This window comes from Alligator mississippiensis, chromosome 6 (genome assembly GCF_030867095.1).
Source record: "Alligator mississippiensis isolate rAllMis1 chromosome 6, rAllMis1, whole genome shotgun sequence".
In the NCBI taxonomy this organism is placed as follows: Eukaryota; Metazoa; Chordata; order Crocodylia; family Alligatoridae; genus Alligator; species Alligator mississippiensis.
The window spans coordinates 3,233,504-3,358,735 of NC_081829.1; the positions used below are offsets into that span (position 1 = coordinate 3,233,504).

The 125,232-nt window shown below is 58.8% G+C and overlaps 8 protein-coding genes across 13 annotated transcripts; 4 read left to right on the forward strand and 4 right to left on the reverse strand.

Moving 5' to 3' along the window:
- Window positions 1-7,371: 7,371 nt before the first annotated feature.
- Window positions 7,372-9,103, reverse strand: ZNF593 (zinc finger protein 593). Its single transcript, XM_006276784.4, has 3 exons — window positions 8,863-9,103; window positions 8,534-8,596; window positions 7,372-7,920 (listed from the first exon to the last, which is right to left on the reverse strand). The coding sequence occupies exons 1-3, from the start codon at window positions 9,057-9,059 to the stop codon at window positions 7,791-7,793; spliced, it is 390 nt and encodes a 129-aa protein (XP_006276846.1). The 5' UTR covers window positions 9,060-9,103; the 3' UTR covers window positions 7,372-7,790.
- A 128-nt stretch (window positions 9,104-9,231) lies between these two features.
- C6H1orf232 (chromosome 6 C1orf232 homolog) lies at window positions 9,232-16,737 on the forward strand. The gene is made up of 5 exons (XM_019498922.2): window positions 9,232-9,635; window positions 10,445-12,582; window positions 13,166-13,252; window positions 14,052-14,149; window positions 14,455-16,737. The coding sequence occupies exons 2-5, from the start codon at window positions 12,496-12,498 to the stop codon at window positions 14,756-14,758; spliced, it is 576 nt and encodes a 191-aa protein (XP_019354467.1). The 5' UTR covers window positions 9,232-9,635; window positions 10,445-12,495; the 3' UTR covers window positions 14,759-16,737.
- An 876-nt stretch (window positions 16,738-17,613) lies between these two features.
- FAM110D (family with sequence similarity 110 member D) lies at window positions 17,614-29,924 on the reverse strand. Of its 4 annotated transcripts, none has more exons than XM_019498807.2 (2): window positions 29,316-29,924; window positions 17,614-19,437 (listed from the first exon to the last, which is right to left on the reverse strand). In XM_019498807.2, the coding sequence occupies exon 2, from the start codon at window positions 19,122-19,124 to the stop codon at window positions 18,060-18,062; it is 1,065 nt and encodes a 354-aa protein (XP_019354352.2). In that variant the 5' UTR covers window positions 19,125-19,437; window positions 29,316-29,924; the 3' UTR covers window positions 17,614-18,059. The 4 variants fall into 4 exon arrangements, with proteins under 4 accessions (XP_019354352.2, XP_014456289.2, XP_019354354.2 ...); XM_014600803.3 differs by lacking the exon at window positions 29,316-29,924 and adding an exon at window positions 22,743-22,831; XM_019498809.2 differs by lacking the exon at window positions 29,316-29,924 and adding an exon at window positions 22,105-22,590.
- A 3,793-nt stretch (window positions 29,925-33,717) lies between these two features.
- Window positions 33,718-42,680, reverse strand: PDIK1L (PDLIM1 interacting kinase 1 like). The gene is made up of 3 exons (XM_006276783.4): window positions 42,606-42,680; window positions 40,242-40,543; window positions 33,718-37,744 (listed from the first exon to the last, which is right to left on the reverse strand). Exons 2-3 carry the CDS (start codon window positions 40,524-40,526, stop codon window positions 37,004-37,006), a joined length of 1,026 nt encoding a protein of 341 aa, XP_006276845.1. The 5' UTR covers window positions 40,527-40,543; window positions 42,606-42,680; the 3' UTR covers window positions 33,718-37,003.
- A 5,361-nt stretch (window positions 42,681-48,041) lies between these two features.
- TRIM63 (tripartite motif containing 63) lies at window positions 48,042-66,141 on the forward strand. Its single transcript, XM_006276782.4, has 9 exons — window positions 48,042-57,142; window positions 58,191-58,357; window positions 61,266-61,434; window positions 61,962-62,057; window positions 62,541-62,774; window positions 63,174-63,196; window positions 63,646-63,770; window positions 64,375-64,449; window positions 65,554-66,141. Exons 1-9 carry the CDS (start codon window positions 56,984-56,986, stop codon window positions 65,562-65,564), a joined length of 1,059 nt encoding a protein of 352 aa, XP_006276844.1. The 5' UTR covers window positions 48,042-56,983; the 3' UTR covers window positions 65,565-66,141.
- A 219-nt stretch (window positions 66,142-66,360) lies between these two features.
- On the forward strand, window positions 66,361-71,993 carry SLC30A2 (solute carrier family 30 member 2). The gene is made up of 8 exons (XM_006276781.4): window positions 66,361-66,550; window positions 67,029-67,243; window positions 67,801-67,947; window positions 69,549-69,702; window positions 70,251-70,428; window positions 71,084-71,189; window positions 71,299-71,433; window positions 71,766-71,993. Exons 1-8 carry the CDS (start codon window positions 66,501-66,503, stop codon window positions 71,909-71,911), a joined length of 1,131 nt encoding a protein of 376 aa, XP_006276843.3. The 5' UTR covers window positions 66,361-66,500; the 3' UTR covers window positions 71,912-71,993.
- Window positions 71,994-75,849: 3,856 nt separating this feature from the next.
- EXTL1 (exostosin like glycosyltransferase 1) lies at window positions 75,850-101,330 on the reverse strand. Its single transcript, XM_019498915.2, has 11 exons — window positions 98,883-101,330; window positions 81,797-81,890; window positions 81,511-81,618; window positions 81,221-81,340; window positions 79,882-80,014; window positions 79,685-79,803; window positions 78,791-78,886; window positions 78,554-78,640; window positions 77,739-77,899; window positions 77,228-77,399; window positions 75,850-76,362 (listed from the first exon to the last, which is right to left on the reverse strand). Exons 1-11 carry the CDS (start codon window positions 99,815-99,817, stop codon window positions 76,174-76,176), a joined length of 2,214 nt encoding a protein of 737 aa, XP_019354460.1. The 5' UTR covers window positions 99,818-101,330; the 3' UTR covers window positions 75,850-76,173.
- An 11,817-nt stretch (window positions 101,331-113,147) lies between these two features.
- Window positions 113,148-123,520, forward strand: PAFAH2 (platelet activating factor acetylhydrolase 2). Of its 3 annotated transcripts, XM_019498919.2 has the most exons (11): window positions 113,148-113,211; window positions 113,775-113,947; window positions 115,827-115,977; window positions 116,431-116,530; window positions 117,423-117,491; window positions 117,582-117,723; window positions 120,142-120,255; window positions 121,257-121,348; window positions 121,464-121,634; window positions 122,293-122,441; window positions 122,865-123,520. In XM_019498919.2, exons 2-11 carry the CDS (start codon window positions 113,858-113,860, stop codon window positions 122,957-122,959), a joined length of 1,173 nt encoding a protein of 390 aa, XP_019354464.1. In that variant the 5' UTR covers window positions 113,148-113,211; window positions 113,775-113,857; the 3' UTR covers window positions 122,960-123,520. The 3 variants fall into 3 exon arrangements, with proteins under 3 accessions (XP_019354464.1, XP_019354465.1, XP_006276841.1); XM_006276779.4 differs by lacking the exon at window positions 113,148-113,211 and having other exon boundaries at window positions 113,261-113,947; XM_019498920.2 differs by lacking the exons at window positions 113,148-113,211; window positions 122,293-122,441 and having other exon boundaries at window positions 113,255-113,947.
- The last annotated feature ends 1,712 nt before the right edge of the window (window positions 123,521-125,232 follow it).

A 125,232-nucleotide genomic window follows, 5' to 3' on the forward strand; every position in this document is an offset into this window, starting at 1 on the left:
CGCGGCAGCCCACGTCCTGCGTCTGCCAACGCTGCCAGTGCACCCCCGCGACATCCTGGGGACAGGCCGTGCCCCCCAGGTACGGGGGCAACCGCCCCAGTCCGTACCCGTCCGACCACGGGGGGACTTTCCTTCTGGACCCCCGGTATAGAGAGCGGCCTGCCCCCGAGCGGACAGGCAAGAGCCCCCAGCCAGGCCCCTGGCACGGCCCGGTGCCCAGAGCAGGTCTGGGTAGACTACCCTGGGCATCGGGGAGATGACGACAAGCCACAAAACCAAACGACTGCCTCCGCGTGGCCTGGCTAGACGCGCCACGGCCTCCCAGGCGCCTGCTTGTAACCTTTGGGCGGAGCAGGAATCAAGGGGGGTGGGGGGTGCAAGTGCACCCCTGGGTCCGCCCGGCACTGGCAGGGAAGGTGGGGGCTGTGAATGCTCAGCGATCCAGAGGCCAGAAGCAAGGGGGTCGGGGGACACCTCCCCCAGGACCAGTGGCACGGCAGGGCTGGGGTGCCACCTCTGCACGGCGCGGCGGGTCGGCAGGAAGGTGTGGTAGAAGCACACGGCGCTATTAATAAGCGCTGCTATGACAGCAGCCAAACACGGTGGCCTGACTCACCCCGTGGCAGCAAACAGGTCTGGGCTGACTTCACGCTGGGAACGGTTTGCCCCGACGTGAAAAGCGGGGCCTGGCATTCGGGAACGCCTCGTTCCTGCAGCCCACGCGCACCTCCCGTCTCATCGGCGCGCAGCCCCAGCCCCGTTGCATCACAGCAGGCCGGGATGTTGTTGTCATCCTCCAGGATTTCCTGGGCATTAGTCAGTGTTTTGGGTGCTGCACATTGCCAGGGTGTCAGCCTCTTGCCTGCCGCCGTGTGAGTCAAGTACCTCCTATGTAAGAGCAGTGATAGGCCACCCAGCTCTTCCACAGCCCTCTGCACTGGTGAAAAGCTGCCTGAAGGCGGACAGGATCCTTATCCCCATTTTAGAGCTGGGAAAACTGAGGCAAGTGAGGGTACTGGAGGGAGCGGTGGTTGGCTTGTGGGCAGGAAGGCTTGCTCAAAGAGTTTCCTGCGGAGGGTCTGCTCTAGCTCTGGAAGACGGGTCCACAGCCGATGCCCGGGGCTGTGAATGCTTTGTGCCCCTCTCTGACCGACACCCCCGGCCCGGCCGGTCACTGCTTCTTGCACCGTCACAAGACCCGGCTGCAAACGCTTTTGATTTCTCCTGGAGAATGGCCTGTGGCTGCTCTCAGGCTCTGAAGCGTGATGGAGCCCCACCAATGTGGTCTGCACCAGAGTACACACACGTGTGCATGCACGCACACAACCAAAACACAGTCACAAACTTTCTCTCCCACTCACACACTCAGAGCATCAAAATACAGTCTCAGTCTCTCACTATCACACACAGAGCACCAAAACACAACCAGAGTCTCCCTCACTATTACACACACACACTACCAAAACACAGCCAAGCTCTCTCCACACACATATGCACACACTTGCGTGCCGTGGTTCCCAGCCAGCCTCTCCCCAGCCTGGCAAGTCTGCCTTCAGGGCCCGGGCTGAGATAAAAGCCCCTGTGGAGGCTGCGCTGCACCCAGAGGATTCGTTTCTGTGCCAGACGCTGGACATGCTCCTGGCTCCAGCCCTTTGCTTCCCTGGGAGCAGGGGCGCCCAGTCCACGGTGCCCCCATTGCATCCCAGGGGAAGCTGCCTTGCAGCACGTGGCTGCCAGCCTTCCCAAGGGGCTGTGACTCGGAGCCGGAGAAGCTGACCCAAAAATTGCTCAGACTCACATGGTCCCTCGGCTCCCCTGGCTGCAGGGTTGGGCTGGACCCGGGGCTCCAGCATGCACTCTGACGCCCGGAGCGGGTCCCTGCCACTGGAAAGGAGTGGTCTCCCCTCGTGCGGGGTCCCTGGGGGCTGCCAGCTCGGGCAAGCGAATGCGGCAGGGAGAACGGGAGACCCGCGGTACCAGCTCGTGTTGACGCCGAGCGGAGCCAGCACTGAGCTCACGCAGCTAAACCGGGTTAAGGCCCGAGCAGCCTGTGACTTTAACCCAGGATAAGCGCGCTCACAGCCCAGGGTAAGCACACCTACCCTCTGCACCAGGACACGCGCTCAACCCCTCCTCTGCCTGGGTGCTGCTGCAATGGGAGTTAGCGAAAGCTGGGAGGGGGCAGGGGGTGCATATTGTCTAGGGCCTGGGTGGCACATCAGGGGCGCAGCTGGACCTGGGCCTGCCCTGGTGATGTGAATTTGGCTGGAGCATCACTGTGTGCCTCAGTTTCCCCTTCTCTGCTTCACCTCCCAGGCAGGCTGGGGATGCAAATCTGCCCACCTGCCAAGTGCTTGGCAGGCCCTGGAAGATGGCTCCGGTCCCTGACAGCAAGGTGCGTGGACGCGGCACTCCCTGGGGGCCAGCACCAGCTGTGACAGGCTCCAGCTGCTGGACTGGCCCCCCCGCCATGGGGCTGAAGGCTGTGCCGCACCTGCCTCTTGTACCATCCCTGCCTGCCTCATGCTCTAGCCATTGTCCCCCAGGAAGACAACAAGGGCCATTGTTCCCATTTTGCAGATGAGGAAGTGGAGGCTCAAGGCAGCCACGTCATTTGCTCCACATCCCACGACAGACCCAGCCTCCTGGAGGCTCAGCCCAGTGCTTGAGCCACAGCATCCTCCCAGGAGGGCATCTTTCCCACAATGCAGCAGGGGAGGCCTTCCCCTGTTGGTACAGTCGTCCTGGTTTCTCCGGATCCCCATCCTTTAACCCAGCGACTCTCAGGCAGGGCAGGCTGCAGCACCCTGGGGTGCCTTGAGACCCTTTCAAGCGGGGCTGACATCAGCACGGTTGGGCGTGCATACATGATTCGTGCAATATACGTAGAGATTTCACATGGGAACCTGTAGCGTTTAAAACGTCCTTCCCTGCCACGGGCTTGCCGAGTTCTTTGCAATGGAAGAATCGCGGCTAATTTGTCTGCAGTCAACAAATGAGCAAGAGCCAAGAGTTGGCATTTTCTGGGGGGAACCCGGAGTCAGCAGAACCCCTGCTTTAACCCAACCACTCGCTCATGCCCGGTGCCCTGCCCTGAGGCCCGGGCCTTCTGCAGAAGAGACTGGAAGTGACCCCAGACCAACATACCCAGAGCCCCACCCGTTACAACGCCCCTTGCCCTGCAGATGCACCCCTCCCGCGTCTCCCATGCGCTTGATGGAGCAGCGAGCGCTGATCTCCTGTGACAGCTGCTCCCGGGGCTGGCCGCAGTCGGGATCGGCATGGGGGTGGCGCATGTGCATGCGTGCAGAGGGAAGGCGGATATTTAACAGCTCCCAGCACAGCTGCCTGGGCGCCCTGGCACTCCTGCCGCCTGGCACGCAGGGAGCAGGGTCCAGTATTACAGGTGAGCGATATATCCGTTCCGGCCTGTTTCCCTGAGGGGGAGGAATTGCAGCCCCCTGGCCACAAGCAGCAGGGAATGGAGATGGGGCGGGGGATTGGGCTCCCCACACGCCCAGCTTAAAAACAGCCGTTAGCCATGGCCTGCGGTGGAAGGGACGGTGTCGGGGCTGGCGGGGGCACCCAAGCACGCAGGGCTGGGTCCCACAAGCACCCGTAGAGCTGATGTTTGAGCCAGGGACAGGGGGAAGTAGCTGCTGCCGGCCGACATCTGGGTGCTGTCAGCGGGCCCAGACCGTGCTCTGCCCCTGCGGCACCAGCCCAGCCCACCTGGTCTTTCAGTGCTGGCCGTCTCCCTATCGCTGCCAGGAAGCCAGTGGGAGCAGAGGCCCAGCCTGCGTATGCCGAGCTGTGATCATGCGGCTCCGACTCTTAACCCCAGCGTACTTCCGCCTGCTCCAGGTAATACTTGTGTCTCCCCTCACCCCATGATCTCAACCCCAGGGCTACCAGCCCCGCTGCTAGGGCATCCCTCACCCCAGCTCACCCTGAGGTCTCACGGCTCCAGGGAGGCCTCTTTGCTCACGGTCCCCTGGCCCCACTGCAGCCAGAACTGGAACCATTCCTTCATCGCATGGATCAAGGGGACTTGGGCTTGGTCACGTCCACCGCCAGAGGGTGGATGGGGCACAGGTTCCAGCTGGTTTCCACCGCCTGTTGGACGGGTCTGAGCAGGCAATGCGTTCTCCCGTCGCAGCTGCAGCTGTCTGGGGTGCTGGAGTGTGAGCCCAAGGACCGCCTGGTGAACCACACGGCCCTGCTCCTGGCCATCATGGGGCTAAGCCTGTCCTACTACAGCGTCCGGCAGCTGGCCAAACCAGTCAAGCCCCCGCCAGCACAGTGATGCAGGGAAGGAGCTCCAGGGAAGGAGCTCCCCAGAGCAAGGAAGGTTGCAACAGGGCTGAGGGGGGGAGCTGGGACTTGGACTCCCTCAGCAGGACAGTATCATGCTCCACTCCTGGTGCCTCATGGCTGGGAAGTGCAGGGGCAGGCTGGCCACAGCGCTGCCTCCTGGACCCTGCAGAGGCATTCCCTGGCCTGAAAGGTGCTGCTAGGCAGAGGCCCCACCATCCTGGCCCCTTCCCCCGGTGCTGGCTGGTGTTTCTCCTCTGCCTCCTCGCTGGCCCGTGAGCAGGGTGCAACACACTGGCTTTACCTCTTTCCCTGGACAACTGGATTTGAATCCTAACAGCCTCCCTGCTGTCCTGAGCACCCAGCACCAGTCTCCCACCCCATCATGGACAAAGAATCTGCTTTACAAGTGTGCCCATGAGCAGAGGGCGGAGAGTCTGGTTCCCCACAGCAGCACCATGCCAGCCCCATGGGGCCCCTGCTCCTGGGTCACACCCAGGCAAGACATGCCCCCAGGCAGGACAGGATCAGATGCAGTGGGATCAGCAGAGACAAGGAGGAAGGGAGAAGCCACTTCCTGCCCTAAGCCAGATGTTAAGCACCTCCTGGCTCCCCACGTAGCCACCAAACAGCGCTTTCCACCTCGCTGGACAGTCGCATGCTTGCGTCCTTCCCCACACCAGCGAGATGGGGTGTGACGGGTGGAATGAGCCCCCTTGACAGGCAGACGAGGTTACGCACAGTCGGCCGAGCACATTCACCAGCCCGCCCTGCCCTTGTGCGGCTCGGCCAGCAGCAGTGCATGGTGGGATAGCACAGCCAGTTGAAACGAGGTCACAGCTGCTTGCTGTTATATAATGGGGTGCACGGGCAGGATAGCTGGGACCCACATTACAGCACAGATTAGAACAGGGGATTTGAAAGGCAGGGTGGGCCTACGATAGCCAACGCGAGGCAGTAACGGGACCAGGATGCATTCAGGGTGGGAGCAGTATGTATCCCTACTGCAGCTGTGGTCTGCTGCAGGCTGCCGTCGTCAGCAGCAGGCTCCTCTTCACAGCCCGTGCCTCTCCAGAAATCAGAAACACAGCCAAGCGCCACCAGTATGGGAATGAACTGCTAACAGATGTTAATGAGCCACGGTTAGATTGCGATCCTTCATGGAAAGAGGGGAGGGGGGTGTGGGTTAACCCAAGTAAAATAAACCCCATGCTTTTAAGTGACTCACTTGTCTTCTTATCCTTTTGCCGTCCCAGCTTCATCCAGCCAGCAGGTCTCACGATCTCTGCTGTGTGTTAAGGTGGCTCAGGAAGGGAAATAAGAGCCTTTTAACAGACACTGAGCTCAGGCCTCTAGACCTGCTGCAATGGCTGCGCTGTAACTGGCTCTGCAGGAGTCTGCAGGGCAGACAGGGGCAGCCTAGTTTTCCCCTCTTCCACCATGCAGCACAAGCATCTGCCCTAACAGGGCTGGGGGCTTCCTCGGAAGCATCCAGCTGCTGTAAACGTATCAGATAAAAGTAAAAACAGCTGCACCAAAGGCTCCCGGGAGCAAGACGGGCAGCGTTTCCACTGTATGACCCCAGAGGGCAGCACCAAGCCACATTGCAGCGCTCAGGATCTCAGAGACGCACTCCCTTCTTCCTCTCTGGTGGAAGACATGGCTGGTCAGCACCTTTCAGACCTGCAACTGCCTCATCTATGCAAGAACGAGCAAGATCCCTGGTCACCCTTCTCTGAAGCAATGGATCTCCCTGGAAGAGTCTCCAAGGCCAGAAGGGGCTGGCTCCCTCCCTACCATGCCAGTGTCAGTCTCGCAGGCAATTTGTATGGCATCTAACATGGCTGAAGCATGGAGGCTGCTACCAGCAGGGATGGGGACTGGGCTCTCAGCTGACTCCTTCACAACAGCTGCCACGCTGGAGCAGGCCAAAGGCCAGTCTCCCGTCTCTGACTGTGGCAAAGAGCACCTGCTTGAGGTGGCACGAGTTGCAGGGGCAGCTTGTGTGCACAGCACACAGCAGACTGAGCAAGGGACAAGCGGTGTAGTGGCAGGTAGGGCAGGGAGCAGAAAACTAAGCAGCAGATCAGGCATGGGAAGGGGATCAGAGTGGCACTTGGTGAGGGCGTGAGGCTTAATGTGCGACATGCCTGCCAAGAAGGTCGGCCCCAACTCTTTTAGAGGAAAGGGACACATTCCCTCCATGTTCCCAGCAGCCATGGGTTTAGGCATGTCCTAAATCTGAGGTTACATCCCTGACTGTTGCATTTAACAGCTCCCATGACCCAGCCACCAGAAATGCATCTAAACCCCTCTGGAACCCAGTTATACTACAGACCTCCATAACACTCTGAAACAGTAAATATAAAAACACCCAAATAAAACCAAACGCCACTTCATGCTTGTTTTAAATCTGCAGCCAACAAAGAGCTGAGACCCAGTGACTGAAAGTTTCCCTAGTCCCTTTTCCCCACACCATTTGACTGATTTCTGTCATAGCCCCTCAGCTGTCTCTTTTCCAAGCTGAAGAGTCCTGGTCTTTTCATGTTCTCATATGGAAGCTGCTCCACAGCCCCGATCACTTTCAATGCCCTTCTCTGCAACTTTTCTAGCCCTGCTGCGTCTGTTTGCATGCAACGGATGTGCCGTGGATTTATAGAGTGCCACAGATGGAAGAAGCCCGATATGGCACATTTCCAGGACAGGAAAGAACAAGATAGGAGTATGACAAGGACACAAGGAAGTGGCTCAGGGTGTCAAATGCAACAGATCTGACCAAGAACAGACCTTGGGGGAATTTAAAGTGACCAAGCCCAAAGCTACTCTCATTCCTTTCTTTGCTTCAAGGGCCCTGCAACTTCTTAAAGTTGCTTGCTGACAATTCAGAACCAGCATCTTCAGAGTAAGAGCTTGAGACAGAGAGAGGCGGCCTCATCTGGAGAAGCAGCTGACAGGGGAAAAGCTGCTTCTTCTAGCAATGGGGTTGGTCTCCTTCCCTAAACCGAGCCCCGATGTACAAGCCAGGACGAAGCCAACAAAGAACATTCTGCTGCTCAGTTAGCGGTCGCCAAACAGTTTATTTGAATAATTGGATGGGCAATTACAGAGCTCAAACTGAGACAAGAGCCATTCTGCCCCCACTGCTTTAAAAACACCCGATACATAACAATCAAGTCGATATCACAGCAAGAAGCAACTGCCCCTTTTCCCAGACCTCAGGCTGCCCTCTACGTGCAGCTCTGCCAAGAGGAACACAATGCCCAAGTGCCTGGTCAAAGCACTCCCGCAGCCAGCTCTCCCCTCATTCATTTCCTAGGGGGAACACAGAAGCCGATTGCTATGGGAGTCGGGGTAAGGCTTGGTTTTTAGAAGCACTTGCCTAAGTCAGGACAAAGCCCCATTTTGTGGCAGCGTCTCATCAAGGGCGCTGTCCAACACATCAGAGAGCAGCCTCCGTGCCGTCACGTCCACTGAACTCAGCTGGATTCTTCCATCTCAAGTGGCTGAGTCTGTACTTCGATCTTCTCCGGAGGGATGTAGGAACCCATCCCAGCCGCCCTCTCTGCTTCCTCCTGGGTATACGGCTCCTCACGTAGCTCCTTCAGCCTAGAAAGGAAAAGAAAACCAAGAGAAACTCTTGAAATCCAGCGGCAAGGTCCGGATGAAGAACCTGCTGCGGAAACCAAGCACCCAGGCAAGTTAGCAAGCAACGAGTCCTTGCTGCCAGCTGCATCTGGACAAAGTCTGAGGGCTGGCACAGAGCTGCAAAGGTACCCAGGACGGCCTAAGGGAGGAGTAATAAAACTCCCTATAAAAGATATACAAGTACTATATTAAAACACACACAAGGGTCACAACAGACAGATCCCAGAGCTGGTAGAAAGTCACGACACCGAAACCTCCTCCGCTGGAGGGGCGAGCGAGAGGGAAACGGCCCCTGCGGCCTCTCAAGAGGCACCTCGGCCACCCGCGAGCGGGCGCACCGGCACCGCGCCTCATTAAAGCTTAAAAGGCCGAAGCGGGCGTGAAACCAGGGTTTAGCACCGAGAGCTGATCCAGGCACCGAGTTAGCTCCGCTACCTGCGTTACCCAGGGCGGGAGGACGAGCCCCCACGACAGAGAATCCCGGGCGAGATGGATCTACCCGGCGGACATTTACACACCTGCGCCCACACCCCCGTTAGCAACGACTGGCGAGGACCAGCGCCCCCCCCATCACCTTCTCTTGTGAACTTTGGACCGGAAATGCTGCGTCATGCTGCTCAGGTCCACGAAGTAGCGCCTGCGGGAGAGAAGGCGGCGGCTCAGGCAGGAGCCGATTCTGGGGCGGAAAAGAGCGGAATCGGCTCGGGGCGAAGGGCGGGGGTCGGGCCGCGGGACCCCGAGGGCCGGGCCGGGCCGGGGCGACACCAAGGGCACGACCCAGGGGGTGGGGGAGGGGCTGGGCTCCCCACGACCACGGTGACGTCACGCGCGGAGCGGGTCTCGCGGAGGACAGCGCCACGCGTGGGCTCGGGAGGGGGGGTTACGTCACGCGCGGGGACGCACGCGCAGTGCAGGCAGTAGAACCGGGCGCTGCCGGGCAGGTCCGGGTCGGGCTCCTGGTGCAGCAGCCGCGCCGCCTGCTCGGGCCGCAGGTCCGCGTGGATCTGGTCCAGGTCCTTGCGCCGCCGCTTGGTTTTCCACTGCCGCGCCAGGGAGTGCGCGCGGTGCGAGCCCGTCCGCCGCGAGCTGCCCGGGGCCATGGCAGCGCGGCCCGACACACGGGGAGAGGAGGCCGCTTCCGGCCGCTGGCTCTGACCTCATCATAAAGCGACCACTTCCGGCATGGCGGAGTAGGCTCAGTGCGCATGCGGGGGAGGACCCCGGGTGGGAGGGGGAGTGAGCAGCGCTCAGTGCGCATGCGGGGGAGGACCCCGGGTGGGAGGGGGAGTGAGCGCTGTGGCCCCGCCCCCTGCCCGCTGACTCCCGGCCCTGCTGCAGCTGCAGCTGCGTCTGGGGTGGAGCGCGGCCCGGGCAGCGAGGCCCTGTGGGCAATGGGAGCACACGAGAGCGGGATCAGGGCCCGGGGGACCCCCTGGTCAGGCCCAGGCGTTGTCCTGCAGCCTCTGCTCCCTGGGACAGGCCTTGTCTGTGCCCCCTGCATCTGGGCTGCTGCCCAGCGAAGAGCCAGGAGCCTCCCTCCCTTTGGAGGAGGGGGCAGTGGGCACCGCCCAGGGGTCCAGAGCCCCCGCCAGCCTCCTTCCTGGTCCTGTAGCAGACGGCCAGCTTGGCCAGGGCCCAGGGGTCGTCCGGGGGCCCTGTCATATCATCCGACCCAGGTGCTGTGTTCCTGTGAGGGTGCAGGGAGCTTCCTCGCCCGTTCCCAAGCTGCCCCGGCTGCAGCCCCTGCCTCGGGCACGGCCGCAGGGAAGGGGGAGTTGGGTTCGCACCCCCCTCTCCTTCCTCGAGTGCCGGCACAACCGCCTGCGCCGGGCTGGGCCCATGGAAACGAAGCGGCGGGGTGTAATTCCATCGGGGGGATCACGTTGCAGCTCAACACTGATTACCGGCCAGTCGCTGCAGAGCGTGACCCCGAGCACTGGGTTTTGGTGGCAGCCGATCCTTGCGGATGGGTGGGAGCCCAGGGCCCCTCTGCCCGCAGCCAGGAGCAGCCCGGTGGGACTTTTGGCAAGAGAAAAGCATGAGCCCCCGTCTCTTGGCTGAGGTCCCACGCATGGCTTGGCCTGCATTTTCGCTGCAGTGGAGTTGGATGAGCGTGAACCCTACTCCCCCTTCCCTGCAGCTGTGCCCGAGGCAGGGGCTGCAACCAGGGCAGCCTGGGAAGCTCCCTGCACCCGCATAACAACACAGGAGCTGGGTCGGATACGATGGGCCCCGACATGGCCCGTGACCACCCGGACAACCCGCCCGGCCCTGGCCAGGCTGGCTGTCTGCTACAGGACCAGGAAGGAGGCTGTGGGGGGGCCCTGGACCCCTGGGCAGTGCCCACTGCCCTACCATCCTATCTAGGGGGGTCAGTGCAGAGGGGAAACAGAGACTCGTGGCCTGCAACAAGGGCTGGGTCACGAAGGGCCCGGGGATGTGGTATCCTGCACTGAGGCATCTGGGGCTATTCCTGTGTCCACAGCTTCTGACCCCAGAGTGGCCTGGTGTGAAGGACGGGTCAACTCCATGCATAAGACTGCTGAGAGAGACGCGCAGATAACGATCGTTCGCCCCCACGCTGAAGACACGATAGCCCTAGAAGGAGCCGCGCGCCGCCTGTGTCCGCAGCGCTCTCAGCGGTGCCGGCCTCAAGCCCACCCGGCCACGCGCCGCTCCTGCACGGGCATCGAGCTCAGAGGCAAGGTGGCGAAGGCAACCTGGGGCTCTCAGAGTCTCGCTCTCTAGGGCATCGAGCAGGTGGCTGGGGGCACCCTCTGGAGAGGAAGGCTCCCTGGGGACCTACAGAGCAGTACAGACACCTCGGTGGGGAGCAAAGCACTCGGGGAGCAGGACTGACTCCACTGCACATAGCCAGAACCAGGTTTTCATGCCGAGGTCGGATGCACCCGAGTGCTAAGGAGGACGCCCGGCCCCATACGGTACACACAGGAAGAGTTTGATGGGAGCTGCTGTTCCTCCACCCGCCGTCCTGGGCGGGGAACATCCTTGGCGATAGCATTTGCTCGGGGGGAGCAGATTCTCCTGCAGCGTCCATGGGCCAACTGTTGCTCGTGCCCAAAGTTTGCTTTATATATTTTGGGAGGTAGAAGCCGCATGCCATCAGAAACATGCCCCCCTCCACCACGCTGGGGTCAGTGGGGCACGGGGAAGTCTCCCCACTCCCCGCCCAGCACACCATGGGGCAGGAGGTCGATGGTGTGACCAGGGGAGGGGGTTGAATCTCTTGAAGAAGCATGGTCACATGGCGGGGGTTTTCTTACGGGTACTGCTGTGCTGAGCCGCGAGTTCTCAGCAGGACCGAGCTGCAGCAGGGCTGATGTGGGCACAACGACTAATAACGTGGATTTATACACTGAAGATACACTTGTCAATCCACCACAAAAGAGCCGCCGGCCCTGCGCCCGCGATCACGTTACCCCGCTGGGCTGGGAATCAATAATACATACAGCCCCGGAGCGCGGCGGATGGGGCTGTGGTGCTAACGCCGCGGGCAGGCATGGCTTGAGTGGGTACGAAGGATGAAGACCCCTTTGCACACCAGCTTGAAGGAGCCTGCCACACCACAGCGCTGGGACCCTACCCCACATCCCTCTCCTGCCCATCTAGCCCCTCACCAGCCCCTTGCACCCATCTGCCCAGTGGCGCGTGCACGGAGAAGCTGGCAGGCGGTAACCGAATCCGCAGCCGAGCAGAGCTGGCTTTGGGCTCCTAAGGAATAATTTAGCTGCCAGAGGCTATTTCCAGCCAGTTGCCCAGATACCGTGTTCCAGGCGCACGGTCTCCGCCGGCATCGGTTACCAACTGCAAATAATGAAGCATCGCCCGAGTGCCAAGCTGAGCGGGGAGGGGGGGGGTCTATGCAGGACCCTTCATGGGGAGAGCCTGGGCAGGACTCCCGCGGGCCTGGCAGGTCCCCATGGGAGCGCCCGCAGAAGCAGAGGGACAGGTAACAGGCCAGAGACGCACCTTAGTTGCCGAGGGACATGGGTGGGTACTGAATGGCCCTGTGGGAGTGGGAGGAAGCAGGGGGTTGGGGCCCTGGACAAAGCCCTTTTGGGACCAAGGCCGAGGGGTTGGGTTAGGGGCACAAGGCAGCCTGCCCTGGGAGCCCTGGGGGCAAGCAAAGGGCAGGAGACACCCCCGGGGTGAAGGCCAGCAGCCCCCCCCAGCCTGGCCCTGGTTCGAGGAGCCCCTTGGCAACGTGAATCCACCTGGGATCGGGTTCCTCTTTGTGCCCCGAGCTGCACATTGAAGGAGGCATCTGCAATTTTAATGAAGACATCGGATCCCGGCGGGCGGCAGCGGGGACGGGACAAGCACGCAGCACTCAAGACCTCGCAGACCGCTCGGCTTGCCCAGCGTGGAAGTGCGATGGGCACCCAGCGCTGCCCCCAGCGTGCCGGGCACAGGGGCTGAGCGCGGCCCCGCACGGACCCACCTGCCAGCCGGTGCCCAGAGCCTCGTGCCTAACGCCCACAGCCGCGCCGGAGGGCCAGTGCGCCCGGAGCCACCATGACTCAGGGCTTCTGGAGACTCTACAAGTCCAAGGTGCTGCAGACGCTGGGCAGCGAGGAGCCGGAGGACGAGTTCAAGGAGGAGGTAGAGGCTTCCTGGGTCCCGTGCAGTGGCCCACCGCCCCCGTCAGCAGCTCTGCTTGGATTTCCCCCAGTCCAGGCTGGGCTCTGCCTTGGCACTAACAAGCCCCAAAGCAGGTGGCTTGAAGCATCTGGCATAGGGGTGGGAGGCGAGGGGGGTGGATCGGCTCACCTCGATGGGCACAGGCCCTATGAGGCATCTCCTGGACATAAAGGATGTGTGCCCGGGGCCTGGGGGAGGACCGCAGGCGGACCCCTGCCTGGTGCCCTCCTACAAGTCCGGGTCCTGGGTCGTGCGATGGGGAGAGACCCAGCTCCCGTGCCCAACTAGCAAGCTCAGGGTCAAAGAGCAGTGAAGACTCGGGGCATGAAGATGCCCGGGGGCCGGCTGGGGCAGTTGGCCTGCCCTGTCGACGTGTCCCAGCTGGCTTCATCCAAAGGAAGAGCGGGAACCGGGTGAGGCACGGGGCAGCCGGTGGGTGGCAATGAGGAGATGCTTGCAGGGGCGATGAGACTCTGCCCCTGAAGCCCCGGTGCTCCCACCCCGTCCCCGCGGCCCCGCAGCTGACGGTGCCTTTCTGTTCCAGAGCGACAACCCCGAGCTGGTGGAAACGGCCGAGGCCCCGGTTTTGACGGAGGCTGGAGCAAACCCCGTGGCCCAGCTGGCACGGAGGGTAAGGGCTCCCATCCCATGCACCCCCCAGCCCAAGAGCTCCCCAACCCGGCGCCAGTTACCTCCAGTCTGGGCGAAGCTTTGCAGACATCTCTATTGAGATGGATCCGCCCGGGAAGCTCCCTGCCACGGTGCAACGGGCAGAGGAGGCCAGATGCAGACCGGGGCACAGACAGCATCAGCCTTACCCGGCACCACGGCGGCTTGGGCTCTGTCCCCACTAGGGATGGGATGCGCCATGCAAGACCCTGTCTTCCAACTGTAGAGCGGCAGGCAGGGCTCAGGGCAGTGCCAGGAGACGAAGGCACCTACCCGGGGGCATTAACAGAGCAGTCAGTGGGGGTACAGCAATGGCAGCGCGTCCTGCCCAAACCCAGGCTCTTCCACTCCCCTGCATTAGCGCCGGCAGGTGTGGTCCCTTCTTCGGGCACCTGGCGGAAGAAGGGATCTCAAAGGAACCAGCTCCCTCCCGCAGGAGAGGGCCGAGGCCCTGCGGCCAGGGCAGAGCCCCACGGGGCAGGGAGGTGGTGGCTGGGGGGAGAAGGCGAATGCAGGTGACAAGACTCTCTTTCCCCCCAGCTCCCGGGGCCCTGCCGCTGGGGTGGGCGCACCAGTGAATATAGAAGTGCCGTGTAGCCCTGAAGAGCCAGGGTGCAAGGCGCTGTATGAACCCAGGGGCTTGCTGAAGGCTCCTGCCAGCTGCCCCAGGGGTGCTCGGTGCCAGCTCCACGCACAGGGAGCCGAGTTGCGGGTGGGAGCTTTGCTGATGGCAGCTTCCCACCCCGCTGTCCTGCCCGCAGGTCCAGGGAGCCGGCGCCAAGAGCTGGAGGACCTTCTCGTCGCTCTTCAACAGGGAGGATGAGCACCAGCTGCTGACGCCCGAGCCCTGCGCTGACCAGTAAGCTGAGCCCTGCCGCGCTGGGGGGGCGTCTCTGGAGGCAGAGGGGTGGTGGGGTATCGGGGTGAGGGCTCATTGGAAACCCAAGCCTGCAACAGCCCTGGATGCTGGGAAGGTGCCTTTCCCAGGCAGCCTGGGCTCCCCCAGGCTTGCTGCGGTCCTGTCCTCCAGGCCACGCTCCCCTCGCCCTGCTCAGAGCCAGCGCCCTGCCATATGCGCTGTCTGGGATCTTCCTCCCCTGTGTGTGCGGAGAGGCTGCCCTGCCCTGCCCCGACCCGACCCTAAACCCCGTCCCTCGCTTCCAGCCCCCTGGCAGCCAAGCCGGCAGAGCTGCCACCGTCCGAGAGGAAGGCCTCCGGCTTCTGGGACATCTTCGCCACCAAATGGCAGCAGACCACCGTGCCGGACAAGAAGGGCGCGCAGCCCGAGTACAGCAAGCCCGCGGGTGAGGATGCCACTGGGGCGGCCGGAGAAGCCCTGAGCGACGAGGCCGCCTACCCCAGCAATGGCAGTGACCTCCGGGATGCGGAGGAGGGGCCGTTCCGCTGGGGCCTTCTGGCCAGCAAGCTGGCCGAGATCCGGAATAAAACCCCCTCCAAGAGCAACTAGGGGAGAAGGCCCAGCCGACGGACAGCCCCTGCAAAGACTCCCATGGCACGGCCAGGGGCAGGTCTCCCCTTCCCCCCCTCCCAGACTGCCCCCGGGAGCTGCGGGGCTGGGACAGGACCATCCAGCATCAGGTAGCTGCTCCCCCGACCCTGGAAATGAGCGGCATCGTCTCCCAGGCTCGACCACCTTGCCTTCCCCGTCCTCGGCACTGTATTGGCAGCATCACCGTTTGAACAAGGCACTGGGATGCCGGGGTCTCCTCCCCGCTAGGACATGGCAGCCTGCAACCCTCTGCAGGGGCTTTGCAAAGCAGGGAGGATGGGCACAGCCGGCGAGGGCTGCAGTCTGGGCGGGAGAAACCTCTCACGGCTCGACCCTGAATGGGCAGGAGAGACCGAGAGTATCCCCCTGCCAGTGTCCCACGGTGTGGTGCCCAGGTCGTGCCCCTGGGGTGGGAGACGCGGGGCCTGACCCCAGCCAGCTCCTCTCCCTGCTAACGGGGCTCTCGCTCCTGTGGGAATCTCACCCACCGTGAGACGGGGAGAGGGGATCGTTACAGGGACCAGCTTTCCAGAGCCAGCCCCCTTTACCAGCTGTCTCGAGTAGGTCACCCCAGAACTGAGGCCCTGGCCACACTTTAAAGACTCGTGTCACAGGAGCTGGGCTTCGCTCCGGCACCGCACTGGAAGCGAGAGCTCCGGCGGGTGCTGATGGGTGCTGGGACCCTGCCCCCTCCAAAGGGGATGTCTCCAGGGCCACCAGTGCCGGACAGACCCCGGGTGACTCCCTGAGCACGACCCTGTATTTGTGCAGCTCCGAGCTCCCTCCGCGCGCCAACAGGACTTGCCTTGTGCTCTGCCAGGCGGGCAGGGCAGGCCACGTCCCTGCTGCTGTGGTTGTTTAACACTGACACTGTCCTTTTGTGGTGAGTTGCGGTGGCTCCGTGTCCTCTCTAGAAACGCGGACGGTTCCACACTCGGGGCCGGCTCCAAGGGGCCCTTCTTGCACCGTGCGGGCTGGGCGTGACGCCCCACTCTCCCGCGCTGCAGCAAAGGCACCAGCTTGTGCGGGTGGTGCTGCTCGTCTATGGCCTTGCAAACAGGTTGGCAGGGAACTCAAGCCCAGGCAGGCAGAGCCCTGGGCAGGGGCGGTGCAAGGGAAAAGCAAAGGCCCCAGCATCACATTGTGGGTGCCCAGGGGCTGGGACCCCCAGGCCGGGCCCACCAGAGGCATCAGCGGTTTCACGCTGCTAAGAGCTGGTCTCCTTCCCCCTGACCCAAGACGAGCTCGGCGCTCTCAGCTTGGTCCGCAGGGAGGCAGTGGCTGCAGGCACTAGAGCGTCGACAGAAGCTCTGGCACGGGGTCAGTTGGCCCCTGCCCGCCTGGCAGACCAAGGGCAGTGTGTACAACACGCGTCAGACATAGGTGGTCCCTGTGCTGACTGCAGAAGGCCACAGACCCCCAAACTCCCCTCCCCGCGCTCTGCGAAGACGACCTCCAGCACCTCTGCTGCAGCCCCATCTCCCTCCCACCTTGACACGTGCACCAGAGACAGCCACCGGCTGCCAGCACTTCCACGGTGCTGGAGGAAAACCTAGGGTATCACCATCATTACCCCAATGCCCCGAGTTTATGCACAAGCAGTCCTCAGCCTCCTCAGATGCCAGCTGCCCCCTTTGGAAAATGCCAGCTCGTGGCTTCCACTGTTTTTTGGTGGCAGCAGAAAATACAAGAGCGATTCGATTGCAAAGAACTGCGCAAGCCCGGGGCAGGACGGGTCGGACGCCCTGGGTTCCTCCCGGAGCTCTCCGAGCTTGGTGTGCAAATGCTGCGTAGGAGCCTGCACACCTATTAGTGCCAACAGCGTGTGGTTCCCTTTTGAGGGTTTCACGTGCCCTGCTTGGCTGAGGGGGAGAAATGCTCCTGGTCCAGCCACCTCTGGTAACGTTTGCTGGCATTTCCCAGCTCTGAAGGGTTTGGGCTGGATACATGAGGCCCGTCGGGGCTAGCAAAGCTCCAGCTGGTGCTATCATGAATGGGCCCCCGGCGCACCGGGGTCTTGGACCCTCTCCCGGGCTCCCTTCCAGCCACCTCCTCCTCCCTGCAGCAGCTGGGGGGAGATGCAGGACCTGGGCTCCCAGGCTGCTAGCACCTGCCCCCGGCTGGGGCAAGAAGGGGCTTGTTCTAGGGCTTGGTTTCCCCATTGCTTCCCAAAAATCCCTGCCAATGCACCACACCACCTCCCTCTGCTTTGAGTGCTGCTGTGGGAAAGGAGAGCCCCCAGGCCAGGGCTTGGAGGGGCAGAGCTCAGCTCTTCAAGGGAAGCATCCCTGGGGCCTGGCTTCTCCCAGCTGGGGGTCTCCCAAGAGGCATCGGCTTGCCTGAGGCTCTGGGTCTCTGCGGCCCCTCATGGAGGCAGCTGAAGGACACGGAGGGGGTTGGCAAGAGCAGAGCACGCTGATGCCAAAATCAAAGGCAGCCGTTCTACCCAGCGGGGCAGGGTGGGAGCGGGAGCCACCCACACCTGGAGATGGAGGGCACAGGGCAGGGGAGGATGAGTAATTCCCCCCTCCCAGTGCTCTTGGCAGGCTCCCGGCTGCCTGGGACCTGTGCAGGCTGGTAGCAGCGCTCTGCTCCCCAGAGCTCAGCTCCACCTGGCCAGGCCTGGGAGAGGGACTGGGGATGAGAGCCAGGCTCAGGCCTGCCAACCAAGGGGCACCTTCCCCCAGTGCCAGGTCCTCAGAGAGGGAGGCGCTCCCCCCAGCCCGGAGCAGTGCACGCAATGCCCTTGGCCCTCGCCGCCCCCGACCCCTCAGCAGCAGCCCCCCATCAGCCCAGAGCACAGGCAGCAGGACTCCAGGTGCATCTGGTTTTATTCCTGATCCAGAAAACACAGAGAAAAGCCTGGGAGGGAGGTGGCAGCTGACAGAGCCAGCTCTCAAGGGGCAGCATCGTGCCCGCTGAACCCACGGATGAGGCCCCAACTCCTGCCAGCCCCGGGCCCGGGCAGAGCCCAGCTCCAGGGAAGGTCCAAGGGCTGCACCTCAGCCTGCGGCAGCCAGGGGAAACTAGGGGGTTTCGTCTGGGACCAGCCACGGAGACGCCTGGGTCCCATCTCGCCTCTATAACCCAATGTGGGCCAGCGGGTCGCCCCTGCCAGGGACGCTACACCCCACGGTGCCGGGGAGGGCAGCAGGGAGGAACCAGCTCACATCTCCCCTCCCTAAGTCCATCCTGCCACAAGTCCACAGCCCAATGTCCTGGGCACAGACCCAGCCGGGGCCCTGGCCCATCTCCGCGCTCACACGGTGGACTCCCGGCCGGCCGCCCAGGCCCTCTGGCAGCCGTAGAGCCACTTGATCACCCGGGCGTTGCGCTCCACGATGGAGACGGCGGAGCAGAGCCGTGTGCCAGGCTCGTCCCCGCTGCCCTGGGACGGGGCGCCCTGGGACCCCGAGCCGGCTGAGCCCCGGCTGCCCGGGTGCAGGGAGGAGGCCATGTCCCAGCCCGCCGGCCCGAAGCGCTCTGCCCCCAGGCCCTCCACCAGGTCCCGGTCCAAGCCGCAGTAGTTGAAGAACCGCTCCTTTTCCGAGAGTGGGAGGGAGCAGCGCAGGGCCAGCGCTGGCTTGGCCCCCGGCAGGGGCTGTCCCAGGCCAGGGCTGGGCAGGGGTCTCTGGGCACGGGCTGAAGCTGGCTCCATGGGGCTGGAGCTGCACGGGTGTCTCTGGGCGCTGGGTGATGCCTGCTCCATGGGGCTGGTGCCAGGAGCAAAGAGGCTGCCTCCTGGGCTCTGCCCTGCAGCCACCTCCTTCTCCAGGGGCACCCAGGCCATGGCTATCTCTTCTCTCTCCGGGGTCAGAGGCTCCTCTTTCAGGCCTCCAGAGGAGGGGGACGTGGGGGACTTGTCCCTCAGGGGCCCCTGGAGCAGCCACCGCACCAGGCCATAGCCCTTGGCGTTCTCCTTGTTCCCCGCCGTGCAGTCTCGCTTCTGCCGGTAGATGACGAGCGAGTCGGGCCTCAGCCCACGCTTGCTGCCGCCACGCCGTGCCACGGGGGACTGCGGGGGTGCTGGGCGGTGGGGGCTGTCCCAGCTCAGCTCCACGCTCAGCTCGTTGCACTGGTGCGAGATGAGGAGGCGCCGGGGGCGAGGGGATGGCCAGGGGGTACTGCTGCACAGCACGGGCTCCTGCCGGCTCTCGATGACCTGCTGGGTTTTGACGTACTTGGCTTTGTCGGCCTCCAGCCTCTCCACAGCGCTGGGAGAGCGGGCGCCCCGGTCCCCTTCCACCTGCCGGCGAAGGTACTCCGGCCCCCGCGTCAGCAGCCCCAGCGGGGAGAACCCGCTGGCTGGCGATACCGGCCTCATGGCACCGGCCCCCTTGGCTCTTGGGGACACGTGCCCTGACAAGGGGCAGCTGGCAGCAGGGCAGGCTCAGGGCACCATGGCAGGAGCCCAGAGCCCACCGTAAGTCCCACTGCCTTCCTCACAAGGTGCCGGCACGGCTAGTTGTCCACCAGCTGGATCCAAGCAGTCTTCGAGTCCAGCCAGGGCAGGGAAGCACGCTGGCACCCGTGTCCACGGGCTGGCAGAGCCCCTTAACCAGATCTCCACCCCTGCCTGCAGGTGGCAAGGTCCTCTCGGGGCATGGAGCCTGAGTCCCGACAGCTCAGCTCCTCACCTGGAAGAAGAGAAGAGGGATGGGGGTTAGTGATGGGCGAGTGCCCTTCCCAGGCAAGGGGCAATGGCTGTTGGGCTCCTGGCTAGAAAAGTACCAAATTCTTTCACTCACGACACAAACCCCAGCTGCCGGACACTGGGGTGCATGTTATAAGTGAGGAAATACAGTAACCTCTGTTTTTGCCGGGGAGCTGTGGCTCCCTAGCTCCACTGTCTCTCCCCACGGGCACGCTGCTGAAGCTGCCGCTCAGTCCCTTCCTGCTGCTGGCCAGTATTTCCAAGGCAAGATCTGCTTTTCTTCATTCTGCCTTTCAAAAGCAAGGTGCGTGCCTTCTGCGGGGGCACATCATACGCAAGGAAAGAGGGTAACTGCCTCCCAGGAGAGCCAGGAGGTTTCCGGCTTGCAGGGGAGATGCTCGTGCCCCTTGCCAGTACTCCCGGGGTTGTCTGCACCCACGGGCCCCCGCCTGCCCTGCCACGGCTCCACGCGACGGCCCGAGCTGGGCGCCCACACGCAGACCCTGCCTGTTCTGAATTAAGAGCGGGGTCACGGCTCACAGCTGCCCCCACTTCCCCGTCCCGCCAAGCCTGGCTCTTCTGAAGCACGTCCCAGTCGCCACTTGCTAGAAAAGCACGGATTTTGCCAGCCAGCTTCCAGGGAAGTCCTCGTGCCTGGGCTACCAGGGGCACTGAAGAAAGACCCCGTTGCTACAGCTCCTTCTCCACCCCGTGAAGCTCTGGCACGAAACCACAGCTGAGGAGGGCCAGGCGCGGCCTCAGGAAGAGCAGGCGCCTGGGAGGGGGCTTGGGGCAGCGGGGAGGTGAGGAAGGAGCCACTTTCTAGACAGGCCTGAGGTGCAACCCGCCGGGGCAGGAAGAGGGAAGCGCGGTGCATCCTGCAGCCCGCCTGGGCTGCAGCCGACAGCCCCGGAGCAGCCGTGACAGGAAAAAATAGCAGGGTTGCCGCCTTATCTTTAGGAGCCCAGCGGCTGCCAAACAAAGCCCAACAGGGCCACGGAGGGAGGTGGCTGCCCACGGGCTGAAGGACCCTCACGGCTTCCCCTTTCCAGGCCTTGCGGAGGGAGGCGGCATAGGGGTTTAGACTTCTTGGGGCCCGTCCGTGCCAGATCCCCCTAAAAAGGCAGCCTGGGTGCGGCATGGGATGGAGGGGCCGGAGGGTCAGCTCCTGTGTCCATCCCTGCCCCTTTGCTTCTGTGGGGGCAGGATGGTCTGTGCATGGCTCGTGGAGGCCTCCACGTGCTACGTCCATGTGAATCAGCCCCCTCCGGCCATCTAGGATCTAGCAGGACTGGAGAGCTGTGCTCTGGCTCTTCCTGGAAAGCCCCAAACCGGGGTAGGGTGTCCCATCCAAACCAGGCCTCGTCTGACCAGCAACAAACTGGCTTGGGGAGGGCAAGGGGGAGCTTACGGTAGGTACAAGTCGAGGTCACCGCTGGCATCGTGACCCCATGGGGCTTAAGAGACCCCTGGGCAGAACGAGCCTCATCACGCTCTAATTGATCACCCAGCGAGGGCGGCTGAGAACAAAGGAGGGGCCGACCCCGGGGCCGGGGCACCGCGGGGCCGGGGCAGTAAATCAGGTGCGGAAGCTGACAGGGCTGAACAGATGGTTTCCTTGAACACAAATGGCTCGGAAGAGCCCCCCCAGTGCATCGGGAGCTAATGGTTAACCAGCTTTCCTGTCCTGGGCACGTCTCCCCCCAGCTCTGCGGGATATCAGCAGCCCAGCCCAGCCCTCCCAGCCCCAAAGCCGAGCAATGCCCGGGAGCAGAAAGCACAGGGCAGCTGGCGGCGCCTGGGATCAGATCACCCACCCGGCTCCGAGTCCGGCACCAACCCCTCCGCTTCCTCCAGCCTCCCCCCACCCTGCACCCATGCACATCAGAGCCAGCTTCCCTGTCACAAGAAAGCCCCCACGTACCTGAGATTAGCAGCTCTCCCCCCCCCAGAAGGGAAGCATGGCCAGGCATGGAAATACCCAGCTCAGGTGGGCACAGAGGCAAAGATCCCCGACCACCTCCCCTAAACTACCGGCTCTCCCAGGCACAAAGGGCATTCCCAGGTAGGGACTTGCCAGCCCTGAGATGTCCTGAGTGCAAAGAAAGAGCAAGAATTAAACTCCAGCCCGGGGGGGGGGCCGGGAGCGAGTCTGCAGGGAGAGACCCAGCCCAGCTCTGGCCGCTATGGGACCTGCTGGGAAAACAGGCCTTTCCAGTCCCGCGTCTAGGTCTGGGTTTGTCCCAGCGCTGGTCGGAGCCGCAAACCAGCAAAGTCCCATGAAACCCAAGTTCTTCCAGCCGCCAGTTCAGAAAAACCAGAGGGGAAAAACTCAAAGGGCAGCTCCAGCCCTCAGGCCCAAGGGGCTTGTGACCTGTGCAAAAGGACATCTGGAAATCGTATCCAGAGCAGCACCGATTTCCTCCCGCGCCCCCGTCCGCCTGCCTGCCTCGGCCGCTCACGCTTGGTCCGAGCGCTGAGGGCAGAAGCGGTCCTTGCTCTGCACGTACAGCCCCTAGCACAAAGTCCCCCATGTCCCACTACAGCAAGGAAGAAAAGCATCCCATGAAAATTCAAGTGCAACGTCCCATGCAACTCCGTCCAGCTAAGTCCGGGCAGAAAGCCTGGTGTAAGGTGAGATAGCAGCTACCTGCGCAACGCTGCTACCGCAACCCGAGGCCTCTCCACGCATCACTCAAGCCACACGCGGCTCCTGTGAGCCCAGGCCGGACTGGGACGGTGTCACCCGCTCCTGGTGGGGAGCCCACTGCACGCCCAGTCGCCGAGAGAGCAAGGCTGGTTCCCAGAGCCTGGATCTGGCCAGCACGGCAGCGAAACTTCAGACGAGCTCAGCAACCCCCAGAAAACCAGCAGCCCCGGGGGGCAGCACCCGTCTCCGCCCCTGCACGGGCGTGCTGGCCGCCAGACCTCTGTGGCATTTCCCACGGCCGCCCAGGAGGTCTGACCCCATCGCCGTGCTCCCACGGGGCCTCCCCGCCACCAGGCCAGCTATAAAAAGCGCGGCGCTGAACTCCAGGCCTGGCACTATAAATAAGCAGGTTGCGGGCAGACGGGCGCCCGCCCTGCAGAGACGGCTCCTAACCACAGGGCAGCTCCCACCCGGGCTGGAGCCGGGCCAGCCTCCAGCCAGAGCCCCAGCACCAGGGGGGGTGGGGGGCAGCAAACAGGGGCACCCCAGCAGTCCCGCCCAGCACCCCGGCACGGATCCCAGCCTGGAGTACCTGCCCCCGAGACCCGCAGCTGGAGCTGGGCAGAGGATGCACTCACCTGGGCCCAGCCAGGGGCAGGGGCAGGGGCTCCCCGCCTAGCTCCAGCGTTGCTGCCCAGCCAGGAGCTCAGGCAAACCCAGCCGGCTGGGGCAGCAGCCTGATATAAGCTGCCAGGACTCTCCACCCCCAGCCACCCCTCCCTGCCACGGCAGCCCGCGTTAACCCCTGCCCTTCCCCACTGCAGCTGGCCTGAACCCCACACGCCCCGCAGCAGCTGGATTAACCCCTGCTGCGCCCCACTGCTCCTTCCCCTCCTTTATGCCCAGCCCTCCTGACGTCTCTCCTGCCCTCTGCCACTGCGGGAAGCGCCTGGCTGCACCCGCTGCTGCCCTGGGCTTGGGGCCTGGGAGCTGCCAGCTGTGGTGTGGGCAGACCCCATCTCTCCCCACCCCTAGGAACAAGCCTTGCTTTGCCCGTCAAACCTGGAAACCCTTTGAGTGGGGACCTCTTTGCACGTACAGCGCCAGGCACGCTGCAGCTGGGTCTCTACTGGGGTTTCTACCTGCTGCTGTCAGGTGGCGGTCACACACACACGTGGGGTCCCATCCTGCACCAGCTGAAGGGCGCTGGCTTCTGGTTTCCCCCCTCTGATTCCCACCTGGGCTCGGTGTGGATGCTCCTGCCTACCCCTTGCTGTGCTCTGGGGCAGGGGGGTGGTTCCCGGTCCCTGCTGCTGGGTGCTGCCCAGGTCAGAGTTGGCGCCAGATCGGACCTCAGGAACGGGGCCTGGCTGCTGCTTCTGGGGTCTGGCCGGCCGGCAGTCTACGCCGCAGGCACCCCATGGAGGAGACAAAGGGGATGCCACAGGGCTGGTATCAGAGAAAGAGCCACGGCAGGGGCTGGTTGGGGGCCAACAACAGCTTCCCGGCTCCTTGCCCCCTGTATGGACACCCAGGCCAGACCCCACCTCCCCTCGCGCCTCCAGGAGCAAGCCAGACCCCCAGACACTCCAGCCCCGAGTGCCCGTCCTGCCCCCAACCCCTGCACGAGCTTCCAGTCGTGGCTAAGGATCACTGCCCGGAGCTTGTGCCAGCACTGCCCAGGCTGGGGCGGTGCAGGGATGTCGGGACACCCCCGTCTAGACACAGGCCCCAGTGCCTTTGGCCCCCGGCAGCAGAAGGGTCGCTGGCAGGCGGCTCTGCGCCGGCCGCAGGAAGGTTTGGGCCTGGCTGCTTCCTGGGGAGGATTATAAATGGCAGGAAGCGGCAGGAGACTGTGGAGCCAGCGCCAGGGCTATATTTACCTCTGCCCTTTCCCCTGCCTGCAGGGAGGGTGATCCCGGGGGAAATGCCCCCAAGCACCGGGCACAGCACCCGGGACGGGGTCGGGGAGCCCAGGGGCTCTGCTCCCAGCCCTTCGGCAACTCCAGGCTTCGCCCCCCGCTTACAGAGACGCCACGGAGCCCCCAGGGCAGGACCCGCGTCGAACTGTCCACCCACGCCATAACACATGGACACACACTCACCCCAGACATACACTCACTGTAACACACCCCACCACTCGCCATAACACACACACATCCCTACATGCCATAACATACATGCACACACATTCATCATAACATACGCCGCCACTCACCATAACACACACATCCCTACATGCCTTAACACACAGGCACACACTCTGCACATGCTGTAACAGCCCTTCCACTTGCCATAACACACACGCACGCACACACCCCTACATGCCATAACACACATGCACACACTCACCATAACACCCCCCATTCACCATAACACACACACATCCCTACGCGCTATAACACACATGCACTCACCCCACATGCACACATCCCGTAACTGCCCTCCGACTCTCCATAACACACATGCACACACGCATCCCTGCTTGCCATAACACACGCACAAACACCATAGCACACCCCTCCACTCACCATAACACACATGCACGCATGTCATCCCTACTCACCATTATACACACATACACATCCCTACTCACCAACACACGTGTGTAATCCCCACTCACTGCAACACACACCACACATGCAGATGTTCCTATTCTCCAATAGGCTCAGCCACCCCACCCCTACTCACTGCAAGGTGTACACACCCACACCACTACACCTTGACACGTACAACCCCCAGGGCTGTGTTGGGCTCGGTGGTGGGGGTGTCAGTAAATCCACCCCCCACCCACACAGGCTGTTTCCATAGAGCTCCTGGGTCCGCAGGGTGACCCACGGGACCCCCCCAGTGGTGTGGGGTGAGCACCACTGCCGGAAGCAGTCCCGCCAGCCCGCGAGCTGGAAGGAAAGCGCAATGGAAAGCCCAGCTTGGCTCTGGTCCTGAGCGCTGTTTGTTCCATCCAGCGTGTGGAGCCCAGACTCGGCCGCTGCCTTTTCCCAGCAGCGTCGGTTCCTTCCGGCCGAGTCACGGCGCCCCAGAGGGACCCGGTACCTGGAACTGGCCATGGGCATGTCCCTGCAGCCTGGCAGAGAAGGGATTCCAGGAATCAGGCGGCCCCGACCTGGCAGCGGGGAGAGGAGGCCTGGGCCCCCCGCCCTGGGCTCCCTAGCTGTGCCCGCTGCCCGAAAGGGAAGTGCCTCTGGGGCAGGCCCCGTCTCAGCTCTGTTTGTACAGCGCATGGCACGGCAGCCCCTGGGAAACTGTTTCATCCCCTCCCTTCCTGCTCACTTCCCCTTGGCCCCTGGAGCCCAGCTGCAGCATCTCATGCCTCCTGGCACCCGGGCAGCCAGACTGTCTGTGCCTCCTGGCAGTCTGCATCTCGTGCCTGGTGGCCTGTGGAAAGCAGGGGGACCACGACAGCCAGTGCCCTGCTTCTATAACAGGTTGTTAACATACACTCAAGGGATCCCAAGCAGAGGCCGTGCCCCTGTTACAGAGGAAGGCAACCTCCCCCCACCAGTCTGTACCAATATGATCATGAGGCAGAATTCCTTCCAGACCCCAAATCTGGTGTTGGTCTGACCCTGAGCAGAGGGACAAGACCCTGTAGCCAGAACCCTCCAGTTTTGATCCCAGTTGGAGCATTGCTGCAGTCCAGATGGGATTAGATTGACTAGCAGACATGACCGTGGGTAACTTACCCTGAGATAAAGGTACTCCTGATTTTCTTGGCCTGGCTGGCCCTGTCCCAGCAAAAGGTTAGGTGCCGCATGCCCGCTTGGGCTGGGTGCTGCATGCCCAACTCAACTTCCACAATGGAGGGAAGCGAGTCTGTACTGCAGCAAAGGTGTGGCATGGTCACATCCCGCAGGAGCCCCTTTTGCACCAGAACAGGTGTGCGCTAAGGGGCTGCAGTAGCTGCAGCATGCCAAGAACTGGGGGACACACAGAGAGGTGGGGAAGGGCAAAGCACGTGGGTCACAGTGGCCAGGGTGGATCCCAGCTTGCAGAAGAAACCCCAGGGAGCTATTACAACCCTGAGTGTGAGGTCTGCAAGCCAGGTGCCTTCTCCCCTGCCACCCACAGCCCCATACAGCTCCCTTCTGCCCCCGTAGAGTGAGCAAGGGATGCGGGGCCACGGAGCGGGGAACTGACTCCATAGCAGTCACCGTGACCTCAGCAACGTTGGGGAAGTCACACGGGGGAGAAGAACAAAACAGCTTTGAAAATAAACATCCTTATATTTAGCCCCGCGGGCCCCTGGGCAGCGTGAGTCACCACGTACTACGGTAAGCTCATTTGCAGCCGTGGAAGCAAACCAGTTCTTCTGGGAAGAGCAGAGGTGAGTAAGGGCAGCACTGGCTCAGCCCCCATTGATCAGCTGGGGGTTGTTCCTGCTAATGCCAGGTGCTATCCTCCACCAGACAGAATCGAAGGAGGAGAAAGTAGAAGGATTGTGGGTTAGGTTACATGGGGGGCAAGGAGAAAGGGATTTGGTGGTAGGGGTCTGCTACAGACCCCCACACCAAGGGGAAGAACTAGATTCGGGGCTCCTGAGGCAGCTCTCGAAGATCATAAAAGCTAAGGAGGCAGTAGTCATGGGGGACCTAAACTACCCAGACATCTTTAAGTCGGCAGGCCTGGATGAGCTCCATCCATCCGAGGGTGCTGAAGGCACTGGCCGATGTCATTGCACAGCCACTGGCGGGAATATTTGAACACTCGTGGCGCACGGGCCAAGTCCTGGAGCACTGGAAAAGGGCCAATGTGGTCCCCATTTTCAAGAAGGGGAGGAAGGAGGACCCGGGCAACTATAGGCCAGTCAGTCGCACCTCCATCCTTGGCAAAGTTTTTGAAAAAATTATCAAGGCTCACATTTGTGAGAGCCCGGCAGGACAAATGATGCTGAGGGGAAACCAGCACGGGTTCGTGGCAGGTAGATCATGCCTGACTAATCTAGTCTCTTTTTATGACCAGGTTACGAAACGCCTGGACACAGGAGGAGGGGTGGATGTCGTATACTTAGACTTCAGGAAGGCCTTCGATACGGTATCCCACCCCATACTGGTGAACAAGTTAAGAGGCTGTGATGTGGATGACTACACAGTCCAGTGGGTGGCGAATTGGCTGGAGGGTCGCACCCAGAGAGTCGTGGTGGATGGGTCGGTCTCGACCTGGAAGGGTGTGGGCAGTGGGGTCCCGCAGGGTTCGGTCCTTGAACCGATACTCTTCAATGTCTTCATCAGCGACTTGAACGAGGGAGTGAAATGTACTCTGTCCAAGTTTGCGGATGACACAAAACTGTGGGGAGAAGTGGACACGCCGGAGGGCAGGGAACAGCTGCAAGCAGACCTGGACAGGTTGGACAAATGGGCAGAAAACAACAGAATGTAGTTCAACAAGGAGAAATGCAAAGTGCTGCACCTAGGGAGGAGAAATGTCCAGCACACCTACAGCCTAGGGAATGACCTGCTGGGTGGCACGGAGGTGGAAAGGGATCTTGGAGTCCTAGTGGACTCCAAAATTAACATGAGTCGGCAGTGTGACGAAGCCATCAGAAAAGCCAATGGCACTTTATCGTGCATCAGCAGATGCATGACGAATAGATCCAAGGAGGTGATACTTCCCCTCTATCGGGCGCTGGTCAAACCGCAGTTGGAGTACTGCGTGCAATTCTGGGCGCCACACTTCAAGAGGGATGTGGATAACCTGGCCAGAGAAGGGCTACTCGTATGGTCAAGGGCCTGCAGACCAAGCCCTACGAAGAGAGACTGGGGCACCTGGACCTCTTCAGCCTCCGCAAGAGAAGGTTGAGAGGCGACCTTGTGGCTGCCTATAAGTTCATCACGGGGGCACAGAAGGGAATTGGTGAGGTTTTATTCACCAAGGCGCCCCCGGGGGTTACAAGAAATAATGACCACAAGCTAGCAGAGAGCAGATTTAGACTGGACATTAGAAAGAACTTCTTCACAGTTCGAGTGGCCAAGGTGTGGAACGGGCTCCCAAGGGAGGTGGTGCTCTCCCCTACCCTGGGGGTCTTCAAGAGGAGGTTAGATAAGCATCTGGCTGGGGTCATCTAGACCCAGCACTCTTTCCTGCCTATGCAGGGGGTCGGACTCAATGATCTATTGAGGTCCCTTCCGACCCTAACATCTATGAATCTATGAAAACCTGGGAGATGCACACTCACAGACACACAGGACGGCTCCTGTCATTCCCTTTCTGCCAGTCAGCTTACACCAGAAACCAGCCAAAAGCCCAAAAAGATGTAACTGCAGTCTTCAGTACTGCCAGGTCAGCCCAAATCCCTCTGGCTACCCTAACGCACCCTACCCCACAATGGCTGACCTGGGGCTGTTCCTGCTAGCAACAGCCCAGCCAGCTCTGGCTTCCCCAAGCAGGTAGGAAAAGCACCGCCTGAGACAGAGTTCAGCTGTTTCCCCTGCCCTGCTAAATGAACCCCAAAGACTTGCCTCTTTTCAGCAGCGCAGAGCAAGATGCCCAGAAATGCAGTATTTGGGGCTTCCTGCCCTTGTGTAGCAAAGGAAGCGGGGCTGGATGTACCGTCACACGCAGTTCACTTGCTGGGATGTGGCCTGGGCACTGCCTGGGAGGGGTAGGGGGAGATGCTCCAGGAAGATCATCTCCATTTAGACCAGCCTCCTACCCTGGCCGGGCACTTGCGTTCACCCTCCTCCATGCACCCGTCCCATCAGGACTCACTTGAGGGGCTTGGCGAATCACTCCACCAGCTGTCAAGACACCTTATAACCACAGACAAAGAAGATAATGGCCCTCCTGCCAGCAGGCGCAGGGTCTCAGTAGCAGTAAGATGACCCATCTCTTGGGAAAGACCTAGACCAAGGGGATGCCTCAGCTCACCAGAAGGCAGCTGCTTCTCATGGGCAAGGTCATTGCTGGAGGTGGCCTGCAGAGCTTTCGGGTGACGGCAGCACTAGCTTCCATCTCCCTCCCAGCACACAGTCCAAGCTACTCCGATGGCTACACAACCGAGTGTCGCCAGACCCTGCTCTCAGAGCTGGTTTCTCAGACTGGTTGTTTTCCTTTAGTCCCCAGCTCTAGGAGTCCTGAGATCACATGAGAACCTTGTATCTCCTCCCCCTGCCCCCAAGGTAACATTCTCCGGGAGTGCGGGACAACACAGAGTAGAAAGGTTCAAAAACAAATCAGAAGAAGCCAAGACTTACTCTTAAGAGGTGCTGTTTCTGGAGTGGCTGGGAGAGCAGAGACGCGACTTAGTGCTTGGGATTAGTGTCATTGATCTGTATAACCTCTGCCTCACCCCCCACAACCAAAGCATCTTGGAACTGAGAAGGATAAAGGGTGGAAAAGCCACCACCGTACCGTCCCCAGGGGACAGGCCATGCGGTTCTAATCGATCCCGGATGAGCAGGCAGGAAGAGCTTTGAAAGGCAACACTCCACACGCTGGGGAGAGGAACTGAGGACTTCCGTATCCAATCGAGACTGCAGGGAAAGAAGAGATGGCCGGAGAATGGAATTTGGTGCAGACAGCTAGGCTCACGCAAGAAGGGACCATTAATGACTGTAAGGAATGAGGGCAGCAGCCATCCATCTCCATGCCTTCAGTGCTGGAAACCAAGCAGGATGTTAGGACTCCTCTGGACGAAAACCACCCACAGACTTAACTAAGGGGTGCAACCATCTTCTATATGCTACACAATCTTTTCCTGTTGATTTAAAACGTAACAGCTGGAAAGTTTCTTTGCCTGGCCAGCTAGCAGCTATAGCAGAGCACAAGCTAATTGCTGTAAAGGCTTGTGCCTGCAAGAGAGATTTTAATTGACATTTTCAAAGAATCATGGAGACGGGCTGGAAGGGACCCCTGGAAGTCACTGAATCCATCCCCCTGCCTGAGGCAGGATCATCTCTATCCAAACCATCCTGCACAGGTCCATAATGTAATCTCTTTGTAAAACTCTGGTCAGCCCCGACCCAACACAAGGCATCACACCCTGGAAATGCAGCCCTGAGGAATCCAGGCTGAAAGGCATGTAATTCAGGTCAGAGCAATGTGCTGTACCAGCAGCAATGAGTTGCTAGCACAATCCAGGCCTGTAATTAATTCCCCACCTGTGCTGGCTGGGGGATGCTACCATGTAAGCAGATCTTGGGTATTCTTACCCCCCGTGTCTTCGAAGCCTACTTTAAGCAGGGCCAGATGGCAGGTAAGAAAAGCTTCTGAGTGTCCCATATAGCCTCTGCTGGGGAATTCCACATCTGATGGCCCTGGCATAAGCAAGGGCCTGACTGCTGCAGGAAGAAGAGGTACTAGGCCTAGGGGCTAGGAGGAAAGAAGCAACATAACCCACAGCTGCTACAGAGGCCGGGTAGGAATTGCAAGGTACAAGCAATGGGGAGCTCTCCATCACCCTACCTGCTGCAAGAAGGAACAACTCCGAACCATGTGCCAGCTCCTTAGCCAGGGTCTTGCAGGGTTTCCAGAGCACCGGGATGCCCCAGCGATCAGGTATGGAATAGATCCGACTGAAAACAGGACAACCAGCCACACACCCACCTGCTTCTAGGTGAAATGCTTGCTGTTGCTTTCTTTTCTGTCCACTGATCAGGGCCTATGCACATGCTGGGCTCACCAGAAGACAGCTGGTGCATCTGACCTGGCGATTCCTAGGTTTGGAGAGGTCCTGGTGTTACCCAAGGGGTGCTCCAGGTGAAGACCCGAAAGCCTTTGGCACTTTGGGCAGGGGGAGGATGGATCTGCTCCATGAGAGGATCGAGGTGAGAGGTGCTCTGAATCTCAAAGAGGCATGCAATCACACACAGCATCTCACACTGGCAAAGTGCTCCCATCCCCTGTGGGGACAGGGGAAGGGACAGCCTGGCTTTACAAAGCACCTGCAGTAGCAACTAATGATGGGAAGCTCTCATCCAGGGTCGAAAGTGAAACCTGTTGGATGGGTGACAGTGGAGCTCTCTCTGGACAGGGGCCATATTGATAAGCCATCACAGCAGCTGGGAGCAGCCTGCACTGGCAGTGGCAGCAGAGAGCTCATATGGGCTACGCCATTATCCTAAAAGCAGTACTTCCATGTCCAAGGGAATCCAGAGAAAGCATAGTTCAGCTTCCTAAATACACAGACCTCTCGGCAGCCTGTCGCAGTTACAACACGCCATCTCGTGGCCACGCTCCCCGGAACAACCGCAAGCTCTGGATCGCAGCCAGGGGTTAGCTGAGCTGGCACAGCTATGTTATGATTAATATAGTCCTTATACAGTTACCTTCTGTTTGGGTTGGGCAAGCAGCTTAAGAATCAGTCCAGGGCACTGCATGTTAATGGCTGACTAGGATGTGAGACCAGGCTTTGGTTTGCAGAGCTGCTACTGGCCTGCAGGTCAGCTACAAGGTACTTCAACTCTCCAGGCCTCAGTTTCCCCATCTGTAAAAAAAGGGACTTGCAAAACTGCCTCTTATCCAAGACATGCACAAACTGGATGAAGTTTTGTAAGAGCAGGGCATTATGATTCTCTCATTCTTTAACTACTTGCTATAGTATGTCAGGTGCACAGAGACACTTTGCAGCTGACAGAGGTGTAATAAATCCCTCTTCCTTACCTAGAAAGACTCAAGAAGAGCGAGCACTTTGCATAACCGCACGGCTGAAAAGGAAACGAGAAACAGCAGTGGGTGCTCAGTGCCGTCTCCTGCAAGTGGTGGGGCCTTGTTAAGAAAGATTTATGCTTACATGCCAGTAGCTCGCTGACTTTGAGACAGCACCTTTGGACTCTAATAGCAGTTCATTATTATTTTCTTCCTTCTTCTGACTTTGCAGTTCAAGACATTTAAGCCAGTCCCAACTGCGTGAAGAATCACTGCTATCTAGTAGAACAGAAAAACAGTACAAAAGTCACCTATCTACCGCCCTTCTCCAGACTGCACAGGCTCAGCTCGACCTTGCGCTAGCAGCCAATCCCTGTGAAAGAAAAAGGATATATATAAATAAATGTCTTCTTTAAACAGAGGGCACTAGTCCAAGGGGCGGGCGAAGCTGCTGTAGGTTTCCTCAGTGCTATCTTAACCACTAAGCAACATCTGTCATTACGCTGCAATTTCAGCGAGAGCGCTGATTGGCTGGCACGCAGGGGAAGACACTGTTTAAATGAATACAGAGCAAACAAACAAAAACCAAGTCAAGTTCACAGCCCCTGCCCTGAAGAGCAGTGCCACCCAGCCAAGCCCTGCCCAGCAAAGCCATATAAGCGAGACAGAGTCAGATCTTCACATGCTGCAGCAGGCGTCATGTTATTTGATCAAACCCGTGCCCTTCATTAGGCCCAGTTGGTGGGCTGAGATGTTTCATCCTACAGATTATCTGGTTCTAAAACACCAACTCATATTTTTATATTATACACAAATATAGTTGGAAACGTGCAGGTTTATCCCATCATTTACATTTAGCTTAACTCTCCCTTCAGCTTAGTGATATTTCAAAGTTTACTCTTTTTAAATAAAAAAGGGATTTTGATATGGCTTTTCCCTTTAAAAAAAATTCACTTCTCTTTTAAATGAAAAGGTAACACCTTATTCCCCTTTTATAATTACCTTGGCTAATAGATTCAGCAGTGGAGGACTGACACCATCTGTATCACTGTTATTCAGCTAAAATAATTGTGAAGTCATGGATAATACTCCTAGAACTCTGTGCTGGATACAAATGGTATTTCTCTACACGTAGCAGCTGCAGTGTCAGATGCACTTCTTAGTGCTTCCAGCCGCCTCCTGCATGGAGGATAGGGCTACAAGAGGACATTTCTGGGGGAGGTGATGAGTTGCATACACCAAACACACTGACTGGCATCTTCTGGATTAAATCTCACTATCCCAATACACCGCACAAATAACTGTCCCTGTGTGTTCAGCACAAAGCTGTGTGTTGTTCACTTGTCCCAGCGAGATGCAAAATTTGCAAGAGAGTTTTGGCCTGTCTACAGCTAGGAGGAGCTCTTCAAAAGTTTTGGCCTGCTAGGAGCTCTTCAAAAGTAAAAAGCCTAGTAGTGTTGGTAACAAGATACAGAGTCGACCTGAGCTAGGAACAGAGCCCAGGGCAGAAGAGACCGAAAAGCTGTCACCGGCCCACTGTTTCAGTGATGCACACAAAAAACACATTAGCAGTCTCCGTCCAGTTTAGTGACATCAAAACATCAGGATGCCCAAAAGAGCATCACAATTTAGATCCTTGTTAATGGCCTCAGCTGAGGCTGCCTGAACATGGATCACCTCAAGTTGTGAACAAGCAAGTTCTTTATCTTCAAGGCAATTCAGTCCCTGTTCTCTGTCAAGCGTGTAGCAACCTGATGAAGAACTGATAAAAAAATGTGAATGGTTGCCAGTCTCTGACTTCTCTCTGCTGTAGGAGCAATCTAGTATCTACCACAAGCACTGATGTCACTCAAGGAAGATAGACTAAGAAACCTGCATACCATTTGATTGTCATTTTTCAACAAGCAAGTTACCAGAAGGCAAACGCCTCTCTGGAGCACAGGTGATGGCTTATCTACACAGCAAACTGGCACCGACTAGAAAGAAAAATGCCTCTTCAGTCTCCAAAAGTGTCATTGAAATTCAGATTTTATTTCAAAACAGTCATGAACTTAATAAATTACACAATCATTTCCCCTTTTATAAATTCTTCATAAAATATATTTTACAATTTTTAAAAGAAAAAAAAAGTTCTGAAAGTCCGTTTGCTTTCTGAAGTGCTGATGACTATCTTGACCTTTGTGTCATGCTGGTGAATTTTGTAGCTGCTACAAGAGCTTGAGTTAAAGGTTTTACAGAGATCCAAAAAAAACCCCAAAAAACCCTCGAGCAAAAAATCAGAACAAGAAACACAGATCAAGGACTATCATTCAGTGCTAACCAACGAGACACTCAGCTTCACAACATCAAGACTAAGCACCAAGGGAGGGTTTCAGGTAGCCCCCACCCTTTAAAGTGGCAATCAGTGCAAAGAAACACTTTGGGAAATCAACTTCACTGTGCGATTCGTTACCTCCCTCGCTTTCCATTAGTTTCTGCACTGCAGGTAAGCGGCAGGTTTGGTGTTTATCCTTTAAATCTCTTCCGAGTATCAAATTGATTTTCAAAGCGCTTTGAAGGGAAGTGCTAAGTATTATTATTCCAAAACAGACTAATATTTTAGAGTAGGTTAGGGAGAAGACTATCAATTCCTGCTTTTTTTTGGTATCTTTAAAAATCTCTCGGTATTTATTGTTCCATGATTCTTACCTCACCGTCAAAAGCAACTGTTACATGCCGGGATGTTACTAAAACCAGAACGCTGGCACAGACACTCAGGGTTCCTCCTTAAACTAGCACCTTGTCTCCAAAAACAAGCTGGGGCTTCAAGTGGACTAATTCAGGTGGAAAATGTTCAAGTGAATGGGTCACCACTTTTAAAGGTTTTTTAAAATCATGATTGCTACTTGAGCCCATGTTTAACTTCAGTCCTACCTTTTCCTATAAGTTCCATGCAGGGGATAAGTGACATCGATAAGAGTTTGCCCAAGACTACCCTGGGCGATCTCCTCAGTTGGTGCAACTCCACAAAACACCACTTAGGACTAAGTCATTTACACCGTGAAGTTTTAGATGAGCCCTCTCAATAGGACAGAGCATTGTGCCTGAAAAACATTCTCTTGTGCTTTTCTAGCATCATTAGATATCTTGAAACGAGACATTGAAAATATCTTTGGAAAGGAAACCATTTTCCACTTGAAAACCACAGATGCTAGGTCGCTTGACCAAGAGGGGATCAAGTAAGTCAAAAAATAAAATCCAAAGTTCCTAGAGCCCTGCTCTATCCATTAGGGGATATGAGGCCAACATCTGGATTCTTACAAATATCTAGGTATTTAACAAAATGACCCCTTGCTCTGCACCCCCTTTCCCTATTATCCCTGGAGGGGCAAATTGCACTTTTCTTTATCTGTACTAATTGTTTACTTTCTCCCATTTCATTTATCAGGGAAAGTAAACACTGTATAGGGGCAATTTCACTTCCTGGGTTTCATGCCGCAGCACCAGGGCCCCACCTCTGAGTTGCCAACACTGCAAGGGAATGTTTAAAACCAAACAAGAAGTCATTTGCAGTGGAAAACCTTCTCGAATTTGCAAACCTGGTGTTGCACAACCGTGTTTAAAGCCTAAACGTTGGCCCTAGGATCATTAATATCTGGCCCCAAGGTATTCTTCCAGTGCTATTTTGTAAGGTTTTGCCTACTCATTGCAGGACTTTTTTGGATAACAGAATAAAAATTCAGGTCTTATCCATCAATTATCAGCTTAGAGGAAACAAATACGATGATTCACAGGGCTGGTCAGCGTTCATCATACTGCCAAGTAATTCAAGTCTACCCTAAAACATTAGGAAGTCTGGGAAAGTTCTCCATTAACATACGAATTGATCAATTTTTGCAAACATAGGGATAAAAAGGCTTGTACTAGTTCAACGGGTTGTGTCCTACCATCCAGGACAAAGAATAAAACCAAGTCATAAGGAACAAAACACTACCTCTCCTATGCAGCAGAGCAATCCAAAGGTCAGTCAGTTTTCCACACAAAAGATTTGATTGAAGCTGCAACATCTCATTCATACATTAAGTATTGAGATCTCACCCATATTGTAAAATGGAGGTGTTCAACACTGAAGACAATAATCCCTTTATTGTCACAGCACTAACCAGTGAAAAGACATTGCATCAATGCCAAGGATAGGAAAGAGCTAGCGACAAATGGTATCAGCTAGATCAGAGTAACAGGAAAGATTGTGTTTCAGCAGATTATGAAGAACCTTAAAGCGATTTCAGCTGCTGGAGTCTGCTGTTAGGTATCTACATTTTCACAAATCAAGGTCACCCTCCTGTAAGTGCTCTAGGCTGTAGGGATGTATAAATACAAGGGTGCAGTCATGTTAGGGAACTGTAGCTTAACTGATTAATAGAGTGCTCTTACCTAAAAGAAAGCAAAAACTGAATGATTAATGATCTAAGCAACATGCTAGCACATGATTGCATACATTTGTAATTTGACTCCCTCGGCTGCAACCTTACTAGGCCGTGCTAAGCTCAGAGACATCACAGCACCTTTGAATTTGCTGATCCCTTTGAATTGCATTTTTTTTGTTGAAAAAGTCAAGTTTTAGGCCCTTTCTTTTTCCAAATGATAATAGGCTATAAAAATAAAAATGTAAAAATTCATCTGGCAAGTACGTATGGAGGAATGCTTATCATTTACTTCCCTCACTGAGTTTAATCGGCAGATCCCAATCATCCAAACCCACACCAAATAATTTAAACAGAAGTGGCATCTTCTCTGTATGGAATGCAACACGCACACGCTCGGTCACTCACATATACATAAATATATACATAGATTTACTTTACAAAGCCCAAGGATTTGCACTGCCAGCATGCAAACCTCCTCGTTCACGGGAGTTCCTAATACTGCGATACGAAACTGGAATGTCTGAAATATTCCATAACGTATTCCTGGAAAGCAAAAGAAGCGCAACTCTCGGGCCTCTTTGTGGACAGCTTACGTGAATTATTTTGACACCTACGCTTGGGTAGAATATCTTGGGAATATACATATAAGTGTATTTATAATGAGATGGCCAACTCAAGTTTAGTTTAATTCATGGGGAAAAAAGAAGAAAAAAAATCAGTTTGGTTGAAATTAAACCCTGAAGTGCTGAGTTTAGGTTTGTTTCTTTTTCTTATCTTTTTTTTTTCTTTTTTTTTCTTTTTTTTTTTTTTACTGCCACAAGAAGGTTGCACCATTGTTTTAAAAAAAAAAAAAAAGCAGCAGCTGTGTGGAGAGATGAGCGTTCCAGAGGTCACGTGTCCCAACTGCTGTCTTTAAAAGCAATTTTGACTAATCGGAGTTCTAGCTCAAAAGCATCAGGGCGGTCCTGCGGGTTGGCAGCCAGCATTTCCTTAATCAGCTGTTTCATGCGAGCATTCATAGACTTCTTCTTCACAGGGATGAGCAGTTCCATTTTGGGGTTTTCTAGAAGTGCCTCCCCAACCGGCACAATCTCTGTCCCCTGCTTCACGTAGCTCCCCAGGAGTTCTTTCTTCGTCTCCGTGTCGATGAAGGTGATCCTTTCCAACATTGCCCAGATTATAATCCCCAGAGCAAAGATGTCTGCTTTGGCAGTGTAGTGTCCTTCCCAGACTTCTGGTGCCATGTAGAAATCAGTCCCGCATGCGGTTGAAAGAAAACATTTATTTACGTTGACTGGCTCTTCAGGGTTCTGCCCCGAAGCCGAACATACCTTACTTAATCCAAAATCAGCCACTTTGAGAGTGGGTTCCAAATCGCTAGCATCCATCCTGCTCTGTGATATTAGTATATTGTCAGGTTTGAGATCGCGATGGATAATCTGATTTTTGTGCAGGAAAGCCAGAGCGCTGCTCAGCTGAAGCATGAAACTAGTGTTGGTTTTACGACTGGGCTTTCGGGACAGCAAGTACTCATTCATATCCCCTCCGTCACAGAAATCCATGACGAACCAAAGGTAGTAGGCGCTTCTGGGATCAAAGACTATTTCTCCTTTTAGCGAGGTCTCTACAAGCTGCAGAGGAAGAGAGATTTCAAATCTCATCAGCGCATATGCACTAAATTCTCTCTTACTTATTTCACATACATTTAAGCTTAAATTGAAATCCCAATCAGCTGCTCACTCCAATGTTTAAGAGTCCTATTGTTTCTTCGTCTGTGGGGTATATTGAGCTCAAGCCCCAACTAAGAGCCCAGATAACACTATTTTGAAAGATGCATGACTGGCTATGAACATTCCCATCTGTTTCAGCCAGGCTGTGTTCCACCCACTGCTTAACTAGTCCCATCCTTTCCGCTAACAACTTTTGTGAAAACACATATTTCACCAAGCAGCACTGCACTGTGACAGGGATCATCTGTCCTCAACTTATGAAACCTACTGCCCACACCACCTGCAAAAATTAACTATAACATACTATCTCCTAACTCCAAGCACTCATATACATGAGCTAAGCAGCTATATATTAATGGACTCCTACTTCTACTCTTTTCAAGGGATCATTATCAACTTGATGTTTTCCATGACACATGGAACCAATACCTTTGACAATTTCCAGTAATCATGTCAAAGGAAAAACTTACAGCATAAGCCATTAGGTTTTGTTAACCACGGTTACACCTTTGCCTCTTCTGTTTGTATACAAGGTGGCTCTCAGTGCAATCTAGAAACTAAGCATTTCAGGATTTGTGGAAGTCGTGTATGGGTTTACAGTCATGTGAATTTTATTTAGAGGAAGGATACTTTGTTTATTCTTTCAAAGATGAAGGCATGTGCCAACAGCCTCTGAAAACAGCTTTCTGAAACAAAAAGATAAGCTCTCCACCTAAAGATTAAGTTCACAGCAATTTGAGCATGTCACTGCTGGCACAGCTGTGTTCAAGACAGAGCTGCAGGACAATGACTGAGCACAACATCCAAATGTTGTGCAAGTTATATATTGACCCTTTACACACAGATCATAACAGTGAACCAATGCACTCTGGCACTGGCAAGGGATCTCCCTCGAGCCATGCATGGAAACAGGACGCTCATTTTCCTTCCGCACAGCCCTAGCAAATCTTCAGAGGATTTAGCACCTTCGTTTAACTTTCATTCATCCCAGAATCTTGCTGTCCTGTCTGACACCAGCAACACACACACGCACAAAGTTTTAGCTTCACTGACTTTCACTTACACCAGCTGAGGATCTGCCCCCAAAGCATTCCTTTAGAAAGCAACCCCCTTCCTTCCCCTAAATACTGCAGCTGTCCAGTTCTGCAATGGCATAAGATGTTTATTTCCCCCATTTTAGCATGTTAGCATAGTTACCCGAGCCTCTTTAGAAGTCTAGTTACATGATATTTACTTCCATGTTTGTAAGGCCTTTGGAGTAAGGACTATTAGGTGAAGTGTTTGATCAGTCCCTTTTGATCTTGTCCTTTGCAGAATCTAGGACAAAGATGACTGCTATGATGAACTCAAAACAAGAATCATCTCTTTCCTAGGTCTGCAAAGCACCTAGCACAAGGGGGCCTAAATCCCCACAGAGAGCTATTATAAAAGTATTTAGTGAAGAGGCTCCTAATTGCATGCAAAAATGACAGAAAAAGGTTCTTGACTGATGCATTCAACTATGTCGACACAGATTCCAATTGTTAAAAGTCATTACAATGTATTAACATGAAGGCATAGGACGCAAAGTAAATGCTCGGAAAGAAAAACATTCTGCTCCCACTGTGAAGGGTGATGCTTATACACAAATATCAATTGACTCTCTTATCTAATTCCTTACTGTTGTCTTTTATATCCTCAACACATTTCCTTCTTTCCTTATAACACACTTTTAAGGTTCTAAGCATAAAATAAAAAGTGTTGGCTCCTTTGCACTCTAATAGTGGGATTTCTGAGGAACGGTTTCCTAAGCAAAGATGGTTATTCCCCTTGGCAAGGGTGGCTGGAGTTCAGAAACCCAGAGCCGCATCTTAAGTGTTCACAGCAGCTCTAATTGTGAATGGACATATTTTTTTTTTTACCCAAAACATGCAGGAATCAGTATCTGGTTTGTGTTCATTTGGAGCTCATTCCCATAAATCATTAGAAGACTACGCAATTTTGCTGTGTGGGTTCATAAAGTCCGTTGGAACTGCAGGCCTTTAACTCTGAAATCTAGGGGATTTTGTTTAATAAACACAACACAGGCAAATACATAAAGAACCATTGGCATCATTACATTGCCAGTCTCGCTCTCCCAGCTAAGTGCATCTATAAACAATACACACTCATTATAAACTCCCAAAGCACCAAGAGAAAAGTTCATTAGATGAGCGTGTTCTCTTTAATAGGCTAGTCAATTTGCTGCATCATAAGGAAAAAATGGTTTCCGCTATTGGAACGGAAAGCAGCTCACTGCTATGATGTGCGTGTACTGGATACGGCAAGGAAAAGAAAGGGATTGCTACCTTTCCACCTCTTTTCCTCCCAGCTGCATGCACCCACAAATAGCTCCCATTGTCCTTGCAGCTTGACGTACCTGTAAATAAAGGGAGGAACTGGACCCATGGGACATCTTCTGCACCATACCATCTTTCTGCAAGATGCACTCCTCCAGGTGAATGACATTTGGATGCTGACTCTTGATGCTGCTCAGCGCCCAGAACTCACGCAGAGCTAGTTCCACGTTCTCCGGAGCGTGGCACCGAATCTTCTTCACCGCAACCCGTGCAGAGGTCTTCCTGACAACTGCTTCGTACACCACACCATAACTGCCACGACCAACCTCCCGTATTAGGTCGTACTTTGGCTGACTACTCACCATCTTCAATGTCAAGGATTCTGGAGGGGGGAGGGGAAACAAGAACAAGGCAAGATTAAGAAACGTGTGAATAGAGACTGATCGACATTTCCTCTCCGTATCATTTCGTTAAATAGCATTAAGTCAATCCCTGTGCTTAAAAACCATCAGCACTTTTATTCACCACCAACAAGACATTCAGATGTCACCCATAAAGGATCTCAAATCCCGCTTGGTAAAATCATGGCTGCTGCCAAACAGAGCATTTAAAATAATATACACAGAAAGCTTCATAATTTTAGGTTGCCCATTGCAATTTCAAATGAAGTTCACGGTCAGAGACGCAACATTACAAGCCTTGGCTTGTACAGGATCAGAACGTGCTTGTCCATTGCTTCATCTCGGTACCTTTTCTTCCAGCCTTGTGTCGTGTCAGGCCTGCGCTCGGTACACGTACATCACAATACCCCCTAGTTAAGTTTCTAGTTCAAGACCGCGCTTGAGAGAGATCTATTTTACCCCAATCTGCATCAGGGAAGAAACTGGCCCCTCGCCTGACAGCATGGAAAACCCGCTGCTGCAGCAGTTTGCCTATCAAAGGGCTTTCGCATGCAGAGGCAACAGGCACTTTTCTAAGCATTTCAATTCTTTAAAGAAATGAATACAAGCTTACGACCAGGGAGCGTCACCTGCACGAAGACCTTAGTATGAAAAGTGAAAACGGGCGAGATATTGAACGAAGAAATCTTGACACACAGGCTGGAGAAGAAGGGGTGTGCACGCACGCGTGTGTAAACATACCTAAGAGGAACGGATCTAAGCACTTCCTTGCAAGGCGTGAGCTCAAGTCATAACAGCAACCTACTCGCACACTTTAATTACTTTAAGTAGAAATACAATTTCAGGGGCAGACAGACAGCACCACCCGGGCAGGGAGGTTAGCATGAAAACAGGGCAAGATATTTAAAGAAAAAAAAAAACCAACCCTGACACGGCGCCGACGTACAAGCTTGAGGAGCGAGAACGGGAGAAACACGTTTAAAAGGAAGCGATCCAAGCTCTGCCCTGCAAGGTTTGCACGCGAGCCACGGCAGCCGCCTGCTCCGACGTTTTAACTCTTTTAACGAGTAACACAGCGTCGCGAACAGAGACGTGGCGTCACCCGAGCAAACCGCTTAGTACGAAGAATTAAAACGGGGCGAGATATTTGACGATTTTTATTTGGACTATGCCCAAGTCTGAAAAGGAAAAGGGTGTGTGCGTGTGCACGCACACACGTTTAAAGGGAAGAGACCCAAGCATCACAACAGCAATTTGCTCAAATGTTTTCCTTGAACACGTCACACGGGTGTTGTGAACAGACCGTGTCGCCTGCGTGTGTAAATACGTGCACGTTTACAGGGGCCTGATCCAAGCGCTCGCTCCCCTGCAACGCGACAGCTTAAAACGGGGATATTTAAACAAAAAAAGAGAAAAAACTTGACGTGGCGTCGACGTGCAAGTCTGCGTGTGCGCATGTGAAGCTGACATGCAAGCGTGTGACGCAGGGGTGTGCGTGCGTGTGCAACTGATGTACACATGCACGTGGGGTGTGTAGCCAACAAGCAAGCGAGAGCATGCACGCGTGAAGCCGACACACAAGTGCGTGAAGGGCGCACGTGCGTGTGCAACCGACGTGTGCGCGCACACACGCAACTGACACACGAGCGAGGAGGAGGCGAAGCGTGTGCAGGTGTGCGCGTGCATGTCAGCCGTGCACACACACACACGCACGCACAGTCTGCGGAGGGGGGTGCACACGCGTGCGGGGGCAGCGCACACACGAAGCCTGAGGAGGGTGCGTGTGCACAGGTGACGTGTAAGTGTGTGTGTGTGGGGGGGGTGCGCGTGTGTGTGCGCGCACAGCTGACGTGTAAGGACGCGGGGCCGCGAGTGCGTGCAATGACACGCCGGGAGGGGTGCGTGTGTCAGGCAGCCCACAGCCTCGCCTCACCCCGCCCCGCAGGAAGCCGCCGGCAGCCGAGGCGACCCCCCCCCGCCCCCGGGCCAGGGCCAGGGCCAGGCCAGGCCCAGCCGCCGCCGCCGCCGCCGCCGCCCGGTTACCTCAGCGCCGCGCGCGGCCGCCATGATCGGCGCCTGCCCTTCCCCGCGCGACACACCCCCCCACGCCGCGCGCATGCGCGCCCTGAACCCCGCTGCTGATTGGCTGGAGCGGCGCGCGCCTCCTCCGCCGGCATTGTGGCGCGCGCCGCCTCTTCCCATTGGCTGAGGCGGGGCCGGGGGAGGGGCTTGCGGGGCTGTTCCTGGGCGCGCTGCGCTGTGGGCGGGCGTGCAAAGCAATGCAATGCAATGCAAGGGGGAGGGGAGGCGCGCAGCGCAATGCAAGGTGGAGGTGGTACAACGCAATGCAATGCAATGCAAGGGAAGAGGGCGCAATGCAATACAATGCAAAGGGAGTGCAATGCAGGGGAGTGCGGGGATGCACGCAGCTGGCGCGGCTTTGCTGCCGCTGCCCCTCCTCGCAAGCCCAGCCCCGGCTCTAGTGCAAACGGCCCGGATCGGTTGCAAACCCCCCTCCCCCGGCAGCCGCAGCCCCACCGTGCCGGTCATCCCGTTCGCCGGACCCTCCTCAGTGTCCTCCCCCTGCTGCGGCCCAGGCCCCGCGGGCTGGGGGCTGCAAAGATGCTGGGGTGGGTGGGGGAGGAGGACGACCCCCCCCCGGATTGCCCCCCAGCGATGGGGTTACGGTGCCCAAACTGCTGCAGGCACATGGCGGGCAGTGATTTGGGGAGATCCAGAGGATGGCAGGGTGGTACCTTCCCTCAAAGGGATGCTGCCTCCATTGTTCCAGCTGGGAAATGGGCAGAGCCCCTGTCCCCCGCCGGCTTTCAAGGTGTTGCACCGGGCGCAGATGCCAGGCGGGAGCACAAGCCTCGCGGCACTTGCTATCGTGTGGCCTGGCAGCGGCTGCACTAGACCCCAGTGCACCCCCCCCCTGGTAGCCCCTGTCCGGATGCTGGCCCGGCTGCCAGCCAGTGATCCTCGCGCCCGTGTCGCACCCCGTGTCGGGGGAGCCGTCCCTGCCTGGCAAAACGGAGGGAGCAGACATGTCCTGGTCTAGATCTAGGCTGGTTCTTGCTCTGCCTGAGCTGGGCATCACATCTCCCTAGTCTGAGATCCTGTCCCAGCCCAGGCCGGAAGGGAGGAAGAAAGCAGCTTGGCCAAGAAACAGCCCTTTCTGACGGCTGAGCCTGGGCCCTCTCTTCCTCCGGACAGGGGGCACGGCTGCAGGTCCGGTCCCCTCTCCAGGACGCAGTCTGGAAGGCCGCGTGGGTGGCGATCTGCATTCCCTGGATGGAGCTACCCCCACGCTCTTAGGAGAAAGCAGGACGGTCCGGCTGAGACAGCGAGTCTCTTGTACCGCAGGTTTATGTGCTAAACCCCGAGGAACCGCTGTCGGGCAGCGTCCGTGCTTGGTGGGGCTGAGAGAAGAGGAGAGCATGTGCTGTAGTGGGGGCATCTTCAATCCCGCGCTAAACTGTGCTCTGCACAGCTTTCTGTACGCCATCCTGCCGCAGGGGGTGAACGAAACCGGAAGAACACCAGACCAGCGAGCCCAAGGCCCGGTCTCCGACAGTGGCAGATAACAGATGCTTTAAAAGAAGAGTTTATGAACCAGGGTAGAATGATTCACCCCGTCCTACCCTCCCAGCCCCAGAAGTGTACTGGCTCTCTGGCCCTTGGGCTTCATAGCCCCTGACAGATCCATCCTCCAGCGTCAGTCTGAGCTCAGTTCTGACCTGGCTGGTGATACCGTTGGCTTCCCCCAGATCTTGCGGCAACGCTTCCCCCAGCTTCTTCATGCCTTGTGTAAGAAAGTGCTTCCCAGCGTTTGTTTTAAACCTGCTGCCTGGTTCGCTGTGGGTTGTATGCTTGATAATGGAGGCCACCGTATGGTGGCGAGTTACCTAAGAAACCATTTAAAAGTTTAAGTGGATACTATAATTAGCGTTTAACCAATTGTAATGGATTGCTCGCGAGTAGTTCAGCTATAACCCTTTCTACTGATGAGCTTAATGCCAGTCTGTAATGCATACAATCCGTAGTGCTAGCACACTTCTAACATCTAGTACACCTTTATAAACTATACGCTTATCCTTACTATCAAGACAACACACTGCAAATGCTTCAGATATTTGACCAACAGGTGTTAAGTGAAGAACGTGCATAAATCTTTACAGGACTGGAGCTATCCACTGTTCCTTGTTACCGTAGTAAATAGAAGTAGATGATAAGTGATGATCTTCCCATAAGATTGAATTATAAATGGATGATGTCTCTTTAGCCGGGTCAAATTCCTTGAGTGAAGTTGCAGTGACATCTAGCGGCTAATTGAGCCCTTAATGGGGTCCCTAAATTACCCAAAAGATCTGGCTGCTGTTGGGGGGGGGGGAACAGCTCAATCAGTTCAGTTTCATGCTTGGTCCCTGGGAGTTATGCAGTAGTTCTGGATACGGGAATTAGCCAAGGGCCTGCCACGTATCGAGGCAGTCTCAGGGGAGGCGGCTTCTACTTGCTTTGACTTCAAATAGACCCATCTTTTTTGTAAAGACATTTTTTAGTGTTCCAAGCCAAATCAGCCAAATCAATTCCAAATCCGTGAGTCAGTCAAGGACCATAAGTGGCCCTACTACCGGCAAACATCTTCCACCCCACCAGGGGCTGCAGATGTTTCCAAATCCTTTGGTGGGTATCCTACGCGTAGGCCCACGCCCGGAGGCTTGGGGTTCAGATGCCCTCGAGTTTCGCTTGCCCTCAACCGTACAGCCGCAGGAACAAGCTAGGGAGGAGTCTTCCATTTCCATAAAGTGGGCATTCAAATAGACCATGGGTGACTGGTGCCGCCTTAGTCTGGAGGGGCATGTGCCCCCCCTGCAACCAGTCTTGATGCCTGGGGGAGGGTCCCCTGCAGTCAATCGCAGCTACTTCCAGGGGTGGCCGTGGCCGCTTCTAGGAGCGGCTGCAGCAATCAGCCAGCACTTGTAGAGGGGGCACCGGCATTCCTGCCTGCCCCCCACCCATCACCTAAGTGGCAAGCGTGACCGATCAGGGGGTGCACTGGCATTCTCAGGGGGCTCGCATGCACCCCCGTGCACATCACCATTGAAATAAACCCATCTCTTTTGTCATTTGTGTAAGCGTGGTAGGAAAACTCAGGCTGGGAAGAACATAACAGACCACAGCCCAAGCAGCAAGCCCCCACCGCCCATCAGGTGACTGAGCTGAAAATCCCAAGCCTTGCTCAGGATGGGTCCATGGGACAAGCAGATGGGCTGAGCAGAAAAGCAGGCCCTGATTCTGTCCTCTTCACTTCGACAGAACGGGGATGAGAGCAGTCTTTATCCTGCAGGGCTTTGGCTTAAAATATACTTATTGCAGGGCATTAGCATCATCATTACTACACCATAATTTGCATGTATGTGCAAGCACGTGCTTGGGATCTGCCGACGCCTTCCCAGCTTTTTGGCTCCTGGGTCATTGGTTTATTTAGCTGCTGGGGTGGGCTGTGATTAAGCCACAGCTTTTCTTTTCAGGCTGGCATAGGGAGATGTGCCAGGCCCGCGAGTCCTCAGTTAAGGGCATGGGGCTGAGAATAGTCACAGCAGCTATCCTCTGGCCGGGGGTAAATAATCTGGGATTGGGGCACTAGAGGTCGTGTTGTGGTGTCTGGGCTACAGCACAGATTGGCAAGCGCTTCTGGAGGCAGGACAGAGACAGACCGTCTCTGGGGTCCTGCCAGAAATCAGGCCCAGTGGGAGCGCTCTATTCGGTGCAGAGCTTCAGTCTAGCAGGGATGATGCCTGGCACTGCCAGGCTGGCCTGAAACCTGTCACTGAGACCGTAACGAATATTTTGGTCTGTGCAAGGGACAGCACCAGCGTCTCTGGACACAGACCCTCTGTTGGCTGATGGAGCGGATCCAGGTGGGCACTGGCAGTACCAGTGCAGGGCTTCTTCGCTGTGTGCTGCACAAACCCTTCTGTCTTGATAGCAGACCTGGGAGAGGATTCATGGCCCATTCACTCCTATCCTGGGTCTGACTCCAGTGACATGGATACCTGTTACTTGGGAAATGCAATGAGCCCTGCATGGACCCATGAACCAGGACTGACAGCTGCTCTGAGCTGGGCTGCATTTGATCTTGCAACGGAGGTGAAGGCTTCCCTGGCCAATCTCTGGAGCCATGTGAAACTCTGGAAGAAAAACAGATCTTGCAGGTGATTTTCCCAGTGACTGCATCAAGTGAGAATCCATGGGGTGAGGCCTTCCACCACATCCAGCCGTCTGCCCTGCTTTACACAGATACCCACGTGGTTTAATAAGGGGAAACCTTCACCCTGGATAATTAATTTAAAGTGTCTGTTTGCTCAATCCTTTTTTCCCCCCATGGATCCAAATCAAATGCAGCCAGCCAGCATGAGTCTAGCCTCAGGCCTCTCTTCTGAACCAGTTCAGCTGCAAGAAGAGTGGCTCAATACAGGAATTACTCAGGCCTGTGTTAGGTGGAAGTTCATATTAGATGCTCACAGTGGTCTGTGCCTTGTAACCTTACAGTGTCTGGCTCCCTGAGAGGCAGGGGCTCTGGATCTGTACCTACACTGTGGGTGGGACCTGGCATCCCAAAGAAAGCTAAAAGCATGGGCTTGAAATCTAGCTGTAGACCCGAGCCTTTGGCTTTAGGTCATTATGAAAAGCACTCCAATGCACTTTGAGTTGGAGGTGGGGAGCCCAGCTTTATACCTCTGCAAGCAATTCCAGACCCACAGCAAGAAAATGAGCTTGACTGATTTATGCTGTAGCAGGGCCAGGGAGACGGAGGTGATGAGCTCCTCCCCGAATTGCTCCCCCTCCTGTTACAGGTAGGGGACAGGTGGATACAGACTGGCCCTTGAGGTCCAAGTTCTCTCTGTACGCTTCCTGCAGTAAAAAAACCAGAGCCCCAAGGTTCAGGACTTTGATCCTGTGCTTGGTCGGCTCCCTGGCTGTTCGTTTCTAGCTCCCCGCTTTTTCCCCAGGTGGGTTCAGACTGTCCTTCGCTGTGCTCAGGTTCTGAATTGGCGCTGGCAGGGCGGCAGCGCCTTACAGTGGCCAGCAGGGACGCCCTGCTACACAGTCCGTGCTGCCAGCTGTTTGAAAATTGATATGAAATGATTTGCTTTGGCACAAGCTAATAAAAGGGGAAAGCAGTGGGAGGGGAGGAGAAACACCGTGGATCTCTGCTCCCATTCTGGAAGCCTGGGCAGTCGGAGATTCATTCAACTCCCTTGGCTCCCCTGTTGAGCCAGTGCCTCTGATAAAGGCCCAGGAGCTTGATAGGAAAAGCTCCAGTGCTCCCATCCTCCGGCTAATACATGGATCCTTGGATTCTGCTTTCCAGCCTGCGGTTTCTCTCTCTTCCCCGCTGCGAGCGGGTTCGTGCAGAGGTGGAGCTGTGTGAAACTGGATCGGGGATGGGTCTGGTGTGTGGGCTGCAGGCGATGAGCGGTGCTAGCATTATTTAATGCAGATTTGCTTGGATAAAAAGCCCAGGGTGGCAGGGCTGAGTCGTCAGAGATTCGTTCTGAACCTATTCAGCCATTTAGTTCATTTTAGGTTTCCTCTCCTTGATGGAAGGTTGTTATTAATTTCAGGCTGGATTAATCAACTCCCTTCAGATCTCACCCAGATTAATTGATCGTCTGTCCAGCACTGATTAGCACATCCTATAGACTTGACTAATCTAGCCAGAGCTAATTAGTGACACAACTAGTCTCTTCCAGGCAGCCAGCCTGAAGCTGATTAGTATTGCCCAAGCCAGAGCAGCCCATCCAGCCTTCTTAATCAGTTTTATCCACAATTAGTTAACCAATTTCACACTAGACTAGTCCTTCAGACTCGCTCCATTTCCAAGGCAGCTACTGCATATTACCTTCATTTACTTGGGTCTAAACTGCCTGATCTAGAACTAATGAGTTTAGCTACCAGCAGGATTCACTGATTAGGATTCAGCTGTGTCAGATGGGTCACTTCAGGTTGCAGCAGGTAGGTGTTGTGATGAGATGCTTTTAAGGGAGGAAAGAATAGCATTCTCATGCAGAAAACACGAGATCTAGGTATTTCCCCTGCATTCATGTTATTCCTTAATATGAGTTTCCTTAACTCCTTCTCTGTTTGTTGCTTCATGGAGCTGGATCAGGAGGTTTCGTGAGTATAAGCAGCAGCTCAGAGGCCTGGCAGGAAGAGCTGACCTGGGCAGTTTCTCTGGGCTGGGCACTGGGCTTTAATGCCCTCCATATAGAGCTGCTGATGAGTCAGGAGTGACAGACAGCGGCTGATGGCTGGGAAGTGCAAATTCTCTCAGGCAAAGCCTGCAGTGTGAGGAGGGGTGGGAGCCTGCCAGCCAGTGCCTATAAGTCCTCAGAGGTAGGTCAGGCAGCGAAGCTTCTTGAAGGAGATGGGCCCTCTGCTTTGCGTGCGAAGGGAGAGCCCTGCATGCAGCCTTGCGTTGCAATGCACAGTGCCCCCCACGGCACCCTCAGCAAGCCCCTGGCTGGAAAGGGAGCAGGTGGTGGCTGAAGTGCAGTGGTGTAGGGGTGCAGGGCAGGGCTGGATGGGCACTGGGGAGGATGGACTGGTGGACAAAGGGCCTTGACCTTCATGTGCAGCAGACACAGGCTGCTTGAGTCCCCCAGCTGTGCCCTGTGCTCCTGGCAGCAGCCCACATGCTGAGGGCCCCTGAGTTGCATTTCAGTTTCCAGCACTTCAGCGTGGCCTGATCCTGCAGCAAAACCTCTCCGAGGTGGCACCTCTCCCAAGCATGGTGTCCATGCCTCTCACTGCCACTGGATTGCCAGGGCGGGCTTGGATCCTGGCTGCCTGTCGAAATAGTGGAGCAGCTGGGGGAACTGGCCTCTGCTTCAGCTCGGTGCGATGTTGGTCAGACTACTTCATGGTTTTATGCTGGGCTGTCCAAGCACTTGGAGATGCCCAGGTAGTAGGTGCTGCAGAAGGGGGAAGCACCAGCCTTAATGGCAGCCACTTCAGCATGGAAATGCATTCTGCTAACATGTTTGATGCTCGTGCTCACCATGTGGCTTCACCCTTTTCCCTGACATCCTCATGCTAGGCTGCTTTGGCAAGCTTCGCCTGGCCTACAGCTGGCTCCCCAGCTCCTCAGGGGCTGATACCAAATCCAGAAACTGCTTCATGCATGGCTGAGATTTCAGCCTTTCCCCAAAGCTTTCCCTTCCAAGCAGCTATCATCTAGGTCAGTGCTTCCCAACCTCTCTAGGCCCCAGCCCACCCTACTTGGAAAATGCTAGCTCTTGGCTTTCGCTCCATTTTTGACTACAGCAAAATACTAGAGCAATTCTGTTGCAAAGATCTCCGATCGCAATGGGGCAGGGTGATTGTGACCCTCTGGAGAGCCCTGGGGCTGTCGTGTGAACCCCGTGTAGGTGACTGCACACCCAACAGTGCTTATCATGTCGAGCCCTGGGGCACCCTCAAAAGGATCTCGGGGGTACCCGGGTTGAGAATCGCTGGTTTAGGAGCAGCCTGAAGGTGAGACCCTGACACAGGCCCCCAAAGAAGAAGGGACTGTACTGCAACACGTTTGCTGGGCTGGTGTTTTTTGAAGGGGAGGCAGAGAAGACATAAACCACAGGTCCCGACTCACACTTTGAAATGTGAGCGGTTGCCAGCCTAGAAACAGCTCTAAATAACAGCTGTGCCGTGCCTAGCTGGCCACAGAGACCTGTTACTTAACTCTCCTGCAATAAAAGACAACAAACAACAGGCCGTGTCCTGGCTCTGGGACCCACGCGGCCCCAATGCACATGATGAAGCTGGCAGGGCTCTCCGATCCCAGGAGATCACAAGGATCAGGGGATCAAGTGTGGCCTTGTTCCTGGAAGCAATGGAGCAAGGAACAGCACCAAATGCTTCTGGGCTTTTAGACTGCAGGACTTGACACGATCGGGGACTGAAGTGGAGGAAGTTCGGGGTCAGGGTGGCTTCTTCCTTTTTCCCCATCCTCCTCCCTGGCTCTGCCGCTGACCAGCTGAACCATTGCTCCGCTCCTCAGCAGAGCCGTCCATGAAGCAGGCAGTGAATAGTCCTTGCCTGGTCATGCTGCAGTGGTCCCTGGCACTTCCCCAGTCACAGAACTGCTGCGTCCTGGGGCTAGGAGCAAAACTTCTTGCCCCAGATAGCTTCGATCAGCAAGAAATAGTTCATCTGCAGGGAGTTATACTCGCTGCTGCAGGAGCCGAGTGCATTCAGGCCTGCAGTGCTGAGGGCAGCATGGATGCCTTTTGTGCCTGGAAAGCAGCTTTCCAGCAAGCCAGGAGGAGCATCTATGCAAGGGGCAGCTCAGACCTCTGCTGCAGAGGGTATGGCCTGTATGAGCAGAGATGCTGACAGCTGCTGGCGCTCACCTGGAGAGCCTTGGATGCAGGGATCTAGTCTGCCCAGGCCCTTCTGAAAGTGCCCCACCTGCCTCTCTGGGCATCCCCTCCCCTTTGGCAGCCTGGCCCCCAAGCCCTGCTCAAGTAGGGTGCAGGATCCCCTCCAGCCTGCCTTTCCTCTCTGCCCTAAACAGGCTGAGCAGCAATGGTGGGGCCTGAGCGGCTCTAGGGACAGGCAGCAGATGCTCAAGCCTCTCATTTGCAGGTCACCTCTAGCCCTCACCTGTTGCAAACTGGCTGCTCGGTGCCAGGGCACAGCTAGCTCGAAGGGTCTCGGGCACCAGGGGAGAGGTGTCTGCGTTCCCAAGAAGCACCCCCCAAGCTGGCATTAATTGGCAGCCTCCTTGTTGCCCCATCAGCAAAAAGCTGCAGCCTGAATGAGCAGCCCTGGTATCTGGAGGTGGGTTCTGCCCATCGGGGCACAGACAGCCCCCTCCTCTTCGACATGCCAATGCCACATGGACCTTCCCAGCCTGCCTAGGTCTCTTGCTCTCGGTGAGGTCTTAGGCCTGGGAGATGCTGTGTGTGGCAGCTGCTGGTCTGGAGACGTTCCCTGGCCTGATGTCTGCTCTCCAGGGCCCGTCCTCTCTGGTTCCACGCGTGCAGCCCTGGGGAGTCTCCCCACCTCTGGATGCATGAACCAGCTTTGGGTTGTAGGGGGGGCATTTATATGCAAGAGGCTGCAGGAGTTTCCCTGTATTGGGTCTCTGCAAGCACCACAACACCGGTGCTGGAGCGAGGCAGGGGTAACAGGCTACGGACACCGGCTTAGGGGGCAAACCGGTCTTGTCTAGCTTAGTCCCCTCTGCAGAACAAACCGTGTCCAGCTGGGCTGGGCTCTGACCCCGGCACAGCTCCTCTGCTGGGTCCCACAGGACCATCTTCCCACACCCCCATGCATTTGGGGCTCCCCTGGTGAGCTGCCTGGCCTGTCTGCTCTGGGAAATCCCAGTCCCAGGTGTGGTCTAGGTTTGGGGCTGGTTCCCTGTGGTTTGGTGAGTGCTCAGGCCACGTTTCACACCAGGGCACAGCAAGGATACAGGGTGGTCTACTGACCTGCCAAACAGCGCAGGTAGCAGCAGGTGCTGACCTGTGTCCTTAGCCCCTTTCTTGGCTGCCAGCCCCAGCCCTGAGCCCTATGGCACTGAACGGGGATGGAGGGGCCAGCCCAGCCAGCCTGATGCCCCCGTCCCAAACCTGAGTCACTCTTACATGAGCTTGGAGCACAGCCCCTGGGAAAACCAGCCCCGTAAACACGCGCCCGTCTGTCATCATGCCCGGGTGAGTCAGGAGGCTATAATTAGCCGGGCTGACCCCCCACAGCCCCTCTCGCCTGCCTGTACTGACAGGCCTCCCTGCAGCCGGGGGCCGGGATCTGGAATAATAACCTGTTTATCGCTGGGGTTTGCTGGTGAATCTGGAAGCGACACCCTGATCATGTGAACCTGGTATGGATTCAGCCTGGGGGGTGGGGGTCGCAGCCTTCATGCTTGAGGTTGACACTTGCTCTGCCTGGCCACGAAGATGTCTCCTGGACAGCTCCTTCTGGGCCAAATGCCAGATTTTCACCCTGAAAATGGGGTAATAAGGGGCAGCTGCTACTTGGGTGGCAGGGGTCACATCCCTTGCTCAGGCACTGCTCAGTGATAGAGGAGCTCATGACACAGGTCCTGGACTCCGCTCCCAGCTCTGCTCCTGCCCTTAGGGCAGCCTCTTGGTCCCCCTGCCTCAGTTTCCCCATCTGTTGGTAATACACCTTGAGATCTGTGGATGGAGACTGTTCAGGACTGTTCCCCTGTCTCCCGCGACTGCAAAGTACCTCTAAGAAACCCTCTAGGGATCCCTGGGCAGATGGGGAAAGATCTCCATGCATCTGAGCTGTCTGTCTCTCCTCTCCGGAGCCTCCTTGTCTCACCCAGTGGAGCCATAAATCCCAGCCCTGTCCCCATGCAAGGGAGCTGACGGGGATGTCCAGCATGCAGGCCGAGAGTGGTGTCCTGTGACGGGGTGGCACCCCTGTGGAGAAGGAAATCCCCTTTCCTCTCCCATGGAAGGAGCCAGCAGCTCAGATGTGCCTCCTGCGGGACGTGGGTGCCTAGACGGGGCCGGGCTGCACCGGAGGTCCGGGCACAGCACAAGGGCCTCTCTCTGGGGGGGACACCAGCCTGCCATCTCCCAGCAGAAATAGGATCCCAGGCCGGTTGCCACAAGCAAGCCAAGACCCCCCTGAAACCAAGGTCCATGTGGGGGACACCACCCTGGGGCCCTTTGCCTAAGAGTTGGGGCTTCACCCCAGGGGTGCCTGCCAAAGGCTGGAGGTAGGGCTGCACCCCAGAGGTGGCTGCATTTCAGTGGCAAACAGAGAGGGCTTCTCCATTCCCATTTCCCTGTGGGTGAGGTTGCAGGGAGCTGAGCAGCTGGGCCCCAATTAGCAGCTCTACCCCAGGCGGGAGCAGTTACCAGGCGGTATTTCTTTTATTAACACTTCTGCCCTGGAAACTGGCAGCCGGCAGCCCAGCTTAAAAAAAGAACGGCTGGGATCTGAGCTAAGCAACTCCCACCCCCCACAAGTGCCTGAGACCATGGCTGATCAGGGCTGTGCTAGCCTCCGCCAGGAATAGCTGGAGCTGCAGTGCTGGATGCAGGGCCCCATGCCAGCTCGCTGGCCCCGGGTTTGTGCTAGTGTCAGGCAAATCCTTGGAGCCTAGTTGCTCTGCTAGTCGGCATCTCCAAGCTTTATGCGCACAGCCACAGACGGCCCCCAGGACTGCGGCTGCCTGCAGAGGAAGCCCCGTCAGGCCTGGAGACTTGAATTCCTTGCCTTGCTGGGTGACCTTGGCCAGCAGCTTCCCCTTCTTCCTCCTCCTGGCTTATATCAGGCTCCTCTCTTTGGCCTGTCAGCGCTTCGAGGCAAGAGGCAGCTCTCGCTGTGCGTTTGTCTGGTGCCTAGAGCAATCTCAATGCAACCTCTACCCTACAGGAATGACACTCTGCTCCCAAGCTCAGCCGCACAGATGGGACTGGGGGAGTCGAGCGAGGTGGCCAAGGTCAGCAGAGAGTCAGTGGCAGAGGCAGGAAGGAGAAGCCGTGTCTGGTGCTCAGCCCTGTGGTTGAAGCACCAGGCTCAGCCTCCTCTTCTCCAGGGAGGGACCAGGCCAGTAAACACAAAGCCAAAAATGTCTTGGCTAATTAGCAAGTGGCCCCAGAAAATCTGCAGTCGAGAGCCTAGGGAGGCAGGCTGGGAGGTTGCTAGAAAAGGATGTTCAGAAAGCTCAGATCCCGGGGCCCCAGAGATACCGGCCTGCTCCTTGCACCCCTACCACTGTAGTAATAACCATGTGATCCTAGCGGGGTGGGGACCAGCCGCTCCCCGCAGCTATGGGAGCTGCAAAGGGAAAGTGGGCTCTGCCTGTCCCATCCAGGAGAGTGCATCCGGCTGGCTTTGCCTACTGTTTTGCAGTAGAAACGTAGCTCTCGCCAGCCCGAGGTGACCCCATGGGGACCAGGAAAGGTGAGAGGTGATGTCGTTTCAGGAGTGACAGCTGAGCGGGGAAAAGGTATTTTTAGACTGTGTGAGTGGCCTAGATTTCCTGTGCTTTCTACCCATGTAACTCCAGTGTCCAGTGAACGTGCTGGGGGAAGGCAGCCTCTGTTAAAGCTTCAGCCCACCTCATCCTTCCTTCATCTGACATAAAGGCCCACCCTTGTGTTTTGGTACAGGTGAGGGCTTGATCCCTTGCAAGATCCATCAGCTCGCCCCATCTGGTCCCTTCCATTGCAGGACGGCCCCGTGGCTCCTGAATCTGAAGCGGAGTTTCCTCCACTTCCCAGGAGAGCCGGAGCTGTCTCCATCCCCGCGCTAAATCATCCCTTCCCGCCCTGGAGCTGAGGCCCCGTGGGGAGCCGCAGGCTGTTACCGTGCCTTGCTGAGTCCAGCAAAACGTCTTGAGCTCTCTCAGTCTCTCCTCTTCGATCCGCCTCTGCTCCCCGTGGGCCATTCCAGCAGCTCTCCTCTGCCTTTTTGTCTTTGCCCGTGCCTGCCGGCGTGTTTGCTTTTAGATCAGGCTTTCTAACATATGAGCCAGATCCACTTTTTTCCTCCTAGTAAAAGCAGGTAAGAGGGACCTGCAGGTGGAGAGTGTCCTGGCTTCTGATGGAGCCAGGTCAGCGCTGCCTGTGCTCTCCTCTCTCGCCTCGGTGCAAGCAGTGGTAGCAGCAGCTGATCCGTCCCCTGCGCCTCTGAACCACCTGCGGTAACACAATCCCGCTGTGGACATCCCCACCCTGGGAAAACATCCTGACAACAACTGGGGCTTGTTGAAGAAGGGGAGCAGGGAGCCAGGGCGAGAGGGCACATTGGGAATGGGTCTTGCAGGGGTGAGGGCACTGCCAGCCCATGGTGGTAGACCCTAACCCTAACCCTAACCCTTCCCCTTCCCTGCAGTCCCCATGTAAACAGAGCTTGTTTTCCTCTGGGTCCTTTCCCGGAGGGCTGGGCTTCTCCAGGGACCGGGGGCACGGCTCGGCTGGCTCCACGTGGCTGCCGGGAAGGTAAACAGGATGTTTTCCATCTGGATCTGGGTCAGAACTCGTGGTAGGAACCGACACGCCTGCATTCTCCTGAGCGTCTTTCCAGGGAATTGCCTGCCACTCACCAGCCCGTCGGCCGGGGAGATGCACAACAACTCTCTGAGACCCGCCGAGAAGCAAAGAAACATAGCCTGGTTATGGGTGCAGGGCACCCAGGGGCGCTGCACGTGGTGGGATAAAACAGTTCCAGGCATGTTAGGGCATATCAGTGGGCAGGGGTGGATCCAGGGGTTGCACTTGCCCCCCCAACCTTTCATGCTTGCTCCATTCGAAGTTTAAAACAACTGTCTGGCCATGAAAGCAGCATTTCTATCCAGGCAGCAGTGAGAGCATCAATGGACTTCACGGCCCATTATAATTCACCTGCTTCCTTCTCTGCGCCTCACTGCACAGGTGTTAACCACCCTCTTTCCGTTTTCTGGTTTATTTTTAAGTGGAGAAAAATAGGTGGTGTTTTATATATGATGATGCATCTCCGCACATGCACCCCCCTTTTCAAGATGATAGATCCACCCCCGTGGGTGGTTGCAGCGTTAAAGACTGTGCAGAGGGGGAGAAAGTCAGGGGCTGGCAGGAGAGGCTGCGAAACGGTTTGGGTACCGCACAGCTGGTCTGCCGCTGGCTTGGGCTGGGTGGCACGGCCAGTCGTGGGACTCTGGAGTGCTGCACGTAACATGTATGAGCACCCGCAGAGACTACGATGCGTGAACTGTTTAACGAGCTGCAAGAGGCTTTGCTGCAATGCCTGGAGAATGGGAGATGCACTGGGAACACCCTGGGTTGAAGGGCGCAGGCGGGGTGAGGATGGTGGGGACGTGCCCTTGGGGAGGACGAAGGTGCCTTGGAAATGGGGCATGGGATTGAGAACCAGGAACCTCGCTCCAAGTTAACCCTTCACAGCTTAGTAAGCAGGGCTGGGGGGGCAGGCTGGGGCTGCTGTTTGCTGTTAACCCCCGAGAAGCATGACTCTGTTGACAGCTGCATCTCCAGTTGCTTTGTCCTGAAAGACACTGGAAATCCCTGGAACCGTAGCCACGGCAAGGCCCGAACACGTTGTCCTCAGCCTTGTTTACAGCCCCCCCCGGCCCTCCAGAGGGGCGATTGCTCATTCTCACATGTGACAGGCAGCAGTTCAGCTGGAAACTTGACCCTTCCCAACTGGTTTTGCTCAACCAGGGCCCATGTGACCCTGAGATAAATTATAAATAGACACCTAAGAGGAGCCGCAGACAAAGGCAGGAGCCAGGCTTCAGTTTTAGGGAAGGAGCAAGACTTTGATCTCCGAAACCCAGCCCTGGGTAAGAACAGGGACCGAGCCAAAGCAGCAAACTCAGGAGCCAGTCGCCCGGCAGTGGATTTAACCCAGAGGGGCTGAGGGGCGCTATGGATTACCAACCCAGCATCATCCGGGACTCGAACCCCATGGAGAACCTGGAGAAGCAGCTCATCTGCCCCATCTGCCTGGAGATGTTCACCAAGCCCGTTGTGATCCTGCCTTGCCAGCACAACCTGTGTCGGAAATGTGCCAGCGACATCTTCCAGGTCAGTGGCCAGGCTGGGAAAGGACGGGTTCCCCCTGCCCGGCATCTGCCAGGGGGTTCGGAGCGGAGCAAGTCGCTACTACGGGGTCGGGAGAGCTGAATGAGGGCTGGGGCTGCCTAAATGGCCCCTACCAGGGGATCTTTCATCCCACAGCAAGCCAAATAGCCCCGCTCCAGAAAGCCCATTTCTCAGTAGAGTTGGCTGCACTCAAGGCATGGCTCATCCGTACAGCTTGCGGGTGCATCGATGGAGCCCCGCAATTTGTAGGGTGCCCATCACTAGGATGCTGGTGCCACGGAGCTAGGGACCCTCCCAGGGAAGGATACTCCTTGGCACCTGCGGAGAGGGGGCTGAGCCCGGCATGGCGACCTGTCCCACCATATCCCCATGTCTCCTGGAGCCACGGCCGTCCCGCTGCCCGCAAGCAGAGCACCCCTGGACGGGCCCCAGCTGATAAAGCCGTCAGCACTGAGGCCCTGCCACATTCCCCGCTCGCTGAGCGGCGCGGCACTTGTCAAATCTCAGCGATAAAGAGAAGGCGGGGGCGGGGAGGAGGGCAGAAATTGGAGCCCGCGGCTGTGATGGACCAGGGCCTGCCGGCTTGGTGGGGTGGGGGCGGCCGCGGGCAGGGCTGGGGCTGTCAAGGATGGTTTATAACTAACAGTTGGTGCATGGCGAGGAGGGAAAGGCGGCATCCCACCAGGCTGGCAGCCACCTGCCCCCGTGGCTCAGGCCTTTAGGGGGTGGGTAAAGCAGCTGTGGAGGTACCTGGACTGCGTGAGCCTGGGAGGGTCTTTCCTCTGCCTCAGTTTCCCCAGTGTGGAGCTAATAGCAATGCCCCCGTTGTGGCTTATTTGTGAGTCTCAGTGCCCCAAGTCTCGGATGGGCGGGGTGGACAAAAGTGCAAATCATTCTGGGGTCCGTGTGGGAGCACCGCCGAGGCGCGGTGGGATGCTGGTGCGGACGGCACAACTGTCTCAGCCCCAGCGGGGATGTCGTGGGGGGGACCGCGTGTGCCGGGGTCCCTCACTCAGCCCTCTCCCTGCAGGCTGCCAACCCCTACTGGCAGACCCGGGGCACCGTCATCTCGGGGGGCCGCTTCCGCTGCCCCTCCTGCCGCCACGAGGTGATCCTGGACCGCCACGGCGTCTACGGGCTGCAGAGGAACCTGCTGGTGGAGAACATCATCGACATCTACAAGCAGGAGTACTCCAGGTTTGCCTCACCGCCCTCGCCTCCCAGGGCAGACGTGCCCTCCGGCCTCACAGGGTGGGGAGAACGGGGGGAGGATCCGATGGGGGAAATGTTCTCGAGCCCGCTGGCTTCAGGGCACATTGTTTCTATCACCAATCTGCCTCTTATGGGCCTTGCCTCCCGCAGGCCGTATGGAGTAGGATGAGTAGGAGCTCAGATAACTCCAGTAGGATGAGATCTCACACCTCCACTGTGCTCTACATCAGATCATCCCCCTCCCTCCCGTTCGCACCAAGCAAGAGGTGTGGGTTGACACGATAGTCCCTTTGCCTTGCAATACTGGAGCCTTGGGAACTAAGTTGGCCGGTGATGCTCAGGGAGAAACTCTTCTTCCGGCAGTAGCTTGTTAGCGTGCTTTCCCAGATCCTCAGCACATTAGTGGCAGGGAGAACCAGAGAAATACCCCCTTCACTCGCCAAGGGCTGGGTTTGCAGAGAACGGCAAGGCAACTCTGCTGGGTTTCTGGAGAGCAGGGTCTGGAGGTTGCCAAAACCGAGAGAGATTCCAGCCAGAGATCGGTCTCCACTCAGGCGTGCAGACATGAAGCACAAATACATTCCCACCCCAGACAGCCAACAACCTTCCCCCCGCCAAAAGTAAAACCAGTCCAAGGGACTGGAAAGAGCTGTGCTGGTTTCCAGAGGAGCCGATCAAACACCAAAGTGGAGATAAGAAATCTGTCCTGGATGGAAAGACGGGAGTGTTGTGACCGGCAGCTTGCAGGGGGAAAGGCAAGGGCAGTAGGCTGATGCCAATCCAGAGGAGCTGAAGGGAATTACAGGAGAGAGAAAATAGATCCATTCATAAACGAGGAAGGGAGCAAACACAATGAGGTTTCCACCATGGCCAAAGCCCCAGCCTGGTCTTGGCTGGTACAATGTGATCTAAGCCAGAGCTATGCAGCGGGGAGGCATGCAGGACCCCAGGCAAGGGACTCAGAAACCACATGTTTATAAGTCAGCAGGTGCAGCCCGGAGTCCGAGGTCTTAAGGGAATTAACTCATGAATCTACTGAATCACTGTAAATATTATTGTAAAGTCATGGGGACGGGGCAGAGGTGATGTGATGGGCAGGTCTGGCGCTTGTGGAAAAGCCATGTTAGCAGATCCCTTCGAGCTTTGAGGGTGAAGCAATGGGGCACGCTTTAGGTACGGAGGAGGGAGCAGGCCCAGATCGACTCCATCCCTCTTTAATCACTTTGTGCAATTAGCAGAGTTAGAGAGAGGCAGATACAGTGCGGTCGATAGAGCGAGCAAGAGCCCCGCCTGGGCTCACCGCAGCAAAATTAGTTTAGCTGGGCCTATGTACAGCACCTGAGCACATGGCTTCTGCTCTCCAGTTCCGTCTTGAGAGATACCGTATTTTCTCACATCCAAAGACCAGCTGCTGGAAATTGCACTGCACATTATATGCAAGAAGTATGGTAAGAGCAGTTTGTGTCTGACAGGCAAATACAAAAGTCAAATCTGCACTCCGGGAGCAAAGCAAGGAGCAGACTTGGCTCCCTGGAGGCTGCTGCTCAGGCACTTACTACAAAGGAAGATCTTTATTACTTCATTCAGCCTTTCAAAAACAAGAGGCATGTTTTATTCCCAAGTGTGTTGTATGTGAGATAATATGGAAATTCACACCCGCCTGGCTCTGAGCACAGATCAAAAGCTGGCCAAGGGAGCATGGCTGGCCGGTCATACAGAATGGCAAGGGCAGAGCTGGGGCGATGGGGGCATCAGACCTCACAGCACTGGTCTGACATTCATTACTGAGATGGATTATTTATCGAAGGAGCGTGCAGAGGCCTCAGCCAAGGCTGACCTGCCATCGTGCTGGGCGCTATGCAAACACACCAGGAGAGGTGGCCTCTGCTCCAAAACATTTATCGTCTAAATAATCCAAGCAGATGAAGGGAGGGCTGATGAGAGCGGCTCCCAGCTCCCAGGGTGGCTTCACAAGCCTCTCATGATTTTGTCCCTAACGTCCCAGCTCCCGGGGTCTGGTGAATCCGTAGGAATCCAATCGCTATTTTTATTTAAATGAATTTTCAAGAGAAAAGTTGGAAAACAGGTCCCTCGATGCCTCCAGAACCAGAAACCACAGAAAAATACTGCCCAGATTTACCAAGTTTATGCCTGTCTCCATGTTCCCAGGGCGGGAGGTGTGATGCTTTGAGTGCAGAGGGGTGGCCAGGGTTGACTTGATTTAACTCCCCTTCTCTCAGCTGCAGTCATGTTACCTATAAAAGGGGAAGCCGACCAAAGGGGCCAGGGCTCAACTGCCTGTGTTTAAATATACCCTGGGCTCCTGCAGAAGGAAATAAAGATCTAGCGGCACCAGGAGTTGGCCTTAAAGAGGCGCGAGGAGCCTCTAACTTGATGGCACCCTGTGTCTATAATTAGGAGATTCTGCATCCTCCGTGAATCTGGGCCCAAGGCACCAGGGACTTAATCATCCTAGTGGATCTAGTCACCTCTATGGCTTGCTCTGCGCTGGCTGGGGGTAGGGCAGAGTGATGCCTGCCGGGAGGTGGTAATCTCAGAGACACGAGTTTGAACGCTCTGAGAACTGGCTCTGAGTGGTGGCGAGAAGGACTGATGGCAGGTGGCACCACTGGACAGGGCTGTCTAGTCCTGACCCTTCCCTTCATTAGCACCAAGGGCAGACAGAACCGGCCTCCCGGGTGCTGGACACAGCATCACAGCAATGAAAATGAGACCCAGATCTAGCCCCGTCCCTCCGAGCCGGGGCTGGAGAGGCTGGGGCTGGGGGAGGTTCAACCGCACTAAGACCCTGGTCCAGGCTTTGGGCTCATGCCACAGCTCAGTCCTAGGCCCGGGTGCCAGCGCTGCTAATGCCTGCCTCCTTTCCCTGCAGCAGGCCCCTGAAGAAGGGCAAACACCCCATGTGCAAGGAGCACGAGGACGAGAAGATCAACATCTACTGCCTGACCTGCGAGGTGCCCACCTGCTCCATGTGCAAGGTCTTTGGGGCTCACAAGGACTGCGAAGTCGCCCCCCTCCAGAACGTCTTCCAGGGGCAGAAGGTACCAGCGACCCTGGGGGCAGGGGAGCAGCCAGAGGCCAAGGGATGCCCTGCCGTGTCCCTAGAGGGGTTCCCATCCGGTCCCCTGGAACGTTGATTGGCCTCCAGGGATGGGGGGAGGCTCTGCTGGAGACACCCGAGAGGTGCTGAGCCGTGCCTTTCGGGAATAGCTTCGGAGCCCCGTCACCGGGGTATTCATAGCCGGGTGTGGAGAAGTCACCTTCTATATTTAGAGCCCCTCACGAGGCCAGCACTGGCTCCAGGGGCAGCGGGTTCTAGGCACCTGGGAAGGAAGGAATTGCTTGAACAGGGTCCACATATGGCAGGATCTCTCCCGGCACGCACCATGGCACCCCTTGCTCTGTGCACTGGGTTCGGGGGGAGTCTGAGAGCCCTGAGCAGAGACAAACCTGATTGATCCTGGTGTCCACACCCGGAGGGACCAGGCTACCCCCCACCATCCTCCTGCCCCCCCCAAGAGACCAGCAGGAGGGCTGAAGCCACCTCTATTTCTGTCCTCCCTCGCAGACCGAGCTGAGCAACTGCATCTCCATGCTGGTGGCGGGGAATGACAGGGTGCAGACAATCATCAACCAGCTGGAGGAGTCCTGCCGCGCCACCGAGGTGAGGCACGGGGAAAATGAGTGAGCCTGCGGAAACCCGAGTGGCCCCAGAGAAACCCGACCCTGAGCCACAGCCTCAGAGGGCTAGCGTGGGCGTTGGGTGCTCGGCCCTGTCCCCGAGATAAAAGCACACATGGACGGTCCCTCAAGGCCACAAGGAGGGAGAGAGCTCCCAGAAGTCCTGGCTTCCAGCTCCTTCTTTTAAGTCTCAGATTCAGAGTCTCTTACTAGTCAAACCAGGGATTGCTTTCCCCTTCCCTGGTGGCTTGCACCAGTATGTTTGTCCCCCCCCAATGTTGCCTCCCTTGGGGATCCTCTGGGGCCGAGAGCTGAGCTCGGGGCACGTATCAGCAGGCGCGAAGGAGTGTATGAGGCTGGCCCCTGCCCCGGGCAGCAGCGAGGTGCCCTGCTCCGTGGTGGGGTCTGGGAGCTGTGCCCACCCCTTCCCTGCCAGCCGGGCACTCATGCTGTGCTTCCTCGGCAGGAGAACAGCCAGCGGGTGCGGCAGGAGCTGTGTGAGAAGTTTGACACCCTGGCCGCCGTCCTGGAGGAGAAGAAGAACGAGCTGCTGCAGCGCATCACCGCGGTGCTAGAGCACAAGACCGGCTTCCTCCAGGCCCTGGTGCAGAAGTACAAGGAGCAGCTGGAGAAGTCCAGCAAGCTGGTGGAGACGGCCTTCCAGTCCATGGAGGAGACCGGAGGTGCCACCTTCCTCATGGTGAGCGGCGTCTGCCACCGGGCGTAGGACATGGGGAGGAGGGGATGGGCGCTGACGGGAGCCTGGGTCTAATCATGCTGCCTGCCCCCATCCAGAGAGATTCCCCCACCTGCCAGATTGTGTCTCCTTTCAACCCAAGCCAGCAGCCACTGGCTGTGCCCTTTGCTACCCCAGCCAGCTGCCAAGCTCCAGCCTAGCAAAAGGGAGCTCCCCAGAGCAGCTGGGCAACATGCTCTGGCTCCAGGCAGCTGCTTCTCAAGGCTCCCCCACATCCCCAACCCTTCCCACGACTGATATCCAGTGGGTGTCAGCTCCACCCTGCTGCTTTGGCAGCCTTCAAGGCCAGTTCTGCTAACCCTTTCTCTCTCTCTCTCTCTCTCTCTCTCTCTCCCCCCACAGAACGCCCAGAAGCTCATTAAAACGTAAGTCCCCAGGATGCATTAGTGAGCCACTACCTCGGTGCCACGCTCATTGTCCCAGCAAAGTCAACGTCCCCCGAGGGAGCTTCAGTTCCCGGGGGGAGCCCTTACTCAGGGTGCAGCTTAAACGCCAAACTCCTTGCAAACCAATTCAAGAGCACACACAGCGCTGCTGCATGGTGTCTCCGTTGTGATACCCCAGCCAGCATGAAAGTGGGACAGGGCGGGACGCTTGAGGGCTATGGGGCTGCTCTGCTAAGTCCTTCTGACTCCCTGGTCCATGTCAGCTCCCCTGTGCATGTGAGAGGGGCTCATGAGCTCAGTTTAAATTGGTTTGTAAATGGCTTTAGTCTAACCAGTGGCCAGGGCTCTGTGGGCAGTGGTTTCAGTCCAGCTGAAATGGGCTCCTAAGTGAGTTAAAACTGAAAGGAGCTTTTTCCTGCCTCCTCCAGAATCGTGGAGGCATCGAAGGGTGGTCTGCTGGAGAAGATCGAGGAAGGCTTTGAGAACATGGACTCCTTCAGCCTGGACCTGGAGTCCATCATGGAAACCCTGAGGGCTATTGACTTTGAAGCAGGTATTGTCCTTCTCTGGCCCCTTCCACTCATGCGTTGCCTGAAAGCACTTTTCTTGTGCTGTCCACCCAAGCGTGCTTTGCAGGCACTGATCGAGCTCAAGGGTTAGAGGAACAGCCAGGTAGCTAGGAGGACGGCCTCTGAATCAGAGCTTCCTAGACCCTAAATGCTGGAGGCTGCACGTAGGAGAGGAACGGTGGGAAAAATCCTGGGTCAGACCCTGTTCGCTCTCCCCTTCAGCATCAGCTCTCTGCTGCTGTGTGACAGAGGAGACTGGGCAGGATGGACCTACGGTCTGACCCAGTCAATGGCAGTTCTTCCGTTCTGATTTTCTTCACAACCCCCACGGGAAAGGGGCACCAGACCCACTTTACAGAAGGGAAAACCGAGGCCTAGAAACTCCAAACCAACTCACCCAAAGCTAGGCAATAATTTATTAGACAAACCAAGTACAGAATCCAGGGCATGTCTCTTCACAGTCTAAGAGACATCCTTCTTTCCCTAACCCCAAAGAAAATGCCGACACGGAGGTGTGAGGGTGTCTTCTCTTGTATAAGCGCCGGGGCGGGACTGAGGGGTTCTAAATCACACCCTTTGTGTTTGAAGAGGAGGAAGAGGAGGAATTTAATGAGGAGAGAGAAGAATCAGAAGAGGAGCTGTCTCAAGAACAGAAAGTCGATGGTAAGTCGAGAGCGGAGCGCGGCAGGCTGGCGAGTGGTACAAACCCAGGGACTCGCAGCCCTCCTGGGTCAGGCCCTGCAGACAGAGGCGCCCGGTCTGTTCCTGCTGCAGCATCTCGTACCCCTCACTAAAATAGCAATGAGCTCCTTTGTGCGCTGCGGGGTACAGCTTCCACTCTGCTGAGACCCAACGGCGCGCTCTTGTTGCAAAAAAAGCAGCAGCCTCCTAGGCTGTACGAACAGGAGCATCGCTTGTAAATCAAGGGCCGCGATTCTGCCGCTCTGTTCAGCATGGGTGAGGCCTCCCCTGGACCCCCGTGTCCAGTTCTGGGCCCCGTACGTCAGGAGGGATGTGGTCAGTTTGGGAAGAGTCCACTGCACTGCAATAAAAGTGATCAGGGGCCTGGGAGGCAAGACTGATGATGACAGGCTGCAAGAGCAAGGGCTGTTTAGTCTGGAGAAGAGAAGATTGAGGGGGCATTTAATCACTGTCTTCACCTCCCCGGAGGGTGATGACAGAGAGGATGGAGATGGGCGTTAGGGGGACCACAGGCAACAGGACTAGGAGCCATGGCTTCATGCCGCAGCAGGGGAGATTCAGATTGGAAATGAGGAGGAACTTGGTGACTTGAAGGGTGGTCGAGCATCGGGAGGAGCTGTGGGTCCAGCTATCACAGCATCCTGCCTCTGACAGTGGGATGCTTTAGGGAGAGCATTGAGCTGGGTAGATCTGGTGACCCATCCCCTAGTCGTTACCCTCCCCTAACGGTTTAGAGGTGCCAGAGCAAACGTCTCCACTTGTTCTGTTCAGCAGCTATTAACAGGACAGTGCAGGAAACTCCCTCTGAGGCATACGCTGCCTGACTTTCTGGAACCCTTGCAGGGAGGAACAGCAGGTGCTACAAAGCAGGGGTCGGACAGGGTGTAAGGATGAGGCTTTTCTCACTGCAGACCTCTCAGGGGTGGAAGGGACTCCCCAGAGGCAGTGGTCAAAGTCCCATTGGGTTTAAGTGATGCCTGGGGGAAATTTCCCATCTCCCCTTCACTCCTCAATCTCCTCCTGCCATCAGCCCCCCTCACCTCGTCTCCACCCCTCCTCTTCCAGCACCTCAATAACGGAGCAGGAGGAAATCCAGAGCCGAAGAAACTCCCGTGCAGGGAGCGGATGGATTAGCAGTCGGGGGACGGGGTGGGGGAACACTCTGACTTTGTGCCAAGCTGCAGGAGGCGGCGTCCGGCGTCCTGGATCCCGGGGAAGAGTCGGGCTTGGCCAAGCAGGATGAAAACTTGAGCAACGGACACTTTTCTATACGGGTGCAAACAGGAATATTCCGTACATTTTATACGGCCTCTTTTTGTATATAATTGTGACAGGACTTGAACCTTGTTGTCTTTTGTAAAAGCAGCTCTGTTGCTCCTTCCTTGTGCCCTGCCCGCTCGCAGGGGCGGGCGATGCTGGTTCTGGGAATGACGGAGTTTCTTTGCAACTGGGGGCGGGCGGGGGGTCCAGGTAGGACAGCACCACACCTCAGCGCGCAGAAGGAGCTGGAGCAGCTAGAAAGGCTTTTCTTGTGTTGTGTTTGTTGGGGGTCCAGCTGAGCGCCCTCCCACGACCAGGCTCTGCGAGGCGCGGGCTCCCACGGGATTTATTGTTCACCTTGCACATTGTTACAATAAAGGACCTCGGGTCTTATCTGTGCCTGGCAGCCTGGGTTTCTCGCCGGCCTTGGCGCTCGGGGCCGGGCTTTCGGAGGGGCCGAGCCCAGGTGATTTGGGAGCAGCAAACCCCCTCCTTCAAGCACTTCTAGTCTCCTCCCGGAGCTCGGCACCACGGCGCTGGGCCCCGGGAAGCGCGAGCAGCCCCGGGCGGGGGCTCCCGCAGCCGAGGGCGTGCCCCGCGGGGCCGTGCGCACCGGGCGGCGGGAGCCCGGCCGCGCTCCAGGTGCTCGGCGCTGCACGTGTTGCAGCCGGCGCTGCCGGCCGCCCTCCGCCCCGCTGCACACGGGCCCGCTCCGCTCCGCTCCGGAGGAGGCAGCCGGGGCCGGCGGCGGCATGGAGCGCGGCGAGGAGCGGCGGCACCTGCTGCACGAGCCCGCGGCCGGGTGAGGACGGGGCTCCGGCCCCTCCCTGCTGCCCCCAGTGCCCGCAGCGCCCCCAGCCCCCTGCCACGGTGCCCCTAACCCCCCGGTGCCCCCAGTCCCATTTGCCCCACTCCTAGTGCCCCCAGCCCCTGGGTCTCTGCCCTGCTCACTGGGGCGGGGAAGGGGGTTCAGGGCTGCAGGGGAGGCGGTGGGAGCTCCTGGGGAGGCTGCCAAGACTCCCAGGAGTGATTCCCTGGGAGCCCGGCCTGGCCGGGGAGAAAGGGCTGGATGTCAGCGGGTGGGCGCTCGGGGTCTGAGCCTCCCAGCGGCCGCTCTCCTCTCTTCGGGCGCTGCTTTGGGGTGGGCTGGAGATGAACCCGTGGTCCTTCATTCGCGGGCCCCCATTTCGATTGCAAACCTCTGCCCGCCCCCCACGGTCTCCCCTCCCGAGCCGCCCGCCACCCCCAGGGCGGGCAGTAAGGGCAGCTCTGCGCTTCAGGCCCTGCCTCGGCGTGTCGGGGAAGGATTTCCACAGCTCCGTGCTCAGGTACATGCCGGACCTGGCCTCCATCGAGCTGGGGGTACAGGGCAGCCAGCACTGCCACTCGCAGCGGGTCACCGACGACCACGGCGGCTCCGATAAGGAGCGGGCGCGAAGGAAACTCTACCTGGCGTCGCTGATCTGCCTGGTCTTCATGACGGGGGAAGTTATAGGTGAGGTGCAAGCCGTCTCCACTTGATAAGAGCTGAAACATCCATGAAAAGGACTCGTTTTCCTCCCACTGCCCTGTGTTACGTGTGGCTGTTCTTCCCTGCCGCGTTCCACCCTAGAAGCAATTGCATTTGAGCACGGCAGTGTGACCACGGTAGTATACCTGCAGGTCTGGCTGAGGGCCCCATCCCCGCAAGGACCAGGCCAGCCTGGGGCAGCAGGCCAGTCTCTGCCTCTCTTCCTACCCACGAGACAGAGCTAGCGTAGGGGCAAGGCTGAGTGGTGCGGGACCCGCAGAGCTGAGGCTTCTCTGTGCTGTAGTAGAACAGGGGAGAGCACCTAAAATCACAGCCCTCCCCAGGCTCCCTTCCTGCATCGGGACAGACACAGCGAACATTTGGCTTCAGAGAAATCCCAGCAGCCCCAGCACATGGCCTGCAACTTTTTGGGGGGTTGCCCCCTGTACCTCTGAGCTTGCACCCTGGCACCTCCCTCGCCTGGGGCTGGGCATGCTGGGAGGATCCCCTGTGCAGCGTGCCCCACGTTCTCCACCCCGCAGGGGGATACCTGGCCCACAGCCTGGCCATCATGACGGACGCGGCCCACCTGCTGACGGACTTCGCCAGCATGATGATCAGCCTGTTTTCCCTGTGGATGGCCTCACGCCCGGCCACCAAAACCATGAACTTCGGCTGGCACCGAGCAGGTACTGTGGATGGGGGTGGTCTGTAGGGTGGCAAGCTGCCTACATGGGTAAGTCCTCGCTACCTCTCCGTCCACCACTGACCAGCTCTGGGGATCGTGGAGGCTCTCCTGCCTGGGGTGACCTCCCCATCTGTGCCTTGTTGGACCAGGAGTGGAAGGTGCATCCCCTCCCTTCTGACGCGGGGCTGGGAGACGGGACAAAGTGCCCCTGTCCAGCCTTACAGCCCGTAAAACACTCGTGGCTCTTGAGCAGTGAGGTGTGCTTGAAGCTGGGGCCAAGGTGTGGAGGGTCATGCCCTCCACAGCTGGACATGAGCAGATCCTGCTGAAATCAGCAGTGGCCTGTGCCTGGCCTCAGCCCCGCTATCTCAGCAGGGCAGGCCTTTGTTCTGGAAATCCTAGAGGCCCAGGTGTCTGTTATCACTTCCACGGCCCTTGGGCTTTCTAAATGCCCCCTCCAGGAGTTCCTGCCTGGGCTCTCCCCCTCCCTGCCCTGCTCTCCTTTCTGGTAACAAGTGTTTGTGCAAGCGCAGGGTCTGAGCCTGGTTTCTGCTGGCACAAACCGTGGGCTTTGCTACTCCACTGGCAGTTTAGGTTGGGATTAACTATTCAGCCCTGTACGGTGGCTGCAGCCCTGGCCTCTGGATCCAGAAGGCCAAATGTGAGCCCAGAAGCTGGGCTGTTCTCCCTGAAACCACTGAGGCTGGGTGTACGCTACACAGCCTTGCCAGTGTAGCTGTGCCAGGTAGGAGTTGGCAGGGGGGCAAAATCGCCCACCATGAAGAGCACCGGGACAGTACAGAGTCTAATGGAGATGCAGGGATACCAGTAAATAAATGCCTCTTTAGCCATCCCAGCTTTCTGCTGCTCTACGGAGTTGCTATAAGCCATGCAGCAAGAGTCCTCGGGCTGGCATAGCCCCTCCGCGGTGCTAGCAGGGGTGCCAGCAGCCCCTTTAAATGCGTGGACTGCAGATACTGAGATTCGTAGAGAGGTGGCTGGCTTGTTAAGAGGAAAGCATCGCTGCAGCTGCTGCAGAGCCAGTGCAGGTCTTGCGAGGGGGAAAGGACACCATGCTGCATCTCCCTCGGTCATTTGTGACTGCTGTGTGCAGCTGCCTTACGGCGTTGATGCTAAAGGGCCTAGACTGTCCTAACTGAGTGCCCTGCCTTCTGTGCTGCTGTGGTTCGTGCAGTGCCGGTGGGCTGGACTTGCAGCCTTTTAGCCCTGGGGTCTCAGAGCTGCTGTGATTTGCCTCCAGAAGGTGCAGGGGGAAGCAGTGGGGCTGGAAAAGCAGCTGGCCCTGGAGGAGCAAGTTTAAGCTTTGTGCACAGGGGCCTCTCCAAGTCCCCGTGCTTAGCTGTAGTTCCAGGGGCTGGTACGGACCATCAAGGAACTAGAAATGGCAAGCAGAGGCCTTCCCCCAATGCTGCCGGCTTCACAGTGCAGGCCGTAGAGGGGGTGCTGGAGCTGAATGGGGGGAGCTGCTTTGGGAGATGAAGGGAGGCTGCCGTGGCCACTCCAGGTCCAGGAGAGGCTGGGGGCGTGGGGAGAGCTCGGAGGTGAAGCATTCGCTCTAACCCTGGCCTTGCCCCCCCGCAGAGATCCTGGGGGCCCTGCTCTCGGTGCTGTCCATCTGGGTGGTGACGGGTGTCTTGGTCTACCTGGCTGTGGAGCGGCTGCTCTCCAACGAGTACGAGATCCGAGGGGAGGCCATGCTCATCACCTCAGCCTGCGCCGTGGCCGTGAATCTCATGTGCGTGGCTCTGGGGGTGGGCTTGGAGAGAATGGGCGGGAGTTGCTGGCTAATGGCAAAGGCTAACTCCCTCCTATGGGAATGCCCCGACTGGCTGGTAAGCCTTGGTCACCCCTAGGGATAATTAATCCAGGGACTGGGAGGTCTTCTAGGGCTGGAAGCTGGGGGATCCCTGTGGGTTTCCAGGATCAGGTCCTGGTCAGCCAGATGCCAGCAGGGATTTTGCTCATGAATGCAGAAGCTCTGGGCACCTCTCTAACCCACCTCCCCATGCCACAGCCTCTTGACATGTGCCCTGCAGAGGTGAGGATTGCCCCCTCCCCTCTCCTTGAACCCCAGCTGGATGAGAAGGGGCTTGGGGGTGAGACAGGCCCCTGCCTCTGGGGGTGCAGCTGCACTGATGGTGCATTTAGAGCAGGCCAGGCCAGACTAGGCCAGCCGTTGCTGCAGGCTGCAATGGCAAGCAGGGCCCGTTTCCATGAGCTTCAGGCAAGGGGAAAGGCAGAGGCAGCTCCCTCGATGCCCTGACACCTCCATCTCCTCCGTAGGATGGGTGTTTCCCTCCACCAGACCGGGCATGGCCACAGTCACCACGGCCATGAACACGGTCCCCACGGCCCTGATGCCCAGCCCAACCCCAGTGTCCGTGCCGCCTTCATCCACGTGGTCGGGGACCTGCTGCAGAGCATCGGTGTCCTGGTCGCTGCCTACGTCATCTACTTCAAGGTGCAATGCAGAGGTGTGGGGGGGAGCTGGGGGTCTCCTCTGGGCACAGCACAAAGCACCAGCCCCTTGTTGCACTGTGGTGGTCGCTGTCCTAGGAAGGGGGGGACCTGGTCTGAGTGCCAGGAGCTCTGTGCCTTCATCCCTGCCCTGCTACTGACTCTCCCTGCATCCATAGGCAAGTCATTTAACTGCCCCACTGGTGCCCAGCACTGCACAGGCAGCCAGGACACAGAGGCGAGCTCCGCAAGGAGTGGAAATTTCAGAGAAATGCAGGCACGTCGCTCTGTGCATTGAAACCTGGCTCCAGGATCCTGAAAGATGAAAGCCCATGGGATTTTTGGCTTTGCTTCTCACCACACATTACCCACCTGGGCCAGGGCATTGAACCTTCCTCAAGGGCACTAGAGATGTTCCTGGGAGGCCTCCCAGCCACGCAGGAACCCTACGCAGCTCGCACTGCTGTTCTCGCTGACATCCTGGGCCCAAACGGCTTCTCCTGTGGAGCCGTGCTCAGTAACTCGGCTCTGGGTGGGCACAGGGTAGCTGCAGGGGTGTGTGCCGTGTGGCTGCCAGGTGCAGGTCTTGGCAGTGCAGGGTTATTTTTGGGGAACCTGGAATTGTGGTGACCGCTCCCCTCCCCTCCCTTCCCTGGCAGCCGGAGTACAAGTTCATGGACCCCATTTGCACCTTCCTGTTCTCCTTCCTGGTCCTGGGCACAACGCTGACTATCCTCCGAGATGTGGTGCTGGTGCTGATGGAAGGTGAGGTACCCAGCCCCGCTGGGAGCAGGAGCTTCTGCCCCAGGTCCGTGCGACACCTCCCTCCCTTCCCAGCTGGGCTGGGGACACCAACTCCCTTGCCCCCTTCCAGGGACCCCGAAGGGGGTAGACTTCAACAGCGTAAAGGAGATCCTGCTGTCCATCGATGGCGTCAAAGCCCTGCACAGCCTCCACATCTGGGCTCTGACCGTGTCTCACCCCGTGCTGTCCGTCCACATCGCCATCAGTGAGTACATCTGCCCCACGGGCTCCCAATGCGGGGGCCTATGGAAGTGTTGGCCTCGACCTTGGTCATACCTGTTGGCATTGAGTGGCCAGGTCGAGGCTGAGGTGCTTTGCAGCCCCTGTGCTCCCTTGGCAGGGGAGAGGCCAGAAATGCTGCTGGAAGGGGTTGGGGGGGGGGACTGTGGGAAACCCACAGAACGAACCAAGGTGGGCACTTGCCACAACGCAGCCCTGCGATTCCTGCCTCCAGCGTCTCTCAGAGAGATGTCAGAGCAGACGTGAAGCTTTGGCCCCTCCTGTGACCTCTCCCTCCCCTGCCCCCGTGCCCCCCAGACGAGAACGCGGAGGCTCAGGCTGTGCTGAAGGAGGCCAGCGCCCGCCTGCAGCGCGAGTTCCACTTCCACACCACCACCATCCAGATCGAGAACTACTCGGAGGACATGCGGGACTGCCAGCAGTGCCAGAGCCCCTTCGACTGAGGGCTCCTGCCCCGGGCAGACCCCGCACTGCCCTGGGCCGGTGGCAACCTCGAGGCGCTTCAGCTGGGACTCGATGTTCTCAGCACGGACGCTGGCCAGGAGCCCACTTGGCATCAGCGTGGCAGCCGGGGCAGGGGGTGGGCAAGCAGGTTCCCTGACCCTGCTGCCTCGTCCTCTGGGTCTTTTTTCACCTCCCCTGTCCCTAGTAGACGCTGTCACTTTTAATATTCTGGAAATAAAGCAAATAAAACTTCTCTACCCGGTAGCATGGAGGGCTCCCTTACTGCTGGCTGCTTTTCCTGGGACTCTCAGCTGCCCTGATCTTCCCTTCCAGTGCTGGGGAGGGTTTCTGAATGGAAAAGCTATGGAGTTACTGTATGGCTTCACCTACCATGCTTGTCACCCCTCCCCAAAATTAGCTGTCACGCATCGGCGTTTCTTTGGATTTGGTTTCTGATTCCAAACAGTTTGTTTAAAATGGAAAATCTCTTTTTTCTCCTTGGTTCCATCTTCCCCAGACATGGCACCACTGTCACTTGTGGGCATGTGGTGTACGGATAAGCACGGCAGGTCTCGGAGGAGACCCTGTCGCCTTCTCGCCAGGGAACTATGCGGCTATGGCATCCTTGGAGCCCTTGCTGTTGGGGTGGGGGGTCAGGGTTGTGCACCTCCGTCAGGGCTTGTCCGGGAGGGGACTACAGAAACCGTGTCCTTGTTGCTGCAGCTGTCGGCCCTGCGGCGTGGATGCGATTGGACTCCTTGGAAAACGCTTCCCACCCCTGTAGAGCTAGCCGCAGGTGGCAAAAGAGGTACTGAGGCAGGCACCCCTTTGTGTCAGTGCAGCTCTCTCCACACAGGAGCCCTCACGGGTGAAGCACTGATTGCGGGGGGCCTCCCCATAAAGCTGTAGATCTCTCACTGCTTGCTCCCGGTCTCATGGGACCCGGCCCCCCTCCAAAAACACCGGCTCTCAGCTTCCACTTGTGGCTCGACTTTGCAAAAAGACTAGAGCTGCTGTGTTGGCAAAAGGACTCGGCGAGGTCCAGCCAGGCAGGATGGTCGTGGCGCTCCCAATTCCTCTGGGTTTCATTTGCAAATCCTGCGTAGGTGTTTGCACGGCTAATATTGCCCAGCCCCCTAAAAAGGATCTCACGGCACCCCGGGGGTCTCTCACTGAGAGTGCTCCTCACAATGGCTAGCTGAGACCTCCCGGCACCTCCCTGGCACGCCTGGTCTGTGGGAGACTGGCAGAAGTGGCATGACTGGAGGGGGGAAAATCTGTTTTCTTGTTCCAGCTCAGCTCCTGCATCCTGTCTCTGTCATGAGCAGGGGAGGGCAGGTATCACCCCCCCCAGCAGTGTGTGCATGGCCTGGATCCGTTCTGCCCCCCTTTAATCAAACCAGTTTGGCTTCCTCTTGATTCTGGTCCTGGCTGGTGTTCCTCCCCCCTTCTCTCCATCTCCACTCTTCCCACAGTGTTTCCTGGCCTTCCCGACTCCCCGCACCCACCCCTCCACCCCCGGCATGGGTGATGGGTGCAAAACGAGGGGAAGGGCCCGGGCCCGTGAGCAAAGGGCTCTCCCACCCTCGGCAGTGTTGACTCAGGGCCGTGTCCTACAGAGGTCACAACGCCCAGCGCCGCGCTGGGAGGAGGGAGCCGTGTGCACGTCTGCCAGCCGGGCATTTTGCTCCAGCAGCGACTGCAAACATCTGTCACCGCTTTTAGGGGCAGGAATCACGGCCCATTTTAAAGGGAAAGGGATGTGGGATCTGGGGCCCGAGCAACAGCATCTCTGCTCTGATACGCTGCTGTGGTCCTAACTGGCCTGCAGCCCCCATGCTTGTCCCTGTGCCGGCTGCTAGCCCTGTCCGAGAGGCTCCAGGGAGGATGTTCCCTCTTCTGCTGCGGGCACGAGGCTCCCATGCAGGCATTGCCAGCTGTTAGGCCAGATGTCATCACCAGCCTTCCCAGCACATCAGCTTTATGGAGAGGGCCATAGCACCATCCACACCCAGGTGCACAGAAAAGGGGAGCAATGGCCATCGCTTCCAGCCACCCAGAGGTGCGCACCATGGCTGCGTGTTACAGCACAGCTGCGTCCCACCCCAGAGGTCGCTGCATTGTGCTGGTGGGTGACATGGCTCCTGTCTAGGAAGCGCATCGGGGCGGGGGATTCCAGTCCATGCAAGATGCTGGTGTCCCCTAAAACCCGCTGGGTGCCTGGCGGGTCAGGAGAAAAAGCTGTAGGGCTCCCAGCGTCCAGATCTGTGGTGCCAGGGAGCGAACACCGGGCAGGGATGGAGCAGGGGGATTTCTTTCCAGCTTCATTCCCCCTTGCCTCAGTTCCAGGCTTATTGATGATTAAACACTGTTCTCCAAGTCTACAACCGCAGGCACATTAACCAGATCTTATCCTAAGAGCCAGCAGCAGCCTGACCGTGGCGCTGGCACCTCACTTCCCAAGCAGCTGCCACGGCTCATTTATCTTCCAGCTTGAGGCTGATCCAAATCCCGGGTTACGGCTGCTTAATTAGCTGCTAAAAATTTCCTCCTGGACTTTTTTCCTGCTTACGCAGGCAGGACTTGACCTGGAGCACCTCAGGGTATGCTCTCTCTCTCTTGCAGGGTGCTGTCAGCTTCTCCGCAGCAGTGCCCAGGGAGCGCAAACTGTGAACTTCCCTGCAACAGTGCCCTGCTTTGCCCAGCCTGGGTCCCTGCACAGCGTCTTTTCATGCCAGGGTAAGCAGAGCTAATGCCTTCCGCTGCCTTTGCTCCACAGCTTCCCAAGTGCTTTGCAAGCCACCGGCCCCCACCAGCCTGCCCAGTCCTCCCAATGGGGAAATTGAGGCACACAGAGGTCTACACTGGGTGTCTGCTGGCTTTGGGTGCCCCTGTGCCCAGTGCCCACTGATCCTGTTGGCTCCAGTGTGATTTGCCAGAGATGAACTTAGGTGGAAAATCAGGTCAGAGGGGCCAGGTACTCTGTGGTACGAAGGTGCCCAGCTCTCGGTGATACCCCGGGGAGTTAGGTCCCCAGCAGCCTCAGCTGATCGGAGCCCAGGGGGGTCTCAAGCCAAACCAGCCTGACAATTTGCAAAGCCCTCCACTGAGTCCCTTATCCAAGGTCACCGTGCACGTGAGCCTGAGGCCGGGCTCCCAGGTGCTCTGTCTCCCAGCTCCGAGCTCTCCCTAAACACAGCGCTCGCTGCTAGAGCTGGAAGCAGACCCCAGCTGTCCCGGTTCCCGGTGCTGCCAGCCTCTGTACCACTGGGACGTGCTATCTCAGCTCGCCGGCAGCTTGCCACACACTGTCCATCACCAGTGCTGGCTGGTAACCCTACCTGCGTCAGCTCTGGCCCGGTCCCTGGATTCCCGTCTCTGCACAGCCCAAGCTCCAGCTCCTGGAATCAAGTGATCCTTTTGATCACCTAGCCCTCCCGCTTGCGGCGTCACGCCTGGGAATAATACATCCCCAACATGTCCCAGCCCGAAGGTGGCAAATGACAAGAACAGGCCATTTGCTGGGGTTTTAGCTGTCATGACACTGAAGCCAGTCCCCTGACCTGGGGAGCCAAGCAACAGATGGAGCCAGGAGCATCCTCGACGGCTCCTGTCGGACTGGCCCCGACCCTCACGCACGCTGGGTGTCTCTGGGTAAATCTGAGAGCATCGCCTCACCTCCCTGGGTTGCAACGAGGCTGGCTGAAGGTTGGATCTGCTACGGGAGGTCGGGCTGGGGACTCAAGCTGAGCTGCTCTTGGGGCAGGGCAATGCAATCTCTGCAGCCTTTTTCCAGGTGCCACAGGTTTGGAGCCAGCCTGGCGTTCCCCGGGGTGAGCGTGTTCCTGGCGGAAGCTGCCCCCTCGCAGCAGCTCAGCAGGGGACGCGCCCTGGCATACGTGAGCGTGTGGGGCAATAACAGACCATCACGAGAGAAGCGAGAGGCAGCCTCTTCCCCACGGCTGCCTGGGGCAGGGGAGCCCAGCATCCCTGCGAGCCTTTATTTGTACTGGTAAAACCCAATAAGACGGAAATGCCTGCCAGCGTCCAACAGCGCATATCGGCCCTGCTCCCAGTCCAGCCTTAGGGGACCCTGCAGTGCTGCTAATAACCACGCCTGGCTCAGTCCCTGGCCTGGAACTGCAGCCGTCTGGTCCCCGGGGCACCGCCAGCCGGGTGTTTTGCCTGGTACCATCCAGCCCCCACCCGGGGATCCCAGCCAGCAGCCGGCTGCCCTCCCACGGCCCTGCTGTCCCCCCCGCTATTGCTTCTCCAGCTGCCGGTACTTCTTGCGCAGCACAGAGACCTGGTCCTTGAAGAGCACGGGGTCGAGGCGGAGCTGGGAGTGCACCAGCGGCATGTACCCGAACCCGGCGGCGAAGCGGTTGACGCAGGCCTGGCGCTGGGAGAAACGGAGGGGCCCACCGGAGATGCCTGCGCTCTGGGATGCCTGGGGAGACACGAGCAGAGGGTGAGCTCGGGGCTGGGGAGCGGGAGCAGATCCCAGTCGGGGCAAGGTGTGAGGATGCCACCTTAGAGGAGTCATTCCCACAGCGCTTTGGAAGAGGCAGCTGGAGCCATGATCTAGGTGTAGCCTGTTCTGCTATGGGGGTTTCCATGCTTCGGGACTGTGCTGGGGGCTGCCCCCCACCCTCCTTCCCACAACAGGTCGGAGGGGGGGTTAAGCCCTCCCCAAAGGCACTGAGTGTTGGCAGCAGCCCCGGCTTGGGACTTTGACTGGGCTGTGCCAATGCTCCTGCTGGGACCCCGAGCAAAAGATCCTGGCTAGAGGATCTTGCCCCTCTGCTCAGGGTTAGATCGATGTCACATTTGGGGTCAGGAAGGAATTTCCCCCCGTGCTCAGACTGGTACAGACGGGAAGGGGTTTTTCCTTCCTCTGTAGCAGGGGCACGGCCCCTGCTTGGGATCTCGAGTGCATGTTAACAGCCTGTTACAGAAGCAGGACGCTGGCTGTCGCGGTCCCCCTGCTTTCCCCGTGGCAGGTTCGGGTGTGATGTCTGGTGCTGTGTCACGGCTGACTGTAGTTTTACTGAGCATTTAGATGATGGATTGTGCAGGATGGTTTGGACAGGGCTGATCCTGCCCCTGGCCGGGGGCTGGACTACATGACCTTCCAGCTCCACTTCTCTAGGATTTGGTAGAAGCTGACCCAGGACTAGACAGAGCCCTTGGAGAGTCGCTGCTGGCAGGGGGGAAAGGATGGAGAGGGCATCTCCATCTCCACTTCCAGGGCTCAGTTGCACCTCCCCCTCCCCTTCTCCCCATGCCCGGGGATGGGACCCAGGCGTTCCCACCTGCTGCGGGGCAGCCTCCTTGTGCTGCTTCCTCTGCGTCACCTTGACGGGTGGCAGGCGGGTGACGGCAGAGACAAGGAAGTTCATCAGGATGTCCTCGCAGTCGCCCAGCTGGTCGCTCAGCTCCCGCAGCCCCGCGGGCAGGTAGTGGGTGAACAGGCTGTGGTAGTACCTGGGGGGGCAGCAGTGCAGAGCCGGGGTGACTCCTGGGCAGGGGCTGGGCTGCCCTCTGGGTACAGGGCACAAGTGGGGGAAGAGAGGGCTCAAGGGGCCTCAGGTGCAGGGTGAGAAAGGAGGGTGACCACAGCCCTGGACCCCCGAGCCCCCTAGCCCCCCACCCTCCAGGGCGCTGCAGGGCACCCAGCCCCTCCAGCACCAGCCCACACTCCCCTTCCAAGCAGACGGGGAGCCCATGGGACCTACGCCCCGATTCCCCCCCTTCCCCACGGATCCGCCCAGGGCCCTGGGGCGAATCCAGGCAGAGGCCGTGAGGCAGCGCTGGGGCTGGTACCGGTGGTAGAAGGCAGCAGCCGTAAGGACCATGGAGAACTCGTTGGTCCACTTGGAGGTGAAGCCCCAGCGGCGCTGGCCGGGATCCCAGAAGTGGCTCCGCATGGGGAAGCCGACGATACGGTCAGGGAAACTCCGCCACACCACGAAGGCAAAGTCCACCTGGGGCCGGGGAGAGGGGAGATGTCACCGCCTGGCCAGGATGACTGGATGGATGGACACAGCAGGGCTGGTCCAACATGGCCTGACACGGCAGAGGGCAGCTGGATTTGACCCAGGCACCCCACCACATCATCTCTGCTTCCCGTGGGAAACAGACTCACTGCAGAGCATCCTCCAGGGACATCCCTCTCTGCACGGAGCTCCTGCTGCAGGCCCAGCTGCCGGACAGCCATACCCACTGCCCACCCTGATCCTGAGCTCCTGGACCCTGCCCGTGGGGTGCCACCAGCTCGCACGCAGGCAGCCACCCAGGGCTGGGCGTGCGTGTGTGCCGGGGGTCTGCAGGGTGAAGCCAGGTGCCTCGGTAGCGGGCACAACTGACTCGGTGGCTGGCCTGCTGCCAGCTGGCCTTCCCCACCAGTCTCTGATTCACCAGCTGAGCTGGGGGCCTGTCCCTGGGCCTAGGGAGAGTGCTGCAGCGTTAGAACAGACTACGTGCTTCCCCGTGGCCCGTGGAGGTGGGTTCCAGCAGTCTCTGGTTGCACCCCAGAGACGGGTGCACGGCAGGGGTGTTCGCTGCATGCCTCTGGGGTCCCGCGGGATGCCTGGCTCTGTGGCAGGTGGCACGGTGTCCTGGGACCCCCATGGCCTCACCTCGCTGGTCGAGAGACTGGCATGCTCATCCAGGCTCAGCACGGCGTCCGTCCCGATGGCCGGGTAAGGGAAGAAGCGGTCACTGATCTGGGGTGGGGGAGAACAGAAGAGTCAGGGGTGTCCAAAGCCCCCTCTCCCCATCTCCTGCTCACCCCAGCGGCCAGCACGGATGAGACAGTTGCCAGCAAAGGCAGCAGTCCCTGGGCTTGTCGCTGTGATGGGGAGCCCCCTTCTTACTTTCCTCCTGCCATGAATGACCGTCAAAGGCACTGGGGTCTGGGGCCACTTCCCGCTTGGCGGCGGTGACGTTTCGCTGCTCCACAGGACGAGAACCTATGAGGAAACCGAGGCAGGAGAGTCAGCGAGGCAGAGGTAGCACCGAGCCAGCCCGAAGCAGGGCCCATCCAGCCACGTGTCTGTCTGCGGGGACCCTGCAGGGCACAGGGCTTGGAGGTCCCTCCCGCCCCTCCAGGTACACGTGTGCCTGGCATGGGGACAGGCGGAGGGATGCTAGCAGCAGGCCGGGGGGTTGGGCTGGCCCCTGCCTGTCCCCACAGTCTCTTGAGGTGGTGTGGGTGTTTCCCAGCATGTGCACATGCCAGCCCCGGAGCCAACGTGCCTCATGCCCAGCCCGCCAAAGGGAAGAGAAAGCAGGGTGGGAGCTTGCACCCTTGCCGGGGGCCAGATGCACCTGGAAGTCGCCAGAGGCCCAATAGCTCCTTGGCTCCAAACTCCCTGAAACTGCCTCTAATTGAGACCCTACGGGCTCCTCTCCTTTCAGGTGGGGGGTGGGAAGCACAGGGGGGTCCTGCCAGCAGTGCGGGGCTGGAAGGCGGCAGGTATTTCACCTCACTGGGATAAAAGTCCTGTCCTTTTGCATCCTTTCGCCTAAGCCAAAGCCTTCGGGACCTGCTTTTCCAAGGAGCCGGGTGCCAGGGGGCTGGATTCCCAGCTGCATCTCTGCCTGCTGTAGTCAGAGAGGGCAGGATGCCCCCATCCCAAACCAACGGCCGGTCCATTCACTTCAGCTTTCCAGAAGCCCCAGGTAGGTCCAGCTTGGGCCCCTCACCCCTGGCCTGCAGCCCCCACTCTTCCCCTCACCCCCCAGGCAGGTTTCACCCCCTCCCTGACCTGGGAGCAGTACTGGGACGCGGAGACAGCCTGGATGAGCTTGAGGATGGGCTGAGAGAGGGAGATCCCCGGGGCCATCGCCCGGATGAGCGCGGTGAACTTGCTGGAGGGGCTGGAGCCTGGGGCAGGAGAGAAAAGAGAGCTGTCAGCGAGGGCATCGGGCGGTGGTGGGGGCGGCCGGGGGCTGCGGTTCCTACCGTGCTGCAGGTGGTAGAAAGGGAAGTCTGGGATGTGCGTGGAGTATTCGGGCTGTGCCAGGAGCCCTCCCGGCAGGGCGTTCCAGAAGAACTTGGGCCGGGACTGCCGCCTGAACACCCGGTCCTTGATGATCTGGGGAGAAGGAGGCACGGTCCTTGTCAGCCCCACCAAGGCACTGGTGCTCCCAGGCCCTGCCACCCGTCTGGGACTAGAGAACCCGGCCCAGACCCTTTGCATCGCGTGAACAGAGCATGCTGCGCTCAGCTGCGGGTGCAGCCCCCCGAGGCGCCTGGCAGCAGGACTGCACCCCAGACCTGCCGTCTATGTTTCTAAAGCAGGATGACACCAGTTGCACCCATGACAAGGTGGCTATCTGTGCCTGGAGGATTACCACGAAGCAGCCCAGCGCTGGCTGCGGGCTGTGCCAGCCTTTGGGGAGCATTGGCTTTGGGGGGAAGGTGAGATCTGTCCCCCCAAGTGTTACTCAGGGGCTCGAAGCTACATGAAACCGATGCCAACCCAGCACGTGCTGTCTCCTGCAGCGAGATGTCCCTGCTGCTTCTGAATGGCTCCCAGCCGCTCTGTGCAAGCAGGGCTGCGGGTTGCAAAACCCAGGCTTCCTGGAGCTCCCTTATCCGGGCCCTGCTAGAATAACTGGGCCCGCTGGCTTCCAAGGGAGCACGCCAGCCTCCCCCAGTCCTAGCCTGGCAGGCAGCTTAGAGCTGACAACCCCGGGCACATCAGCGAACCCCAGTCCATGTCTGAGGCATCCTGGTTTTTTTGCCTCCAGGACAAGCCGTTTCCATCCCATTCATAGATTTCATGGACATGAGGGCTGGAAAGGACCTTGGAAGATCATCGGGTCCAGCCCCCTGCCCCAGGGGCAGGAAGTCAGCTGGGGTCAGATCACCCCAGCAAGATAAACGTCCAAATGTCTCTTAAAGGAGTCTAAAGCTACTTAGGAACGGACCCAAGTCCTCGGTGGTGCTGGGTGAACTCTGAGCAGCCCCGCGGTCTGAAACCAGCACATCCCAGGGCTGGTTCTCTCTTCGTCCCCTTCCCTGCAGCCAAACCCAGGCCCCTAAACAGCTGCTCTGCAAGAGGGATGCTAGCCTGCCCCCTCCTCGCAGTGCCTCCTGCTTTGGGATGCTGGGGCTGTGAGCTTCCCCACAGCTGGCACTCCTGCCACTCTACAGGAAGGGGGGAGCTACCTGCCTGCCTGTCCTTGCTTGGACAAGCAACCTGCTCCCCAGAGCAGGTCCCAGCCCTTGACCAGCCCTCACCCGGGGCCCCAGGGCATGGCAGGTGCAGGAGAGATGCCCGCAGGGTGGCACTCACCTCCAGGGTGGTCTGCACGATTTTTTCCACGGAGGAGAAATAAGCTTCCCACAGGAACTGGGTGTGCTGCTGGAAGGCCAGGACCTTGTCCCTGTGGATGCAGCGCACGGTGGAAGGGATCTGAGAGAGGAAGAGAAGGTAGATGCAGCCTGACAGAAGGGCCCCGTCAGCACGTGGCTTCGGGGAGCTGGTTTCTAACCCCAGCCAGAGGACTGCAAGCCTGGCCCCTGGAAGGGGCACCAGGGCAGTGCTATGCTGCGCCAGCCCTCCCGTACCGCCCCCACCTTCACCTGCAACAGCAGCCGCTCGTCCCCCACGATAGCTGCCTTGCTCCAGTCGATCACCTCGGAGAAGGGCAGCTCCCAGCCATTGCTCAGCAGCACAGGGATGCAGGCGGCCTGGGCAAGGGGAGACAGGCCATGATGACTCCCAGGGGCCAGGCACCCCCCCACCCCAGGACCTCGCAGGGGCAGGCCACAGGGATGGAGCAAGCCCAGAGCGAGGCTCCACGCAGCCCCCGCCCCAAGACGGCCCCGTCGGGGAGCTGGGTCCCTGCCCTCGTCCCCTCGCAGGTACCTGCAGCGCCTCCAGGAAGCGGAAGGAGCCCAGGCGCCGACCGCGCGGGATGATGCAGAAGGTTGAGTTGTGCAGCAGCTCCCGGTAGTCGAACCTGGGGCCAGAAGGCAGCACGGGTCAGGGCCCAAGGCCGGAGCTTGCCGGCTCTCCCCACCCTGTGCCCATTGTTGGGCATCTGCACCCCAGGCAGGCACGTCAATCCCAAGCAGTTCCCTCGCTTTCACCCTCTGCCCCAGGGCCCGCGAGACCTCAGCACGCCTTAGCCATTCCCAGGCATGAAACAAGCCTCTTGCCCCCCACCCCCAGCCCCTGTGATCAGAAAGACCCAGCTCCTTTTATGAGGGAAACTGAGGCTGAGAGGCCAAGCATCGACCTGCACAGCCCAAGACAGGAGATCTGCAACAGCTCTATGGGCTCAGACCCCCCGCCCAGGGCTCAGGCTGCCGGCTGCATGACCTCTGCAGTGCGAACATGCCCTAGGCTTCAACTCAGGGGACTGTTCCCCCACTGCTGGCTCTGCCACTGACTCACTGAGTAGCCCTGGGCAAGTCTCTTCATTTCATCTCCTGTTTCAATGGGGAGGTATCAGGAGCATCAGGTGGGCCAAGGCAGCAGTGCTGCCGAGGGGCCTGGAGGCGGTGGTGACAGGGCCACATAAACAGAGCTGCTCTGGGCCCATCTACTTGGGGCTGGAAAGGGTTAACTAAGGACCTCATTACCCGCTCCAGCTGCGAGCCAGCTGCCCAATGCAAATAAAAGATATGGCAGCTTGGGCTGGGCTGGCATGGGATGGAGGAGCTGTGTGAGATGTGAGTGATGAATGACCTGGGTTTTCCCTGGTTTTCTTCCCTGTGACCCTCTGGGGTGCATCTGAGCTCTCTGCTGCACAGGAAAGGGGCTGGGTGCTGGGAGGCTGTGGGACAGATGCTCCTTGCATGTGCTGTGACCACCCCGCTTTGCTCCACAGAGGCAGGGATGTGGCACGTCTGCTGTGACCTGGGGTCTCACTCTGGGAATCCAATGGATGCTGGCTGTGAACGTCTCCTCATAGATTCATAGTTGTTAGGGTCGGAAGGGACCTCAATAGATCATCGAGTCCGACCCCCAGAGAAGCCTCAGCTTGGGAGATGTGGCCTGGAGCCTGGTCCCTGCTAAGCCTGAGCTCCTATCTGCCCTGGGTTTGCTGGAGTGACTAGAGAACGGGCTTGTATTTGTGCTGTTTTGATCCACTCAAGGGCTGCATATGCTTTACCTGGAGCTGTGGGCTGGTGGAAGGGGACCCTGGAGACGGGAGCCCTGTGTGTGCTGCGGCGGAGCATTGCTCTAGCTTCCCCTGTCCCCTCAACATGCCTCAGCCCTGATGTGGAACAAGGCCACCCCCCGAGAATGAAAAGGGGAGCTCAGTCTCTGCGGTCTGAGTCCTTGGCCTCGTGGCTGGGCCCTGCCAAGAAGCAGGGGGCCAGCCATTGCCAAAAGCCTGGTGGTTTCTGCGGTGCAGAGGCTGCAGCCAGCGCTGACACCAGGGCATTTCACCGCTCCCATCCCAAATGCAAAGGGCCAGGCCTTTGCAACTTGGAGGTCGTTAATTAAGACAGAACCGCTCCTTGCGTTGCAGCGCTGTCCCCGTGCAGCAGACGCGGGTCTGGCTGATCAGAGCCCAGACCCTGCGTTGTCAAAGCCCAGTAATCATGGAAACATTTCCTTGTGTTTGCCATGCCAAGGAAAACAGTGCTTTTGTCTGAGCAAAACATTCCTGGGCTGCATTGTGGCAAGCCCCAGAGACTGCAGCCTGGTGCTGCCCGGCCGGAGAGTGGAAGGGACTGAAGTAGGGAAATTGCCCAGCCGATGCCTACTTCCAAGTGGGGCAGGCTGCAAGCAGCAGAGCGGGCATGGTTTGGGCAGGGCAAACATGGAAACACTAGACTGCAGGCATCTTCCTGGCTGAGCAGGTGAGATGGGTTCAAAGAATACAAATGATGCTTTGGCGCTCAAGCATTGAACCCCGTGGTGACTTTTCACCAGTGCCATAGCTGGGATGCTGACAGTAGCTCAGCCCCGTATCCAGGCATAGGTCGGAGCAGCTAGTAGGGAGGTCGTGAGGCTGCTGGTAATGCCACCCACAGGCTCCGAACCCCTGGCATGGTAACCCAGTTAAAAGCTAGAGAAGTGGGGCTGGAAGGGACCTCAAGGTCACGTGGTCCAACCCCTTGCTTGAGGCAGGTCTTGTCCCGTACGGAGATCAAACCTGCGACCTTGGTGGTGGTCGCACCACACTCGAATTGGGTGCTTTGGTATCTCTGGGCCAGCGTGCACCCTGCAGAATGAGGCTTGTCGAGTGGCATCATCTCCCCAAGAAACTTCCAAGTCTCCCTCTGCTTAAACTTGACTCTCCTTCCGCTGTCCTGGCTGGAGTTCCCGACTCCCGGGAGGTGCTTCTGCTCTGGGCTGCGATGGGGAAAGCGCGCTCCATCCTTCACGGGATACCAAATCCCCTGTCAGCAGCTAGCGGTGGCAGGGTGGTTGGGTGTGAAGCAATGAGCCAAGTGCCTGGGTGCGATGGCACCTGACGGGTGATGAGTTGGTAACAAAGACCGCTGTCAAGCAGGGAGCGATTGTATCAGCGACTTGCAGTGCTCGTCTTTCAGCACCACTGGGGAACGGGCAGGGCGCCAGTCCCAACGTGTTCTTGGAGGCACGTGATGCCCAGCAGCATGTACCTGGCAAAAGGTGGTGGGTGGCATGTCCTAAGGCCTCTTCCCATCATCCTCCTCCTCCTCCTTCCCAAGAGGAAGATGCTGCTTGCACTGTGGGAATTGGGGCAGGGGCAGGGTCTCGGCAGTCCTACTGCATGCCACAGTGTAGTCGGCTCTGTCTGCCTTGGCTCACCTGAGGGTCCGGGGCTGGAGGAGCCTGGTGCCAGGGGCTCCAGACCACCCGGCTGGTGGAGAGGGTCCAGAGGTCTGCGCTGTGCCTCACTTGGGGCTACAGCAGTGCCGCCGGGGGGCTTCACCCAGGGATGTTTCTCAACAGAGAACAGCCTGTGTGCGCCGGGAGCCAGGCTCGCTGTCTTGGTAACAGATCCCCCTCCAGCACCCGTGCACGCCCCAGCCTGTGACCGCAATACGAGGCCTCTGCATTGGAAATGAAGGAGCCTCTGATCAGTGCTCTGCCCTTGCTTCCCCCGCAGCACTAATCCTCCTTGGGCAACTTCCCCCCAGCCCCAAGCACCCTGTTTGAGGGCCCAGACCTTGGAGCTGGCTTCCCTTTCTGGGAGGCTCCATGCCGGGTTATGAAAGGGGCTTCTGTGCCACCGGCCTGTGAGAGGCACATTCACTGCCGGGGCTCCGCAACCGCACAGGAAAATGCAATATTTACACTCATGCTGGACAGCCCAGCCCCTGTTCCTGCCCAGCGCCGCGTGGGGAGGGCAGGGGCAGCACAGACAAGGAGCTACTATTCGCTGCCTGCACGCCGCGCTCGGCTCCCCGCGCCAGGGGAGAGGGGAGCGCGTCACCAGGGGGGCAGCCGCGGCCGTATCGGGCTCAAAGGGCTCCTTGAAAGCGGAGGAGGCTGCGGCTGTTCTGGTCTCTGTGCCCATCGGCGCCTGTCGGACCTACAGCCTCGTGCTCCAGGGGACCGAGCTGGGGTTTGGCAAAGGCCTCCACCGCCCTGAGCGTGCCACAGTGAAGTCATCCCTGCCCAGCCAACCAGCAGGCACGGAGTGGCTCTGCCCTGAGCGTGTCACGGTTGTGATGTCATCCCACGAACCCAAGCATTTCCAGTGATGTCATGCCATGTCAGCATTAAGGGGGGGGGGCGGAGGTTGTGGTAGTCAAGGCACTGCACCGTGTGGATGCAAGAGCATCGCTGCTCATCCCCATCCTTCCTCTTGGGTGGGCTACAGGGACCCTAGCCCCTGCCTCCCAGTCCCTCAACCCCCTTCTTCCCGGGAGCCTGCCCTTCTTGCTCAACCTCAGTCCGCTCTGCCGTAAGCCCCTGGCTCCCAACTGCATGGGGGGCTATTGCCCCGAGCTACCTGTCGGGACAGCAGGGTCCAGCTCCCTCCCAGCCTGGCAAGCAGGGCTCGTGGATGAAGGCACTAGCAAGCTTGTCTGCAAGTGCCAAGCCAGCCTTGCCCCAAAGCCCAGGACTCCTTGGGAGAAGCACCAATTCCCTGCCCCGTCCCAGCTCCCACGGGGGCTGTCCCTGTGCCCCAGAGAGCATGGGACAGGCTGCAGGGCCCTGGCATGGAGGGGCTGCCCTGCTGTGCCCAGGGGTTGGCTGCCGTGGCAGGGAGCTGCTCTGCAGCAGCTGCCCCGGATGAGCAAGTGCTCGAGGGCTCTAGGCTGGAGGGTGTCCAGCTGTCCCTTAGCCGTCCACTCTCTTCCCCCACGTCGCAGGGTCCCCTCCCCACCCAACCAGCCCAGGAGGGCAGGCCTGGCACCCTTGGCCAGAGCCCCACGGAGGCTCCCAGCTTGCTTCGCTGCAACCCGTGCTGCCCAGGCCTCCTGAGCTGCAGCAAGGGGCAGGGGCCGGGTCCTGGTGACCACCCGTCCACAACAGTGCTTGGCACACGGCACCCAGCCTCCCTGGTCCGCAGAAAGGCCCGGAGCCACTGCTGGCTCTTAAGTGGGAGACTGTCGCCAGTGCTGAAGTGATTTAGGAGCATGGGCCCCACTGACAATCCATTCTCCTCCGGGCTATTCGAAAACCCCATGCTAGCAACAGCACGGGCCTCATCCCTGATCCAAACCCCAGTGGGAGTCGGGTAGCCTGGGTATCACGGTCCACACGTGCATACATGGATAATCTATGTGCATGCATGCTCCACACGCGTGCTCCAGGATCCAGTGTGGCTGTCCACATTCTCCACATACCGTTCAGCTTGGCAACGGAGACACGGGCCCAGCAGGCAGCCGTTCCTAGGCCCCCGAATTTCCCCCCACGCTCATGCAGGGGGGCATGGAGGGGCACAGCCCTCTGCAACCCTGATCCCCGATGTTCATTTTAAAGCCGCCCCGGCCCAAACTCTGCCCGTTGCCGTCTCTCTCCTGCCAGCAGATCCCAGACAAGCTCTGCAGCTGGCTTTGCTGGATCTGGTAAATTAGCCCCAGCCAGGGGCTGATGTATTGACAGCATCGAGTTTATGAACAAAAACCACCCCCGGGGAATTGAGACACGATGCCGCGGCACGATGCTGAGAAGCCCATTAGTTCATTGCGTCTCATTAACGTCCCTGTTCTCACTTGAGCCACCTGCCGAGAAGGGGGGAGCTTCAGCGAGGCTCTCCCCACGCATCCCATTCCCATGAAATTTCATTAACGAACGCCGCCGTGTCTGTGCTCGCCCCTGCCTGCCCCCCCGGCCCTGTGCCAGCTCCCCAGCCCGGGAGAGGCGCGTTGGCGGCCAGGGGCGGGGGAGCCTCGCTTGAACGTCTGCGTGGATCTCTGCACTGGCGGTTATTCCCACATGCTGAATCGCGGGAGGGCTTTGACTGCGCTCGTGGGGCCGGATTCTGATGCCAGCAGCTTGGTCGCATGCTAGCACGGTGCCGTGAAAGCCATCCCTGTTGCACGGATGTAGCTAAGAGCTTATCCAGATCCCGACGCACCAATCTTGCCCTTCTGTATTGCGACAAATGCAGTAGGACGCGCTCAAACCCGTTAGCCAAGCCAGGCTGCATTCCTGACCTAGCAGGGGTTTTGGAGGCAACATCCCTTCTGGGGTCGATACTCTCCCTTCCAGCAGAGATCCTGCCTGGTTTCCCTGGGAAACACCATGCAACTCCCCATGTCCTAAGGCCCAGCGTTTTCTGCAGCCCAGTTCCCATCCATGATTGCATCTCTTTTCAGTGTAAGGTTCGTCCCCGTGTGCCCCCGGATGCTTGCTCCCTCCTGAGCCAGTCTGACCTTGGTCCCAGCCACCCAACTGCAGCGCGACCCCCTTGCCGGGACCAGGAACCGGTGTATTGAAAAGAGCTGATGCTGATGGAAGCTGCCAGCCTAGGAGCTCTCTTCGTGCACGTGGCTGCAACCATGCAGGGTACTTGTCCATCCAGGGAGTCCCAGCACTGCCGCAGGGCACTGGGGATGGGACTATTTGATCTTTTGCCCCATTCAGCCCACCAGAGCCACGTTTTTACCCCAGAGTAAGTGCTAACTTGCCCCTGGCCCCGTTGTCCTCCTCCACTGAAAACTAACCTACCTCTGGCTTGGCTCCCACTTACCCCAGGGTAAGAGCATGCACGCAGGCAGCACACAACAAAGCCCGACCCTTTCTCTGCAGCAGTGCAATCCCTAACCCCCACCGAAAACACAGCCAGACCTTGGAGGAGCTGAGCACGAAAGCCCGATATTGGTATTCGCTGCAGGACGAAGTCGGGGCTCCTTGGCACTGGGCAGTTTTGCAGTGACACCTCTGAGGATTCATTTTGTTCCCAGCTTTATTGTTCTTATTGCAGCCGCATTGAGAAATGCCAGGCCAGCCAGGTCTCCACTGGGCTCTGCCATTATACAGGCGTGCAATGAGAGATGGCCCTGCCCTGGCGCATTTGTAATTCAGGGAGAGAAGAGAGTCCGTGAACTCATAAAACATGGTCCTGGCAAACCAGGATGGCTGTCAGGCAGAGCTATGGGTCTGTCCATGGACCGGCTGCCTCCCCTTAATGGTGATTTAAAACCAAAGGACAAGGAGGATGCAGACCCTGAGACGGTGCAGCGAGGCAGCTGGGTTCCCCTCCTGTCCCCAGAGCCAGCTCTCGCAGCGGCTGAGTTTTGAAGCTTACATCCTTCGTTGTGCCTTTGCGGCACCCCGGGAGCTGGCGCCGGGGCTCCAGGCTGCGGCTTGCACGGTCCGATGCAGAAGGGTAAACTACATCCCTGAGATGGGTGCAGTAGATGAATATATAGATGAATCCAGCCCCCGGTGCAGCGAGGCAGCCGCACAGAGGGAGCAACAGGTAGCGGCACGGGACTTGGCAGCTCCCCAAAAGGGAGGGCACCTAGTAGCCCTGAGGAAGGGCGAGAGGGAGAGAGAGAGGGCTTTGTACCTAGAGAGGGCATCTACTGTGGAGGGCTGAGAACGGCCTTATCATCCGGGCGACCACGGAAGTGGAAGCCGGCGCCTCCAGGCTGCGAGGAGCCAAAGGCTCCTTCTGGAAACACTTTGCTACTGACGTTCTGCGGTTTCCGAACAATAATATAGTCAGCGCTTGCCCGTTCCTAGCTCCAGCCCCAGGGACCGAGCGGCTCCGACCCCTGCTCGCAGGCCCCCCGTCACCCCAAAGCCAGCAGCGGGCATGAAGCAAGGACTCGGAGAAGATGGGGGGGGACGACGGCTCTTGTTTGTCAGAGGCAGGAGATTTATTTTTTCTCCCCCCGTCCCCCTCGATCTTTCTGCAGCCGAACAAAGTCGGCCGGCTGCTACAGAAGGTTCTTTATGTGGGCACAGGACCTGTTTGTTCAGGCAATTGCTGGGGCCGGAGGAGCCACGGAGCTGTAACAAGCCCTTCCTCTGCTCCGAGGGCAGCGCTGAAGGAGGTTTAGTGTTACCTGCGGCTCCGGGCTACAGCCAGGATGCTCGTGGCTGCGCCAGGCTCCCCCCCGCCTCCCCGCTGCGGCACAGGCGCTCGGTTCTTCGCCTGCCCCATGGAAGGGAAAATGCTCCGGGCCTCTGGGGTCGAAGCCTGCTTGAATCGCCGCGCTTGTGACGGTGTCGTACCAAATGTCTCCTTGTGCCTGATGGGTGCACTCAAAGCCAACCTGAACGTCCGGGTCCTGAGCCGGTTTGGGGGTCAGGCATACCTCACTCGTGCTTAGGGTTCTCCCAGCTGTGCCAAGCACGTGGGCAACTTGTATTGCCCCTTTCCCCTCCCTGTTCTCCCCCTACAAACTCGGAGCCTGGGCCCTGCAGCACCCGGGGACCCTGACCTTGTCCTACAGTGAATGCCGGTGCTCAGGTCCTCCAGGAGCTGGCTGCACTTGTGGTGGGGAGTTTAGGGTTTGCACTGCTGGAAAGAAGGGGTGAGGCTTTGCTATGTGCCGGCTGCTCCGCGGTAGCTGCCTGTGTGCACACCCTTACCCCAGGGTAAGTGGAAACCAAGCAGAGGTAGCGTAGCCTTCAGTGAAGGGGCAGAAAGGGGCCTGGGGTCAGGTAGCACGTGCACAGGCAGCCAGCAGATCCAGCACAGCCACTGGGGTGTGGGAAACTGCTCCCATGTCCTAGCCAAAGACTCAGGCCAACCCTTGTCACACCAGCTGCTCCAGCTGGAAGAGAGACCCCCTCCCTGCCTTTGAGAAAAGGAAATATCCCCTCATTTTACTGCTGGAGAAACCAAGAGAGACAATTGCCAGCTTAACAAGATGACATCCTGCAGCCTGGCGCGCTCTGTGCTTTTTAAGTAACTAGTGGCTGCACTGAAATAAATACCCTCTAATAGCCAGTGCTAGCAATGCCAGGGACTTACATCAGGCCTTTCAGTCTGAGCTCTCCAAGCCCTTTACAGAGGTGAGGCCAGAGGCATCATTCTGCTTTTAGGTGGGGAAACTTGAGGCCTCGAGAGGGGACAGGACTCTGCCCTCGCTGCCTGTTACAAATCCTGCCCAAACCGCTGCCGGGACCAAGAGGCATGCATGGTCTGGGGCATCTCCCAGCCACATTCCCCGAGACTGGACGCCACCCCCGTCTCCAGAGCGGGGGAAATGCAGCCTTTCGGGGGACCCGGCTGACCTGGGAAATCTTTCTCTGCACAGCCCGGGTGAATCCCTGCAGCTGCCGCGACCTCAGGATGGCCGCATCCATCTGTGATATTGGGACCTTAATAAGGGAAAGCCTGAAACAACTCCCTCTTAGACATGTGCCCTGCAGCTCCTTCGAGGAGCAGCGCCTGGAGATCTCCCCCCACGCCCGGAGCCCTCCAACCCCGCTGTTCACCATTACCCTGAGATGTGGCTAGAGCACCTAACTGACTTAGGAGCCTAGCTCTCACTTTCAAGTGGTACTTAAGCACTTGGGAGCCTAAATCTCACTGGCTCAGGACTTCGGTCCCTAACAGCCAGTTTTCCAGTAGGTCAGGAAGGCTCCTTTAGGGCCTGCGTACATTTACAGGCATCTAAATAACCCCAAAGCAGGTGCTCAGGCCACCTCGACAGATGGGATTTAGACTCCCAAGTCACTGAAGTGCCTTTCAAAACGATATTCAAGCTCATCATCTGCCGGGGATCCACGTGAGCGGCTCCACCCCGTGCTGCCATACGGTGGGTGTCAGCGATGCTTCGCAGCCCCGTACCAGGGCTGGGCAGAGAGGAGGCAAAACCCAGGGTCAGACCCTGCGTTACGGAAAAACCCCATGACAGTGAACGAGGCGCCTCACAAAAGGGGAAGAAAATACCCGAGGCCAGCTCTGCTTGGAGACCGGGGAGGGGATTTGATAACAGGTTTTGCTACAAAAAAGGCCTGTTGTAAGGAGGAAGGTGATCAATTGTTCTGTGTCCGCCGGGCAGAGGATGAGGAGCGATGGGCTGAAATTGCACCCGAGGAGATGTAGGTTAGATATTGGCAGGGCTGTCTGACGCGGGGGGAGGGGAAGTAATGGAAGAGATTACCGAGAAAAGTGGCAGCATCTCGGGCGCTGGAAGTACTTAAGCGCGGGCCGACAGACTCTGGGCTGGGATGCTGCTGCCCGGAGCGGGGCCGGACGAGATGTGCCCCCCAAGAGCCATGCCAGCAGCCGAGCTACCCGGCTATAGATGTACCAGTGCCCTGCCTCTCCTTAGATCTTACCCAAAGCAGCAGTCTGGGCCAGCCGGCCTTTTTTATCCTGAAGACAAAGCCCCAAGGTGATCAGGTCCCTCTTGGACCAGCTTCACATCCCCAAAGCCCTTTCCTACATGGGCGGGAGGTGGCTGTGCCCCTCGCTCCTGATCAGCGGAGCACTGAATGGTAAGGACCAGACGGGTCATTTCTCGGAGGCTTTCAAAGGTAGGAAGGACTTTCACACCTCTCCGAGTGCCACTCGCTGCAGAGGAAGGACCCGCCAGCCGCTGGGGGCTGGCCGTCAGAGCCAATTATAACCTGATTGACCTGGCGTGACATTAAAATGCTCAGCAGAGCCCATCTGCTTGCCGGGGGATGGTGTTTTTGCAGGGCTACACATGCCTGCAAAGAAGGGCAGTCTGGTCTGGAGGGCTGACCAGTTGGACTTCGCATTGCAGCCAGCCAGGTTGCATTGTATTATCATAGATGAAGCACCGGGGAAGAACATCTCCCATTAAACCACGGGCCATCTATTCCAAGAAGCCTGATGCATTTGTTTTTTTCCTGCTGTAACTCTCCATTGCCTCCTCCTTCTTTCTTTATTGCATTCTCTCCTCATTAGGACCTGTGAGTCATCCATTCGAGGTCCTTTGCTAGCAAGCACCAGGGTAATGATGCGATTAGCCTCGAAGTCTGGGGCCTGGGCTAACAGTGGGGGAAATGCCTTGCTGAATCGAGGTCTGTTTGCAGAAATCCTTTTATTTCTGGGCTCCAGGACAGGCTCCTCCAGTCTTTAGGGCGACCGGCTGAGTTTGATGCATAGGGAAATGGAGGCAGGGCACTACCGCATGCTGTGCCCAAAGTGGCAGGGAAACATGTGCCGGAGCCCAGAGGGGGACTGGACGATCTGGGCGCTTGCACCAACACTCGCCCTGCTCCAGTCGGGGCTTCCCGCACTTCTGCCAAACCTGGGGATTGCCTTGCCTCCGTGGCCCTCTGCTTCTGAGGCCACCCGGGCACTTGTCTCCCTGGGGGGCTGTGGCAAAGTTTCAGGGGGCGCAGGAGGTGAAGGCACAATCCTATAGTACCGGCTGCAGAGAGGAGATGCAGCCACACAGGGTGTTACCGGTATTTCTCACGGGGGCACGTGGCAGGTGATAACCGTCACGGGATGCCCCAAACACGCGAGTGCCGCTGGTTTAGACCATGCCCCCTCCTTGCCCACGCCAGCCTCCATGTTGCTACCAACAGAGCAGGAGCGGCAGCCTGATGCTTTCAACCACTTGCAAGCGGGGGGAAAAAAAGGCCTATTTTTCTTCCTGCGGCTGCTGGTCTGTGGGTGCTTAACGACACGCGGATGCGGGAGCCCGGCAGCGTCTCTGCCTCAGCTCCCACAGGACCACCGTTCGGCTGCTCTCTGCAGCGCTTTCAGCCTTCCCACAACTGCTCACGCAAAAATAATCAATACCCCAGGCTGGAAAAATGCCCCGGCAGGCCCAGCTCTGTGCCGCAGCCCGGGCCTGCGTCGCTGGGACCGGGCGCTTGAATTCGTGCTCCTGCTGTTGTGTTCACGTTCCCAGAAGAGAGTTGCACAATTCTCCTGGCGTGGACCTCCCGGCCCACACCCAGTGCCTGGGGGCAAGGAGGGGCTGGAAGGAGCTGAACGCAGCTGAGCTGCTGGTGGGGAAGGATGGGCAGCTGCACAGACCGGGCTGGCACCTGGGTGTTTGCTCCCCTCCTGCCTCCCACTTTGCATGCTGCAGTCAGGGGAGGGCACCAGAGCCCCCCTCCCCTCCCTGCAGCTGGTATTACCTTTCCAAAGCCCTCGTCCCCCCTCACTGACGCCCAGGGGGCTGCGGGTGCCTGGCACCCCTTCAAGAATTAGGGCCACGGGTGTGTCGAGCCAAACACCCAGAACTGAGGCAGCCAGATGCAACCACCTTTGCCGATCCAGGAGAGATCGTGATCTCTTCAGCCCCTGGTTTGTGCCCAACCAAATGCCCTGAGAAGCTGAACGCAACCCTACTAGAAATGTGCTTTCAGCCCCCATGCGAAGGTGCTGCGGGAGCCCAGACCGCTGGGGGCGGGGAGCTGAATCACACCTACAGCAGGTGCAAAATACCATATTTTCTCCCCTCCTCCCCCCAAAAACCAGCTGCTAGAAACCGCAGGTGCACGTTGTGCAAGAAATATGGTAAGAGCAGTTTCGCTCAGGCTCAGCTTTCTAGCTGCTTAGTGACTCAGTACAAGGACAGATCTCTCTGTCGTCTTCATGCTGCCGTTCCAAACCCGGGTGCGTCGTTTCGGCCGGGGGGTGCAGGATGCTCAGAAGGACGGCGCATTTCGATGCGATTGAAGGTGCCAGCGTAATGGAGGGTGTGGCCTTTCAAGCTTCGTTAGCATCAAGCAGACTCTGTGCCCGGGGGGACCAGTGCCCACATTTCCTTGCCAAGTCCGTGCCCCAGAGCTGGCAAAGGGCCTGGCATGGTCTGGTCTTAAAGGGCCCCTCAATGTATGTTATTAAAGGGAGTCTTTTACGGAGCTGAACCCAAGGTCTGGGGTGCCCCGGAGCTCATGGATGCAGCTGAGCGGTCCCAAGCTTGTGGTGCCAGGAAGAGGCTGGACTACAATGAAAGTGAGCATCGGCGATGCCTTCCTGCGCCCGCCTGGAGGGTCTGGAGGCCACGCAGCGAGCATCTAATGGGGGGGTTTGTCTTGTTCGAGGCTCCCCTCGTTCACGGGTGAATGCACGTCCAGACTTGAGCTCCCCTAAACAGGCGGTGCAGGGTGGAGCCCAGCGGCATTGCCTCAACGTGCCCTCGGCCGTGGCACTTGCAAAACAGCAGCTGCCCACCCACGTTGCCAGTCGATCTGCCCAGGCTGCGGAGGGATGTGCAGAGAGGCCCGCCTTGCCCCCCGGCCCCGCGTCGCCAGCTCCTTTGCTTTTGCGGAGCTGGCTGGCACTGCTGCGGGCACGTGAGCTCCGCTCCCGGAGTGGGAACCAGCCCGAGCCGGCGCCAGTAAAGACGGCAGGTTGGAACCAATAATGCAGCTGGGGTCAGTGAAGGAGCCCGCTTGACGAGAGCATCTCCCCACAACCGTGCCCCCAGCTCAGCTCATCACCCCCCGGCCCTTGGCTGATCTGATAAAGGCGGTTAAAATTCGGGTCCGTGCTGTTCTCTAGAGATGTCTGAGTTAGTCCTGCCCTGCCCTGCCTTCAGCCTGCCTAACGGGCCGTGCATCGTTCTCAATCACCTGCGGGCAACCCCTCCGGAGGCCGCCCCTTTGCAACGGCATCGCAGCAACTTTCTTAACAGGCTGCGGCACAATACGGGTTAATGCAGCATCGGACCCTTGCCCCCTGATCCCAGGGCTGGAGCAGCCCATGGGCGTGCAAGACCCCCAGCCTTGGCCCTGTGCTCCTCCGCCATGCTTGGTGAAAGGCAAGTCTTGTATCTGCAAACGAGTCGATTGGATTTCCGGGCCGTGGGGAAGGGAAGGGACTTTGGGAGCTCCAGAAGCACCCAGTCCTTCCAGCACCAGCCCCTCTTCTGTCTACACGTCCCCGTCTGTCGTACCAAGCGTCCTGCTCAGAGCACTTAAGCTTCTCACACAGGTCAGGAAGGGAATCCAGGAGTCTCACCCTCTTGAGCCTTCCTGGAGAGACCGGGCTGTGCTCCTGTCGGGCACGGTGCCATCCTGGATCCCCGCGTGCAGCAAACGGGCAGCTTGGTGCTCTTCCCCGCGCTGCCACCCAGAAGCTACCGTCACCCGCCCGCCCCTTCCTGACAGATGGGTGCCGTGATTCATGAGGAAATGCTCACGGAGTGATGGATGGGGCCGGGAGCCGGGCTGGCATCTGATGGGAAGCCAGAGCCAGCAGGCGGCCGTGCCATTAGACTACCGCGGCGGTGATGGGGATTCTCACGGTGGCAGTTACCAAGCAAGAAACGCGCTGAGCATGACGGGGCGGGAGGGGAGGCCACTGATGCAGCTCGGCCCCTCTCGCAAAGCCTCCCGAAAGGCCTCGGAGCACGAAGGAGCCAGGAAGGGAGATTCTCTTGGGAGCGCAGGGTGCACGGACACGTGCGCTGCAGGCCTGAGCCACATCCCTACTGCCGTCCAGTCCCAGCATGTCACAGGGCTCCTGCTCCTGGTCCCAGGGATGGATCACTCACCGCTGCAGGTCATGCCTGCAGCAGGGTGGTGGCAGCCCACGGTCTTCCCCTCCACCAGTGCCACAAACACAGCCCCTGAAACCAGCTGCAGGACCAGCCTCCCCACCCCAGCCCTGGAGGTGCCCAGGTCCATGCTCCGGCCCAGCCTGCATTTCAGCCAGGGCCAGGGCAGGGAGGTGACAGCAGCAGTGCCGGGCTCACAGGCAAAACAGCCTGCAACCCTTTGCTCTGGGAGGGTCTCTTGTGACCTGCTGCATCCTCAGCCCCGGTGCCGAAATCTCTAGCTGGGGGCTTTGTGCTGCGGGGAACTGGGAGGGAAGCCTTGCAAGCCATGTGAGTGTGCCCAACCCCAGTGCAATACCCATTCCCTTCAGGAAGTCACTGACTGCTCCGTGCCTCAGTTTCCCCACCCCTAAAATGAGGGCGATGGCCCATCCCCAGCTCACAGGGGTCTTCTATGGGCAAATGCTCTCGTGGCTGGGAGGGGCTGGCTGGCGACAGCCAAGGCAGCCAAAAAAGGACCATGGGAACACAGGTCACCAAAGGATCGTGAGCTCTTGGTCCCTATCAGGTGGGGAGCGGTGAGCCAGAGGCCAAAGAAGGCGCTGCCTCCTACACCCGGCCCCTGGGCTCACATTCGTGTTCAGCCCCTCCACGTCGGCTTGCCAGGGCCCGGCACTTTGGTGGGTCTCAGCTAGTTTTGACTCCGGTCCAGATAATCTCGGTTTAATGGGACTATGTGAAAGCAAGCTTACAAAACCTGGAGCATACGTGCCCTCGGGGCTTCTCTGCCTTCCTGCTACTCCCCAACAGCTGCCACTCCAGGACCCTCGTGCCAAGCCTCTTAGGCTAGAGATGGGACAGAGCCGGGCTTCACAGGCCCTTCTCCCTGCTATGGGCTGGGGCAAACTGCAGAGCCTCTCCCAGGCAGGCACCAGCTGAGCCCAGGTCCAGTGATGCTGAGCTGCTGACTGGTGATGCCTCTGCCCTTGCGGGAGGGGAGGTCTCCGTCTGCCGGGGCCTGCTGGCAGTCCTGGGAGCACGGGGAGGGAGATCCCCAGGTCGCTCAACCCCTTGGTTGCTGCCCTGCTCCCCCCCAGAGGTGGCTGCCTTTCAGCTGCATTGTGTATACAGGGTCTTATCCTGATCCCCCCAAGATCAATCCTAGTTTTGCTACTGGTTTCAAAAGCCAGACTCAGTCATTGCAACTGGTTGTGTTCTCCCAGGATCCCTGTCAGCATTGGCATCGCCCGCCCCTGGCTAAGTCCATCCTCCCCGACCCCAGGATGCTGCTGTGGGCTCTTCTGGACACGGGGCAGGCACACGGGTGACCCATCACCGCCCTGCTGCCCAGGCTGCCAGCACGTGCAGCAGCCATGCCCAGAGCCCATCTCTTGGCCAGCTGCTGTCACCAGAGCCACCCCCGGGAAGGACGGGGCAGAGATGAGTCACTTGCATCAGGCATCAGGACTCGGGAGCCAACAGCTCTCCCGGGAGCCCAGCAGCCGCCGAGCACGGAGGGAGGGGAACGCAGCGGTCGTTATCCGCGTGTCATCGGTGCAGCGCGTTTGACGGAGGAGCCCTCTGCTGAGTCACGTCTCGCTCGCGGGCAGCAACAGACTCGGAACAAAACCCCGGGGCAGAGTGTGTGCACACGCATGCATGCACACATACACCTTTGTACACACACACGTGCGTGCGCACACAAACAAATACACATGCATATGCATGCACCTGTGCAAACTCTCGTGTATGCACATGCACACACACAAGCTTGCACGCATATACTCACAAGCACGCACACACATGCATACACACACACGCACATGCATGTGCACGCATGCACCCATATGTACACACGTACATACAAACCAGCACATCAGCACACACATGCACACATGCGCACACACTTCCAAAGCATACAGATGCGCATGCACACATGCACATGCACACTTGCACACATGTGTACACATGCACACGCATGAACAGCTGCAAGAAACCAACCCCAGGAAAAAGGATTCAGCCTCAGCCATGAGCACCAAAGTGGCTCAACACCACCCGCTCAAGAGGACGGGGCAAGAACCGCGGATGTGGACCAGGACAGAAGAAGCTCCCACAGGGGATGCCTCTGCCTAGGCAGCGCCAGCTTGGAACTGGCTCCTGCCCCGAAACAGGGAGGGTCTGATCCAGCCCCCGAACCTACCACTGCAAACAGCTCATTGTGGGGGGAGGCCAAACCTGTTCCCGAGAGAGCTCAGAAAGTTTGAGGGCCAAGGTCAGTGGGGTCAGGTTCCCAGCAGAACCATCTCCACCCTGCCAGAGGCAGAGTGATGCTGAGTGACCCAAAGGTGCATTTATAGCAACGAGGCCCCCAGGCGCAGGTCCTTCCAGCCTTGCTCTGGCGGCGCTGGATCCCACTGACGGGGCTGGGGACACTCGGCGCCACTCGGGATGGAGAACGAGAGCTCTCCAACACAGTGCAATGCAGCTAGTCCGCAGCGATCCCCGTCCCCGCCATGCCACCAAGCCCGTTTCAAATCAGTAGGCTCCTAAAACAAGTCGCTGGCAAGGGCTGAGAGCCATAGATAGACCTGCGTCCGGATCTCAGGTGCCCCAAACGCTGGGCAGGTTCTCGCCTTGGGAACAGGGGGGTTCTCTGGGCTCATCCCCAGTAAAAGGATTTAGACTTTTTTGGGGGGGGTAGTATCATCCATCTCTGCTGGCATCCAGAGAGAAGGAAATCACATGAAAAGGGCAGCCTGGCCGATCGCAGGTCAGAGCAGCTTGCACGAAAGCGTTTCAGTGTTCACACAGAGCAGGGAAGCCCCGAATGTCCAGGCTTTTGCTTTCCACAAGGGAAACTGAGTCTTGCTTTGTTGGCTGGGGTTATAGCAGGGGTGGAGGGAAGCTAGCCAGAGCAATTCCCCTCCATCTGCTACCGGGCTCACCTTATGCTAGACCAGGTTGTCAACTGATGTAAATCAGCAATGCCCCACTGAGCCCATCGGCTATGTATGTATCCTAGCTGAGGATTGGATCCTGGGTCCCTCCTTTTTACCTGGACACGTGCGTGTGGCCATTCTCTGCCCTTAACTCGAGGCACGTCCCACCGGACACAGGGGAACGCGGCCACGCCGAGCTCGCAAAGGACTTACTTCTCATAGTCGGTGTTGTCCTTGTCGCAGCGCGCGTCTTTGTGCTTCTCCCAGTCTTTCCCGTGCTTGCACGTGGTCAGCGAGATGATATCCTTGCCGTTGTGGATATGGTGCAACGCGTTCCTGGTGTCGGAGCCGATGCCGGTCAGGTACCGCTTCCCTTTAAAAACCAGCAAGTACTTCTTCTTGGGAGGCAGGGAGCTCTGGGCCAGCCAGCCCCTCTCCCCACCCTTCTGCGGATGGTCCTTGGAGAACAAGGGGATGGAGATGTCAAAGCCGGGCCGGAAACGCTCCATGTAAAAACTCGCCTTGGCCAAGATGGCCTGTCCAATGTCAAAGCCCAGATCCTCGGTGTAGTTTGGCCAAGTGCCTGAGTAAAGGTTAAAGATCAGGTGGTTTCGGCCGTCGTTCCACAACGGGAAGCCTTGGATCTTCTCGTTGATGTTGTGGACGTACTGGACGGAGAGATGGTCCCTGTCCAACGTGTCCAGGTTCAGGACAAAGAGGCAGGCTTCCTCGGGGTTGGAGGTGTAGTAGCGGGACTCCTCGAGCGCAGTGATGATTTTGAAGTAACTCTCGGACACCGGGTCCCCTCTCTCCGCAGGGTAGACGAAGACTTTGAAACCATATTTCTCGCATTTGGAAAAATCGAAGCAGGTTTCCATGCGGCACCTGCTGTTCTTGTAGATGCTCATTCTCGTGGCCCTCCTGGCCTTGGGCGACGGCTGGCGGGCGCCTCCATCGTCCTGAAGGTCTCCGGGGCCCGCAAAGCTCTGCAGAAGGGTCGTGTCGGTCCAGCGGGGCCAGGACTTCAGAGCGTCCGTTTTCCTTCTGGAGAGGAAGGCGAGGCGTCTGAGCTGGTCTCCGCCAAAGAAGAAAAGTAGAAGCCAAGAGGCAAAGAGAGTCATGAAAATGTATTTCTTCCTGATCTGCATAGGTTCATCGGGAAGCCTGGCTCCTCATCTGACGCAGGAGGCGGTGGGTTTGTCAGCCAGCGGGGTCAGGTGAGCCCATTCGGGGGAGCGGGCTCAGGAGGGAAAGTCCAGGGGAGAGGCAAAATGTGCCGGCGTCCAAACAGGGCCCGGGCTGTTCAGTCCTGTTTCTAAGTCAGTGCTTACCCCGGATTAACCCCATATGCTCTCTCCCTGCTTCCAGCATCGCGTGCTTGGTAAGGGACTCTGCCTGCGTTTTTAAGTTTAAAATCTGCTCCTCCGTGGTGAAGGCTTAATAGCAAACTGCCCCCAGCATCACCGGCGCCCTTCGACTTCAGGGTGCCACGCGAGTGCCGGGCTGTCCCGCTCCGCTCGGTACCGCGCAACAGTCTTTCAGCACGAAACCGAGTTGAGCAACAGCTCCTTTTCCATCCCTCCTTGGCCCGGCTGCCCAAACCCCAGGGCGAGACAGGTCACGCTGCTGCTTTTCTGGCGGTCACAGTCTGTGTCGTCGTCACCGGCTGCCCCATTTGCTGTACTGGCTCGATGCAGAGTAGCCCACCCCGACCCCGCCGCTGCAGCCTCTGCTTGGGAGAAGTTTGCACTCAGATAAATGTCTCGGAGCAGCTCACTCCAACGCTGCCACCTGGACAGCTGCTTGCAGCCTCGGGTCTCCGTCTCCCCTTTACCTTTAATGGTCCATAGCTAGAGCGCACCGCTTCCTCGGCCATGGGAGAGCGTCAGGACAGGCACCGGGGCTCCGATCCGCTCGCCTCGGGGGAGTTCTGGCTTCTAGCTTCTTGCTGCGCTTGGGGTGCATTTCCAGTGAGAGCGATCCCAGGGCTCGCACGCGTGCCCCTTTGCACCGGAGATGAAGCCAGGTCTCAGTCTCTGCCCGGTCCCGGGTCCGTTTGCATTCTCCGTGCTGTTTGGGACTCCTGGAGGACTACGCGGCGTGCCCTTAGGTCTCCTTTGCTTTGCCCTTTCTCTTGCCGGGGAGAGTTATTTCTGCGGGCGGGCGCTGATTCTCTCCCGCTCCACTGGGTGCCGGCAGCATGACACCCTCTAGGCTGACCGGGTGTAACTACAGCCCTCTGCCTTTCCGCGTGCGCGCCCCCGGCAGGGAGCGGCAATACTTGGGGTGCGTCCGAGATCCTGCACGCAGGCGGGGCTCACCTCGCCAGCCCCCGGGCTCCTCGCTCGCCTCCTTTACGACCTCTTGGACTGTTTCCCGCCGGGCCCAGATTTGCCTCCCCCACCACACGCCTCTCAGCTTGGTCAGCGGGTTTCCCTCTTCCTGGGTATTTCTCTTGCCTGCTCTGCTTTTGTCCCTCTCTGGATGTCTAGCTCTGTCGCTCGCTGGCTCTCCCCCGGTTGATTTGGATTCCCAGGTTTTCCCCCATCTCCCATCCTCTCTGCGCCCCGTCAGCTACCGATCCGCCCGCCTGGGTCTCGCTCCCACGGGCTGCCCCGTCCAGCCCCAGGTCCCAGCCTCCCCCTCCAGCTGCCCAGCAGCATCTGCTACCCAGCCTGCTGATGCCACCTTCACAACATTGCAGCCCGGGCCCGCCCACCCCCCGGATTGGTCCCCCAAACCCCGGAGGGTGTGGTTTCGGTTTAACCCTTTCCCCACCAAGTGCCCCAAAAAGGGGCAGGGCACGGGAAGTCTCCAGGGTGGGGGTGCCAGGTGAGCCATGCCCACCTGTGCCCCTGGGCGGGGCTGGGGGGTGGCCCCGTTCTCTTCTGCTGGAGAAGAGGCTTCATCCACGGTGGGAAACCTGAATACATGGAGGCTGCAGAGGAGTAAAGGTCATTTGTGCACGAAGCCCACGAGCTCCTGGAAGAGAACGGGGATGCCGGACCAAACCTATGGGCAGCAACAGGGTGGGCCGACCGCTGGGAGAGATCAGATCTATTCCTGCACTGGCACCAAAGGAGCCCCCCCTGGGCACGACCCGGACGGAGGTGTGCGGGCCAAGCTGAACAACCTGGCACTCGGGGCACGGACGCTTCGAAACAATGCCGTACAACATGAGTGTCCTGGACAGCCCCCGCGTGCCTGCGGTGCCCCGCGGACAGCCTGGCACGTCGCCGAGAGCCACGATCAGTACGAATGCCCAGGCAGGGCGGGAGGAATCCGCGCTCTGAGCAACGATGCTCCTGGGTTTGGAAGCTGCTATACAAAAGACAGGAGGAGGAGGAGGTGGGGAGTGATCCGGGGAACCTGTCCCAGCCCCATTTCTGCCTGGGGACAGGGGCAAGGAGCAGCCTCCCCTCACTCAAGGGCTGCCCCTGGACCAGGCCTCCCTTTCTGGGGAACGTGAGACTCTGCACGCAGCAGCGGGACGTCCGCAGAGCTCAGACTGGGTGGGGACGGGAGAGCCCTGGAAACCGCGGGCCTTGCCGCCGCGATTCTCCCCGCACGCCAGCGTGACGCTGCCGGCAGAGGCTCCATCCAAAGCTTCTTGGCCTCGGGCCCGCCGGGTGGGGTCCTCCAAGGGGCCGAGGGGGATCAGTGCGTAAGTCGGTGAGATGCTCCCACGACCATCTCACAGGAGTTCCCCGAGCTAACATCAGCCGCACTTTATAGCGTCCTCCAGGGAAGCACCAGGCTCCTCCTCGGCTCGAACTGGGAAGGAGTGTGTCGAGATCACCATTGCCAAGCAGGACCCCGGCCTCCATCGCACTTGAATCCACCTTGCCTGTCTGTCCTTGTCCCCACAGCGGTGACACCGAAGACCAGGGAGCGAGGAATAGGACAGGGACAGCCAAGGGCGTTCCCCAGCATAGCCGACCTTGGCTTTGTACATGATTACCTACGGATGGACAGAAGCATCCCAGGGGCAAGAGGGCAGGTATTCGCCAGTTTGCCCCTGGCAGGGTGGACCCAGGCGGATGATATGTGAACTGGTAAAACTGACAGTCCTGGGGTCTTCCAGTCCTGGGCAACAACCCCCGAGGTAGCGGCAAATATCATCTAGCCACTTCTTTTTTTTAACCCAAGTTGGATGCGGGTGACGGACGCCAGCGGAAACCCCGTCGCCTGTCTCCATAGTTATACAGTCCTTGGAGATCCAGAGAGGGGATCCTTCCTGGGCCCTGGGTACTGCAGGCCCGTGTGCCGTCCTCCCCTGGGCTCTGCTCCCCTTTCTCCTCCTTCCTGCCTCCCGGCAGCAGCATCACGCGTTTCACAAGACCTGGAACAGGCTCAGGGCAGTCGATCTGGCCTCTGCGCCCCTGCTGAGCTCAGCTGAGCTGGTGCGTCCAGACACCAGCGTCTGGTCGGTCCCGGGTGCCATGCAGACGGGGGCAGGCGCTTGGCTGCAGCGCCCAGGCTGTGGGTGAAGGCTCCTATGCCAAGCTGCAGCCGGAGGTGCTGGAGGCACTTGGCTCTCGTAAGGGAAAGAATTTGCCCTTTGTGTTGAGCCACAAGTCTGGCTTCAGCGAGGCTCTCTGGGACGTGGGCAAATCAAGTCAGGACTGGGGGAGGGTGTCCGTGACCCCCATGTCACTACCCCTCCCTCCACCCCTTGCCCTCCTAGCCCGCTGGATCTGCACCCGCCCTCTCCGGTCCTGCTCCCTCTCCCACATCCTTCCAGCTGGCGCAACCCTGCCCCTGCCCCTCCTGCCCGTTCAGTCTCCCCTTCGCCCTCCAGCTCCTGCTCCTCACACCCCGGGCTCCCGGCCCTGCTCCAGCCTCTCTCGTCACCACCAGGCTGCTTCCTTGTCGTTAATCCCCAGCAATTTCTCCTGCCTCCTTTCTTAATCCTCATTCTCGTTGCCCTCCTCGCGAGCCCCCTATAGCACAGCTGTCGGGGCAGGCTGGCCGCCAGGTGACGTTCCCCTGGAAGGAAAGCAGGCCGATACCAAAGTAATTCAGCGATCAGCTTGGAAACCCCTGCCCCTGACTGATAATAATACAGTACCGGAGTTTGCTTTCCTCGCGGATCCACTGTGTGTGGGGTCTGGCCAGCTCTGGGGACAGGCGGGGGACGTTGAACCCTCCACACCTTGTTCCCAGTGCAGACGGACACTCAGCATCTGGCTCTGGGATCCCCGTCCATAAGTCAAGCGCAGTGCTGGGTCAGCACCTATAGCTCTGAGCCCGAGCGAGCACAGGCCGCACAGAGCTAAAGTCCGGCAGCCGATGCAAGAGTCGAGCTGGGCTCAGGAAGGCAACGGGCAGCCAAGCCGTCTTTGATAACGGAGTGGGGCGCGGGAGCCGAGGAAAGCAAGGCCGTTGTGCACTGCTTGCCATGAAGTCTGGGGTCTGTCCCTTGGGCTAGAAGCAAAGCCCAGTTCAGCTACAAGAAGCTATTTTCCGAGGGATCGTGAGAGGTTCCTCTCCGGACCAGGAGCTCCCCGAGGTATTCAGCTGGCCGCATCCCATCCATTCCCCGCAGGGCGCTTGTCCCACATCCGAGACCCGCTGAAGTCAGCAGATGCTCGGGGACAAAGCCTTGAGAAGGATGCAGGCCGCGGAGACTCCAGGCCCCATCGTGCCATCCTCCACCCTGGCTTGGCTGCTGGGATCCAGAAAGTGTGTTGCACGCTGGGAGCTGTAGTGCTGGACGCTGCACGTCCCAGCGAACAAATCCACCTTCAAGGGGGCAGTCTCAGACACGCTGAAGGAACACAATCCCACTGACAGCCAAGGGAAGCCAATGCACCTAAACCCTTTGGACAGTGCCCCTGGCAGCCCTCCTGGCTTCTTGCAGCCAAGAGCCTCTGCTGGGTGGAAACCAGGGCTTCTCCTCGCCCCTCGCTAAGCCTGAGTTGTTGGAAAGCGGCGAGGAAATGGACCTCAGCGCTTCCTGGGAACAGGAGGCAGAAAAGCCACAAGTCGGGCCTTTGAGTACCAACATCTTCCTTTGATGCCTATACAATATTAACAGAAGTCCAGAGCCGGCCGTGGGCTTGGGCAACGGTGTTCTCCTGGGAGGACCTTGCAAAGAAATGCCAGAGCTGTGCTGCAAGCAGTGTTACAACAGGGGCTCTGCTTGAGCTCATTGCCTCGGCTGCTGCCCCGGCTGCGGGGCAGCTGTGAGTGCTTGTGGCCCACGAGCCCGGGGGGATCACAGCAGTGACCCCAGATCACGGCACCTTGTCTCACAGCTGGTCCCCACTTGCATGAGACTGGGACCAGCGCCTGGATAGCGACGCCTCGTTGACACTGCTGGGGTAAAGGATAGAAGGGGAATAACCCCCCGTTCGCCACAGCCCTGGTAACACGCCTGCAGCTGGAACTAATTCCCTGTCTATGATTACGCGTGTGTGTGAAGAAAGGAGGCAAAAGGAGGAGAGTTTTGGGCAGCCGCCCGGCACACACCTCCCCTGGCAGCCGAATGGCCTGTATTTGGTATCAACATCCTGATTTGGGAACCCTGGTGCCAAACACTCCCACGTCTATCTGACAGCTCCTTGTAACGAGGCTCCTTCCTCGCCTCGGCAAGGAGACGGGGTTTCGTACGGAAGGTGGGAGACCTGCAACGCTGGGAGCGTGGCCAGCACCGCTGGGCAAGGGGGGAGGTATCGCGAGCCCCGTCCCCGCACCCGTTGCAGCTGGGTGGGCTCCAGGGGAGCGAAGGCAGCTGGACTTTGCTCATCCTGCACATGAGTAGGCAGGGACCTGGGAGGACTGCCAACGCCGCTCCACCTCCCCATCCCTCTCCCTCTCGCCCCCTCCCCGGGATCGCTGTCCCGCTTGGGCCCGCTCAGCATCAGATAATTCCATTCTTTATGAGATCACAGCCTTCGCCATGGCAACCCCGTGGACCCGATTGGTGGGGAAGTTACAGTGACATCCTTGCTGGCTGGCACCACGCCGGGATCGATCCGCTGACGGTGTTTTGCGCGGCGCCCAAAGTGGGTCGGGGCCTAACGGGGTTTGGAAAATATCCTCTAACAGATCTGTTCCCGGAGGATTGAGCACGAGGAACCAGACGGGCGGCCCAGGCTGTGAGTCTCCCCTGCTTCCCATCGGTGTAAACCAGGACTGTGGTCGACGGGTGGCCACGGGGTGTGGACCGGCAGAGCTGACTGTGCGCTCCCGACTTCCTCTCTGCCGTGAGCTTTCTGTCTGCGGGTTGTGCTTGTCCACTGAGCTTTGGGAGGGAGCTGGCTAATGCCAGCAAGCCTCAGTTTTACTCCAGCTCTGCCCCTGACCCCGCACGGCCCCCTCCCTCCCGCTCTGGTCCCGGCTACACAGCCCCTTGCTCAGAGGTGGGCAGAGGTCTCATCTGTGCCCTGCAAGCAGCGCCAGCGGATGCCCCTTACTGCCACTGCCCATAGCCGTGTGAAGCAACCCTCCCGCTTGCTTCGTGAGCTGGACACGGGGCCGGGCTCATGCAGCTCGCTGCATCACAGGTGGAGAAAGCATGAGGCGATCTGGATTCGATCCCTGGCTCCTGGTGTGGGACCCTTTGGGTCTACCCTGGCGTGCCTCCATTTGGGGGGCATCTTACACCGGGCATCCCAAAATGAAGGGGCCCACGTGTTCCTCTGCGTGCACGGCAGGAAGAGCAGGATTCCTCCGGCAGTGAGTGCTAGGCTGCAGTTCAAATCCCCATTCACTCCCAGTGCTAGGGTTGTGGTGGGGCTGACTTGTGCATCAATATGCAGGGGGAGACTCTCCCCCTGCCTGGTGGCCCTCTCTGCTTCCCGCCAGGCCCAGCCACCGACAGAGAAGGCATGGGCAGAGGAATGAAAATGCCAGTGCCAGGAGCAAAGGAAGCAGAGGCTGAGCCATAGAGATGGGCCAGGCACCTCCACCAGTGCTACCCCCCAGGCAGGGCTGAAGCCCGCGATCCTTTTGCAGGGGCTTTGCCCTCTAGCGCGCACCGTTCCAAATGGCAGGTTTCCCCCTTGGCGAAGTTTGTCACAGTCGCGCGGCTCCTGCCAGCTGTCAGGAAACGTGGCCTGACATTCAGCTTTGGCTTGGAGACTTGCAAGCGGGAAACCTCTTGGAAACGGCAGCTTCCGTCTTTCTGCAGCAGCTCAGGTCCTCGCAGTCACGTTTCCAGCCCTGGCACAGGATGCTCCAGAGCCTGGTGCCCCAGATCTCAGTGCCCCACGCGCAGGGGGGACAAAAGACCTTCCTGGCAGGGCAGGTATCCACGCAGCAGCTCTGTAAGCAACAGGCTGGGCCTCTAGGTAAGGATCAAAAGCCTTGTGGAAAGAAAATCAACATCAAAGATGAGCTTGGAGTTAACTCCTCTGGATCCAGCCTCCCAGCGGAGGTGAGAAGCTGGCGACAAGCAAGGCTGGGCAGGCGAATGGATGCCAATGCCATCTGACCGAAAATGCCACGCGGTTTCCCCTGCAGACAGGGACCCGGCGGACGGCGGGAGGGGGCAGGGACGTGCGTGCTGGCCAAGTGAAGCCTTTTAAAGGAAGCTGTGCGCAATTCCCAGCAAGGGAGAAATGTGATCAGCAGCAGGAGCCCAGCGCCTGTGCGAATGGCTCTGTCTTTCTGAGCCTCCCAGCAGCCTCGTCACCACCAAGGGACCCCACGGGGATAAGCATGAGCTTCCTCCACCCGGTTCTGGCTTCGCTGCAACCCCAGGGATTTTGCTGCACATACAGAGGCGTGCAGGGAAGCAGACGCGGGCAGAGGGGTGCTACGTCGGGAGCTGCACAGAGCCAAGAACCACCGTGCATAAAGGCCCAGCGTAGGCTGCAGGCTGAACTTGGGCAGGTCTGGGCTCCTGCACAGTTGTCAGTAATGCCCTCCCTCGCCCGCCGCACGATCAGGTATGAGCCAGGGGGATGCAAACTGCCGCTCCCACTCTTGGAAATGCAGCCAGCTCTGGGGAGGGAGGCTGCAGCTGTAGGACAGCGCCCAGCTATGGTGTGGGATGGGGAGTGAAGAAGATTGCAGCACGAAGATGACAGCAGAGCAGCTCAGTTTGGCTGGGAGGGGACTGGAAAACAACACCCCAGCGTCGGCGCATGGGAACCGCAGCTGTTTCTGCTCCCCGCTCACCGCGGCAGACAGGGCAGCGGGCGCTCCTGTCCCAGCGATTAACCGGGGACCCATCCAGTGAGGCTCTTCTTCTCCCGCTGACAAGTGCGAGCACATTTCTATTGATAGTGCTATGGGGGTAGGGAGAACACCCCACCCCCCATGCCTCTCGTGCAATCCAGCGTTTGGGCATTTTCAGCGAAAGCGAGGGGCAAAAAATCCCAGTGAGGAGTGTTTTTTCCTCTCAGTGACTTCCTTTACTTGTTTGCATGGGAAACAAATGCCCCCTCCTCATCCCAGCTGTAGGATCCACTCGGAGACCCTCAGGGAACAGGTCTTCAGAAGATCTTCAGCTCTGGGTACCCGCACCCCTCACCCTCCAGGAAGGGATGCTGCTGCTTGCTCCCATACGGGAGATCTGGGATCCCAGTGCCAGCGTCTCGTGGGTGTAATCACAACCTGCCCGGTCCCCGAGCAGCAGCAGAGAGGACACGTGGGCACCCTCTGTCCCTGGCCCCCTCCATCTCGACTGTGCTGGCGCTCGGACGTCCCCCCGAGACGCCTCCCTGCCACGCTGGAATAAATCTGTACAAAACCGCAAAGGTCCATTTAATCAGGAGGGTGGCAGCTGCCCGGGCCAGCGGGCGGGCGAGGGGCCAGACGGGAGCTCGAGGGAGACGAGGCCTTGAACAAATCTGCGATGTTTTCAATCATGTCCCCTCGGCCGCGCGCCGAGCTGGCTCCTACCCGCCTGCCAGCTTTATGGCTGGGGGATGATCTATGGAGGCTCCTTGGCGCGCGGCAGCCACATAAATACTCATGACCGGGGCAGGGCGGGGGGAAGGAGAAGCTGGGAATGAGACACCCTGCTCTCTGCTCCCACCCCCGCGGCCCCTCGCCCCAGGGCTCTGCTCCCCTGGGTGCTCTCAGCTTCACGGTGGCGAGAGGCGGGCAGCGCTGCCCGAGGGAGGGTGCAGTGCACCCATGGTGGGGTGACCCGGGAGGCAGCTGGGGCTGTTCCCTGGAGTCTCACCCCCGCCACTTAGTCGCTGCCTCCCCCCAGTTTGGTACTCCCTTTCCCAGCTCTGCCCTGTGCGGTGGGGTCTCTGCTTCCCCTCTGCCCCCGACATCTCTCTGAACCCCATCCCATCCCACCCTACCCTGGGAACATGAGGCTGCAGCCACAGGGCACAGGGGGGAAAGTGGCTTCGCCTCTCCATACCAGTCCTGCTGTATCCTCCGCCACTGGCCTGCTGCCTGGCCTTGGCCAAGTCACTCCCTCCTCCTGTGCCTCAGTTTCTCCACCTGCAAAGCCCCGCTTTGTCCTGACAACGCGTGTGGAGGGCATTATCCAATGCAAGGCGGCCGCACGCCCCCGGGCACAGAGCTGCTGGACGCTGCCACCGGTGACCTCTGGACCTAGAGCCCAAAGCCAGTACTGTGCGTAACTGGGGGTTAAAGGGCTCGGGTAAAGGGGGGCGCAGTAAATGTTGTGCCAGCTCCTCGGGGCCTCCTTGCCGGGCGCTCCCAGCGGGAGCCCGCCTGTAATGAACAGCCTGTTTTCCAAAGCAAGGGCACCGTGATTTATTTATCAGAAGCGGGTCTCCCGAGAGCCTGGCAGCTCTCATTAGTAAACATCCATTTCAGTCTGCCCTTTATGGAAATGCTCCTCGCCAGTGATTCATGGCAGGGCCCTTTCTGCTCCTGGCGCTGCAGGTGGCCAGGCTGGGGGGGCCGGGACCCCCTCTGCAGAGCTCGCGGGGAAGGGGTGGGAGAGGGGGCACCTCTCATCTGCCTCCTGGGAAGGCTGCAGTGGGTACGGGGCGGGAGGCCGAGCCCCGGGGGTGCCAGGCTGGGCCGCGGGAGGGACGTGACCTGCCTGGCTTCTGCCCCCCAGCTACAGACAGGGTGGTCACTGGGTCTGAGTCAGTGCCCCTGGGCGCTGCCTGGCTGCTTCCCCTTGCAGAGAGCTGGTGCCAGGCTCAGGAACGTGGTGCTCCCCACCAAGGCTTTCTTTTTTCCAAGTAGTTTTTAAAGGAAAGCTGGGAATTGGTCCCTAATCCTGCCAGGCATCTTGCTGCGAGCTGGCTGCGCGGGGGCTGCAGGCTGGGCACCGCTGTCCCCGGGCCCCCGGTGTCTGCAGGATTAATCAGAGAGCAAGCAACGGCATTACTCCACGTGGCAGAGGTCGCGGCAGGGTAAGGAGATTAAAGGCAGGGTACACGCAAGATGAATGCTGGGGGGAAGGGGATGGTGAAAGCTGCCCAGCTGTTTCCCTGGGGAAGGAGCTGGGGCCTGCACCCCAGCTGGACAGCCCCCGGGGAGCAGCTGGGAGCTGGCGAGGAGGATGGATGGCGCAGTCGGCCCAGCCTGGCTACAGGCGCTGTCGGTGAATTGTGCTGCTTTTTACCATGTATAAACCCCTTGTGTGTGTCGCAGCAGATCTATGCCCCGGGGGGGTTCACACCCCTCGCCTGACACCCCCCATTTGGGGGACCTGTCCACAGCAGAAGCCTGGTCCCTGTGCCCAAAGGAGCAGCAGCCCCTGTCGAGTGCAGACCCGGTGCAAAGGGCCGCAGAGCCTTGCAGGGCTGCAAAAGCCCCATCAGTGCTGGCGAAGCCACGGGAGAGACCGAGATGAAAAGCTTCCAGAAGGGCAGAGCATCGGCACGAATGCTGCGGAGCCCGAGTACTGGTCTGGGCCCCGTCACGGAGCCAGCCACAGCCAGCACCGGCAGACAGTTCTCCTAGGTGTCTTGAGGATATTTTAAAGCAGATGCTGCTGACCAAAGCCCAGCCTCTGGATGTCAGGTGGGTCGAAAGATCGGAGCACCAGAAGCTGTCTGCATTCAGGAGAGCGTACCGCACCAAAGCCTGGGGGGACGACCCCGCCGGCATTGCCCACCCTGCGACGGAGCCGAATCTCCGCAGAGACGGTGCTCCGGGCAGCGGGACGTGTGTGCGCTGCAGAAACAGATCTGACGCCAGTACAGGCTGTTCCTGCTCCCAGCTGTAATTTGGTGGTGACTCCTCTTCTCCACAAATATCCGGTCTTTTTTTTATTTTTCAGACCAGTGTTTGTGGCTGTGTGTGTGTACGTGCGTGCCTCTCTCTTTTTTCCCCCCCGATCTATTCAGAGTAGGGAAGAGATGCCGCACGCACGGCTCCAGGGACTGACCCCAGATCCTCAGGGGGAGCGAGGCACTGAAACACCTTGAAGGAGGTGGCCTGTAGCTTCTCACTGCAGAAACAGCTGCAGCATGAGAAGCTGTTGCCTCTGGCTAGCCTGCCCCTGACCCCTCCTGGTAACTCAGTCCCATCGCGTGACCGAGCTCTCGCTGGAGGCATTCCCAGACATTGCAGAGAAGCTGAGGGTGGCGGGCTCCCTTCCTCCCTCCCAGACGTGATAAAACCCAGCTGCTGATGTGCAGGTATCGGGGCAGAGCCAAGCGTCCAGGCCAGAGGAATTAGCCGACGTGGCAACTTGATGCACGTGTGATTCTTTCTGTCGTCCTGGGCGGCTTCAAACCAGCGTGACTGAGCTCGGCTATAAGGTCCAAGCTTGAGGCAGGAAGGAAATCTGGGACCCCCGAAGCAGGAGGTTACAGGGGATGACCGGGAGGCTGCCAGCCGCCCTCAAAATAGCAATGAGCAACTCTGCTGCAGCATTGATAGCCAGATGCTGGTGTTTCCACGCAGGCTCCCCAGCGCTGCGGGCTTGCGAAGTCTAAGAGCCATCTCGGCTTCACCCTGGGCCCGGGCCCTGTGCGCTAGGACGGCCGGTCCTGTCCCCCATTGAGGCTTTTACATGTCCAAGCTCTCTCCCAAACAAGGATCCAACCCACCCTCACTAATAAAAAGGCCGATCCCTGAAGGCAACCCCCCTACAACTAATCTGCCCAGACAAACCCGGCTCTGGAGCCAGCCTCAATGTGTGTCTCCACTCATTATCGAGATATATTTCAGGCAGCCAAAGGAAGCATATTAATTAGTTGGAAAGACCAGCTCGAACGCAGGCTAAGCTCTTGATGTGCCACAAGCTGCCGCGACTTTAATTAAATCCAAAAGGCAATTAGCCCGCCGCGCTCTGCCATCTTGCCCGGGATGGCTCTGTTCTGCGCATTCTTTCAGCAGCGAGATAAGCATTTTCCATCCCCCAAAAATATCATCCGGCAGATGCTGCCAAGGGAGAAAATGGGTCCCAGATGCACGGCGTGGCTTTGCTGGCATTTGGAGCTGCCCAAGGAAGTGGAAAACCGAGGCCGGTTGTCAAAGAGAAGCTTCCCCCAAGCGCGGGTCGGCGTCGTGCTGCTCGCAGAGAGGGAGCCAGACTCTCCGACGGTCCACGGCGGAGGCGGCGGGGAAGGGATTAGCTCGCTCCCGCCAAAGGGCCCCGGGCGTCCCGCTCTGGAGCGGGAAGACGGAGTTGGCGGCTGGTGGTTTTAAGCCCGTTTGTGCTGTCCCTGCAAAGGAGCAGACCCTAGGAAGACCGCAACGTGGAGATGCCAACAAAACAGCTACGAACCTTCCCCGCCCGCCGCCACGAAACCCGGGGGAAGGGGCAAAGAGGCCAGATGTAGACGCGTCCCCGCGGCCGGCACGGGTGACAGGGCGCCCAGGCCCCCATGATCCCTGCCCGCCTCCAGGGCAAGAGCAGCCCCAGCCTGGCTCGCCCAGGGCTAGCGGCGTGGATGGGCCAGCCAAGGGGAGCGCGCTGTGAGCTGCCCCCACGGGGATCCCTGCCGGCCCGTCCTGGGACAGCCATCTCGGCTTCACGCGGGGCCAGGGCTGCGGTGCTTTGGACACGGGCAGCCGTGACTGGGCACCCCGCAGCAGGACGGGGCTGACGCAGGGCCCGGGTGGGGGCAGCCAGGGGCTGGGCTGCAGGCACTGGGGTACAGGGGGGTGCAGGCCTGCTCTGGGGGGGCAGGTGTTAGCATGAGCTGCAAGGAACTATGGGAGCTGAAGTCCTGGGACTCCACTGCAAGGAACTATGGGTGTTGTAGTCCAAAGGGAGGGGAGGTTTAAGTAGCAGGGGATTCTGGGAGTTGTAGTTGAGGTAAGCAGCAGGGGGCTCTGGGAGTTGGAGTCCCGGGGGAAGAAGGTGTGCCGCAGAGGATTCTGGGAGTTGGAGGGGGCGGGGTCCTGAGCCGCAGGGGGCCTCTGGGAGTTGGAGTCTGGGGGGGGAATCTGAGCCGCAGAGGGTTCTGGGTGTTGGAAGCTGAGGACGGGCTGAGCCGTAGAGGATTCTGGGAGTTGGAGTCGGGGGTCTGAGCCGCCGAGGGTTCTGGGAGTCGTGGTCTTGGGAGAGGATCTAAGGCCGCGGGGGATGCTGGGGGTTGCGGTCCCGGAGGCTGCTGGGAGCCTGGCGCTGGGCGTGGCTGGACTCCATGTCCCGGCATGCCCCGCGCGGGGGGCGCAGGCGACGCTGCAGGTAGGTGCTCCCCCTCTCCCCGCCGCGTTGGGCCTGCAGCGCCCCCTGGCGGCCCCGCCCCGCCCCGCCCCGCCCCGCCTCAGTTTCCCCTCTTGCATTTCGGGACCCCGCACCCCTCCTGCACCCCAGGGCTCGGGCCCAGGCGCCTGCGGCCGCCCAGCACCCCTGGGCTCGGCGCTGCCTGGGGTGCTCCGCTCGCCCGCCCGCCTCGGGACAACCGGGGCAGGGCTGGGAGCAACCGGCAGCGCGCCCGGGGGGGCCAGGAGTCGCCGGAGCGAGTCCAGAGCCCACCCTGCCGGTCGCGACGCCCGGCCGGCGCTTTCCTGGGCTTCCCAGGCGGCGGCGGGGAGAAGGGGGCAAAGGGACTTGGGCAAGGGGACGGAGCGAGGCGGTGTCAGAGCTGGGCAGGCGTCCGGCTCCCGGCGCCCCTGGACGTGTCGCCGGTGCCCACGCAGCGAGCCTGGGCGCCAAGGGAGCGCTGGGGTCGCGGCCCTGCCTTTCCGGATCGCCGCCGGGTCCCAAGTCCGGGCCGTCGGGCACTGGCTGGGCGTTGTGATCAACAGGAAGCCGACGGGGGAAGTGAGCTGAACGGGCCGCTTTCATCACCGCGGGGCGAGGCGGCTCCGTCCGTGCGGCGCTGGAAGGCATGGGGGCCGCGCAGTCCCTGGGGCTGCCCCCGGCGCAGGGCCCTCACCGGGTGGGCTGCACCGACGTGATGGTGGGCCTGACCCGCAAGGTACGGTGCGGGGCGGCTCTAGGCCTGGTTTCCCGGGGGGGCGGGGGGAGCCTTGGTTTTGCGGGAGCTGATCTCGCCCTGCTGCGGGGAGACAGCGTGATCTGTCCGGTGGAGACACGCCGTGAGCTGTCCCCACCGTGATCGCCCAGGTGGCTTTCCTCCTGGCAGGGGAAAACCACGAACGCAGTACGCTGACCGGGGTTACGCAGTTCAGATGGCTCTGCGTAGCGGAGGGTGCGCCCCGTCTGCTTGCGGACGCGACTCCCTGCGTGAGCCTCCTCGTTAGCTTCCCACTTAGGCTTGCAGCGGGAGGACGCCGACTTTATGGAAATGGGGGGCTTCTCCTTGGCTGGCTCCAGCTGAGGGTGAACGAAACTCGGGGGCCTCCAGGCTTGGGCCTGCAGGTAGGACGCCCGTCGAAGGAGTTGAAGCCCCAGGCGGGGGTGGAGGATGTTTGCCGGTTGTAGGGCCGCTTATGGTTCTTGAATGATTCACACGGATTTGGAATTGATTCGGCTGATTTTTTAAAAGGAAAATGTTTCGTGTCTGGAAAAAAAAGAAAACGCTGATCTTGCCTTGAGCGGGTCACAAGGCCTCGCGGGGGCGACTTGTGCTGACTCGGGGCTGAGGCATCTGAGCTGTACATTTTATGCTGACTTGGGCTCGAGGCTCTCGGTCTCTTCCTCTCTCCTCCGCCTGGATTCTCTCTCCAGCTGCTTCTCGCAGCCCCTGGCATTAGTCTCGGAGGTGACTGCTCGGCGCTGTGCAAGCCCTGGGACCAGAGCCTGCCCTGCAGAGCTCACAGCATCGCGGGGGGGTGTGCAGCCCGTCTCCAGCATCCTCTCGCAGCTTTCGAACTAGTCTGGAAGTGCCCCGCAGTGCAGACGGACCCTAGGTCCTTGGCCCTGACACCAGCTGTCACTGGCTTTGCCCTATGTGGCGGGTCTAAGGCAAAGCCCAGGCGCGGTCCAATGCTTGCTGGAACGTACAGTCAGATCGGAGCTTTCCTAGTCTTTGCTGGGTGCCAGCATTGTACAGCTGGCACCCAGCAAAGCAGGTGAAACCGGAGGGATGCAGAGGAGAGGGAGAGAGCTGCTCGTGGCTCTGCAGTGAACTTGGCAGAAGCAGCAAGTTGCCATAGTCGGGGATCGGGGCCCCAGTGTGCCAGGTGCTCTACGGATCTACTGAAGCCTGGTCCGTGCCCCAGGGAGCTTCCAGACCAAGTCTAAGACCAGGCGCAGGCTGTGGGTGTAACAAGCAGTTGGGGGCAGGAGCAGGAGGGAAGGCAAAGGTGATGGCAGATCACTTGGTGCTTGTGTCCAAGGAGCGGCCGGCTCCCAGTGGAGTCTCGTGAAGTCTTTCTTTATCATCGCAGGGAGGCTGGCGGAGTAGGGCCAGAGCGGGGTATCGCCCCGGCTGAGGCCCCCAGTGGAGAGGGGCCGGGGAGGATGGGGCTGTGGGGTCTAGTACCAGAAAGGCGATGAGATCCCCGACTTGGAGCTTTTCCAATCCATCCCTTCAGCTTCAGCATCTTTGTCCTCTCGCCTTTGGCCACAGGGTGGCTCCATGCATCAGCTCTGCTGGGCCCGATTCCATCTTCCCCCCCAAGTTTGGGAACCAGGAGCTCTAAATGACGAGCAGCCTTGACAAGATGCAACCCATGGCATGAGGAGCGAGGCCCTGGGGGGGTGCTCACGGTTAGGGGGACATCGGCTGCACTGACCCCAGCCGTGGGGAGAGGGTCCTGGGTGCCGTTCCCTGGCCAGTTTGGGCAGGAGGTGGGTGAGAGGATCCCCCGGTCCCTTCCTCCGAGTGAGGCCCACCTCCCATTCAGAGCCTGACAGGACAGGGCCTGTCACACTGGTGCCTCTCTCCCCAGGGGCTCTTCTTCCGCCTCTTCTACCCCTGCCTGCCCCAGGAAGGCGTGGAGCAGCCGCTCTGGATCCCGCGCTATGAGTACTGCCGCGGGCTGGCTGACTACGCCAACCTGCACTGGAAGTGGTGCATCCCGCTGCTCAGCATCGCCTTTGGTAAGCATGTCCCTGCCCCGGCGTCCCGGGATAGCCTGCTAGCCATGCCTGCAGTGGAGGCCGGGACCCCTGTCTCACCCCAGCGCTGGCCGCCTGGACGGGAGGGGGGCGTCCAAGGGGTGCAAGGCGAGCCCCTTGAAGGGAATCTCTGTGCCTGTTAGAAGGTGCCATAGTGGGTCTGGTGCTGTGCATGTGCTCGGGCACCCAGCATCCTTCCCCACTTCGCTGCCATGCTCTGCCCCGAGGGCGGCTAGCCTTTCAGTGCCCACCGGCTGATGAAGGCATCTCAGCCGCTCATGGCTTGGAGTCTGGGGAGTTTGGGATGCTCCTCCTGAGAAGAGGGAGGCCGGGAGCAGCCTTGCCAGCCACAGCCCTGTGCCCAGCTGGAGTCAGGACTTGAATCCTATGGCTGCTGGTCTCGTGCAGGGCTCATAATTTTGCATGTCCCTGCAGGCTCTTTCAGGGTCCCGGTCAGCTGGAACGGGCCTTTTAAGCCATGCAGCAGCAGCAAGTACCCGCTGATCATCTTCTCTCACGGCCTGGGCGCCTTTCGGTAAGAGCCCCCAGCCCAGCCCCCACCCCCATATAGCTCCAGTTGGGGTGGAAGGGAGCAGGATCCTGGCTACAGAGGCAGTTGCTTCTCCTCTAGCCCTGATAGCCAGTTGGTCTGGACACCCAGAGACTTCCAGCCTGTGGTGTCCAGGCTGAGCCCACGTTTGCCCCAGCCCGGCTGGGCAGTGGTTTAGTTAGGGGTGGGTTTCAGGGCAGGACGAGCTGCTTATGTGTGCCTTAGCCCTGGGCCAAACTCTGAGTGGGCGTCATTGAGCATCGTGCCATCGACAGGAGCTCCGTCTTTATGACCAGTTCGATTCTCAGCTGGTCAGTGCCCCCCACGCCTGCCCCCACAGAGGTGGACTGGATGCCACACAGATGCCAGCACCCTCCAGCCCTTTTCACTGGGGTCACACTGACACCACGAGCCCTCTACAGAGCATCCCGTGGCCCACTCAGCCTGGCCTCATTGGGATCAGAGCTGCTGTAGGCACAGCAAATGCATGCCTAGCGCCGTGCCAGGCAAGCAGGTCTCTGAGGTGGCTTCCATGTGCATGGGCACGGAGGGCTGGCTGGCTTAATAGTCAGATGTGCCAGGCACCTGCATCCCCTCCCTTGCAGTCTGTGGAAGCCATGTGCTCTCAGCCCCTTTGGGATGGGCCTGCTTGTGGCTTGCCCAGTGCCAGAAGCAAGCTGAGCCCATGCAAGGCCTGTGCCCAGGTCAGGATCTTCCCCAGGGAGCCTGGCAGCAAGGCCCAGGAGAGCCCAACCAGCTGGGAATGGGGCAGGGCCCAGAAAGACTGCAGGCCTGGTACTCCCCAGATGTGGGTGGGTGGGAGCCAAGGGGATTTGATGCCCCTGAAGTCCTCACGGCACGTGCCCTGTGTCTACAGGACAGTGTACTCGGCAATCTGTGCAGAGCTGGCCTCCCGCGGCTTCCTGGTGGCTGCGCTGGAACACAGGTGAGCGGCGCCCCCCTCTGGCTGCCCCCAGAGCTAACGGGGCCCTCCCCTTGCGGGGGCCTTGACCTTGCTGCGGCCCTGTCGTTGCAGAGACCACTCGGCCTGCGCCACCTACTTCTGCAAGGCCGGGGATGGGGAGCCCGGCGCCCCCCAGGCCGCACTGCAGGAGGAGTGGGTGCCGCTGCACCGGGTCCCTGCCGGGCGGAAGGAGTTCCACTTCCGGAACCCGCAGGTAGGGCAGGTCACGGCACAGAGGCTGGGGAGACCCAGCCTGCCTCAGCCTGGGCACCTGCCTGGGTCTGAGGCTGTCAGGGCTGGGAGATGAGGCTGGAGTCTCTGCTCTCAATTAAAGAGGAATGTTCCTTGCACTTGGGGTGATGGGGAGATGCAGCGGCAGCCAGGGCTAGGAGCCTTGGGAGCCGGCGATGCAGCCACCTACCTCCTCCCTGCTGTCTGATTGCGCCAGGCCTCCCCCAGCTACCCCTGTGTGCCCAGAGCAGGGGCAGGTGGCTGCAGGGCACAGAAGTGGCTGGAGATCCTGCTGTGCCGAGACTGAGCTCGGGCTGAAGCCATAACAAGTTGTTCTGTGAGATTTGCCTTGCGGGGGCTGGGCACGGGGCATGGAGCAAGACACCCAGGTGTGCTGTACGAGTGGTGGGACCAGGAGCTGCAAGTCACTGCTGTCTCTCCCTTGCCCCTGCTCCAGTCCCCAGAGCCTTTCTGCAGCCCAGAGAGGCTCAGCTGAGCACTAGCTGAGTCTCTCGACATTTCTCTGCGCTCTGCAGCTGGCAGGGAGCCCCTGGGGGATGCAGTTCCAGTGACCACAGTGGGCACTAAGTCCAAAGGGGTCCACAAGAACAGCCCTCTGCCCCTCCCTGCACACTGCAGGTCACACAGTGCCCCCATTGCCCTACAGCAACATGAGGATCTTGACTACAGAGGCCTCAGAAGCTATCATGTGCCAATAGAAAAAGGGGAAGAGATGGCACGAGAGAGACCGTGAGCAGGGTGCCTGTTGCCCAGAGTCGATAAGCCAGGGAAGGACAGAGTGAAATAGGCTGGGTTTTTATCCCAGTTGTAGGAATCATTTTGCTTGGCGCAAGGTGTTTTTTTTAAAGCCCTCCGTCAGTGGGGTGCGTGTGAGATCACTGGAACGCCTTACACAAGCCCCCAGCCTCCTGGGAGAGGCGGACTCCATCCAGCCCCCTCTCCAGGGCTTTCTTCAGTAGCCTGCAGACAGGCCCTGCCCTGGCGCTGCCCTGCGCAGCTTCTCCAAGCCCAGAGTGAAATCTGGGGGGCTGTGATCAGCTCCTGCCTATTAACTACCCACTCCCAGCCCTGAAACCGGCTGAGGTCCAGTCAGTTTTGCTCTGCTGCTACAGCGCAGAGGGGCACTGAATGCACACATGAGAGAGGCTCCAGTCAGGGCAGGTGATGGTGTGGTGCTGGGGGACATGCCTGTCCCTGCTGCTTGCAGTAGCCAGGACATTGGAAAAGAGAAGGAGAAGCAGATCCACCGTGAGGACTCTCCGCAGCCTGGGGGGGGGCTGGCTGCTGGGGGCCCTTCCAGCACCTGCCAGCCAGAGGCCTGCTGTGGTGCAGTGCATGTATATCTGGTGCCCCCCTGGGATCCGTGCATTGCTATACCCCGTCTGTTAAACCCACAGAGTAACAATTAAGAATAGCTCCTGCAGCCACTGCACCAGCATCTCACGGGGCCCCTAGCACCTCCCCTCATCACCGCAGCTGGGCTGAGCTTGGAGTGGAGGCATTTGGACCAGCTCTGGGGCAAAGCCTCCTCCCATTCGTACTGGTCCCTGGCTGGCAGTTTGGTCAAGAGGAGCCAGGGATGAGCACTCGCTCCTGTCTGGGGGGGCACCCGCTTGCTTATCGCTGCACTGGAGATGTGCTTCCCCTTGGCCATCTGCGGTATTAGGTTAACTGGACTGCTAAAAAGCTTCTGCAGTCGTTCATTGCCATGTCCCCAGTGCCTTCTGTAGGGCAAGTCCGTGCTTTCCTGTCTTCCCCTTCGCTGTCCTTCAAGGACAGCAGAATGTGCTCAGGCCAAGGGCCAAAGGACGGGAATCGAGACTCCTGGATTTTATTCCTGACTGCACCACTAGCTCGTTGGAGCAGCCATGGGGAAGAATCGGGGGGCCTGATTCTCTGCTTGCTCATGACTGCATGAGGCAGGAGCCCATGCATGCCCCGTCTGCGTGGCAGATGGCTTGATGTGTCACCCTGCTCTGGACAGGCTCCCTCCATAGCCAGAAGCAGTGTCTGCCTGGCACCGGGTGATTAGCACTGCTGAGTGTCGGAGCCGGGAAGCCCAGCCCAAAGGTGCTTGGAGGCAGCTGGTTGGGAAGCAGCCTGCACAGAGGGAGATGGTGAGCTGACCACGTGGAGGTGGCTACACAGAGGGCAAGCGGCTGAGAACTCGGCCTCTCATCGGCCCTTGTGTGTCAAATGGAGGTGGTTGCTCTTGACCAGGCCTGTGCTGAGACTGATCCTGTAGGTTCCCTGCCAGGGCTCAGACAGGCATGTTTATTCAGGGAGAGCAGGGGATGATTGCTCCTTGCCCTTCCTCTCCGGGGCCAGATTCCCCCGGAGCAAGGAGGAGCCAGACCCACCAGGACCCTTCTCCTCCCAGGTTCACCAGCGAGCAAACGAGTGCGTGCGAGGGCTCCAGCTCTTCCAGGACATCAGCCGTGGGCAGGCTGTCACCAACATCCTGCACAGTGACTTTGATCTGGCCGCACTGAAGGTATTTCCCGCTGGCTTCCCTCCAGAGGAGAAACACGGCTTCCCACAGGACCTGCCGGGGGGGCTAAGTGGGGCTGCTGGAGTTGCCTTTCCCGATGACCCTGTAACCATCTCTCTGCTGCAGCTGGGGGAAGCCAGGGGCTCGGAGCTGGCACCTTCTGTACCTCTGATATGCTTTCCTTTTATCCTTCCTGCTCGTTCATTTATCTTCCTCTTCTGTCTCCATTTCTCCCTGTCCTTCCCCACTTCTCTGTTGGCCCTTTTGCTGCAGCCACTCCAGCTCATCTCCTTCTTACCCGCTCTCCCTCCTGGCTTTCCCCTCCCTCCCTGCTGGCTTGGCAAGGGAAAAGCCCCAGGAACAACACCCAGGTCCTCTCCCATCCCCCCAGCTGAGCCCCCACCCTGTATTTATTCCAGCCTTTTAGGAATCTCAGCCATCGCTGCTGCTGGATGCGCAGCGCCTCTGGTGGCAGAGCTCAGGGCCTGCCCAGCGCTCTTTGTTCTTCCCTGCGCTCTCTCTCCTGCCAGCTTTCAAGCTGGGGTCAGGGCCCGGCGCTCGTTGCCCCGTGTCAGAGCAAAGGCGACTGGCGTGCCTGGCGCACGGGGTGTGATGTGGGCAGCGCTGGGTCCTGAGGCTCCCCAGTCTTGGCGTAGGTTGTGGCACATTGTGGCTGGGCTGGGCTGGGCCAGGCTGAGCTGCCCGGTGCTGGAGGCAGGGAAAGCTGCACACGATGAAGCTGGGATTTGCTGACTCCACGGCACGGGCTGGGCTGAGCACACAGCTTCTAGCCGCTGGCTCGGGGCATCATTGTAGGGCAGTCACGTGCTCACCCTGTGCCTCAGTTTCCCTTGCTGTAGAACACGGGGGTGATGATCTGCACAGACACGATCCGCATCAGGCACTGTCCAGCAAGCACTGACTGCACAGCTGGGCTTCCCTGGGGTTCCCCAGTGGAGGGGCCTGGCTGAGGACCAGCTCCTTTCACGTTCCTCTCTATGCAGGACAGCGTGGACATGACTCGAGCTGCCGTCATGGGCCATTCGTTTGGAGGAGCCACCGCCGTGCTGGCCTTGGCCAAGGAGCCCGCTTTTAAGTGAGTGTCTTTCCCTGACTGCTTCCAGCCTAACGGAGGAGCAGGCCTGGGAGCCAGAGATGGGAGCAGCGGCCTCAGACCTGGTCCAGTCCCAGCCGCCTTGCGTCCCCTGCAGGTGCGCAGTGGCCCTCGACGCCTGGATGTTCCCTCTGGAGAACGCGCTGTACCCCAAGGTGGTCAAGCCGGTGCTGTTCATCAACACCGAGACCTTCCAGACAGCCAAGAGTATCGCCAAAATGAAGCAGCTCAGCTCCCGCAACAGCCAGACCAAGATCATCACCGTGCTGTGAGTGGCAGCAGGGAAGTTGGGGGCTGAGGGCACCAGGCAGGGCAGGAATCCTGGCTCTGCCCTGAGCGACCCCGGGCAGGCCATTTCCTTGTTCTGTGCCTCAGTTTCCCCATCTGTGAGCCGGGGATTGCTCTGCTAAGCACAGCAAAAAGCTAAGCGTGCCTGCTGCCCCCAGGCCCTGCAGGCTCCTTCACCAGCCCTCTGCAGCCCCACATCCATCACCAGCCCAGCTTATTCCCTCCCCATCCTTCCTCTCTGCCCCTTTTACATGAGAGCTCCTTGTGACAAAGGTCTTCCATCACACGGGTCCCAAGAGCCAGGTGTGGTTATGCAGCCTATGGGAGATGACACAGGCATGTATTAGCTAGACTGGGCAGTGCCACACCTTTCGGAGCCTTGTCTACACTAGTGGTAAAGTCTTGGCCTCTTCAAGCCTGTGGGAAAGCACCCCCAAGGCCAGGTTGTTGCCGTAGAGGATCTGGGGACATCTCCCACTGGGAGCTCATGTGACTGGTGGCATGTTCGCAGCCATGTTGGGGGGGGCTGGTGACCCTGTGCTGGCTGCAGTCCTGTCCCAGGGTGGGTGTCTGGGGTCTAGATGTGGCCTGCAGGGCAGGCCTGTTGCCTATAGCTCATCCTCCGCTCCCCCCTGCAGCGGCTCGGTGCACCAGAGTCAGACCGACTTCACTTTCCTGGCTGGGAACCTTGTCAACACAGTCTTCCAGACCAGAGGCCCCCTGGACCCCTGCAAGGGCCTGGCCATCACCAGCAGGGCAGCGCTGGCTTTCCTGCAGAAACACCTCGGTACGACACTGCTTTTGAGGGAAAGGTCCTATCTGAGCCCTTCCCAAAGCAGGCCTAGTGGTGGAACTGGAAGCCACATGCTCCTGATCCCACTCACTGCTCTGCTGGGGGTTTGGGGCAGCCGCTTCGCTTCTGTGCCTCAGTTTCCCCAACCCCATGGGGAGTCCCTTTAAAGCCTTAAAACCCTGGGTCTAAGCTGCACAGAACTGAGAGTCTCTGATCTGGACAGGACCTGCTGGGGGAGAAAGGAGGGGGCACAAGGTTGCTAAATGAATATGGGGAGGTAGGACAGAAGTGAGCATGTGTCAGTTGGCCTTAGGGGGACCTAGGAGGGTCTCTGCAGGCTAACATCAAGCAGTCGGTGGGCTTTGTCTACTGGGTGGCAGTTGGTTGTAACCGTGAGGTCCTGTCTCCCCCACCCAGAGCTGAAGGAAGACTTTGATCAGTGGAATGACCTCTTGGATGGCATCGGGGACTCCGTCATCCCCGAGGCTCCCCTCTGCCTGTCCAACCTCTAGGGACACTGCCTCTCGGTGCAGCCATGCAGTCGTCAAGGTCCCGCAGAACTCGGAGCATCCCCTTGGAGACCAGCTGTTTCCCGTCACTGCCAGCACAAGGAGGCCATGAACTTGGTAGCTGCTAGTGCAAGCTAGAGACCCAAAGACTTCAACCATTAGGGAGTCCTGATGGATGCTGAAGGCTAGGGTTGCTGGGCTAGGGTTGGCCTGGGAAGGTAGAGCCTGGGCACCTCCCGGAGATCAGGCCAGAGGCTTGCAGTGGCTGCAATGCACCGCAGAGCCCAAAGCATCAGCACCTTAGTGGGGGCAGAGCTATGTCTCACATTCATGCCATGCCAGGCCTAGCACTGCCCTTCACCCACCCCCACCCCCTGGCGCGAGGGCTGGACGCTGCAGGCTATGCAGAGGAAGGCCCTGCAGCCATGAGGCGAGAGCCACATTGGGTATGCGTGACGGTGGGAATCTTTCCTATTGTGCCCCGGGTGGAAATGCCTGAGATGCTGCTGTGACAGTCTGTAGCCCCAGGAGTCATGTGCTCTGTACAACGGTGCCTTCATGAGACGCTGCGTGTCGTTCTTGCAGACGTGGGGGGATGGGGGGCGGACTCCATCACACCTCTCTAAGCCGGGGGCTTTACTGCTTACTAAAGAGCCAGCTGGAGCAGTGTGGTTGGGCACACGGGAGCCTTGGGTGCTATTCCTGCCTCTGCTACTGCTTAGCTCAGTGGCTTTGGCCCAGGGTCTTGCTCACCTGCTCTGTCCCTCAGTGTTCCTACCTGCATAATGGGAATCCTAATACTCAATGATTTGTAAAGAGCAGTGAGATCTGCAGGAAGGGGTTAGGGACCTGCAGCCCTGTCCTGCTACCCACTGGGGCCCAGTCTGTAAGACACTGGGTAGAAGGAGAGATCCCAGCTGGGCTGGGAAGGGAGCAAGCTGATGGCTGCTTCCACCACGGTGCCAGCTCGGCTCAGCCCGGCTCCAGCTTTGCCCTGGCTGAATTGCCTGTGGGTTCCCCGCAGCAGGGAAGAACAGGCAGGGCTCGAGATCCCAGCTGCTTTCAATAGGTTTTGCGTCAGCCCTTTAAGCACCAGTATCTTCCTCTACGGCTGGATCCTTTCCCCTGATCTCCCACGGCCGCCTGGCTCCGGGCTCAGCCTGCGATGGCAGGGCGCAGCTAATGGATGCGGAGCCTGGGAAAAGGGACAAGCCCGTGCGGCCCCATTAACCGTGCGAGACAGCGACTGGTGTGCAAATCAGACTGCATTTGCTTCCCTGAGTGAGCCGGCCAGGGATGCACCATGACAGCTACACTGCATCCGGGCAGCTCTCGCGGGGCGCCTGGGAGAAGAGCTATAAATTGTGCAGGACTCTTACATAAGGGCTTTGGGGGAAGCCTGGAGGGGGGCGAGTCACGTGGACGGTGCCTTCAGAACACGAGCCCTTCGTGGGATGCCCCACGTGGCGATAGCGCACGGCCCCGTGCCGCAGCTTGGTCTCCCCCTTCATCTGAGCCAGCACCTCTCCCTGCCGTGATGCCAGCTCCGAGCCAGGGTCTCTGCACTGCTGTCACGTCAGTGCAACATGGGTGCGAGACACTGCCACGTCAGGAGAGCGGGGTCTGGCAGCGGCCTCGATGGCTGCCCAATGTGCAGGCCACAGAGAAGTCCTGCCCAGACGAGCACAAGCCAGAGGGAGGGGTGTCTAGTGGCTAGGGCACAGGGCAGGGAGTCAGGAGGCCGGGTCTCCTGCAGCCAGAGGTCAGCCCTGGCTGCTCTGGGGCCTCAGTCTACCTGTCTGTAAAATAGGATCATTTTCTCCCTCTGAAAGAGGTTTGAGATCCTCAGCTGGAAGATGCCCAGCATTGTTTCTTCCCCATCACATGGCTGTGCTGGCTCCGGTCCAAAATGAAGAGGAGAGACTACTTCAGGGCTGTCCCAGCAGGCTCCACGTGCTGCCCTTCGCCCCTTCCCTCCATGCTGCTTGTGCTCAGAGCGCCTGCTCCTCCCGCCCTGCAGCGTCCTGCTCCGTGCACTCCCCGGGCCTTCGCACCTGCCCTGAAAGCAGCTCTTCTCCATTTGCCCACCCCCGGGAGCCGTGCTCCCTCCCTGCTCTGGGTCCCTCTGCACCTGGAAGTGTTCCCCAGAGCGCCGAGTGCCTGGCCAGGCCTTTTGCACAGAGGATGCGACGTTTGGGGGTGCGGAGGGGGACTATTCTCCCCCTGGTAGCGGGTTAGGGTTATGGGGCTTCTCTGGGCCTGAGGCTGCCATGAAA

Coding starts and splice junctions, on each gene's coding strand:
- ZNF593 (XM_006276784.4), bottom strand. CDS start 9,059: ATGGCCCCGGGCAGCTCGCGGCGGACGGGCTCGCACCGCGCGCACTCC. Junction 8,597..8,862: donor TTCTACTGCCTGCACTGCGC/GTGCGTCCCCGC, acceptor TCTCTCCCGCAG/GCGCTACTTCGTGGACCTGA. Junction 7,921..8,533: donor TCCAAAGTTCACAAGAGAAG/GTGATGGGGGGG, acceptor TTTCCTTTCTAG/GCTGAAGGAGCTACGTGAGG.
- C6H1orf232 (XM_019498922.2), top strand. CDS start 12,496: ATGACTCAGGGCTTCTGGAGACTCTACAAGTCCAAGGTGCTGCAGACG. Junction 13,253..14,051: donor TGGCCCAGCTGGCACGGAGG/GTAAGGGCTCCC, acceptor TCCTGCCCGCAG/GTCCAGGGAGCCGGCGCCAA. Junction 14,150..14,454: donor CCCGAGCCCTGCGCTGACCA/GTAAGCTGAGCC, acceptor CCTCGCTTCCAG/CCCCCTGGCAGCCAAGCCGG.
- FAM110D (XM_019498807.2), bottom strand. CDS start 19,124: ATGAGGCCGGTATCGCCAGCCAGCGGGTTCTCCCCGCTGGGGCTGCTG.
- PDIK1L (XM_006276783.4), bottom strand. CDS start 40,526: ATGGTGAGTAGTCAGCCAAAGTACGACCTAATACGGGAGGTTGGTCGT. Junction 37,745..40,241: donor GTTCCTCCCTTTATTTACAG/GTACGTCAAGCT, acceptor CTTCCTCTGCAG/CTTGTAGAGACCTCGCTAAA.
- TRIM63 (XM_006276782.4), top strand. CDS start 56,984: ATGGATTACCAACCCAGCATCATCCGGGACTCGAACCCCATGGAGAAC. Junction 58,358..61,265: donor TACAAGCAGGAGTACTCCAG/GTTTGCCTCACC, acceptor CTTTCCCTGCAG/CAGGCCCCTGAAGAAGGGCA. Junction 61,435..61,961: donor ACGTCTTCCAGGGGCAGAAG/GTACCAGCGACC, acceptor CCTCCCTCGCAG/ACCGAGCTGAGCAACTGCAT.
- SLC30A2 (XM_006276781.4), top strand. CDS start 66,501: ATGGAGCGCGGCGAGGAGCGGCGGCACCTGCTGCACGAGCCCGCGGCC. Junction 67,948..69,548: donor CTTCGGCTGGCACCGAGCAG/GTACTGTGGATG, acceptor GCCCCCCCGCAG/AGATCCTGGGGGCCCTGCTC. Junction 69,703..70,250: donor GCCGTGGCCGTGAATCTCAT/GTGCGTGGCTCT, acceptor TCTCCTCCGTAG/GATGGGTGTTTCCCTCCACC.
- EXTL1 (XM_019498915.2), bottom strand. CDS start 99,817: ATGCAGATCAGGAAGAAATACATTTTCATGACTCTCTTTGCCTCTTGG. Junction 80,015..81,220: donor TCGTGCAGACCACCCTGGAG/GTGAGTGCCACC, acceptor CCTTCTCCCCAG/ATCATCAAGGACCGGGTGTT. Junction 77,900..78,553: donor CCAGTCTCTCGACCAGCGAG/GTGAGGCCATGG, acceptor CCCCGGCCCCAG/GTGGACTTTGCCTTCGTGGT.
- PAFAH2 (XM_019498919.2), top strand. CDS start 113,858: ATGGGGGCCGCGCAGTCCCTGGGGCTGCCCCCGGCGCAGGGCCCTCAC. Junction 120,256..121,256: donor TTGATCTGGCCGCACTGAAG/GTATTTCCCGCT, acceptor CTCTCTATGCAG/GACAGCGTGGACATGACTCG. Junction 121,635..122,292: donor ACCAAGATCATCACCGTGCT/GTGAGTGGCAGC, acceptor TCCCCCCTGCAG/CGGCTCGGTGCACCAGAGTC.